General features: G+C 47.5%; 4 protein-coding genes across 8 annotated transcripts in view; 3 read left to right on the top strand and 1 right to left on the bottom strand.

Annotated features, from left to right (window-relative positions):
• The first annotated feature begins 33,803 nt into the window (after nt 1-33,803).
• Nucleotides 33,804-104,198, top strand: SLC9A8 (solute carrier family 9 member A8). Of its 5 annotated transcripts, XR_006386118.1 has the most exons (18): nt 33,804-33,899; nt 34,350-34,397; nt 35,744-35,922; nt 42,066-42,146; nt 56,530-56,588; nt 61,634-61,717; nt 67,501-67,602; nt 68,686-68,720; nt 73,839-73,982; nt 79,113-79,251; nt 80,688-80,793; nt 88,333-88,449; nt 90,645-90,727; nt 93,277-93,388; nt 96,292-96,512; nt 98,912-99,058; nt 99,907-100,182; nt 100,300-104,198. XR_006386118.1 is itself a non-coding variant. In XM_044262852.1 (17 exons), the coding sequence occupies exons 1-17, from the start codon at nt 33,874-33,876 to the stop codon at nt 100,012-100,014; spliced, it is 1,791 nt and encodes a 596-aa protein (XP_044118787.1). In that variant the 5' UTR covers nt 33,804-33,873; the 3' UTR covers nt 100,015-104,198. The 5 variants fall into 5 exon arrangements, 4 of the variants coding, with proteins under 4 accessions (XP_044118787.1, XP_044118788.1, XP_044118789.1 ...); XM_044262852.1 differs by having other exon boundaries at nt 99,907-104,198; XM_044262853.1 differs by lacking the exon at nt 34,350-34,397 and having other exon boundaries at nt 99,907-104,198.
• A 6,355-nt stretch (nt 104,199-110,553) lies between these two features.
• LOC122915541 (interferon lambda-1-like) lies at nt 110,554-111,126 on the top strand. Its single transcript, XM_044262295.1, has one exon. The coding sequence runs from the start codon at nt 110,554-110,556 to the stop codon at nt 111,124-111,126; it is 573 nt and encodes a 190-aa protein (XP_044118230.1).
• Nucleotides 111,127-116,045: 4,919 nt separating this feature from the next.
• On the bottom strand, nt 116,046-125,676 carry SPATA2 (spermatogenesis associated 2). The gene is made up of 3 exons (XM_044262851.1): nt 125,549-125,676; nt 118,586-119,032; nt 116,046-117,620 (listed from the first exon to the last, which is right to left on the bottom strand). The coding sequence occupies exons 2-3, from the start codon at nt 118,919-118,921 to the stop codon at nt 116,394-116,396; spliced, it is 1,563 nt and encodes a 520-aa protein (XP_044118786.1). The 5' UTR covers nt 118,922-119,032; nt 125,549-125,676; the 3' UTR covers nt 116,046-116,393.
• A 12,383-nt stretch (nt 125,677-138,059) lies between these two features.
• Nucleotides 138,060-142,036, top strand: part of RNF114 (ring finger protein 114) — a 17,311-nt gene continuing 13,334 nt past the window's right edge. The window contains exon 1 of the mRNA XM_044262849.1: nt 138,060-138,220. Within this exon, the coding sequence (XP_044118784.1) occupies nt 138,081-138,220 (140 nt within the window). The 5' untranslated portion in view covers nt 138,060-138,080. The remainder of the gene's footprint in view (nt 138,221-142,036) is intronic.

Genomic DNA, 142,036 nt, shown 5'->3' with positions numbered 1-142,036 from the left:
ACGGGCAGACTGTGTTAATAACGTCACTCACTGAGTACCTATGGAAAAAAATCCAAGGTGTCCTCAAACGGAGAAGGAAGCCAACAGTGTGTCTAGGAGCTGTTACTCTAACTTCTCCTGTACCTGGCGCCTTTTAGCTGGGGTATTTTCAAGGGCCACAGCAAACCTTGGCACGTAAGAACGATTCCCATTTTAAAGGAGAAACCGAGGCCAAAAAGTTTAAGTGAGATTAAGCCCAAAGCCGCACGGAAGTGCGAAGAATGTCATCATGTGCCTAAACCCAGTACCGGCAAGTAGATGTTATAGCGTTATTGTGATTCACTTAGGCTGTGTAAGATTTATGGGTGTGTGTACCCAGACACAGAAAATTAGGGCTGAAGACAGGCCCAGTCTTCCCCTTAAACACATGGCCATCCAGTGCTCTCCACCCTCAAACTGAGGTTCTATAAGCAAGAAAGAAGGAGTGGATGGTTATTAGGTAGGTACCCATCAGTGTCTGCCACGTACCTCCCTCATTTTATAGCTGGGAAAGGCCCCACAGCAAGTTAATTGGCAAGATTGAACCTTGAGCCCAGAGTCTGGGCCAGCAGACTCTCCACTGTTACAACTGGGGACGGAAAGTCTGCTGGAGACTGTTTCCTGGGGAACAGCAAGCAGCCACTGGCCACGCAGACACACAGGAGCCCCCCTTTCCTTGACAACCTAGAGCATCTACTCAGAATGTACCTGCTTAAGAAACAGAAGGTGACCCTATAGTCACTAGCAGACTCCTTGTTCACACAAAACCCAATGAGTCATTCTCCGAGGCTCTAGGGAAAAAGGACTCCCAGACAGGGGCCCATCCCAGAAAGAAATAAAACATTGGCCTCAGGCCCAGTCTTTCGGGGAAACCAGCTGGCCCACTGGGCTGGGGGGAAGAGGGGGGTCATCTTGAGCTGAAGTCTCTCTGGACAGAGCTGTTTCCTTATTCAATCATTTATTCACCAACTCTGTATAGTTATGCCTTTTATCCCTTTATCCAACACATATTATTGGGGGGGCAAGGTAACTCTTTTGAATTGTATGCACTCAGTATTACAAACAGCACATGCTCCTTTGTTCAGCTTTGTTTTTAATTAATTTTTAATAATGAGTGATACATGAGCACTGTCTCCTTGATGAAAGGTAACTCACACTGGGACTCCCGGGTGGTCTCTTTCTAGACTTCTTTGGTATGTACCCATGCAGGTCCATAGAAAAGTTTTGAATTGTTTCGTGTGTGTTTGAATGTATGCCATCATGAACTGTTTGCAATTTTTAAAATAAGAATTAAAATCAATTTTACCGAGATGCTCTTACCTGCCAGGCGTGACCAGGTGCTAGCCACACAGCGGTAAACGTGGGACACCTGCTCCTTGAGCATCCTAGGAGCTACAAGCAAAGAGATCGCTATAACACAATCGATTAAGTGCAATGAAAATGGAGAAACAAAAAAAAAAAAAAAAAGAAAAGAAAATGGAGAAACAGGCTGTTTTGAAAATCCGAAAGTGTACCCACTCCATCCCAGGGGTTATGGAGGGCCAGAAAGTACTAGTCAGGTGTATTTAGGTTTTAAGTGACAGAATACCCACTAAGTAGCGAAATAAATTGGGGGGGAGATTCATTGGTTTATGAGAAATCATGACATAAGACTGCCTTCACGTGTGACTGGATCCAGGGGCTCAAATGATGTCAAAATCTATATCTCTCGGGGCACCTGGGTGGCTCAGTGTGTTAGGCCTCTGCCTTCGGCTCGAGTCGTGATCTTGGGGTCCTGGGATTGAGCCCCGCATCGGGCTTTCTGCTCAGCGGGGAGCCTGCTTCCTCCTCTCTCTCTGCCTGCCTCTCTGCCTACTTGTGATCTCTCTGTCAAATAAATAAATAAATAAATAAAGTCTTTGGGAAAAAAAACATACATCTCTCCATCTCTTCTCTTTCCTCTCTCTCATTTTCTCTCTCCATCTCTGTGCTCTGCTTTTCTCTGTTTGGAATTTACTTTCAGACAGGCTTCCTGCACCTGTTGGCAAAGACGGCCAGCGGGCACCTCCTCCTTCCTTGCAGTAATGGCGACAAACCAATCACTGTGGGGCGTGGAGGCTATGCTCATGGGCCAGGCTCAGTCATAGAACCATAGAACCAGGGCCTCCTCCTTGAACCCCATGGATAAGCTTGGGGGAGGGACTGGTTCCCCAACAGGAAATTGAGAGGCTGTTTTCTGATCCAGCAAAAACCAACGCTGTACAAGCAATATAAAAGATCCCCCGCTATAGAAAGCTCCCTGGAGACATTGAGCTCTAAGCTGAAAACTCAGGAATGAGCTGGATTATGCCAGGTGACAGGGAGAAAAAGGGGCAGAAAGGGTACACCTGGCAGAGGGAATGGAATGTCCAAAGGTCTGGAGAACATTGCTTGTTCTGGAAAATGTGAGTGATTTAGTCTGACCCACGGGTACTGTGTGGGGAGGGAGTGGAAGTGATGAGGTCAGAGAGAAAGGCCAGAGGCCTTTAGGGAATTGCAATTTTAGCCAGGCCCCGCCCCAAGCCCCTCCCCCCACCTCCCACCGGCATCCCAGTCCCAAGATCATGACTCAGTCATGGGGTTTTCACACTCTCTGGCTTCAAGCCTGGCACAGTTTCCGTATCTCAGCAAATGTGTCATTCATCAGCAGACCATGTCACCCTACTGATCCACTCTGTGGGTTCCTGAATGTCAGCTGATGGTCCCAGACTGGACAAGAACTCTTCCAGAGTTTCACAAGGCAAAGGAATTCCAACTTGAGAGTCAAGGGAGCATTAATACTTATGAGACAAGCTGGGCATATAGTCCACAGATGTTCAGGCCAGTTTTGTTCAGTTGGAAAGAGGGGAATCCCATTATAACCAGGTCTACGACCACCTTTTATTGATTGTGTCCTGTCCCTAGCAGCTGAGTCTCCTTTCCTCCTGAGAAGAACCCAGGAGGGAAATGCTTTGGCTCCCCCCGTATCACACTGGGGTGAGGAACCGAGGCCCAGGATTGAGGAGACTTGCTCCAAACCTCACCTCTTTTTCATCCTCACTACAGAGCATCCCTGTTTCAAAAATGGGGAAACCAAAGCCCAGAGAATTGACACAACTTACCAGAGTCACAGAGCAAAAGTGAGTCACATGGCAAGAGTCTGTTGCTGTGTGGGAAGGGGACATGGTGCAGCCTCTTTGGGAAACAGTCTGGCATTTCCTCCAAAGGTTAAACATAGCATTACCGACCTTAGCACCTAGCAATTCCACTCTCGGGAATAAACCCAAGAATGGAAACTGCGTGTCCACACAAAAACATGCCCAAGTAGATTTATAGCGACATTATTTATTATAGCCCAAAGTAGAAACAACCCAAATGTTCAGCAACTGATGAATGGGTTAAAAAAAAAAAAAAGTGTTCTATTTGTACAATGGGATCTTATTCTGCCACGAAAGGGAATGAAACTGTGACACAAGATGGATCCCAAACACAGGCAAAGTGAAGGAAAGCCCCAAAGAAACACATATTCTATGATCCCATGGATATGAAATGTTCAGAATGGGCAAATTTATAGAGACAGAAAGTAAATTAGTGAGTGCCAGGGACTGGGATGGGGTCAGGGGTAGAAGGGAAACAGCGAGTGACTGATCATGGGTACGTGGTTTCTCTTTGGGATGATGAAAATATTCTTCTTAGGGTGATGGCTGCACGGCTGTGAATATGTGAAAAACCATTGAATCGTACACTTGAAATGGGTGAATTATATCGTATGTGAATTGTATCTCCATAAAGCTGTTAAAGTCACAAGTCAAACCTCTGTTTTATGCAGATCACAATAACAGTCCTATGTCCCCCGTGGGACTGTTCCATTGGTGAAGTATGTGGAGGGATGTCTAGCCCACCATGAGCAGTTGTTACATAATCTACTATGATCACACGTGTGCTGCTGAGCGATCTCGTTCCCCATATCACTTTGGAGACAGCAAGAAAACAGATAATAATAATATCAATCACCAGTCAAACCGTGAGGAAAGAGGAAAAGATGGGCACTGGGTCTCCCTGGGTGATGGGCTCAGGAACCATCCGTCCACGGTGCCTCTACTTCCCCCAGCAGAGCTTCACGGAGCTCCCTCTCTGATTCTTTTTTTTTTTTTAAAGATTTTATTTATTTAGGGACGCCTGGGTGGCGCAGTTGGTTGAACGACTGCCTCCGGCTCAGGGCGTGATCCTGGAGTCCCGGGATCGAGTCCCACATCAGGCTCCCAGCTCCATGGGGAGTCTGCTTTGCTCTCTGACCTTCTCCTCGCTCATTCTCTCTCTCACTGTCTCTCTCTCTCAAATAAATAAAATAAAATCTTAAAAAAAAAAAAGATTTTATTTATTTATTTGACAGACAGAGATCACAAGTAGACAGAGGCAGGCAGAGAGAGAGGAGGAAGCAGGCTCCCCGCTGAGCAGAGAGCCCGATGCGGTACTCGATCCCAGGACCCTGAGATCATGACCTGAGCTGAAGGCAGCGGCTTAACCCACTGAGCCACCCAGGCGCCCCTCCCTCTCTGATTCTTGATGGTTATGGGTTCTGAAGTTCATGCAATTTTAGAAAAAAAAATACAAAGCTGTAAATATTAAGTAGGTATGAAAGTGTTTATTGACAAAGAAAAAAATAGCTCATCTCACATTATTGGATGTTTGGTGAGTTGGGACCCTTTTTCCTGAGATCTCTTCAAGCAATTTATATAGAAATGCCTCCCGATAGTACCCTAGCTGCCCTTTGCTGACTCCAGAACACTCTAGAACTCCTAGTACCTACCAGGACTGGTAAATCATGGTAAACCTGCCTTTGGACCCAATAAAGATTTTCAATAAATGTCTGCTGAATGACTAATTGGGCAAGTAGCTACACCCCAAATTAATAATCTTCATAGTGGACAATGCACACCCGCAGAACCAAAGTCATGCTTTTTTATTTCTTAAACAATGAAGAAGGTTTTGAGAAATCTCCTCTCCTTAAGGGCAAAGATCTTGCCCAAATGATTTTAAGGTCTCTGAAATGAGACTGACCTGCGTTAATTTCTGTTTCTGGTCCAATCACCTCCCTTCTCTAAGCCTCAGTTTCTTCCTCCATGCAATGGGCATGATTAAAAGGAATAAAGGAGAATCCTCTCACGTGTGTAAGTGACTCCACACAATGCCTAGAATATGTGCCTAATACACGAACTTCCGTTATTTTCACATTGTACTTATTTATTGGGCTAGATCATACCTGTAAAAAGTACAAAAGGTAAAAAGTCAATCTCTCTTCTTTCTTGTTCTTTTCTTTTCCCCACCTACCCCTCCTCCAGACACACCACAACTGTGGGTCGCAAAATAGTTTCAAATTGGTAGAAATGTTCAAGAATAATTCTAAGAATTGCAGTATCCCTATGATCCAGATTCACCAATTTTCAAAATATTTTGCCATGTTTGTTTTTATCACCCTCTCTTTCATGTGAATATATGTATTCATTATTAATGTTTATTTTTCTGGGGGCACCTGGTGGCTCAGTCAGTTAAGCATCTGATTATTGATTTCAGCACAGGTCATGATCTCAGGGTGGTGGGGTTGAGCCCCATAACAGGCTCTGTGCTAGGCTCTGTGCTAGGCTCAGAGTCTGTTTATTCCTCTCCCTCTGCTCCTCCCCCCCACTCATTCTATCTCTCTCTCAAATAAATAAAATCTTTAAAAAACACAATTATTTTTCTGAACCATTTGAGAATAGATTATATACACCATGTACCACTTACCCTTTAAATTTCAGCATACACTTCCTAAGAAAAGGATATTATTTTATATAACTAAGCATGGTTACCATATTCAGGAAATTTACCTTGATACAACATATTCCAACTGTGTCAACTGTTGCAATAATGTCCTTTAATCATTGTTTCTCTCTAGGACAGGATCCAGCTCAAGGCCATGTTTTGACTTAGTTATTATGTCTCTAGTTTTCTTTAAGCTGGAATGAGTCCTCAGCTTTTCTTTGTCTTTTATGACATTAACTTAAAAAAAAAACTTTAGATTTTATTTATTTTATTAGAGAGAAAGAGAGAAAACAAGAGATTGAGAGCACTAGAGTGAACCAGGGGAGGGGCAGATGGAGAAGCAGACACCCCACTGAGCAAGGAGCCTGATGTTGGGCTCGATCCCAGGACCCCAAGATCATGACCTGAGCCAAAGGCAGAGGCTTTAACCCACTGAGCCATCCAGGTGCCCCAAAGCATTCACTGTTAATTTTTGCCTAAATCAGTCTGTGATGGTTTTAAAATATATATATATATATAAAACATATAAATAAATATATATATATATTTTTAAACCATCACAGACTGATTCAGGCAAAAATTAACAGTGAATGCTTTATATATATAAATATAAATATATATTATATATTATATATATAAACATAAATATATATCCATATATATATTTTTTTTTTTTTTGAGGGCACATGGGTGGCTCAGTTGTTAAGCATCTTACTTTGGCTCAGATTATGATCTCAGGGTCCTGGGATCAAGTTCCACGTTAGGCTCCATGCTCAGTGGGAAGTCTGCTTGTCCCTCTACCCTTCTCCCCACTCGTACATGCTCTCTCTCTCAAATAAATAAATGAATAAATAAACAAAATTTTTAGAAAACATATTTTCTGATCATAGAAATATACACATTTGTCTTATTTTCTTGTAAAGGTGTATCTTGGAGTGCATCCCATCTGGATACAATCTATTCCAAGGTCAGGTTTTATTTTCAGACCAATGGGCCAGTATAATTTTAGTGACAGTTGCTCCTATTCATGCTCCTTTGCTTGCTTCTCATCTCTCTGACCTTGATCATGCTGGATGTGCCCCACAGCTCTGACCTTGTTGGATGTGCCCCCCAGCTCAGTCCGCAGACAGCTTCTCCCAGCCAGACTCCTGACTTGAAATAGCATCTCAACACTGACATCCCAGATGTATGTCTTCACCCAACACCTCTGTCTTGAACTTCAGTAACAGGTTTCCATCTACCTCTTCCACATCTCCACTTAGATATCTAGCAGCTATCTCCAAAGGAACACACCCCAAATCCAGATTCTGACATTTGCCACACCCGACGAGCCCCATCTTAGTTCATGTCTCTTCCATCCTATTTGCCCAGGCCAAAAATCTGTGCACCATCCTGGACTCCTCCTCGACCGCCCCCCATATCCAGCCCAACCTGTTTTTTTTTTTTTTTTTAAGATTTTATTTATTTGACAGAGAGAGATCACAAGTAGGCAGAGAGGCAGGCAGAGTGAGAGAGAGGAGGAAGCAGGCTCCCTGCTGAGCAGAGAGCCCGATGTGGGACTCGATCCCAGGATCCTGAGATCATGACCTGAGCCAAAGGCAGCGGCCTAACCCACTGAGCCACCCAGGCACCCCCAACCTGTCTTTTTGGTACCACCTTTAAAATACATGCAGAATCAGAGCACCTGGGTGGCTCAGTTGGCTAAGTGTCCAACTCTTGGTTTCTGGTCAGGTCATGATCTCTTGGTTTCTGCTCAGGTCATGATCTCAAGGTTGTGAGATCAAGTCCCACATCAGGCTCCATGCTGGGTGTGGAGCCTGCTTGAGATTCTCTCTCTCAGGGGCACCTTGGTGGCTCAGTGGGTTAAAGTCCCTGCTTTTGGCTTGGGTCATGATCCTACAACTTCTCCGATCTCAGCTCTGCACTCTCCTCTCTGGCTGGAATGTTCTCTCCTACATGGCCCATGTCCTCCCCTTCTTTAAGTTGTTGCTTAAATGTCCCCTCCTCAAGGAGGCATTCCCTGAACAAAAATTGCAACCTCCCGGGACACCTGGGTGGCTCAGTTGGTTAAGCAGCTGCCTTCGGCTCAGGTCATGATCCCAGCGTCCGGGGATCGAGTCCTGCATCTGGCTCCTTGCTTGGCAGGGAGCCTGCTTCTCCCTCTGTCTCTGCCTGCCATTCTGTCTGCTTGTGCTCGCTCGCTCTCCCTCTCTCTCTCTGACAAATAAATAAAATCTTTAAAAAAAAAAAATTGCAACCTCCCCGAATGTGTCTCGCATTCCATACACCCCTCTCTGCTTAATTTTTCTCCATAGCACTGGTCACCATCTAAACCTACACTAACAGTCAGAGAGAGCAGGGACCACGTCTGTTTGCACACAGAGGCACCCCCAGCACCTGGCACTGTGCCTGGTAGGTGCTCAGTTAATATTTATTGCATGAATAAACAGATGAATGAATAAAGCATCTTTGTACCAAACACAAACTTGCTAGAGCTACAGACAGAGTGGGCACCCAAAAAGCATTTGAATTCATGAAGGGAGGAATGAAGAGCGAGAATCCCACTTGTGAGATCAGTGATCAGAGGCTGCTGTTCATAGTGACTTACTGAAATTTCCCTGTTGAAACAAGTCTGTCCTGCAGTCCAGGAGCTGATAACGGGGCATTCAGGCTGGCTGGCACAGGACTGGCCCCGGATGTGGTAACTGGAACACATCACAAGGTGAAGGGGAATTTTGTGGCCACAGACTCCAGGGGTGGAGCATTTAGGGAAGCTGATGCCGGTACCTCGGGTCAAAACAGAAACTTCAGTGGCTGGCAAGACTCAATGCTCCCACCTGTGCCCCTCAGCCCCTCGGCCAGTAACGGATTCCAATAGACCACAGATATTTTTTGGAGGAAACTTATTGAAATGTAACATATGTACAGAAAAATGCACACTTAAGTGACAGCTCAGTATTTTCACAAAGGCAACATTCCCAATCCCAATCCCTTAGAAGACCTTTTCCAGTCTCTACTACCACCTTCAACAGTGACCCTGACCCTGATTTCCAACACTGATGATTACTTTTGCCTGTTTTTGCACTTCATGTAATGGCATCATACGGCCCTCAGTCTTTTGTTTATTACTTCTTCACACAACATGTTTGCAGCAACGGCCTTTTGACCTCCCCTCTTCCTCCACAAGCTCCAAGTGGGAATGGGAACCGAGTAACTCCGAGAGGCTGGTTTCTAGGCACCAGCCATTTCTTGGAGCCTCAAAACCATTCCGCAGGCTGCAGTTGTTAACGCTTCCATGTCACAGATGAGAGGACTAAGGCACAGAGAGCTTAACTAATGTGTTCCACTGGGAAGCAGAGAGTCTGCATTGGAACACAGGTCTGTCTGATCTCCGAGTCATTCTCTTATCCACCATACACACTTCTTATTGATAAAATGACCCTTTACTGAACTCTCTCTTTGAGCTGAACATTGTGTTTGAGCTTTATTTGATTTTTCCCAAACTCTGAATGAGGAATATACCCTTATCCCTGCTTGACAGGGATGAAGGCAGAATTCAGCGAGGTTAAGTAACTTATCCAAGGTTGCACAGCCTAGGAAGGCATGAGAATAAAAATTTAAACTTTACTGTATTGATCCCAAAGTCCAGTGCAGGGTGGTATCAGCATCCAGCATTTATGGGCATCTTTCAAATATACCTACTGAGGCGGCACCTGGGTGACTCAATCGGTTAAGCGTCTGACTCTTGATTAAGGCTCAGGTCATGATCTCGGCGTCCTGGGATCGAGCCCCGCATCAGCTCCATGCTGAGCAGGGAGTCTGCTTGGGATTCTGTCTCTCCTTCTGCCCCTTCCCCCGGCTTGCACATGTTCTCTCTCTCAATAAAATAAAATAAAAATAAAACAACAGGGTGCCTGGGTGGCTCAGTGGGTTAAGCCTCTGCCTTTGGCTTGGGTCATGATCTCAGGGTCCTTGGATCAAGTCCCGCATCGGGCTCTCTGCTCAGCAGGGAGCCTGCTTCCCTTCCTCTCCCTCTGCCTGCCTCTCTGCCTACTTGTGATCTCTTGTCTGTCAAACAAAACAAAACAAAACAAAACCAACCAACCAACCAAACAAAACTTTAACAGTTGAGGGGCTTAATAGATGCCTTCGACCACACAGCTCAGAAGCGCCAGAGCCCATCTTTTGAAACTCGAGTTCAGTCCCATGTCCTTGGGCTACACCTGTAATTGGCAAATGGCAGCCTTCGGGCCCTTCTAGCTAAGGATAGTTGTCACATATTCAAAGAGAGGAGGAGGAGAGGAGTATGCAACAGAGGCTTTACGTGGAGTCGGCAAAGCCTGAAAATATTTACTAAGGATAGTTGTCACATATTCAAAGAGAGGAGGAGGAGAGGAGTATGCAACAGAGGCTTTACGTGGAGTCGGCAAAGCCTGAAAATATTTACTATTTGGCTCTTTACAGAAAAGTTCGCCACCCCCTGCATTACATCTTTTTCTTTTTTTTTTTTTTTAAATTAACCTTTCAGTATCTCTGCTTGGGGAATGAGGGCTTAGCTGTTTCTCAAAAGCAGGGACCTATGGGTTAGGGTCACAGAAGGCATGACTTGAGCGAGGACCTGGGAAAGGAGGGTACTTAAGGGCTTGTGTCAGTTAAACGGGGGCTGTTTACTGGCTTCTAGAGGAAAGATGGGTTGAGACAGAAACGGGGTTGGGGCGCCTGGGTGGTTCAGTCTGTTAAGCAGTTAAGCGTCTGCCTTTGGTTCAGGTCATGATCTCAGGGTCCTGGGATCAAGCCCTGGGTTGGGCTTTCTGCTCTACAGGGAGTCTGCTTCTCCCTCTGCTTCTGCCACTTCCCCTACTTGTGTGCGCGCGTGCTTTCTCTCTCTCTAATAAATAAATTAAAAAAAAAAAAAGAATCTGGGTTGCTGCTGTCAGAACGAGTGATGTTGGGTTGGACGACATCTGTCCTTGTGGTGTTATCTCCTCAGTATCAAGTCCCCGATCTCTGGTAACAGCACCCTGATTTTCCCGGGAGCCCCCTCCTCTGCTCCCTGTCCCTGTGAAGCACATGGGGCAAACTCCATGCTTGGCTCCATGGCAGGCCAGGTGCCCTAAGCCAGCCGGTCAACCCTGCTGCCCACAGGGATGGGTTCAGGGATGGGCACAAGCCCCACGTGGACCAATGAGTCAGCCCTTGGTTTTGGAATCCCTGGCAGTGCCCTGTTTTCTTTCTGCTGTTCTGGAAAAGTGTGGGGGGCCCTGAAGCTCCAAGTGGCCACTAGTGAGAGAGTGAGAGAACTCCGAGGAACCCCGAGGAAGCCCCTGATTTAGCCAGCCGTACCTGAAGCCCACGTAGCCTTAGACATGCTATTTTCCCTGAGCCCACATGGCTCTGTCTGGCGAGCGTCACCCTGTCAGACGGTGTTGGGACTTGGCCTCAGCCTCGTATCCCCTTGACACTCATCATTGTGATGCTCCACAGCCTAATGGCGCCTGTTGGAGGCCTTTGTTCCCACAGGTGCTTAGCACAAAAAGGGGGAGAATGGTGGGGGCTCCCCTTTCCCTGGAAACAGCCTTAACCAATGAATGACAGAAGTTGCTGGAAAAATACCTGGACTTCCTTGAGTCTTAGGTGGCTGATCCTGAGGACTATTCTCCTCCGAGTCCTGGAATCCCACAGTGGGGTTGCCCAGAGGGACCACCTGCTCAGTAACTTACTTCATATTTCTTCTTCCTGTGTCCCATCTCACTTCCTGCTCCCCCCGCCCCCGGGGATCCCGCCTGCCATCATCTCTTAAATAAATTCCTTGCACACACACCCTTGTCTCAGATCTGCTTCTGTGGAAACCCAACCGAAGCACTTCCTAAGATCAGCTTTCTGTCTCTCACAGCCAGAAGCGCTCTGGCTGACACGCAGTTCAAGCGTTCTTTGAACACATATGCCTCCTAACTATATTTTCCCAACCTGCTTTTCAGCTGATAGGCAGCACATGCACTGGCCTACTGGTGTACAAAGCAGAAAGGATGCTGGGAAGAGAAACGTCCCCAGGTGGCCCTGGGGGCTTAATGATCCCCCCCACCCCTGTTCCCTTCCCTCCTTCTCACTTTAGCCTTTCCCTGAGCTCAAGCATTCCCTGGCTCCGGCCAGCGCCCCTGCCTACCCCGGGTGAGGGCCCAGCTCCCTCTCCAGGCTCTCTTTCATCTCTAAGACCTCGCTGTTCTGTCTTATCACTGGCAGGATAAGACATTCTAGTCATCTTCCTGTCCCTGACCTTTCTAGGAACAGAACGCATCCAGGGCCTGGGACGTTACCTCTGGGGATAAAAGCAATGGGAACAGGAAGTTTCCTAAGAAGTCACCATCCATCCATCCATCCATCCACCCATCCACCCATCTACCCAACAAATATTTATTGAGTGCTTGGGCCAGGCATTTTGAATTGAAGACAATAGAAACAATTAGAGCCAGCTTACACAGAAAGGGACTAACTAAAGGGTTCAGGTAGTACCATAGATGTTAACCATAAACAGCATGGGTAGAAGCACCAGAGCCAGGAGAGGACTCACCATCACTGTCACTACTGCTGCCCCCACCTCAGCTTAGGACTTAGGGGGCTAGGGGTTGGCTGATGGGACCCCCCCCACACACACCCTACTCCCTAGAAGGCCCAGATATTCCGACCACTGTGCTTGCCCAAAGAGGTAGTCGCTTGGCGTCCCACAGCTTGTATATATCTCTAAGTCTTCACCAGGGGAGCCTGGATTGCATAAGTCACTCCTGTTTGTTGCAAGGATGTCTAGAAAAAGTGTTTTTTCACTTTCTCACCCTTATAATATAAGAAGCCATGTTAGAATGGGACCAGGATGGAGTAGGAGAGGCAGGTCTGTCACTCCGGTGCCAGGCTCACAACAATGATAAAGTCAGAAAAGCTCTCTGCTTTCCAAGAGTTCACAGTTGACAGGGAGAGACCAACATTCATGAAGTAATTCCAGGAGGGGAAAGCATTACTCAAGGGAAATCTGAGAAATTATGAGAAGGTAGACTAGGAAAACTCAACCTATTCCAGCAGGGCCTCCTGAAAGAAGTGTCATTGTACATGACTTGTGAAGAGGTTTAGAGACTAACCAGGTAAAAGAAGAGGAGGGGGGAACACCATTTCAGGCATGGGATGATATCATGTGCAAAGGCCCAGTGGCAGGGAGGGTGAGGGTTGTGGGAGGAATTGGAAGAATGCCAGGTCACTGGAGGACAGAGAACAAGGGGAAACAGGGAAAAGGAGGTCAAAGGGTGAGAAGGGAACAGTCCCTGGCCTTGCAGTCCATGTCTCCTAAGGGCAATGGTGATCCACTAAAGATACATGAGAAGGACAGTGACATCATAACAACTGATAACATTTATAGAATGCTTTTTCAGTGACAGACCTTTTCCTAAGCTCTTAACACGTATCACTTAGCATCTGTTTGCTACAGTCCCATAAATCAGGCTCTGTAGAACAAGAGCAAGTTTCTCCGACCCCTGTCTATGCCTCAATTTCCACATATGCACAACGGGGGCAATAACAAAACTTACCACAAAGGGTCATTTGTGGGGGATTATACTGAATGTCTGGCATGTGGGAAACCACGTATATGTTAGCTTTTTCAATGGTTATTCTCTTTGTCCACATGAAAAAGCTGAAGCCCAGAGAGATTAATCCACTTGCCTGATGTCACACAGCGGCGAAGCAACAGAATGACGGACAGGGATGGGAGGATGGGAGGGCGGTGAGGACCGAAGAAGCCACGTCTCTATCCGAGGAGCAACGGGAACCACGAGCTTCCCCTCGGGATCCACATGGTCAGCTCTAACTGGGTGGTGCCTGGATCGTGCCAGTTTTTACATCTTTCAAGAGTTTACCTCTGGAAGTTTCTTTTCTCATTCAACATTATAAAGACCTATTTTGATCTAGATTATTCATTTTTACTGCTCACTGGAATCTCTTTATGGCCGTATGTCACTGTTCGTTTCCCCACTGAGGCCTACCCAGTTGATTCCAGTTTGGGCCTATTATGGGTGAAGCGTCCACACTCATCTTCACTCGTGTTAGAACTTCTGTAGGGTGGACTCGTGGAAGTGGGGTGGCTGGCCACAGAGCACATGCATTTCAATTTGCCAAAGCACTGTGCAGGAGAGTTCCTACTTCTCCACTTCCTCACCAATAACAACACAACCCCATCACAAATGGTACCAATTACGTGCCAGAGACTTTCTCAACATTTAACATGAAATAACTCAGGGGACCCTCCCAAGAAACTTTGAGATAAAAACAACAATCATTCCCATTTGCTAGACAGAGAAATGGAGGCACAGAGAGGTAGAGTAACTAGCCCCAAATCACTCAGCTAGGAACGGCAGAGCATGATACGAAGCCAGAGAGACTGTTAACGACTCTTCCATCATTTGGTATTTTCTGATTTTCAAATTGTTGTCTCTGGCTGTGAAACATCAATACATATTTGAACTTTCGTTGTCTACTTTGGCAAGACTTGGAGGATCTTTCCATGCATTTGTTGGCTGGTCAGGTGTCCTCTTTGGAGAAAAATGTCTTTTTTTTTTTTTTTTTTTTTTTTAAGCTTTGGCTGCTTCTGATTCCTAATCTTCAAAGCAGATCCTCCTGGAGTCCAGAACTCCAGGCAGAGCCTGGCATAGGGTAGGTGCTTGGTAAAATGTACTGGACTAAACTGGCAGAGTTTAGTCCAGTTTAGAGATGTCTCCTCCTAGAAGCCTGGTGGTGATTAATAATACTTCTGCTTATATTATTGGCCCATCATCTGCCTGCTGAACACATGAGCAGCTCCCTGGCCCCAAACTCCTTTTCTCCTCCGTGATCCAACTCCAGTTTATCTCCCTGATCTCCTCTCCTTGTTTCTTGTAAACCCCACGGGCCATTTTCCTGTCCCTTCAGTCAGCGAACATCACTCCCACCTCAGGGCCTTTGCACATGCTATTCCCTCTGCCTGGAACACTCTTTCCAAGGCCATTCCATCCCATCCTTCAGGCCTCAGCTCAAATGCCACCTCCTCAGAGAGGCTTTCCTGACTATCTGGTTTAGAGAAAACAGAGGTAGGAAGAGATTGAACATAATTGCCAATAATTACACAGCTGGAGTATGGGTAAGATTTTTGAATTTTGTTATCTTATTATGTGCCTATATTTTCTTTTTTTTTTTTTTTTCTGAAATGGTGATGTATTCCCGGCATGTATTTTTTTATTCAAATTTAAATTTAAGAGCCAGTCCTGAGAGAGTACAAATGAGTTTCTGAGGCTCTATTTTTTCCAGTCCTCCTGGCTCAACACTTTAGCAGGACTGTAATAAGATCCTAGCATTTTGCAACCTCCAGGATTTCCTTACTCCCTGCTCCCGCCCTCCTCCCCTTCCACCTGACCATTGTCTGCCCTTGGCTCTGAATCATAAACATAAAAGCAAAGCTTCAGATCCAAAAGCCCATGTGCTAAACAGCCTCCCTGCTCCTACAGATGTTTCTGATCAGTAAAATGGCGATAATGAAAGCACTTATTTTGCAAGGTAATTATGAGGATTCAGTGTTACGGTGCTTAAAAAGCATCTAGCAAAAGGAAAGCTACTACTATTTGGGAAACTACTGTGTGATGAGTTTGGAACCAGACAAACCCTGGCTCAGAGCCTGCTCGTACTGTTGCCTCCGGGGCCCACTTGATCTCTCTGAGCCTCAGTTTCCCCATCTGTGAAATAAAGATTTTAAAAATCCCTACTGGGCCTATTAGAATGCCTTTGGCCAGAAAGAAGAAGCTAATAAAATTCAAAGTGTACCAGCCAAAACAGGTTACCCCGCTCCCCTCCCCCTCTTACAGAATCCCTAGTTTAGGTCAACTGCAAGATAGTGAAAGATACCACAGCCTAATGCTATCATCAAGGAGTTAGGTCCTCTCCATCTCTCTGTTCTGCTGACCCGTGTTGGTTTCATCCTAAGACTGGTCCTCCTCGTGATCATAGGATGACTTGCCAAGGGCTGTCAGGGTCGCAGGCACGTGCTTTCATGTTCAGCTGCAAAACACAATCCTTTCCAGCCCCTTTGCTGGAGGAATGAGGAAGAACTTTTCCAGGCAGACGTCTCCTCTCTTCTCATTGGCCAGATTTGGGTCACATGCCCATTTTTTAACCAGTCTCTGGTGAAAGGATGCAATTCTATGATTGGCTCAAACTAAATGGTCCCAGGCTGGAATGGATGTCAAGGAGTGACCTGTACAGTTCCCCCAAACCTCAAAGTGTGGCAGAGGGAATGAAATGAGATCATGCTTGCAAAGCTTGGCACACACTGGATATTCAATAAGCAGCACTTATTACTGTAATTATCAACATTATCATCATCTTTTGGGGACTTTGGCATCAGATAGATTTCAGTTCAAGAGTTTCTCCACTTCTTAGCAGTGTGGCCTTAAAAAAGTTGCTGACCTTCGATTCTACTACGTAAAATGGAAACAATAAGCGCTCCTATGCCGTGCCATTACTGTGTGCCAAATAGTGCTCAATCTGTGCTGGGCTTTTTGTAGCTATTGTTGTTTGGTTTGGGGGAGGGGGTTGTTTGTTTTTTGCCTTCCCAGTAGCAACTTGGACAACCTTTTCCTTGCAGTAGATGTGGTCCAAGTGAGGGACACTCTTCCTTCTGACTGCAGGAATGGACGCATTACTCTCACCTGAATTCCTGCACGCCCCCGCCCCCAACAAGGCCAATGTGATTGGTTTAGGGAACACATGTGATCCAAAACGTGTCAATGAGGGGCACTTGGGTGGCTCAGTCCCTTAAGTGCCTGCCTTCCCATCTGGTGATGATCCCAGGGTCCTTGGATGGAGCCCAGCCTTGGGCTCCCTGCTTAGTGGAGAACCTGCTTCTCCCTCTTCCTCTGTCACTCCGCGGGCTATGCTCTCTTGTGCACTCTCTCTTCCTCGATCTCGCTCGATCTGAAATAAATAAATAAAATCTTTATAAAATGAATGATAGGCAGCTCCAGAATATTGCTGGTCTTGCCAAGGAAACAAAGGGTGCTCTCTTTTGTCTCTAGGATTGCTGAGCTAGAGCAGAAGCTAGGAGCTGCTGGAGACTCTTGGTCACCTCTTGGAAAAAGCCTGCCTGAGAGTGAAACCAACAGAAGGGGAAGCAGAGGTGGGAGATGAGAGAGGCAGAGGCCCGTTTATACTCTAGAACTCCTGGATCCCACCATGCCTGAATTAGTTATACCACTTCTCCTTTAAACTAGTCTGAGGTTCTGTTACCTGCGATGATGAGTTCATAGCGCAGCCCAGCCCTGGTAAGTTGGAGAATCAAAGAAGGAGGTAGTTCTCTGAGGGTAGCAACATGCCTGCCCAAATCAGCTTGGTATCCTGAGAAGCTGTTCAAGCCAATGCATAGAATAGAACTCTAGAAGTAACTAGAGTTAAAAGTGCAAACAGTCTGGTGAGTATCCCTCCAGACTTTTCTTTTTTTTTTTTGTGGTATGCTTTAAGAAACAGACATATGCACACACATAGAGGAATATTTTTACAAAGATGGAATCACACTGTACATTTGCCACCTCCTCAGAGAGGACTTCCATGATCACCCCATCTAAGTAGCTCCACCTTTATCCTGCTTTCTTGCGTCACGGCATTTTTCATTACCCAAATGGATTTGTTTTGTTTACTTGTGCACCGTCTTTCTCTTCTTGCAGAATGTCAGCCCTGTGAGGGCAGGGACTTTGCTTACCATTGCCATGTCCCCAGTGCCTTGAACAGAGTGGCTAAGTATTCAATACCTATTTGTTGAATACATATTCTGCAGTTGGTTCATTTAACTGAGCAGTATAATCACAAACATCTTTTCAGCGTAACAGATATGGATCTGCCTCAATCTTTGATTCAAATACATGGAATTCTATTGATTGGTTGGGCCATGTTTGTTTTCCCAAGCCCTGTTGAATAACTGTGAATGAAATAAAAAGCCAAATGGGGGCACCTGGGTGGCTTAGTTGGGTTAAACATCTGACTTCAACCCAGGTCATGATCTCAGGGTCCTGGAGATAAGCTCCGGGTCAAGCCCAGGTTGGACTCTGGCTCCAAGGGGAGTCTGCTTGTCCCTTTCCCTGTGCCCTTCACCCCACTCATCCTCTCTCTGTCTCTCTTTCAAATAAATAAATAAATAAATAAATAAAATCTTTAAAAAGAAAGAAGGGAGGGAGGCAGGAAGGCAGGAAGGGAGGGTGGAAAGAAGGAAGGGAGGAAGGGGAAAGAAAGCAAGCCAAACAAACCAGGGTTGGATGGGTTAGTACCTCCTTTCCTGCGACACAGAGTAGGGCATGAGGAAAGAGAACCCTCCCAGCCTTTAACAGGACCATCCTGAGTCAGAGAGAGGATGTGAGCAGACATGGGTGACTTCATGTTCTAGCAAGAATTTCCCAGGCAGAAACAGTCCTCAAACACACAAAGCCAAGGACAAACAAATAATTCAGTGATCACCTCAACACTAGAGGTCAGAGCTGTTTATTAAACCTTCCACTCACAAATGGAATTAATTTTAAGGAGTTTTTCTAGGGGCACCTGTGTGGCTCAGTGGGTTAAGCCTCTGCCTTCAGCTCAGGTCATGATCTCAGGGTCCTGGGACCCTGCTTCTCCCTCTCCCACTCCCCCTGCTTGTGTTCCCTCTCTCACTGTGTCTCTCTCTGCCAAATAAATAAATAAAATCTTTAAAAAATAAAAATAAAAAAGTTTTTCTAATTACAAAAGTAGTATGGAATTGCTATTATTTTACAAATTTCAGACAACACAGAAAAGCATGGACAGTGACGAACAGGCATACTTTTAGAACATAGATTTTTTTTTTCAATTCATCAACATATATTTAAACATTAAAGTGAATTCGTACCATTTTTTATTCAACAGTAATCACTAAAGTTTATTGATAAGTCCTATGATTAACACCATTTTACAGATGAGGAAACCGAAACACAGATATATAACTAAGTTCAAACAACTGTAGGTGACCAAGCTGGGGGTCCAGTTTCAAGGCCTGTGAACCTAACTACTCCATTACATGGTCAAGGATGAGGGCAGGCTTCTTTCAACATCATCACTGGTGATATGAGTCACCCTTTTCCGTATCTGCATTTGTTCTTCTGTAGATAAATGGGATTTTTCTAACTTTCCCTTATCGAGAAATAGAGAAGAATTTCCCTTTTGGTTTTCAAATGAGATGAGAAAACTGTGGGTAGATGTCACTACAGTCAGTATTTCTTTCTTTTTCTTTTTTCAAAAGGTTTATTTATTTTTTTTCTTTTTTTAAAAAATCTTTTTATTTATTTGACAGAGAGAGAGAGATCACAAGTAGGCAGGCGGAGGGGTGAGGAAACAGGCTCCCTGCTGAGCAGAGAGCCCAATGCAGGGCTCAATCTCAGGACCCTGAGATCATGACCCAAGCCAAAGGCAGAGGCCCAAACAACTGAGCCACCCAGGTGCCCCTAAAAGGTTTATTTATTTTGAGACAGCAAAAGAGTGTGCGAGCAGGGGAATGGGCAGAGGGGGAGGGAGAGAGACTCTTCAAGCAGGCTCCCTGCTGAGCAAGGAGCCTAACTTGGGCTCCATCTCATGACCTGAGAACATGACCTGAGCTGAAATCAAGAGGCTTAACTGATGAGCTGCCCAGGCACCTCACAACCAGTATTTCTAATCAAAAAGAAGCAATAAAGGGGTTCAGTACCACTTGGAAGCAATCACCTATTATGAATACATACATTGGTTTGGGGAGGGCTACTTCTATTTGCAAACATCCATAAAGTGCTTATCATGTGCCAGGCACGGTCTAAGCATTTCATGATATGAGCTCATTTGATCCAAAAAGAATATCCTGAAATACTTACTGAGGCACTGGGGGATAACTTCCCCAAGATGATAAAAGGAGATCATAAGTCTCAGTGTTGGGATTTAAAGCCTGGAAATTCAGCTGCACTGTCTGGGTTCTCTTTTTTTTTAAATTTTATTTATTTATTTGACAGACAGAGATCACGAGTAGGCAGAGAGGCAGGCAGAGACTGAGAGGAAGGGAAGCAGGCTCTCTGCCGAGCAGAGAGCCCGATGCGGGGCTCGATCCCAGGACCCTGAGACCATGACCTGAGCTGAAGGTAGAGGCTTAACCCACTGAGCCACCCAGGCACCCCTGTACTGTCTGGATTCTTAACTCCTATGCTAATGGACCTCTCTGTCTATCCTTTGGCCCAACAGAACCAGCCAGCCCTGGGGTCCTCAAAGCAAGCCTGCCTTCAGCTGGGGACTGAAAGTTCAAGGCAAATTTTTTCCTCCAACAACATCCCGCTCAGAGTTCTTAGGTCCAAAGCCCGCGCAGGCTCTGCTGTGTTTTATGCCCTGGGTCTCACAGGCTGAGATGGCAGCCTATCTGCTTCCTCTTCAAGAAGCTCTGGGAAAAATCTGCTTCCAGATTCCCACAGGCTGTTGGAAGGGTTTGGTTCCCTGAGGCCCCAGTTTCTTCCCTTGCTGTTGGTGGAGGCTCTTCTCCCTGGGACTAGAGCCATCCTACGCTCCCTGTCCTGTGGTTCCTTCCACTTTTTACTTAAGGTGAGTTTCTTGGGGCACCTGGCTGGCTCAGCAGGTTAGAGCCTCTGCCTTTGGCTCAGGTCATGATCCCTGTTGTCCTGGGATCAAGCCCCGCATCAAGCCCCGCATCAGGCTCTCTGCTTGGCAGGGAGCCTGCCTCCCCACTCTCTCTGCCTGCCTCTCTGCCTACTTGTGATCTCTCCCTCTCTGTCAAATAAATAAATAAAATCTTTAAAAAAAAAGGGTGAATATCTTAACTGACCCACAGATTTGTCTTGAGTAATAACGAAAAAGACAGGGAAACCCCTTAGAAACAGGTACTCGGCGGGATTTTTCTTTTGTTTCCGTTTTGGTGGGGATTGCTGTGCTGATGCGAAGCAGAGCTTTCTAGAAGAGCTCGACCATGTCTCCTGAACCAAGAAAGGGTAGACGTCCCTAAACCACCCACTAACCCTTAACCCATCATCCACCCTGGGGATGTGCAAGGGGGGACTTGAAGATGACTGGGGTGAGAACGGAGGTTAGAGAAGGTTTTCCTAGAGAGGATTTTTTGTGCATCTGTGTGTACAGCACATAAAAGATGCTTAATCCATATTTAATGATTTATGCTGGGCACTATTCTAGGTACTGGAGCTCATGAGAGTTAAATGGGGATGAATAAGGAAGAAAGTTTTTAAAAAGAAACAGAATATTTGGGACGCCTGGGTGGCGCAGTTGGTTGGACAACTGCCTTCGGCTCAGGGCGTGATCCTGGAGTCCCGGGATCGAGTCCCACATCAGGCTCCCAGCTCCATGGGGAGTCTGCTTCGCTCTCTGACCTTCTCCTCGCTCATGCTCTCTCTCACTGTCTCTCTCTCTCTCAAATAAATAAATAAAATCTAAAAAAAAAAAAAAAAAAAGAAACAGAATATTTTTCTAAGAGAAAGAAGCTGGACACAAAATGCCATATACAGGATTCCATGTCTATGGAATGTTCAGACAGGCAAGTCTTTAGAGGCAGAAAGTAGATTAGCACTTGCCACGGGATGCGTGAGAGAGAATGACTGCCCACGGACTCGGGCTTTCTTGTCGGGGTGGTGGAAATGTTTGAGAATCAGATAACCTTGACAGCTGCACAACATAACAAATATACTAAATGCCATTGAATTGTAGCCTTGTAAATGCTCAAGTTTATGCTATGTGAATTACATCTCAATAATTTTTAAAACATTAAAAAATAGAGGGAGAAACAGCTTATATGATACAGACTGACATGTACAATGAGGTCAAGTGAGTAAAAGGGTGGAAGAGATAATAACTGGTTGGAGCAAGCGGTCAGGGTGGCCTCTCTGAGGGAGTGACAGTGGTGACACATCCTGAATTATGACTGGGAGACAGTTATAAAAATATCTGGAGGAAGGTAGGTGAAGGATCAGTATGTGCAAAAGTCCCGAGGTGGGGACAAGTTTGGCATGTTCGAGGAGCAGATAGGCAAGTGGAGCTGGAGCGCAGTGAGTTGGGTGCGGTGGAAAAGGTACAGGAGAGGGTCAGAGACTCCCACGAGGGGCAGGAAGCAGCCCAAACCAGGCCCTGCAGACCACTAAGAGGAGTTTGGCTTTTGTGCTCAGTGAAATGAGGAGCCGTGGAATGGTTTGAGCAGTAGAGCAACTTGATCTGATAAATGCTTCAAAAGGATGGCTTGGACTGCCACATAAAGTAGATAGCAGGCGAGTGAGAATAGAGGCAGAAAACGTAAGCAAAGCCCTTTGACACTGTGCCCGAGACTGGAAGCACTCAGGAACTGCCAGTCAGCTCTCATAAATTAGCCTCATGCCAGCTTGTCATATTTATTTAAAAACAAGAAGTCAAGGCCATGGTTATTTGATACTTCTGTCTTTGACACTGCCTCACCTCCCTCTTCTGTGAGGCACCAAGCTCTGTCAATTCTTCCTCCCCCTCCCGCCCCTCACCCCTTCGCTCCTTTATCCTTCCAACTGTCCCCACTTTGCGACCTGGTGACAGATGGAAACACTCGTTTCCAGGCTGCCCCCGGGCATGCCTTTTTTCCTTCTCCCTTTTAAAAATATCTCCTTTTCTCTCCTATTTTTTTCACACTGTATGTCATTTGCAGAACAAAACTGTTAAAAAATAACAAACAAGCAAAAGGAGAAAAACATACCTATGATCCACAATTCAGAGACAACTATTATCAAAACATTTTAATATATATTACTCCTGTTCTTTTTTTATTTTTTGGCTTCAGATTTTATTTGTATCAAGATTATATAGTCACATAAATTGAAGAGTCATATTTGCTAAAAACAGAAATCTTCACTTGGCAACCTATGGTCATTTCTCCCTCCCCAAAGACAACCACTTCAACCACTTTAGCCGACTTTTTGATGTTTAATTCCATATCTCTCAATAGCATGATTCTATTTCCGCTTCTATTTTTTTTTCCAGTTTTCAATATAATCTGCTTTCCCACTGTAGGATGTGAGGGTTCTTCTGTCTTCCCCTCCCCACACTTGGTCCCAGCAGATAGGCACACTCTTCCCATCCCCCCATCCTCTCAAGATGGGTGTATGGTAATTTTGGTGAGATCAATATTCACTATTTACATAATTGTGACTATGTAAATTCCATTCACAGCTAAGCTCCACAGTAAACTAGGATGTCCTTTACTTTCCTGCACAGCTTTTTATTTTTCCTTGAGTTAATAATTGTCTTATTCCCTACCTCCCCCCCAAGCCAACCTAATTTTCTCAGTATTTGTTATCAGTCCAACTCTGAACTTTTTGCCAGGGTCCAAATGTCCTCTCAACACCTTCCAAGACATCAGAAAGTCTATCCATTTATCTTCTGGAAGAGATCTTTCTGGAGCCTTCAGATCTGCTGGTACCTGGACTGACCCAGTGGTTCCCAGCTGTCAACTGGGATTTCCCTTTATCACTTTCTGGGGATGCCATTTGTTTCTCTCTTGTGCTGGGTTTCCATTTCCTGGGTCATGAGTCTTATTCTTCCTTGTCTGATCCCCCTCTTTTGGTAGCACAGCCTTCTGCAGCTCCCTGAGAAAGGGGGTTGAGAAACAGAAATTTTGTGACTTTCCATGTCTGAAAATGTGTTTATTCTATTTGCGCCCTTGATGATTGTTTGGCTGGGTATGGAATTCTGGTTGGAAATCCTTTTCCTTCAGAATTTTGAAAATATTACTCCAACATTTTCTTGCCTCCAAGTTTTGGTCAAGAAGTTCAGAATTGTTCTCCTCTCAATTCTTTTTTTTTTTTTTTTAAAGATTTTATTTATTTATTTGACAGAGAGAGATTACAAGTAGGCAGAGAGGCAGGCAGAGAGAGAGGAGGAAGCAGGCTCCCCGCTGAGCAGAGAGCCCGATGCGGGACTCGATCCCAGGACCCTGAGATCATGACCTGAGCCGAAGGCAGCGGCTTAACCCACTGAGCCACCCAGGCGCCCCTCCTCTCAATTCTTTACATGTGACTTATTCCCCCCTCCCCTTCTGAAATTTTGTTCTTGGTATTTTGAAACTTCATAATGATGTCCTTGCTATGCATTTATTTTTATCCAACATGCTGGGCCCTGGGTAAACTCTTTTGGTCCGAAAACTCATGTCCTTTAGTTCTGAAGAATTTTTGTGAATTACTTTATCCACAATTTCTCCCCTTCTGTTTCTCTTCTTTCTCGATAAAATGCCTGTTTTGTAGCTGTGAGATTTTTTTTTAGGCTGGTCCCCTATACATCTTATCCTTTCTCTCCTATTTTTTATCTTTATCTTTTTGTCCTACTTTCTGAGACAAACCTCAAATTTATCTTCCAACCCTTATATTAAATTTTTAAAATTTCTACTGTCATGCTTTTAATTCCTAAGAGCCCCTCCTTGTTCTCAAAATATTTCTTTTTTATAGCATCTTGTTCTTCCTTCAGGGTTGTGCTCTGAAAAATTGTTTGTTTGTTTGTTTTCTTCTTGCATTCTTTCTGTTTCCTCCAGTTACTTTTCTCTATTTGTTTTTGTTTAAAAATTTCACATAAGAGGATATCCTCAGGTGTCTGATATTTCATGTTTAAGTGCAGGGAACAAAGAAGCTGATTATCGGGTATGTTGCAAAGGGGGCTGTTGACTTTGAGCTATGACTCTGAGTTTTTTAAGGGATCCCTGATGTTTTTAGGTGATTCTTCTGAGTCTGGTCAGATTTGCTGGAGAAGACTGTCCAGTTTCCTGCCTGTAACTGAATGAGTGGCCTGGCTGGCCTGGTTCTAGAGCCATGTGGGTAGGGACACTATATCCAATTGGCCTAGCTCCTCTGGAGGTGAGTGATGGGGTCAGCCCTGCAGGTGTACGGAAAGCCTAGAATAGGGTATTCCCAGCATACAGGCCAGAAAATGGCCCACAAAAATATATCCATGTCAGATCCCTGGGACCTGGGAATGCTCTCTATCTTTGCAACTAAATTAAGGCTCTTGAGATGAGGAGATAATCCTGGATTTCCTCAAAGGAGAAAGGCAGAGGGAGATCAGAGATGTGGAGGAGAAGACAATGGGAAGATGGAGCAGGAGAGAGTACCACAAGCCAAGGAATGCCGGCAGCCACCAAAAACTGGAAGGGACTGGGAATGGATTCTCTTCTAGAGCCTCTGGAAGGCCAGCTTTGCGGACACTTTGATTTCAGACATCCAGGACTGTGACCATATACGTTTCTGTTTTGACACCCCCCCCCCGCAGCTTGTGGTAATTCCTTAGAGTGGCCCCAGGAAGCTGCCGTAGTTACTAGGGTCCAGGGCATACCCCACTTTCAATGGAGTACCGCTGCCCTAAAGCATGCTGGGGTCCATAAACCCAAACACACTCCCGTTCTATTGTCTCCACAGACAAGACCTCCAGACTCTCACCCGAGTAGGTGCCCAGTGGCTTAGAATTGGGTGGGGGCTGGGAGCTTATAACAATCTTCTTCTTTTTAGCCTATTTCCTTTATTTCACACCCTCCTCTCCTCCACTCACCTCCCACTCTCATTTTAAGGCCCCTGGTGTCGCTGATTCCTGAGCAACAGGAAAATTCCAGAGGAGGATTTTCCAGGGCCGAAGTATAAATCAGACTGTCCTGTGGCTTTCCCCTTCTCACCTGCCTGAGGATGGGATTTTCTCAGTTCTGTTGAGCCATTTAAACCCACCTGCTTTCTCTTCCCCAAAATGTTCTCACTGTTGTCTCCTTTTGTGTTCTCTAGTTCTTGAGGGCTTATAGGTTTAAATAACGAATCCTTTCATTGCCAACCTAATGGGGCCTAGAAGGATAATGGAGGAGAAGCACATCTAGTCAGCCCTCTTTTCCCAAGCCTCTGTGGGCTCGTCTTAAAATGGTGCTCTCTGCCTCTGCGGAAATCCCACTTCCTCCTTCCCTAGAGCTCCTGTTCTGACTCAGCTCTCCATGCCCCACACCAGGAATGGCACCTGCACACACACAGGAAGCATGGGAATTTTTTTTTTTAAGATTTTATTTATTTATTTGAGAGAGATTTATTGACAGAGATCACAAGCAGGCAGAGAGGCAGGCAGAGAGAGAGGAGGAAGCAGGCTCCCCGCTGAGCAGAGAGCCCAATGCGGGGCTCGATCCCAGGACTCCGAGTTCATGACCTGAGCCGAAGGCAGTGGCTTAACCCGCTGAGCCACCCAGGCGCCCCAGGAAGCATGGGAATGTTTTTTATGGGTGGTCTTCAGCAGTGGTTACCAAGTGTGTTTATCATAAGCAATTGTGGAGGGGAGTGTCCTAGTTTGCTTTGACCAGACATGGACGTGGAGAAGTCAGGCACCCAAGAAAGAAAAGTCAATATAGGTATGTTGCCTGTCAGTAGATCTTAATTAAAATGATATATTAATATAATACATGTATAATATATATATTTACATAACATATAGAAAATCTATAATATATATTATCATACATATAAAATCTGTGTGGAGGAGCGCCTGGGTGGCTCGGTGGGTTAAAGCCTCTGCCTTTGGCTCAGGTCATGATCCCAGAGTCCTGGGATAGAGCCCCGCATCGGGCTCTCTGCTTCCTCCTCGCTCTCTGCCTGCCTCTCTGCCTACTTGTGGTCTCTGTCAAATAAATAAATAAAAATATTTTAAAAAAATAAATTAAAAAAAAATTTTTTTAAATAAAAAAAGTGAAGAAGGGCACCTGGGTGGCTCAGTGGGTTAAGTCTCTGCCTTCAGCTCAAGTCATAATCTCAGGGTCCTGGGATCCATTCCCATGTCTGGGTCTCTGCTCAGCAGGAAGCCTGCTTCCCGCCACCCACCCCCCACCTGCCTCTGTGCCTACTTGTGATCTCTGCCTATCAAATAAATAAATAAAAATCTTTAAAAATAAGATAAAATAAAATCTGTGTGAAGAGCATAAAATTCTTTTAAAATATTATTTATATTTTATATTTAAATTCAATTTAATTAACAGATAGTGTATTATTAGTTTCAAGGGTAGAATTTAGTGATTCATCAGTGAGCATGAGAATTCTTGAATTCATAGATTTCGGAGTCCTGGCATCTGTATAGTATCGACTTGTTCAGAGTTTCATTTATAAACTATATTTTCAGAGTACTTGTTTTTGGTTAAAATATAATTAGGAAGAAACTTATTTTTGGCATTTTCTATTATGCAAAATGTTAATGCTTATGTTTGTCAAAGGTATTCCTTCATTTCCTATGCATTCTGTCTTCTACAGTCTAAAAAACAAAAATGAATAAAGAGTTTAAAGAATATAAGTTGTAAGTTGCTATACAGACATCAATATTTATACTCTAATAACAAAAAAATTTAACTTTTCCATTTCTCCCTGTATCTTAAAAAATATTCATAAATTAGATGATGGAATAAATCTATGTGAAGTCATGGGGCGCCTGGGTGGCTCAGTCAGTTAAGCCTCTGCCTTCAGCTCAGGTCATGATCTCAGGGTCCTGGGATCGAGCCCCACATCAGGCTCCCTGCTTGATGGGAAGTCTGCTTCTCTGTCTTCCCCCCACCCTTTATTCTCTCTCTCTCTCTCTCAAGTAAATAAATAAAATCTTTAAAAGAAAAATCTCTGTGAAGTCATAAAAGCAGAAAAATGGTAGTTTATATCACCCGGCCAAAATATAACAAAATTGGAAAGGGATACATAATTTACATAAACAAGAAGTAGGAAATTCTAAAACACTCGTTAAGTAAATCTTGTCTCAAAACAGAAACTATGGGGGTGCCTGGCTGGCTTGGTCAGTAGAGCATACAACCCTTAATCCTGGGGTCATGATTTCAAGCCCCACGAGATTACTTTTAAAAAAAAACACAGGAAAGAAAAAGAAAAGAAAGGAGAAAGAAACTATAATCACAACATCATGGGTCAAAACTCATGAGATATCCTCAAAGCAGATTTTCAAAACAAAGTCATACTCCTGGATGTTTGTGTCAGCCACGTATGTTGGTATGTTGTCAAGCAGGTCACCCCTGGTTAAGCTTGAGCTCAACCCCACTGGGGAGCTGTGTTTAGAACACATACTTCAGGGGCGCCTGGGTGGCTCAGTGGGTTAAAGCCTCTGCCTTCGGCTCAGGGCATGATCCCAGTATCCTGGGATCGAGCCCCGCATCGGGCTCTCTACTCAGCAGGGAGCCTACTTCCTCCTCTCTCTCTCTGCCTGCCTCTCTGCCTGCTTGTGATCTCTGTCTGTCAAATAAATAAATAAAATATTAAAAAAAAAAAAAAAAGAAACTCTGTTTCCCAAGCCCCACACCTGAGACCCAGGGGATCCGTGATAGGCCTGGAATCTGTATTTTTTTTCTCTCGGAAATTCTCTCAGAAGTATCTGTTGCATCTGATTCCACTGAATTCTACAAGCCCAACCTTTTCATTTCTGCCTAGTAATTCTAGTACCTGTTACCTGCTATGTGGCCAGGGCCACATTAAAATATTAAAGATCGGGGCGCCTGGGTGGCTCAGTGGGTTAAGCTGCTGCCTTCGGCTCAGGTCATGATCTCAGGGTCCTGGGATCGAGCCCCACATCGGGCTCTCTGCTCAGCAGGGAACCTGCTTCCTCCTCTCTCTCTGCCTGCCTCTCTGCCTGCTTGTCATCTCTCTCTGTCAAATAAATAAGTAAAATCTTTTAAAAAAAATATTAAAGTTCATAGGCATTGAAAAATTACCCCCAACTCATACATAAATCCACGTGAAACAATACTAAACAGTGAATATAAAGGAAAGATCAACGCAGGTTTTCTTTTTCCATGGTGTGTTAAGCAGAAAAATGGCCTCCCAGGGGCGCCTGGGTGGCTCAGTGGGTTAAACCTCTGCCTTCAGCTCAGATCATGGTCTAAGGGTCCTGGGATCGAGCCCCGCATCGGGTTCTCTGCTCAGCGGGGAGCCTGCTTCTTCCTCTCTCTCTCTCTCTGCTTGTTTCTCTGCCTACATCAAGACATCAAGTCTCTACATCTGTAAACCTGGGCCAATCAGAGTACCTGCTGGGGTTATTTTATTTTATTTTTTTAAAACATTTTATTTATTTATTTGACAGAGAGAGATCACAAGTAGGCAGAGAGGCAGGCAGAGAGAGAAGAGGAAGCAGGCTCTCCACGTAGCAGACAGCCCGATGTGGGTCTCGATCCCAGGACCCTGGGATCATGACCCGAGCCGAAGGCAGAGGTTTTAACCCACTGAGCCACCCAGACGCCCCCCTGCTGTGGTCATTATACAGATTAAATAAGTCACTGAGGATAATGGGCTTGGAGCAATGTCTGGTACAGAGTGAGGGTTCAAGAAATGTTAGGGGGCACCTAGATGTCACAGCCGGCTAAGCATCCAACTCTTGGTTTGGGTTCAGGTCATGACCTCAGGGTGACAAGATTGAGCCCAGCATCATGCTCCACACTCAGCACAGAGTCTGTTTGTCGCTCTCCCTCCCCCTCTCCTCCCATGCCCCTCATGCTCATACCCACACTTTCTCTCTAAAACAAATAAATAAAATCTTAAAAAAAAAAAAAAAGAAATGTTAGAAAAGGTAAGGAATGGAAGAAATGCAGAAGGGAGAGACAGTCGCCCTGCTTCCAGGGGGCTTAGATTTGATAGAGGAAACAGGATGATAAACTCAGGAAGAAAAAAAAAAAGAAGGAAGGAAAAAAGCTGACTGTGATAAGTGTCTCAGAAACACTTATACTGGGGCGCCTGGGTGGCTCAGTGGGTTAAAGCCTCAGTCTTCAGCTCAGGTCATGATCTCAGGGTCCTGGGATTGAGCCCCGCACCCAGCTCTCTGCTCAGCAGGGAATCTGCTTCCCTGTCTCTGCCTCTCTGCCTGCTTGTGATCTCCGTCTGTCAAATAAATAAATAAAATCTTAAAAGAAAGAAAGAAAGACAGACTTATGTTTAAGACTACATACCTGGGTCAGCGGCCCCCCAGTGGAACAGCCTGCCATCTGCTATTGAATGGCTTGTGAACTAGGAGTAGTTTCCATGTTTTCAAATGGTTGAAAACTAGTATTATGAAAATGACAAGAAACTCAAATCTCAATATCCATAAAGTTTTATTGGAACAAAGCCACTCTTATTTAAATCATCTATGGTTGCTTTCCCACTGCAACGGCAGAGTTGAGTTGTTGCAACAGAGATCGGAATGCCCACAAAACCCTAAATATCTACCATCTGGCTCTTTACAGAAAAAGTTTGCTAAGCCTTGCTTTAAGCTGAATGGTCAGGGAGGTCCACCCTGAGGAGGTAACATTTAAGTTGAGAACAACATGGCAAGAAAGAGGAAGGTTGGGGGTAGAAGGGCAGAAAGAACAGGGAACTAAGGTAAGAGCTTCACTCTAATCCTGTATCAGCCTTCCAAAGAGGGGCTCTGTCAGAAACTATGATGGGACGCTGAGGTTCTGAAGGTGCAGTAGTGCCCCAGGGTCACAGAGCCATGGATCTTGACTTGGGATAGAGAACTGGGACTGCGTGCCCTGTTCCAGCCTCTTTTTGGCCTGGGACAGCCCAGGAGCCTAGGAACTGCAAGGGGAGTGGCTTTATTTGCCTTCCTGGGGGTAATGACCGGGGATTTCAGATTTGTTCCCAGGAATAGGTGAGAAAGGCCTGGGATTTGCCTAAGGGCAGGTGTTCTACAGACTCCTGCTTGGCAGCAAGCCCATGACCACAGGATCTGTGGCAAGGGCACAAGGTGGAATGCCACGTAGAATGGGGCAGCCCTCAGAGAATTCAGGAAGCAGCTTTCATCCTGAGTAGCCCACAGTTGGCAGCTTGATAGAAAAGTCCTACCCCCAGCTCCCAGGGGTTTGACTCCGGCCAGGCTGGAAGGAGACTGACTCAGAGAGTACCCCACTCTCAATCTTCTATGAGCCGGTTCATTTCTGACAGGCTCTGTGATAAAGGAGAGAAGTAGGCTGTTGGCCCCATTTTAGAACCAGAGAAACTGAGGCCATGGAGAGCAACAGGGGGTACTTGGTAAAAACAAAACTCTGTGCCTGCATTCCAGACTCAGCATTTCCCAGTGTGTGATTACAGGCAAGTGGCTTAACTTCTCTGTGCTGGGGTTTATAGATAAGATAGTATCTGCCCCCCCCCCCCCCCCCCGCAAAAAAAATTAGAAGAAGAAGAAGAAGTAAAGACTTAAGGAAACAAAAGCTCAGCACCACACCTACAGGAAGAACTCAGTAAATGTTGGCTGATCCTAAGCACATTCTCTGTTGGCTTTGACAACAGCCCTAAGAGATTCTAGAGCGGCACAGGATTCTGGGTAGGAGCCAGACAAATCTCTTCTCCACGCAGTTCTTCAGGGCCAAAACCTTGAAATCATCCTTGACTCCTCTTCTTCCTTTACACACCACAGTCCCTCAGCAAATCCTGCCTTTATTCACTCCTGTCATCTCCATGATATCACTTTAACCCAAACTGCCATCAACTCTCACCCAGATTAGTGCAGAAGCCTCCTAGCTGGTCAGGGGGCTGCCAACCGCCCAACTCTCTGTAAGCAAGCAAAGGGGTCCTGATTAAAAAATCAGGTCAGAGCACTCTTCTAAAAACCCTTGCGTTTTCTAACACGTCTCGAGTTAACTCTCTCCTTTATTTATTCAATGATCATTTATTATTGAGTACCTACTACTATGTGCTAGGTGCTGCTCTAGAAACTGGAGATAAAACAGAACAAAACAGACAAAAACCTCCGCACTCAGGAAGTTTACATCCTCCTGGAGGGAGGACAGTAAGCAAATGTAGAAGTAAAACATATCAAATGGTAGGTGTTACGGAGAAAAATAACCCAGAGAAGGCTTTGGATTTTATTACTGTTATTTCTTTTTTTTAATTTAAAGATTTTTATTTAGGGTGCCTGGGTGGCTCAGCAGGTTAAGCTTCTGCCTTTGGCTCAGGTCTTGATCTCAGGGTGCTCGGATTGAGCCCCACCTTGGGCTCTCTCCTCAGCAGGGAGCTTCTCCCTCTCTCTTTCCCCCCTCTCTCTGCCTGCCTCTCTGCCTACTTGTGATATCTCTCTGTCAAATAAATAAAATATTTTTTAAAAATAAAGATTTTTATTTATTCATTTGAGAGAGAGAGGATGAACTAGGAGACGGGCAGAGGGAGAGGGAGAAGCAGACTCCCCACTGAGCAGGGAGCCTGAAGCGGGACTCATGGACTCATCCAAGGCAGACACTTAACCAATTGAGTCAGCCAGGTACCCCAGGTTTTAGATTTTAAACAGGGTGGTTGGCGAAGTCGTTATGAACAAGGTAAAGGTTAAATAAAAAGCCCCAGAGTGGGAAAAGTTGAGCTCCAAGGGGCAATTCAAAAGTGGAATGTTCTAGACAAAGGCCCGAGCAGTAAGTACAGTGGTGGAAGTGTTCCTGGTGTGTTTCAGGCACACAGGGGAAGCCACTGTGACCACAATGAAAAATGTGCAGAAGGGGGAAAGTGGACTGACCTCAGAGGACTAAAGGGGCAGGTTGTTGAGTCCTGTGGATTCTCCAAGTCTTCTTTTCTTTGACTGAGATTGGAAGTCAGTGGGGGTTTTATTTATTTATTTTTATTGTTATTATTAGTGTTAAAGGTTTCATTTATTTCAGAGATCATGAGAGGAGAAGATGGGAGGGGCAGAAGCTGACTCTCTGCTGAGTCAGGAGCCCCTCAACCAAGCAGGGCTCGATTCCAGGACCCTGGGATCATGAACTGAGCTGAAGGCAGACGTTTAACCTGCGTAACCACTGAGCCATCCAGGTGCCCCATCAGTGGAGGTTTTAAGTAGGGGAATGACTAGGGGTTTAAAGGATCACTGTGCTGGCTGTGTGGCCGGCTCAGTCAGAAGAGCATAAGACTCTTGATCTCAGGGTCTTGAGTTCAAGCCCCATGTTGGGTGTAGAGATTACTCAAGTGATTAAAAAAAAACTTAAAGAAAAAAAATTTTTTTCAAGGCTCACTGGGGTCCTCTGTGTGAAAGACCACAGGGAACAGCCACAGAGCCAGTGAGACCTACGACAGCTGCTACGAGGTATGATGGCTTGGACCAGGAAGGAGGTAGCAACAGCAGAGGTGGAGTCAAACCCAAAGCCTTACACAAGGGGAGAAGTCCTCCTGATGGGGTCTCTCTTACCCCATAAGCCTTGTTCCTTCCTGTAACCTCAACCCCAGAGACCACAGATAGGCACATAGAGGTGTCTAATCGGTATTTGTTGATTTACTTATGAAATTAACAAATGATCCAGGTCTAGGTTATCATCCCCTATTTTATTTTATTATCTTTTAAAGGTTTATTTTAGAGAGAGTGGGAAGGGCAGAGGGAGAGAGAGAGAAACAGGGAGAGAAGGAGATGCCCAGCTAAACTCAGAGGAGAGCGGGGGGCCTCGATCCCAGGATCCTGAGATTATGACCTGAGCAGAAATCAAGTCTGAGGCTTAACCCACGAGCCACCCAGGCACCGCTCATCCTCCTCTATTTTAATGATAGGCATATAATCAGAACTCAGTAAATGTTTACAAATAGAATACTGCACAGTTCTGCAAGGCCAGGTGGCTAGTCCTCTTTACAGGGAGGAAAACTGGGGCTCAGGCTGGGGAAGTGTCCCCTGGGGATCCCTCTGCACAGCCTTGGCCAGAAGCTACCGTCCCAACTATCGGTGTCAAGTCTTGGATACTGGGTGGAGAGCGCCTGCTCTCAAAGTGAGTCACAATGACCTCACACGAGTTGCTCTCAAAGCTTCCCCGCCCCAGAATGAAGAAAAACCGAAACTTCATGGGGCCAGGAGGTCATAAGGTCCAAACCGATCGTTTGTCCTGAAAGTGCCCTGGCCGGGTCCTCCCACCTTCAGGCCACAGAGACGAAGGGACAGAAGGGCCGCCCTCTCACGGCTGAGGCCCCGCCCCCCCGCTTGTCCGCCCGCCCGCGCCTCCAGCGGAAGCCGGAAGCAAAAGCAGTACCAGCTAGCCCCCGGCTCCGAACTTGGTGGTCTTGGAGGCTCCGCAGGATGGGGGAGAAGATGGCGGAAGAGGAGTGAGTGGGCTTTTCCCGGGCGGCGGAGGCGGCAGGGCTGGGCCCCGGCGGGTGACAGCGAGTGCCTCAGGCCGCCCTCTGGCCCTGAAAGGCGGAGCTCCTTGTGCCGGTTGGCCAGGACTGACCATGCCTGTGCCAGCGAGGAGGGCGGGAGGGACGGGCCTGGGCCGAACCCGGCCCTGCAGCCTCCTTGAGGTCGGATCGTCGTGTAGGGTATCGGCAGCCCAGGGCAGGCCTCAGAAGCCGTCTGGCCGAACCCGAAACCCAAATTCCACTTTCCCAGTTTTCGGTCTTCTGATAATCAGGGAGAGCCCCGCCTCCTCCTCCAGGAAGTCCCCCACCCACTACTTAGCCAGTGGCCTCTTCCACGGTAACGGTGGTTTTTCCGCATCTGTCTCCTCCACCGAATCTCATTCATTCGTTAACTGTTGGCCATTTACTCTATTCCAGGCCCTGGGCAGATAGTAGTGAAGGAGGCCGACCAGGAACCGCCCTCAGGTAGTTTCCATTCTAGTGGGGAAAGACCATAAGCAAGCAAGAGGATTTCAGAGTGCTAAAAGAAAAAGGAAGTGTCAGGATGATGAGAAGGAGGGATAGGAAAGGGAACACGCAAATGCAAAAGGCTAGAAGCAGGGAAGACCTTAGTCCCTTTGAGGGACAGAAAGAAAGGCAGGATGGCTGGAGTGGGAAGAGCTAAGGGGCTAACTACACGGGATGAGATAGAGATGGGGGGCGAGATGGGGGTCCTGTGTCCTGGTACTTATCGGGAAGGACGTCACTCTTTAGTCCCTCCCCATATCTGCTGGGCACAACCCATTGCATGTTATAGATGCCCCATCTGTGCGAACGGGTTTGTAAAAATTAAGAAGGAGCCCCCATGGTTGAAATCCGATTCCCTCCCCTGACATCTTTTCAGATATATCTCTTGGCTGGCTGGATGGTCATTTCATTTTGTCTTTATTCAGCAAATGCGCTATTGTGGACACCAAACCTGGGCCTCAGCCACACAAAGCAAAAGAGGTGGTATGGCCCAGTGATTTCAAGCTGGGGCTCAAACTTGGTTAGCTGAGACAATGGCCAGGTTATGCAACCTCTCTGAGCTTCAGTTATTCGTGGGTAAAAAAGGGAAAGGAACAGTCCCCACCTTAGGCCCGATATGCCTATTAAGTGAGAGGTTGTGTGTTATGTAGTCCCTGATGTGAAGCATTTACTCAATAAACATGAGCTATTATAATCACAGTTGCAGTGATTATTATGTGAATATTGCACTAGTTTACAATCCCATCCCAGGGTGAGGAGAGAGCGCTGTGAAGAACGGAAGTGGGGTGGGTGCAGTATTACAGAGAAGGTTACATTTGAGCCTTTAGAAATCTGAGAAGGTTTTTGTAAAGTGGGATGGGGTGTTCTAGCCAGATCAACAGTTGGGTAAATTGGGTGACTTCTTCAGCTTGCTGCTATAATTCAAGGAAAAGAATGTAAACAGGAGAAATAAAGGCGCCAAGTAAATAACGTCGGATCTTGGAATGTGATGAGACTTCAGTTTGTCTCCATTTAAATCCTCCCATTAAATGCCAGAGAGCAGGCGGCATTTGATTTCTACACTGGCCCTGATTTGCCCTTGTTCCTGTCCTCTAAGTGGCTGTGTTTGGAGCACCTGAAGCCACTGGTACTCTCTGCTATGGCAGACAGGAATTTTCTGAATCAGTTTCTGTCTGAGACCTGCCTGGTGGTTGTTAAGACGTGAATCCCAGCGTCCTCTGTGCCAGGTTCTCCTTTGTGTATGTGTGTTGATACTCAGGGCCCTTTTCCCTTTGTCTAATCCTGCTGCTTTTTATGTCCAACAGGTTCCCTAACACAACTCACGAAGGTTTCAATGTCACCCTCCACACTACCCTGGTTGTCACCACGAAACTGGTGCTCCCGACTCCTGCCAAGCCCATTCTCCCTGTGCAAACAGGGGAGCAGGCTCAGCAGGAGGAACAGTCGAGCGGCATGACCATCTTCTTCAGCCTCCTCGTCCTAGGTGAATGTGGACACCCCCTCATCTGCCATATTGAGTGTCTGTGTGTGCTGTCTCTAAGGTCAACCCTGTCTGAGACACCATTTACTTGATTTCAGGTCTTTCTTCCATTTGGTTTGACATCAAACACTGAGGGACAATGATCAATTCATAACACAACAGGGTACTCCTTTTTCTTCATAAAGTCATCGAGCCTAGTAATTTTGAAGAGCTCTTTATAGAATATCTTAGATGTCATTTGGAAGAAAGAAGGGATTTTTGACCTAGAAGGAACCTTGACCATCTTCTCATTTAGTGGATTTCAAACCCCGCTCACCAATGTATGTGTGTGGGTAGTGCTGGGAGCAGGAGGTGGGTTAAGTCAAATGGGAGGGCATCTGACTTTCTGACCAGAGCAGCCTTTTGTCTCCCATTAGGCTTCTGTGTAAATTTTACTTAATTAAAGGTTTTGTTGCCGCGTAAAAGATCAAACATCCTTTCTCTTACCCTCTGGCTCCCATTAACTGTGGTTAGGACTTCTGCCATATCTGCGTACCACCTATGTCATTGTTTACTTAATACCATTTTTTCTTTGAACAGATGTACTCTCAAAAGTCTTGTTTTGTTCAACCTTCTCCGGTAATGAGTGAGAAAATTTAGGCCCAGAGAGATTAAGCAATTGATATGCCTGGTTTTTGGGAGACTAGAGATTAATATTTGGATTGCCAGACCTTAGTTGAGAAGTTTAGGTAAAAGGCAATAATTTAGATGCCTCCCAGAGACTTCAGACAAGTGTTTTAGACCAAAAAAACAAACAAACAAACAAACAAACAAAAAACACCGAACAATTGAAACTGCACAACCACTTTGTACTAGCTGACAAAGGAAGAAATAAAGCTTCAAATTTGACCCAAATCCAAACTTCTTGGAAGAGTAGAGTTGGCATATTTACATTTTCTGTTCTTCTTTTCAGGATACTGAGCCATATTTCTGATTAGATTAGGTCTTTTCAGAGGAATGGGAAGTATAACCTGATTGAAAGGTACAGAGCATTTCACCGATGTCATTGAGGACTTCTTTGAAGAAAACTAGAACTTCTTTCACATTTACATTTGGATTCTATTAATAGTCAAATAATTTTAATAATCTAGTCATTTGATTTAAAATCCCAGGGCTTAGTCTAATCTCTCAAAAAAACTTTTAAATTGGGAGGCCTAGGTGGCTCATTTGCTTGAACATCTGACCCTTGGTCTCAGGTCTTGAGCCCATGGTTGTGAGTTTGAGCCCCATGCTGGGCTCCACGCCGGTCAAGGAGCCTACTTAAAAATAAAACAAAAAAACCCTGCACAACTTTTTAAAATGAATACTGAAAAATACAAACAAGTGTACAGTGTCCCCCATGGACCTGATATGCTGCAGTACTTGTGTACCTTGTGAATGTAGTTGAGTTCTGCTTCTAGGGGATTACTTCAACAACCAAGGACTCTTTTTGTTTTTCCTTTTTTCTCTGTGATATTAGTTGAATTTAAAGAAAAGCCGTAACTCTTCTTGATCAAGAATTCTTTAGTACCTGAATCCTTAATCCTGAAGGACCAGTATTATTAGCTTCTTTACTTTGTTGTCAGTTTGATAAGGTCGGCAGCATACAAGGCAGGCCTGGAAGAAAACTTGAGATTTGTAGTTACTTTGTTTCCTGGGAAGATAATAAGGGTAAGTCAGATTTTCAGAGTAATTTTCAGGGTGTGGAGCACTGAAGATTAGTTTGTGCCAGAAACCACAAAACAGGCTGTTAGAATGCTTTTTGGTCCTGGCAAAACCCTGTGCAGTGGTAACCTGTGGGGGCAGGAAGGGTCTGAACTGTTATTTATTAGGGCAAAAATTTTACTTGGATCGTCTTTTCAAGCAGATCATGAGCCTAGACTCTAGAGTCACTCTCGTGTCGGGGGTTTTGTTTTTACCTCATCAGGCTCTGGGCAGGCTATGAATCGGTATCAGGCTCTGGGCAGGCTATGAATCGGTATCTCCACTTTTTATGCGTAGGTCAGCATGCATGAGCAGAATGGAATGCTTTCTTTTTCAAGAAATTTGGAGGCATTTTTACTCTTTTCTTGTATATTATCAACAGAGTATTATATGTCTTATATATTAGATGTCTGAACAATATACATCTGATAAAGTAAAAAAAGAATTGCAGTTGATAGTGCAAACTCACTAAATACATGAACTACAGTGAATTGAGGGAAATACTAGTACCTAGTTTATTCTAGACTTCAGGAACTCCTAACCTGGAACACATGTAACCACTTTTGTTTACTATTTTACTTCTTTTTTAAGATTTTTTTTACTGGGGTGCCTGGATGGCTCAGTTGTTAAGTGTCTGCCTTCGGCTCAGGTCATGATCTCAGGGTCCTGGAGCCTCACGTTGGGCTCCCTGTTCAGCGGGGAGCCTGCTTCTCCCTCTCCCTCTGCCTGCCCCTCCCCCAGTTGTTTTCTGTGTCTCATTATTTGAGAGAGAGAGCACAGCGCAGGGAAGGGTAGAGGAAGAGGGACAAGCAGACTCTCCACTGACCAAGAAGCCCAATGCAGGGCTTGATCCCAGGACCCACGTGATCATGACCTGGGCCAAAGTCAGACATTTAACTAACTGAGCCCCTCAGATGCTGCCTTTTTTTTTTTTTTTTTAAGATTTTATTTATTTATTTGACAGAGACCGAGATCACAAGTAGGCAGAGAAGCAAACAGAGGGGGGAAAGCAGGCTCCTCGTAGAGCAGAGAGCCCGACGTGGGGCTCGATCCCAGGACCCTGAGATCATGACCTGAGCTGAAGGCAGAAGCTTAACCCACTGAGCCGCTCAGGTGCCCCAGATGCTGCTTTTGTTTACTATTTTAGTCAAGTCAAATGAAAGTATAACTGTTATGTCCTACAAGCTTGACAAAGGATTATAGTGTATCCTGTTTTTGAGGAGGGATGCCAAAACACCAGTTACTTTTGACTTTAAAAGCTTGAAATCAGTTGATTTAACCCTTGATGGTCTTGGACTCTGCAGAAACAATGGTGAGTCATTTTTTATTGACTTACATTAGAGTTAACAAGTAGCGTCATTTGACACATTTTATGGGCCTTTAAATTTAATGGAGTTATTAAAATTGATGTGCCTATGTTTTAATATAGTTTCCATAATTATTACTTCGGGCATGAACATTTAGAAGCATATTAACTTGTGGTATACCTGTCCTCCACACCACACGGAAGTTTTTGTCCTTTCTTATTTTTTTCCCGAATATTCCTGAAAGCATGGATGTGTATATACATGTATATGTTCATAAGCACATTCACAGATACAGGCACATCTGGTTTGTATTTTGTTTGTTTTAATGTAAATAGGTTCCTATAACTTGCTTTTTTATCTCAGAATGTCTTAGAGGTCTTTTTACGTTTCTACTCTTTTTTGTATCTACTTCATCTTTTTTTCTTTTAAAGAAGGTGTATGTGTTAAAAGAAACATAAAATATATCCCATTTTAACCATTTTGCAGTGTACAGTTCAGTGGCATTTAGTACACTCAAGAGTGTTGTGCAACCACCACCATTATCTAGTTCCAGAATGTTCTCATCACCCCAAAGGGAGACCCAGTACCCTTTAAAAGCTGTCACTCCCCATCCCCTACCCCCACTCTCTAGTAAACACTATTTTGCTTTCTATTCCTAGGAATGTGCCTATTCCATTTCAAGCAAATAGAATCATACAGTATGTGACCTTCTACGCCTGGCTTCTTTCACTTAGCATTGTATCTTCAAGGTTCCTCTGTGTTGTAGCGTGTGTTAGTAGTGTGTTCATTATTACGGGTGAATAATAATCTCATGGAGATATATTACATTATATTTATCTGTTCATCGATTGTTGGTCATTCGGCTTGTTTCTATGTTTTGGCTGTTGGGAATAGTGCTGCTGTTGACATTTGTGTACAGGTTTTTGTGTAGACATATATTTCAATTTCTATTGGATACATACCCAGGAGTGGAGCTGCTGGGTTAAATGCTTACTCTATGTATAACTTTCTCAGGAACTCCCGAACTTCCTACAGAGGCCGTACCATTTTACATCCCTTCCAGCAGTGCCCCTGTGTCCCAGTGGCTCCACTTCCTTGCCAACACTTGTTACTTTCCATCGTGTTGTGTTTTTTAATTACAGACATCTCAGTGTGAAGTTGTATCTCATGGTCCTGATTGGCATTTTTCTAATGACCAGTGATGTTGAGCATCTTTTCCTGTGCTTATAGGGCATTGGTATCTTTGGAGAGATATCTTTTCTGGTTCTTGGCCCATTTTTTAAATCATATTGTTTGTCTTTTTGTTGTTAAAGTGTAAGAGTTCTTTATGTATTCTGGTTACTAGACCCTTATCAGATAAATGATTTAGAAATACTCATCCATTCTGTGGGTCTTTTTTTCAGATCTCATTCTTTTAAGTGGCTGCCTGGCATTGATAAGCCTCCTATTTAGCTCTTTCTGTTGATAGACAGTTTTCCCCCTTTGCTCCTTTTTTTTTTTTTTAAAGAGTGATAGGGAGGGGAGGCACAGAAGGAGAGAGCTGGATCTCCTGATCCTGAGAGTCAGGGGTCTGACTGAGCCATTCAGGAGCCCTCCCCTTTGCTTTTAAAGGTACAAATTGATGTTTGATTTATTAGGATAAACTTTTTAAATCAATTTTTTCCTCTGGCTTGGTGCAGAAGAGGACCAGAAGCTGAGCGAACTCCCTAGATCTGTATTCAGTGTACTTACGTACCTGCCTTTATAGACAATAGGCCTGCCTTTATCGACAGATGTTGTGCTTATGCATTAGAACATTTTTTTTCTTGCTCTTAGCATTTAATATAGGATTTTTCTAACGAGGTTAAATATTTATAACAAAGTAACACCACAGATTGATAGTTTAAAGCACAGAACGAAAGGAGATGCAGTTTCTCTATGTACAACTATTTCCTTTTTCTGGTCACCTGGTACTTTTTGGTGGGCCTAAAGATACCTAGTTTGTATGTGCAGGCTCTAACAGTGGCCATTAACCTCCCTGCAGATTGTTTAAACGTTTCCTTTTACAAAAAAAATCAACAATTATTTTTAGTGCTGTTAAGAAATACTATGATTAATGAGATGGTATACCACCTAGGCGTGTAGTGAAAAAAAGAGACATGCACACTTGCATTGGGACCATGAAATTACATCTAGGAATTATTTATGTGAAAGTATGCTTTGTGGGGTGTCCAGAAATACTTTTTTCTTTCAAACAGTTTTACCTCCTCTTGTTTCCTTTCTTTTCTTTCATGATACCACCTCTGTGAGAAAAGTCAGACATTACTCCTATTTTGGTGACTGAGGAATGGAGGCAGTTGGGAGGGAGGTAGTGGGTGCCTGTGGTTAAGGGTCCGGGGTTGGAATTAGGCTCAACCCTGCAGCACCTACCAGTGACGTGAGATTATGATAATAATAACTAGTTAAGAGGAGTGTTGGGCGCCAAGTGAGCAAGTGTTTGGGAAGTGTTCAATATAGTGCCTGGCTCATGGGAAGCCCTTAACCATTGGGACCCCTGGTACCCAAGTGAGGATCAGGCACCCCATCTTTTGGTCACTGATGTTCTCAAAGTATTTACTTTGTGCTCTTTGTACAATACTCTGTATAATATTCTCACTTCCTTCTCTGTTAAAAGGGAACCAATCACACGGTGGCAAAATACTTTGTGTCAACATCTTCTGTGGCAGTTATATTTGCATAAAAGTGATTGATTTCATGGACTTCCTTCTCACCATTTCAAGTTTTCCAGTTATGTCAAAACAGTTGAAGACTTTTCTCAGAATCCAAGAGATTCAAATAAATGATGGTATTAGGCTTAACAAGTTAGAAAAACATTAGGTGTGCGTTATTCTCTCATAACTCCTAGCAAACACAGTAGTCCAGGCATATAAAGAAATATGGAGACAGTGTTATGAACACCGTGGGTCTGTTTCCAGGTTAAGAAATAAGAGCTTGAAAATACAACTGCAGTTTATTGTGTCATTGTTCCTTGTACATACATTTTCCTGGCAACACCCCCAGAAATAGCCGCGGCTTTGAACTTGGTGTTTATTACTTAAAATTGTGCCATTCTAACGATGTCTTCTTTTTTCCCCACAGCCATCTGCATCATATTGGTGCATCTACTGATCCAATACAGATTACATTTCTTGCCGGAGAGTGTTGCGGTTGTTTCTTTAGGTAAGTGCTTATCGGCAATCCTATAATAAAAGCGGTAACAATACCATTTTTCCAGTGCCTTCCTAGTGCCAGGAACCACACGAGATGTGGTTCATTCTTGGTTTCATTTAATACTCACTGCCAGCTGCCAAGAGGGTGTTATGATCCCATTTTACAGACGAGGACACTGTGGCTCAGAGAGGGGTGCTGACCACCTAAAGATCACATAGAGGCCCCCTCTATGTAGCTCGAAGGCCTTTCTGCTTCTGGAGCTACCCTTGGGGCACACTGACCTCTGTTCCTAGGCTCTGCAGACACCCAAGTCAACTAAGATGAGTAATTGACCCTTAACTCATAGGGTCACTGAATTTTACAGCCAGAAGGGACTCTCACTTGATGGTTTAGGAAGGAAAAATGGCTCACTTCCATGTCAGTCAAGAGTTAAAGTCTTCAGGAACATTCCATTCTACCTCACATTTCTCTCTTGTTTCCTGCGGCAGTTAATTATTAAGATAATTAGCCTCTGTATGTCAACTGTACTTCAGTAATAAATAATAAAAGAAAAAAAGCTAATTAGCCTCTACATAAAGGGAATGAATCAGTGTAATAACAGATGCGAGCTCGAGTGCAAGTTAATTGAAATGGTTAATGAAGGAAGGTGCGGGGACCTTACTTTTCAGTAAGTATTAAAATCAAGACTAAAATGTGGGCGGGGTGCTTAAGGCATAGTATATAAGCTTTCACTAAGATCAGCTAAGGCATTCATCAGTTTATGATACCGTAGTTACTTTTACTAGTTTCCACTTGCCTACTAATGGTATTTAATTTCTCCTTATCACCACTGATGCTCTGTAAGTTAATTTTCTTTGTCTTGGAGGTTTTGTTTAGCGTGTGTAATAATACTTTTACAGGACAGCAATGGTTTAGGTTAGCTTTGGAGGTGAACATTCAGACTTTGATTCACCTTCTCTTGTGCCTTCTGCATTCCTGTATCCTGGCTCAGCCCCTCCTGTGTTTTCCTGGGCTTCAGTTGCTACTAAGTGTCAGGTTCCTGCCTGTGGGCTTTTGCATTACCGTCTCATGCAAGCCTCATCCCCCCCAGTGATGCATATCTTAAGGAAGAGACACCACTGGAGAGTTCTGGTCTTTGTAAAGAATTAGGAAGCAATTTTCCTCAGAGTTCCCATTTGGTTCAGCAGTCTCTAGAGCTGCACATCCTGGCAGATTCAAACAACCTTAGCTAAAGAGATAGTCTTCGAGCTCAAAGCATGGAATGGTCATTTATTAACACCCCTTTCTTGCTCTCTGGCATGCTGAAAATAACCTGCACAACTAATACCTAACAGACTCCAAGGAATGTACAGTTTGGGGCTCAGTTTTCATAGTTTCTTAGAATAAGAACTGTAGTTGATGTATATTTAGGTATTATGCACATGGAAAGGATGGTTCTTTTAATTTGATTTGGAATGTCATGTTCACTCTTTGAATGTTTGGGTAACTGCAGGTTAGCAAACACCAGTGCTTGTTTTAGGAATTACAGTAGACATTGTTGGTTGCCTACCCAAGAGCCATTTTCCCCTCCTTCCTTGAAAACACCCTAATTTTGATCAGGAATCTTGTCACAGTGCCCTCCAGGTCAAGACGGTCTTTATGCCATCACGATAATTCCACTGTCCTTTGCCATTGTTGGTTGAATGGCGTGAAGACAGGAAGGCAGTATGAAACCCCGATCTGGCCCGTGAGACCACGGGGAAGGGCTGAGTGGAGCGCACTCTGTCCTCTCTGATTAAAAAAAAAAAACTCCCCTACCTTTGATGCCATCCTATGAGGATGTGATGCCTGGAGCACTGGTGCACGTCCTGCAGTCACACTGTGGCCCAGAGACAAAAGCCAGAATGCTAAGGATTGCCAAGAGGGACCGCTGGGAAGCCTGGATTCTTGACTGCATTGTTGTTTTGTTGAATTGACAGTTCTAGATCTGCCTGCTATATGAAGTAACAAACATCGGTGGTTGAAGCCATTTTTAGGCAGGTGTTCTACTTGCAGCTATAAGCATCTTAACTGATTCAGGACTCTTTCCACTTGAGGGACAAAATCAGTTCACATTGATTCAAAGCAAACATATTGGGGAGGGTGGAATTGCACATGCACTGGCCCAAGGAACCGAAAAACCTGCAGGGGGCACTAGCTTGCAGCTTAGCTGGATCGCATCTCCTGGATTTCGTTTTTTCTTCATTTCTCAACAGTGCTCCCCTTTGTTTTGGCTTCACTCTGAGGCAGGCTCTCTCCTGAACCTTTCCAGCTTCAGGCCTACTCTCCTTACAGTAGCTACTCTCCTTACAGTAGCAGTCATAGGGGGAAAAGTGGCCTCCTCTTCCCCCTGTTCCCACCAGAAGTTGTAGGATGAACTCTCACCTCATAGCCTCCCCCAGTCTGGACAGGAAGTGGAATGATGATGGGGACTGGCCAAGTCTCCCCATCCACAGGTTCATTTCTTCACTGATGCAGCAGAAATAACTGTAGCCTGTACAGCTAGGTCATGGGAGGGTTGATGGAAAGTCAGTCTTGCTTTGAAAACTTCCGTTAGCTAACTCAAGTGATGGGAACGCTAAGAGCAGTTCCAGGGAGAGGGCTGGGGTCCAGAAATATTTTTTATTATGTTAGAGGACATTTGGTTAGAATTTAGAAATGCTGACAAAGCTATCCAAATAGTTCTGTATTTCATAAAGCTATGTCAATTGAAGGAAAACTTTTTTCCTCTTACTGGAGCAAAGTGTAACAAAATATTGAGATATCCACCATTCCAAGAATTTCCAAGTTTTGTGCCAACAACGAATCTAGATGAAGCTGCCGGAGAAAATGAGGTTTTCCGTCTTTCGGGGATAAGCTCTCCCAGCCTACCTCTTCTGGCCCAGAGTTGCTTTTCAGTTTGCTCTCATTTAGAGACATGATTGGTCTTTGATGTTGATGGAAAGTCAGTTAAAGATTTGATGTTAAAGATTCAGAGTTCCTAAGAGACTATCTGTATAGAAGAGGACTATCTGCCCTTTAAAAGCACATTTTCCCCCTTCTATTTTATTGTATTTTCAGGTGAATCTCCAGACTTTTCTCATTCTTTATAAGAAAGTATCAACATGAAAAAATTTTTAAGAGATTTTATTTATTTATTTGACAGACATAGACAGAGGGAACCCAAGCACAGGGAGCAGGAGAGGGAGAAGCAGGCTTCCACTGAGGAGAGAGCCTGATGCCAGGCTTGATCCCAGGACCCTGGAATCATGACCTGAACTAAAGGCAGATGCTTAATGACTGAGCCATCCAGGCGCCCATCAGCATGATTTTCTAAAGATACTTCCTTGACACTTCTTCAGAGTTTTTCGTATACTTTTTATACTTTCGAAATTCTGTAGCTTAGGGCTTTAAAAAATTTTTTTCTTTCTTTTTTTTTTTTTTCTTCACAAATAGCTATACAGAAAGAAAAATCCTTTTCATTAATAACTTCAGCTGTTTTTATTATGCTTCATTCTCTTCCAGACCATACATAGGCCTATACAGATTAGATGACTTTACTTGATTTGAGTTTGTATCATTTTTTGTGTTCTTCCTTTGTACTACTCTTTCGATATATTAAGTTCACATATTTACATTTATTGGTGCTGATTATCTGTGTATTTTGGCCTGAAATTTATAAGGTATAAAAATGAAATAATTATACTGCCTCCTATCCACTGCTGTATGTAGCAAAATGGGATTTTCTCCCCCACAATCATCCTTCATTTTACAGAGAGGAAAAGTCAGAAGGGGTTAAGTAAGGACTGGAAATTTGCCGTATCCAGGGCCAATAATACTGATAATTAGAAAACCCAGATTTGATAGAATCATTGACTAGGATACGCAGAAGTGCTCCCTCGTTATAACCTTCTTAATTATGTGCCTCTTTTAAAAGTTTTTTGCTTTTTTTTGTTTTTTTTTTTTTTAAAGATTTTATTTATTTATTTGTCAGAGAGAGAGGGAGAGAGAGCGAGCACAGGCAGACAGAGAGGCAGGCAGAGGCAGAAGGAGATGCAGGCTCCCTGCCGAGCAAGGAGCCCGATGTGGGACTCGATCCCAGGACGCCGGGATCATGACCCGAGCCAAAGGCAGCTGCTTAACCAACCGAGCCACCCAGGCGTCCCTAAAAGTTTTTTTAAAAACTGTGTGCCTTTAGTTTTATTAACTCATTCTTGTTTTGACTAAAAGATTTTAGTTTTTTTAATTCAGTGCTCTTTAGGGCGCCTGGGCGGCTCAGTGGGTTAAGCCGCTGCCTTCGGCTCAGGTCATGATCTCAGGGTCCTGGGATCAAGTACCGCATCGGGCTCTCTGCTCAGCAGGGAGCCTGCTTCCTCCTCTCTCTCTCTTGCCTGCCTCTCTGCCTACTTGTGATCTCTCTCTGTCAAATAAATAAATAAAATCTTTAAAAAAAATTCAGTGCTCTTTATGTCAATGGTGGTTTTGAGTGGAATGTGATGGAAAAAAATCACTCAGTTCTTGAGTTATTGACTAAAGGAAATTCAGAGGAAAGCAGATGTAGTAGATACTCTGATTATACTTAAGTTCTTAAAGAATTTTTAATTTTGTTTTTTTTTTAGACAAAGGGAGAATCCTAGCTGAAACTGTAATAGCTTTGTTCCTTTTTCAACTATTAAAGTCTAACTAATGCTGACACAGCTTACAGTGTCTCGGGGGAACCCTCCTGAATCTGAGGTGCTTTGATTTTTTTTTTTTTTAAGAATTATTTTTCTTAAAGATTTTATTTATTTGACAGGTAGAGATCACAAATAGGCAGAGAGGCAGGCAGAGAGAGAAGGGGAAGCAGCCTCCCCGCTGAGCAGAGAGCCTGATGCGGGGCTCGATTCCAGGACCCTGGGACCATGACCTGAGCCAAAGGCAGAGGCCCACCCCATTGAGCCACCCAGGCGCCCCTGAGGTGCTTTGATTTTTTTTTTTTTTTTTTAATTAGAGAAGAAACAGGCACTCATTTGTTGATGGTAGAGGAGCTGTCTTAGAGGCAGAGGCCAAAATTGGTTGTCAGATTGACAAAATGATCATGTGAGACTCAGGATTTTTGAGGCCGTCATGTTCCAAGGAAGAATGCTAGCTAGCACTGTCTCTTAGTTCCCGGATGCAGGTCAGAGGTCACAAGGTCTTGGAGCACCTGTTCCTTTTTTACTGCCATGAACTAAATGTGTGCTTGGTGTGGAATAATTTCCTCCTTTTTCCTGGAGTCTCGGACTTTCCTAGTTTTATGGTCATCTTCTCTCAGTTGAGCATTTTGTCTTCCATAGATCGTATATTTTATTCTTAAATCCTCTAGTTACGTGGGAATAGGGAGATAGGCTAAATTTTAAAATAAGAAAGGTTGTTAAATAATGGTATTCTGAAAGCTGGTGTTTGGGCTGATTCCTTGAATTTCCTCTTTCACCACCTAAATGTTCTCTTCTGTGGTGGAAAAAGGAATAACATTCCTCTGAAAATGTGAGCTGCCTTAAAAACAAAACATATAAAACAGGCTGTCCACAGAAAACAGACAGCCCTGAGGTACGGATTCTCATCTTAACCTGCGGGACTCCTTTAAATTATCTTTGAGGTGTCTGCTGTAGACTAGGTAGCAGAATCAAGGATTGGATTTTCAAAATTACCTTATGATAATATAACTTGATTCTATAATTACAGCTGACAAAATATGCTAAAAATATTTTCAAAAAATCATTTGTGGCTCAAAGAGTATTAACATAAGTAATTATATTCCTTTTTGCCTCATTATATAGTAGCAGACCTATCCCCTCATGAGGATCAGGGTCCATTATTCCTGCTAGTACGGTAGCCTGTTTCTAGACCAGCTGGTCTGTTGGCTCAAGTTGCCCAAAGGGACTGGTCAGCAGCCATTGCAACCCTTACTATGTGAACCCTGGGGGAAATGTCACCTTCTGGGAGCCAGGACCTTTTGACCCCCTGAGCCTAAAGTTTCAGCCTAAGAACTAGAAATTCCCCAGGTAGGAATCACCACTCCCAAGTGAGTCCCTGAGAGTGATGTTGAGTGGGGCCGCTCCTACTTTTACCCACTCTGTGCTGTCTGTACCACTCTGTGCTGTGTTTACCCTTGGGGATGTACCACCCTATAATGGCCGTTGATATTTAATTGTGGTTTTTTTGTTGTTGTTTTTGAGATTTTTTTTTTTTTTTTGAGAGAGCACTTGTGTGCCTGAAGCCGGGGAGGAGGGTAGAGGCAGATAGAGAGGGAGGGAGAAGCAGACTCCGTGCTGAGCGGAGAGCTCAGTGCAGTGCGTGCTCAACCCCAAGACCCTGGGATCCCATCCTGAACCAAAGGCAGATGTTTAACTGACTGGGCCGCCCAGGCGCCCCTGGCCATTGGCTTAAGGAGTAAATTGCATCCTGAGGGGAGCATCATTCTTCACAGGATGTCATCTCCAAGCTCGTGCCTCAGTTTCTTTGAGAGACCCTCTTACCACCCTGGCTGGCCGGCGGCTTTTGGAAGGGGTGGTACATGGTATAACTCCAAGTGGATTTACCCACTGTCCCACTTCAGTGGATCAGACCTTGTGATTCCTGAGCAGTGGCCCAAAGACATACAGCCGGCACACGTGTCAGTCTCAGTCCAGAGGAAATACCACCCTTTCTGGGATGGAGGGGGTCTGAGGGCATCGAGTTGCTATCACGTAGCTAGCTGGTCTTCACAAGGGATGAGACCACGTCAGGTGACCGGTGTCAGTCTCGGTGGCTGTCCGGTCATCCGTTCAACAATGGTAGGAGCTAGAGGAGCCGTGGTGAGTGGGAGTCCGGGCTGCTGAGCCCCTGGGCAGCTCCCGTCTCTGCCATCGTAGCTTCTGTGTTCCTGAGCCCATGGCTCCAACACCGGAGTGGCCGAGCTGAGAGGCAGCGTGAATCCTCCATGAGCCACGCTTGGCTCTTTCCTCCTCCTGTCAGCTGGTCGTGAAGAACTCCCAGCGAGGTCGGTCCTGTGTAGGACCTGAGAGGGAAGTGTTGACCAAACAGCTCTAGCGAACAGAGGCCTGGGGCACCTGTTCACGCAGCGTGCCTGTGGCCTCTAGAGCCACGCAAGCCCGATCTGCAGCGCGACACTCCATCTTTCGGCGCATTGCTGCTGGGCCCACCTGGCGCCAGGGCTGGGCCGTGGATGGCAACCCCGCCTAGAAAGGACAGTTCTGAGCTCCTGAGCACCTGACGTCCTATGCTCTGTCTCTCCCAGGGCCCCAGAGCATGCCAGCAGCTCGTCGGGGTTTTTCCTCAGGTGTTTTTCAAATGGTGTGTAGTTCTCTGCTGCAAATGGCAAGACCTAGCTCCAGAAGCCCAGCGGTCTGTGCTGAGCTGCCCTCCGACTGCAGCTTGCCTGAGATGTCGCACGCCAGCCCTTTCCACCATAGATACTTCTAGTTCGGTGGGGTCTCCAGCAGGGACGGCTGCTCGAACTGCAGCCCCGCCTGCTGCGTGGCCCTTTCTTCTGGGCCCCGCTCAAAACTGTCAGCCTCCCACAAACCAGTAAATGAGTTGAAGGAGTTTTCTCCAAACCTGGGGGAGGCCTTCCAGGCCTTGCGCTTCTTTTTTGGTGGTAGGAGGTGGAAGGTGCAAGTCTTGTCCTTTGCTTGGAAGCAGTGTCCTGTCATGCACCAGAGCAGTTGACCCCGAACAGGTTCCCAGGTGAGCAGGCCCCTGAAACGTTCGGTCCTCTGAAGGTCTGTGCTTCACCAAGACATCCATTCACCACTTCTTGCTCGTCATAGCAGAGTAACATGATGCCCACAGTCTAGTGGACCAGTGTGTTGTCCCAGGGAATGTCCATGTGGTCTGGATCCTTTGGGACTAGGTTATGACGGAGAGCAGGAGTTAACATAAGACGTTTGACTTATTGGGGGCTTCTGTGTAATCCGGAAATAGCCTGGGGAGCTCTGTATTCCAGCGGGGGAGGTGGGGGCACTTCTGCCAGCCCAGAGGGAACCCCCAGGGATCTGGAGGTTCAAGGTGCTCGTGTGCATCTCCCCAAGATAACGCCCCCACGTCTCAGAGTCCCACTTCTTCCTTAGCAGGCCTGGCGGGAGAAGGCGTAGATGGACCCCCTTGAGTTCAGCTTTCTCGGAAGATCTGCCACGCTTGCGGTTAAGCCCCGCATCTGATTGTCAGTTCTAGAAGCCCACCAGCTTTGGGAGATGAGGGTCTACTTACATGTTGCCAGGGAGGCCCTCCGACTCTTACCCTTTGTTTTTAAGTTGGTGATTGCCTGAGCTTGTCATTTTCTCTTTCCAAACATCATTGGCCCCCAGCAACCACCACACAATCCACTGTTCTTACTTCCCCCACACCTCTCCAGCCTCGCAGATAATGCCTGAGCCACTGCCTCCCACCCAGTGTTCCCACTCGGTCCTCCGCAAGGGAGTCCTTGCAGTCTAAGGCAGTCCCAGGGGAGTGACCATCAGGACTTCACCACTGTGCTGGGGTCCTCGTTTGCCAGCTGGCTGCTGAGTAATCCAACAGCATCTTTCGAATTTGCTTCCTGGAACCACCCCACTCTTGAAACCAGTCGTCCTAAATTGGCTGCTGAAAAGCAGGGTCTGAGACAGGGTTGGGGACAGATAGTTTATGGAGGGGTGCGGTTTACGAATAAATCTGTAAGGAAGGGAGGAAGCCAGACTAGGGGAGGAGCAAGAGCCAAATGCCAGGCCCGATCTCCATTTCAGCCCAGCCTGAGCCTCACTAGGAAGACTCTGGGGCAGGAACCCACGCTGTAGTTGTCCCTCTCTAAAGCCAGGGCGTTGGACTCCTAAAGCTGGCTTAGTTAGTCATTGGCTGTGAACTGGTGCAGGATGGGCACAACTTCCTGATAAGGTGCCTCTGGGCAGCCGAGGGCACTTGTCTGGAGTAGGGGACGGCTGTGAGCACTTAGCAGCCAGCATTCTCCGCGGCTCACACGGATGGGCCCAGTGAAGGGGAGCTGAGCAGGCCTCGTGCGTGAGAATGAAAAATGCCTGTACCCTTGACCCAGCAGTCCCCCTTTCAGCGGTTTTTGCTCTGGATGCCCCGACCATGGGGAATCATGTATTCAGATGGGAATGGTAGTGATAGCAAAAGCCTGGGGAAAAAAAACCCAGAGACTCAAATTTTCAGAGTACTCTTCTACCTTTTAAATTTTGAACCATGTGCATCTGAAATAAAGTTAAAATAATTCACTCTTACACAATTCTGGATCTACTATTCACTAGGTAAGTGATGCCTTACCTAGTGGTAAGGCATCACTTAGCCTCAGTTTCCTTATCTACAAAATTTCATTATCTATAAAATTCAGGTGACAGGGTCTTTACTTCCTAGAATTGCAGATATCGAGCAGGGTAATACAGAATTCACTCAGTATAATGCCTACCTGCTAAGTTAATCATTAACTGTTAGCTGCTGCTATTAATATTATCATCTCTATTATGGTTTATGCCTTGCAGGGTAGTTGTGAGAATGAACTAAAATAATGTGTATTTTATACATCAGCACAGTGCCTGGACATAAGGGTGTGTGTGTGTGTGTTTTACATGCGGCAAATAAATAAATATATATGTACATATGTATGTGTTTTTTAAGGGAATTAAGATTGTGTTCTACATACTGTTTGACAACCTGATTATCATCCTTAAGACATCTTTTTTTTTTTTTGACAGACAGAGAGGCAGGCAGAGAGAGAGAGAGAGGGAAGCAGGCTCCCTGCTGAGCAGAGAGCCCGATGCGGGACTCGATCCCAGGACCCTGAGATCATGACCTGAGCCAAAGGCAGTGGCTTAACCCACTGAGCCACCCAGGCGCCCATCATCCTTAAGACATCTTAAGCATTTTTCCTGTAATATTAATTACCAGGAACATTGTACAGTGATGGTGATAGAGTAGCCATGCACCCTGGGACAGAGATGAGGGGTCTCCAGCTGTAATAGCTTTACAGATGGGGTGGGCCCGTGCAGTCTGCCTCTCTCTGTCTTAGCATCATGAAGTGGTCAGATGTCCAGTGTCACATGCTAGCCCTGAGCCGTCAGACAGGCCACTTCAGCTCTCTGAGCCTTCCTACCTGAAGCATTCTCTTGAGGATTAGAAATAATTTAAAGTGACAAATCCCAGGAGAAGGGGCTCAGCAAATAATTATTAATTGCTGGTGGTGTCCGTAATGAGGTGTGTGCACCAAGATCCACTGGGGGCAGAAGAAAATGTGAGAACTTGAGTTTCTATTTTTTTTTTTAAGAATTTTTTCTATTTATTTATTTTTAATCTTATTCTTTTACAATCTCTATTTTGTGTGTACATTTTCAAATATATTAATACAGTAGCACTGTTTTTTAATAAAAAATAAAAATTTATAACTCAAGAGTACATGCTTATATTCTTTTTATTGGTTAGAATGTACAAAATTGTATCTAGGTCATTATTTCCATCTGCTGGGTAGTTGTGTGGTGTGAATTCCTTCTGTAGAGTAGATCGATTTGACCTAAATTGGAATCTTAGTCTCAGAAAGCAAAGCAGTAGTTTCCAATCTCACACTGCACCATAGTTTAGTCCTAGGACATCTAGAAAGGGTTGTTCAACTTAAGGTAACAGTAGTGATAATAACATCACATCATAGTTTACAGAGCTTTCTAGTGCCTTATAAATAATAATATAGAAACAAGCTTAGGGAATAGAATAATTATGATTATGATCAATAGATATAATAATAGTTAATTATGAATGGTTTTCAAATGCAGCTGCTTCATATGTAATTATAAAAGCATTAACCATGGTATTATACATTTACAAGGGAAAGAGAAAGTTGAGGTTTTAGTAGAGCAGGAAAACGCTAGCTTTAAAAATGAAATCTGAAACCATGAAAGGAGGTTCAACTTCCCTAGTAATCAGGAACGATCACTGAATGCAGATGAACTGCAAATGCAAAGTGAAACAAAGTACAACTGGTTGCCCATCATATGGGGCAGAAATGTTAGTCTGATGATTATGCAGGGTTGGTGAGGATGTGGGAGTGCTCTGGGGCAGTGGTATAAATTGGTACAGCCACTTTGGAGGACAGTTTGGCAGCATTCTCAAGAGATAAAAATGTTCATGCCATTCACTCTCTCCGGATGTACCCTCGGGAAGCACTTACACAAAGAGGCATGAACCAGCATGTTCATTGCAGGACCGCTGTTAACGGCAAACAGAGACAGCTAGCTATCATTTGCAAATGGTTAAAAAAAACTTGTGGCTTTTTAAAAAATTAAAGTATAATTCACATACCGTGTACAATTCAGTGCTTTTCAGTATATTCACAGGACTGTGTGGCATCACCACTATCTAATTACAGAACATTTTCATCCCTGCAAAAAGAAACCCTCTACCTATTAGCAGTCACTCCCCATTTCCCTCCTTCCCCCCTCCCTTGGCAACCGCCAACCTACTTCCCATCTCTGTAGACCTGCCTATTCCATACATTTTGTATAAAAAAGTCTGAGGCATTTTTTTAAAAAAATAACAGATTTATTGAGATGTAATTCACATATGATACAAATTATCCATTTTATTTATTTATTTTTAAAAAGATTTTATTTATTTATTTGACAGAGAGAGATCACAAGTAGGCAGAGAGGCAGGCAGAGAGAGAGAGAGGAGGAAGCAGGCTCCCTGCAGAGCAGAGAGCCGGATGCAGGGCTCGATCCCAGGACCCTGAGATCACGTCCCAATCCGAAGGCAGAGGCTTTAACCCACTGAGCCACCCAGGCACCCCAGTTATCCATTTTAAATGTACTATTCAGTGGGTTTTAGTACACTCAGAGTTGTACAGCTATCATAACAATCAATTTTAGAAAATTTTCATCACCCCCAAAAGGACCCCCTTTCCCTTTAGGGGAATCACCCCCAAACCCCTCCTCCCCAGTCCAAGGCAACCATTTCTCTCTCTATAGACTTGCCCTTTCTGCATGTTTCGTACAAATGGACCACAAAATGTATGTCCTTTGTTCCTGGCTCCATTCACTTAGCACATTTTCAAGATTCATCTGCGCTGTAGCGTAGGTCAGTGTCCCGTTTTAATTGTCAGATAATATTCCGTCGTGTGAATATACATTGTTTCTCCATTCATCAGTCGATGAATATTTGCATTGCTCCCACTTTGGACCACTGTGAACAATGTTGCTAATGAACATCCATGTACGAATTTCTGTTACGAGCTTTTGTTCTCTGTGCCCTTGGGTGGAGTTGCTGGATCATGGGGTAACTCTGTTTTACTTTTTCAGGAACTGCCAAACTGTTTTCTTGCAGCGACCGCACAATTTTACCTTCCCACCAGCAAAGTATGAATGAGAGCTCCTGTTTCTCTGTACCCTTGCCAGCACTTGCTTTCCTGTCTTTTTATTTTAGCCATCCGAGGGAGTGTGAAGAGCTCTCTCATTGTGGTTTTGATTTGCATTCCCCTAATGATGTTAAGCATCTTTGCATGTGCTTGTTGTCCATTTGTATATCTTCTTTGGAGAAATATCTGTTCAATGTGTGGCATTTTTATGGTGTGCTGCGGGGCTGTTCAAAGGAATGAGGCAGATCTATATGTAGTAATCCCTGAGTGCGTCTTCCAACATTTTAACACTGAGCAAAATAGCAAGTAGTAGAATGATGGATTACAGTACTGTAAATTTTATATAAATACACACACTCAGGACTGTGTAGTTAAATATGAACATGTAAGAGGATATAGAATGATCTGGTAAAATATTTCCGAAACTTCAAGACAGTTGGTCATCTAGGGGCAGGAAGAGAAAGAACTAAGGTGGGAGTGGGATCTCATCAAAAGGGGTTTCTGCCTAATTTATGACATTTTGCAGAGTATTCAGGAACTATTTGGTTAATAAAAAATTGTATTGGGGCACCTGGGTGCCCCACTGGGTAGCTCAGTGGGTTAAACCTCTGCTTTCGGCTCAGGTCATGATCTCAGGGTGCTGGAATAGAACCCCGCACTGGGCTCTCCGCTCGGTGGGGAGCCTGCTTCCCCACCTCTCTCTCTGCCTGCCTTTCTGCCTACTTGTGACCTATGTCTGTCAGATAAATAAATAAATAAATCTTAAAAATTTTTTAAAAATAAAAATTAAAAATTGTATTAAAAAGTCCTTAAAATGTATACACCATTTGAAACTATAAGAAAATGGAAGCAACTGGGGAGCCCTGTCTGGAGAGTCTAGAATCAGTGCTTTCATGCCACCTGGCAGTAGACAACTTCTGTTCCGAAAATAGGTTCATTGACGCCCTTTATAGCCCAGATCTATTTTGTCTTGGTCTCTTTGTTTCAAAGTAATTTTATAATTGTTTTACTAATATGTAGCAATTCAAATGGCATAGAGCTTTATAAAGTTAAATTTACCGATCTCTTCACCTGAAACCTCCTCCCCCACAGCAGTGAGTGTTCAAGCACTTTTCCTGATAAACTTCTCTGTTCTACTTCTAGTATTGTGTCCTCGCACCAGCCAACAAAGTGTGTTTCATCGGCTTTCTGGCTCTCCTTTGTTGATAAGGAGAGAAGCTCCTTCCTCTGTAGGGGGGACGGAAGTCTTTGTCTTTAAGCACCTAGGACCCTGGTCTACAGGCTTGCTTTGTATCACCCCCTACCAGAGACTGTGATTCCGTAGGTCTGGAGGGCTGCTCCAGTGTCTTTATTTTATAAAAAGTTCCATGGTGATCCTGATGAGTCAACCAGGTTAAAAATCATTTCTCTTGGGAATAACAGAGGCATCATAAACTGTCTCCGTGATGCTTCTTTGAGAATTATTTTGGGTAGGTTCTTTACGAGAGAGTAATGAGCCTGTCAGCCTTAAGGAAACATGCCTGAACTTAGATGGTCTGTTTTGTTCCAGGAATTTCACAGGATTTTTACTTTAAGTTATTTTTAGCATTGAGGTTTTATCTCTAACTGAATACTCTGCATAGTGCTGCCATCTGAATCTAGGAAAGTGATCTTGGATTCTTCTTTTTTGAAAATGGTGGGATGATGCAGTATGGGGCAAACTTAGCACCTGAGCTTTCTGTCTTCTCGCACTGAAGATGGGTGGATGTAGCAAAACTGACAGGTGTTAAGTCTTCTGTGCCCAGCAGACTATCCTGGGGTCTTGTTTTGTCCAGCTTTTCTTTCCCAGCCGCCCCCCGCCCCCACTGTTGTTGAACTTCATTATAGCGTGTTGCCTGAGATGCGACTCAGAACTTCACACTGATTTCCATTCTTAGGTTTTCAGACATAAAACTTGCAGAAATCCATAGAAGCTATATAAAGACATAATAGTTTCTCTGGAATAATAAACAGTAATCTTCCTCATATCTTAGATTATGTTCAACTTTATATTTTCTCTTCTAGGTATTCTCATGGGAGCAGTTATAAAAATTATAGAGTTCAAAAAATTGGCAAATTGGAAGGTACGTTTGCCCAACTATTGATTTTTTAACTTAACTTACAATTTTTATTGATTGTTCTTCATTTTAGAACACTGGATCGTTAGTTACAGCGGCTTATCATTACTTGACTATGAGTGAAGTTTATATTGTCCCATTAATTTTTTAACATTCTGCTGGTTTAGGGTTGAGAGCTTTACATCTGACTTTTTTGTAAAAGCGTAAGTCTCACACTGCTTCAAGTTAACAGGAGAGCACAGGGCGTCATGTTTTGTTATTTATTTGCATGTGTATAATCTTAGAATAACCTGCTGCTGTCTGGGGGAAAAGTCTCTAATTAGCATTAAACATCAGTCAGTGGTTCTTGATGACAGCTGAAGATAAAACAGATTTGTCCGGCACCGTGGAGCTTACAGAATGCTTTCTACAGCGTAGCTAATGTCCTTGTGACAACCACGTGAGGTATCACGTGATGCAGACTGACCACATACTATCATCACTGTGTTTTTACAGATGAAGAAAGTGACCACAGAGAGCTTGAGACATGTCCCACATCACAGAGCTAGAAAGTGGCTGAGTTGAGCCTTAGGGCCGGATGCGCTGGCCCTGTGCTGTATTCTCTCCACGGCACCATGCTGACCTCAGTGTGTAGGCGTTCATACCCTCGTGTTCACACAGTAGTACACACATGAGCATCATCTTGTGGCATAAGAACTAATTGAAACTCGAATTTCAACTTAAATTTGTACATTCGTATCGAATACAGAGATTTTAAAAGTGTGTAACAAAATTGATTGTGGGGGGGCAGTAAGGTTTATTTCAAAATATTAAAGAATATTTTGTCACTAAAATTTAGCACATTCAAACCCCACTTGTTTAGATTCAGCTCCTAGGTGCTGGGATTAATTTACCTATGAAACTATAGAGTGTAAAACTTGCAAAACAAGCCACGTAGTCTGACCTACAACACAATTTGAACGTTATAATTAGTATTCAGGAAATATTGTATGTATTGAGCGGAATCACAAAATACATGTTGAGCTCCTCCTATGATAGAGTTCTCCTCGGCTGGGGAAGGGACTGGGCGGGCCCCACCGACACACCCTGTGAATGATCTCTGTGCCCTACTACAACTGGTTGAATTTCACCACCCTCACAGTGGCTAGTTGGAGGACAGGGGACACAGGCTGTAGCCCTTTCTCTGCTTCTGCCTACAGCCTGATGGGTAGAGCCAGCCTGCTAACACATCTGGTTTGACTTAAAATTAATTGCTCAAAATTGGAACTGATTTTAAACAACTAAAAATTGGTTTATTTTAAAATATTATCAATCTATATAAAATGCTGGAGATGTCACATAGAAACCTGAACTTCTAGCTTCCCTTAAAGAAGCAGAAACTCTCTGAACATCAGGCCCCGATGTCGCCCCACAGAGATCCAGCAGCTTCTCCTCTGGGGGAATGCTGTGTGGCCTGGGGAGCCTGAGTTGGTGACCCCTCTTTTGAGCGGTGGGGTCAGGGGGAGGAGAGGGGAGGTTGTCCTCCACGTTGAGTTTTGTATGCTTCAGTTTTGTTGAATTTATTTTTCAGTGGACGTTACTTTCCAAGTTAAATAATAGTAGTGTATTTGATGGTACAGGCAAGTGAAGCAGAGTTGGGCGGTGAATGTAATTAAGCGCCCGGAGAGCTCTCCAGGCCATCTGGGCTCCAGCTCAGAGAAGGGGGAGGTGTCTAGGCTGGGATAGTTGGGGCTTCCCAGAGGAACAGGTGGTCTGTGGAAAGCCGAACCAGGAAGCAGGACACCTGTTTGGCAACCCAGTGCTGGGGGAAGCAAGGAGAGATCAGAAAATCAAGGAGTCTGGTTCTGTCTGTGCAGTTCTGCTGCCACACTGTCCTGCTGGGCTTGCCTTCCGCCTGTATTATCAAATACTTACATGTTTATTTCTTGAAACAACTTTGTTTTTTAATGTTTGTTTGTTTATTTATTTGTTTTAAAGCTTTTATTTGTGTATTTGACAGAGATCGCAAGTAGGCAGAGAGGCAGGCAGAGAGAGAGGAGAAAGCAGGTTCCCTGCTGAGCAGAGAGCCCAATGCAGGGCTTGATCCCAGGACCCTGGGATCATGACCTGAGCCAAAGGCAGAGGCTTTTACCCACTGAGCCACCCACGCGCTCCTATGTATATTTATTTTTTGTTGCAGTTTTTTTTAAGGCTTTTGTTATAAAACGTACATAACATAAAGTGTATTATTTTAGCTATTTTTAGGTGTACATTTCAGTGGCTAAATACATGCACAATGTTGTACAGTCATCACATTATTTCCAGAACTGTTTTATCATCCCAGATAGAAACTACCTAGTAAACAACTTCCCAGTCCCCCTCCCCACAGTCTGTTCTACTTTCTGGTTTTTTGTTTTGTTTTGTTTTTCGGTATTTTCTATTTTTTTAGTCACCCCCATTCTACTTTCTGTCTTTATAAATTTACCTATTTTATGATTCCACTTTATGTAAATAGAATCATACAACATCTGTCCTTTTGTGTCTGCTTTATTTTACTCAGCATGATGTTTTTAAGGTTCATTCATATTGGAGCATGTATCAGAATTTCCTTCCTTTTTGTGGCTGAATAATACTCTTTTGTAGGTATATACCGCACTTTGTTTATCCCTTCATCTGTTAATGGACCATAGGTGTTTCTACCCTTTGGCTATTGTAGACATTGCTGCTGTTAACACTGGTTTACTATAGATGTTTATTTTAAAGGAGACATTATAATAATGGGTTATAATACTGTAGTAAACCAATACTGTTTTTATAAATAAATACGATAAAAACAGAGTAGTACAGAGGCCTCCTGAAGCCTCTGAGGTCAGGCTTGTTCTGTTGAAAAGCAAGATCAAGCACATTTGGAGAGCGGCTTTCCATGTCCTAACACCAACCCGCAGTGTCTTTGAATCAGAAGGGGCTGACTTTCTCAACCTGGGAGGTCAGTGGCATGTGACATACCCTGCTCAAGTAACGTCTAAAATCGCCTCATACCATTTTGGAGGTGATGTTGCCAAAAGGAACCTAGGATCTTTCTATAACTCTAGGTACTCCCTAGAAGGTGGGACATGCATTTCCTGTGGCTGCCTCAGCAAATCACCCAAACTGGGGGGCGTAAGACCACAGAGATTCATTATTCTTCCATAGTTCTAGAGGCCAGAAATCTGAAATCAAGATGTTGGCAGGGCCATGTTTCCTCTGGGGAGCAAGTCCAGGGGATTTGAGGAGAATCCGTCATTGGCCTTTTCTGCTTCTGGTGGTCCCAAGCATTGCTTGGCTGGGGCAGTGTAACCCCTTTCTCCTCTCTGTCCTCACATGTCCTCCTCCTTTGTGTGTGTCCTTTCCTGTCTCTTACAAGGACACTGTCATTGGGTTAGGGCCCACCCTAACTTAGTATGATCTCATCTGGATTCTTCCCTTAATTACATCTGCAAAGACCCTATTTTCTTTTTTTTAAAGATTTTATTTATTTATTTGACAGAGAGAGATCACAAGTAGATGGAGAGGCAGGCAGAGAGAGAGATAGAGGGAAGCAGGCTCCCTGCTGAGCAGAGAGCCCAATGTGGGACTCGATCCCAGGACCCTGAGATCATGACCTGAGCCAAAGGCAGCGGCTTAACCCACTGAGCCACCCAGGCGCCCCTGCAAAGACCCTATTTTCAAAGAAGGTCACACCTGGGGTTCCACATGGACGTGAATTAAGCCTGGAGGACACCGGGCAACCCACTGCAGGGAGGTTCTCTTCTTCCTCGGGTCGGGGCTGGTTTCTGAAATTCCAAAAGAATCTATACAGCACCCCTACTAGACAGGTCATGAGAATAGGTTGCCCCACAAAACAGAGATCGGCCCATTGCTTTTCACATGGTCCCGGTCTGAGTCATGAGCTTGTTGCACGGGCAGTTATTTTAAGACTTAATAAGGCATTTTCAGAAGTCATTTGCTTTCTATTTTGAGCCTTTGAATGTTATTTTAGTCTTTATGGTAACAGCTGTACATTAGTAAGAATACACTTAGCCATTCTTTTGATTAGTCAAGACAGATAAGACGTGACAGACAAGACATGAAAACTTTCATATGAGAAAGGGCTGAATTTTGCATTGTGAAGCAGGTTTTGTATTACATGTGTCATTTTGAACTTGAGGACCAATATGAATTTTCCCTCCAATATACCAGCAATTAGAGATATTAATATAGAAAATGAAATTATTATGTTACCCCTCCAAAGACGGCTATATTCTAGAAATACCTTTCCTAATGGTACTTAATACTTGAATCTGAAAGCATGGCAAAGGGCCTGCTTGGTAGCCATGTCCCAAGTCACAAGGGCATCAGATGGAGACTGTTTCATCATAGTCCCAGATTTAGGAAAATGGCACAGTTGTCTGTGACAGGCAGAGAAAAGGCAGGGCTGTTTTAAACATGGATAGCGTCTACTCTTCCTCCAAGTGGATTTTTTTAGGGCTTACTGTTACTGTTTTCCCGGAGAATTTCAATTTGTGGACTTATTTTTGGAAGTGTTCAGTTTTAATTGAAATGTCTTCTGTATTAAAATTAACTTTCTTTCCTTAGTAAAGAATGAAAATCAGGGGCCCCTGGGTGCTTAGTCGGTTAGTCGTCCAACTCTTGATTTCATCTCAGATCCTGGGATTAAGGCCCACGTTGGGCTCTCTGCTGGCTGTGGAGCCTGCTTAAGATTCTCTTTCTCCCTCTCCCTCTACCCCTCCCCCATCCCTTTCTATAAAAATACTTTAAAAAAAAAACAAGAATGAAGAGCATATACTGTGTGTTTGGAAGCAGTTCATATGCTGGTCACCTTTTCAAATCACTTGTCCTACATTTTTAAATGCAGGTTTTATTGTGTTTTTTTGGTTTCTTCTTCTGCTTGGTTTTATCATCAGGTAATCTTTTAAACATTGGGTGTTTCCACTGGGCTTAAGAGGACAATTACTTTGGCTCTTCACTGGTGGGTTTATTTCTTAACTACATAGATTCCATCCTTCTGAAAAATACCCATTTTATATTTACAGGAAGAAGAAATGTTTCGTCCAAATATGTTTTTCCTCCTCTTGCTTCCTCCTATTATATTTGAGTCAGGATATTCGTTACACAAGGTAAGACTCAGGCCTGCGTCAGTGCTTTTGGTCTAGCTGGCTGCCTGTGTTAGTAAGGCGGCCTCCGGAAAAGCTTAGGTGTTGACCTCGCAGTGCAGGATCTGCACCCATACCCCAGGGTGCATGGTCGAAGCTGGACTGCACCGCCTGACTTAGGGAGAGGAACAGACATATCTGGTCCGTGGGCTGCTGTCATGGTCGCAGGCGCTGCGGCTTCTTAACTAGTGTTTTCCGTAGAGGGTTACCTTGCCTAGCAAGTGATGGCCACAGTGATTTTAAGTGGTGTACAGACAGACGATCCATTGATTCCTCTGGTGGGACACAGACTGACATATGTCGGAGCACAGACTGTCCCGGGACAGCAGGGACATGTGCCTCAGGCCTTTCGAGTCTCTCAGCTCACTGTGTCAGGCCTCTCTCCCTCCTTAGGCTTCTGCCTCCTTCAGTGGGTCCCCTCTTGGTGTCTTGCCCTGGGCCTCAGCTCCCAGCTGACAGCCCCTCACCCCCGGTCTCCCTTTCTTCCTGCCCTTTCCCTGGCCCAGCTTCTGCTTACCAGAGTGGAGCCTCTCCTTGCTCCCCAGTCGTCCAGCTCCTTCTGGCCCATTACCTAGTCCCACAGTTACCCGGCCTATTCGTGGCTCCTCGGCCTGGAAAGCGGCCTCAGCAGCCCCTGCCCATTTCCCTGCTTTGCCCCAGCATTTCTGGTCTCTGTCCTCCAGTTTCCAGTGGAACCCTTTCTGCCTGGGCGGGAGCTTCTGACTTTCAAGCCAGTTTGTATATATATGTATGTGCGTTGGGGGTTAAGGGGGTTGGGGATGTCTTTTTCTTGTCTGTGGGTTTTCTTTAAGTGTATTTAAGTTTTCAAATAAAAAGGTGGAGCACCTGGATGGCTCAGATGGTTGAGTGTTAGCTAGGGTCATGATCTCTAGGTCCTGGGATTGAGCCCCATGTCAGGCTCCCAGCTCAGCAGGGAGTCTCCTTCTCCCTCTCCCTCTGTTTCTCCCCGTGCTTCTGCTGTGTGTCTGTCTCTTTCTCAAATAAATAACCTTTAAAAAATAAAATTAAAAGGTGATTCAACTTAAAATATTAGTAATAATCAGTTATTTTGTGAATGTGATTAGAAACTGTGAAGGTTGGAAGGTTTGGCCTAGCCTCTGAGAAAGGGAAGAGCCTGGACTTTCAGAGAGATGTAGGTTTAATCCTGTGCTGCCCCCTACAGGTGTCTTTCGGGTAAAGTCAAGATTTTAAAACAAAACAAAAAACCCTGAAAATTGGTTGGTTGGTTGAAGGTTTGCAGTAGATGAAAGGATGTTTGTAAAGCATCACCCGCCACAATAAATAATTGGTGGTGCTTCTTGTTACTAACATGATCTGTTATTAATGTGACCAGTGTTGTTGCTGTTGTTTTTAAGATTTTTTTTTATTTGACTGAGAGAGAGAGAGAGATCACAAGTAGGCAGAGAGGCAGGCAGAGGGAGAGGGGGAAGCAGGCTCCCTGCTGAGCAGAGAGCCCGATGCGGGGCTCGATCCTAGGACCCTGAGACCATGACCTGAGCCGAAGGCAGAGGCTTAACCCACTGAGCTACCCAGGCGTCCCATCTGGCTCTCTGCCCAACACCCATACCCAACACCCAGTATTGTTTTTAATAGCTTATTAAACTTGAGAGTTAAATTTGTCATGAGAGTTTTGGTTAAAACATACTAGTTAAATCTTTAATTTTCCACCTGGATACTAAAGCATAAATACTCTAAAATGTTCGGTCCAGTTTTTTTTTTTTAAAGATTTTATTCATTTATTTGACAGAGAGAAATCACAAGTAGATGGAGAGGCAGGCAGAGAGAGAGAGGGAAGCAGGCTCCCTGCTGAGCAGAGAGCCCGATGCGGGACTCGATCCCAGGACCCTGAGATCATGACCTGAGCCGAAGGCAGCGGCTTAACCCACTGAGCCACCCAGGCGCCCCAAGTCCAGATTTTTTTTAAGCTGTTTCTTTATTGTGGCCCTATTCAAAGAAAAAGTGAAAAGGAGGTTTAATGTAAAAAAAAAATCTTATAAATTATTACTGACCTCAGATAATTTTTTATTATTTTTATTAACATATGATATGTTATTTGTCCCAGGGTACAGGTCTGTGAATCGTCAGGCTTACACACTTCACAGCACTCACCATATGACATACCCTCGCCAATGTCCATAACCCAACCACCCACTCCAAACCCCTCTTCCCCCAGTTTGTTTTGTGAGATTACGAGTCTCTTATGGTTTCTGACCTCAGATAATTTAAAAAGAAACAAGCAAGAAGGAATTAAAAGTCAATGTCTAGCTCTTTCATTTTATAAACAAATAGTGAATTATAAGCAGATTGAGGAAATATTTTAGAACAATGCTGAGGAGATTGATTTGGTTTTTACTTAAAAATATGACACTTTGGAGGCACCTGGGTGGCTCAGTCATTAAGCATCTGCCTTCAACTCAGGTCATGATCCCAGGGTCCTGGGATCGAGCCCCGCATCAGGCTCATTGCTCAGCAGGAAGCCTGCTTCTCCCTCTCCCACTCCCCCTGCTTGTGTTCCCTCTCTCACTGTGTCTCTCTCTGTCAAATAAATCTTTGTTTAAAAATGACACTTTGGTTATTGCATTAGAGCATATAAAAATTTTATTTTCTAATTTTTTGGAGGGAAGAGAGAAGCTTGTTCCAAAATTTGAGGAAAATAATAGTTTCTTAGAAAAACGTATGTTTAAAGATGGCTTTCCAGCAGAAAATGGGACAATTTATGTGAAAGGGACTAATGTAAGTTAGAAATGCGAATGCAGAGACTTCTGTCCACTTCTTATCCTCCCTAGAGAAGATAGGAAGTCATCTTGAATGTCTTTAATATTGCTGTATTTGCTGATATAAATTTGGACTTGGAATAAAAATGTCAGTAAGATTACCATCAGTTAATATGCATTAGATAGGCAACTGTTGGTTCTTTGAAATTATTAATATAATATAAAGAGTAGTCCATTAGTTATATCAAAGAGAAACAGATAAATTTGCTTTATGTAACAAAGGGAAGTTCTTGAATGTGGTTACTTGAATTGGGGTGAATTTTCACCATTCAGATTAATTTTTTTAATATTTTATTTATTTATTTGACAGACAGAGTTCACAAGTAGGCAGAGAGGCAGGCAGAAAGAGAGCGGGGGAAGCAGGCTCCCTGCTTGAGCAGAGAGCCTGATGCGGGGCTCTATCCCAGGACCCTGGGATCATGACCTGAGCCAAAGGCAGAGGCTTTAACCCACTGAGCCCCCCAGGCGCCCCATTCAGATTAATATTAATCAACTCCATAAATTATATCAGCATTAGATTCCTATAAACAGATCAAGACTTAATTTAATCTGTTTTTAACAACAAATAAATCTGCTCCTTACAAAGAAAAGCTCAGAGATGAAAGCCTTTCGTTCAGAAAAAACCAAGTCATTGTGTTTGCCCTGTGTTATTTTAAAGTTCTTTGTGTGTGGAAGATTGATACACCAAACAAAGTAATTGAATGTCAGATTACGGGAGGCCAAATCAGATTGTATGAATGAAGCTAAGTAGCCTCCTAAAGGAGATGGGCTTGTTGGGGCCACCAGTGTTGAGCTGAGGACACACTTTTTTTAAAATAGCACTTCTGGGGCACCTGGGTGGCTCAGTCATTAAGCACCTGACTTCAGCTCAAGTCATGATCCCAGAGTCCTGGGATCGAGCCCTGTGTTGTTCTGCCCAAGAAGCAGGAAGCCTGCTTCTTCCTCTCCCACTCTCCCTGCTGGTGGTTGCCTCTCGCTGTCTCTCTCTCTCTCTCTCTGGCAAATAAATAATCTTAAAAAAAAATAAAAAATAGCACTTCCTGTGGTTCCTGACCAGCTCAGTGGAAAGAGCATCTGACTCTTGGTTTTGGCTTAGGTCATGATCTTGGGGTCATGAGTTTGAGCCCCGTGTCTGGCTTCCTGCTTAGTGCAGAGTCTGTTTAAGTCTCTCTCCCTCTCCCTCTGCCCCCCCCCCCCGCCTTGTGCATGCCTGCCCTCTCTCTCTCTCTCAAATAAATAAATAAATCTTTAATAAGATATCGGTTCCAGGGATATCTGGCTGTCAGTAGAGCATGCAACTCTTGTTCTCAGGTTCATGAGTTTGAGCCCTCTGTTGGGTATAGAGATTACTTTAAAAAATATGTATACTGCGCATCGGGCTCTCTGTTGAGCAGGGAGGGAACCTGCTTCCCCCTCTATCTCTGCCTGCCTCTCTGCTTACTTGTGATCTCTCTCTCTCTGTCAAATAAACAAATAAAATCTTAAAAATGAAAAATATGTGTAGAATAAAATAGCACTTCCTGTTGTCTGTGGCTTGTTAGTTAAGCAGAAGGATGGAATTCCTTGTCTATGCCCATAGTCAAGTGTCAGGGGTCCTTGGTATTATTCCTAAGTGGAGCCCACAGGAGTCTAATAAGTAGCTTTTTAAAAAATTTTATGGAAACTTGAAAGATAATTCCATAGTACTAGGACTCAAATATTTTCTCATAAAGTATAATTCTACCTATACTTTATGAGTCTACCTATACTCATAAAGTATAGGTAGAATTATATCTCATCTGTCATATTTGATGAAGATACTAATAGAGTAAAATAAAATTTTTTTTAAAGATTTTATTTATTTATTAGAGAGAAAAAATGAGCAGGGAGGGGGCAGTGGGAGAGGGAGAACTAGGCTCCCTGCTGTACAGGAAGCCCAACATGGGACTCAATCCTAGGACCCTGGGATCATGACCTGAGCCGAAGGCAGATGCTTAACTGGTTGAGCCACCCAGACGTCCCTAGAGTAAAATAAAATTATTTGGAAGTCCTGTACAGCAAACTGGATTTTCTGATCATATAACCTATTATCTTGACATTCTTTATAATAATGCACCTTTTCTGGGGTACCTGCTGGCTTGGTCAGTGCAGCATGTGACTCTTGATGTCGGGGTTGTGAGTTCGAGCCCCACATTGGGTATAGATTGCTTAAAGTCTTTAAAGGAAATTATGTTCTTTTTTTAATTAAATAAAAAATTATAATTATGTAAGCTTTGGACTTTGATCAGACATGAAACACAATTAATTCCTTTTATACCTATTCATTGGGCATCTCCCATCTGATGGGCATTATGCCAGCAACTGTTACATAAAAGCAGACGAGGTCATTGTGTGTATGTGTGTGTGTCCCTGTCATCATGAATCTGCCCTCAACCCCCTGCTGAGCATATAGCTTAGTGGGAAAGACAGACATCAAATAGTTCTATAAATGAATGTAAGATTTTGGCCCTGTCACTCGCTACCAGGAGAGGGTTATTGGGCACTCAGAGTATAGAATAGGATCTGACCTGGGTAAGGGATGAGAGCAGGTTTTCCTCAGGAAGAGCCAGACCACCCTAAGATCTTAGGATGATTCAAGTTTACCAAGCAAGGAAGAAGAAAGAATGGTCAAAGCCCAGGGAGCATGCTGTGTTCGGAGAACCAGAGAGAGACAGAGAGTCACCAGTGTGACTAGAACCCAGAGAACAAAGAGGAGGTTAGAGGTCTTCACAGGGGTCCAAGCATCCAGGCTTTGGTTGGGTTTTAGCTGCATTCCGAGCGGAAGTGGGGGGTCAAAGTGAAGACAGCACAAACCAGGTGGGTGGTCTTTTGCAGAGAATCAAGTGTATGCAGAGGGCCAGGTGGGGTGTGCATGCCTTCACCGACTGGACCAGCTACCCTAAGCACTTCTCCTATCTCTGCTCTTTCCAACAGGGTAACTTCTTTCAAAATATTGGCTCCATCACCCTGTTTGCTGTTTTCGGTACAGCAATTTCTGCTTTTGTAGTAGGGGGAGGAATTTATTTTCTGGGTCAGGTAAGAGAAACATCTTTGAAAAATTCTGAGAATCTCACATTCTTAGAGCTAGGGCAGGGAGGTGGGGTAGGGATACTTTGTGGGGCCTGGGTTTCACGTTCAAGGTAAATGCTGTCCTGGAAGGAAATCCAAACTCATACGAGGCACAGTAAAGGCATGCTGAAATTGTTTCTAAGTGTCCTCAAAGAGCGTTGGTGTCTGGAATTGAGTGAATTTTCTCCATAATGCCCAAAAGTTTTGGATCTTATTTGCAAGCCAATAATTTCTTAAGAGAATACTAAAAATAAAGCAGAATATATACCACCAAGGTCTTCAGATTATAACAGTATAGGTTATGTTATCAAGTAGACTGAATCAGGATTAGGCACTGTTTCTTAATGAAAATTTGGAATTTTTAGAAATCAAGATTCTGAATATGTTCACTCAATTCTAAGCTGCCCAGCCATAGAATTACATACTCTGGATTTTCCACCATTGCTAAACCAGTTCCCAGTGTTCTGTACTTTGAGTTCAAATTACTTTTAATCTACCCAGAAAGGTAGTATCTCTAGTTTTGCATTCTGCATGTCTATGCATGTCATAGTTCTTTTCCTTTATGGGCACTTGCAGAAAGTTTGTCTGCCCTAGTTCCGTAAACTAAGTTTGAGATTCAGGCCTCTGGGTGACTGGCAGGCTCCTCGTGTGTGTGTCAGATGTGTCTGCTTCTGTGGGCAGCTAGCGGCCAAAGCCGATGGCATCTGAGCGTCACCTGGACTGCCGCCTCAGTGGCGCCAGGATGAATATGTCTGTCCTGCATCCTTCTTCGTTGCACGCTTCTAGCATCAAATGGGAATGACCTTAAGAAAACCAGGCCTAAATTGGCCTGAAAGATGTAGCATTCTGTTCCATACTTTTGTTGTATAATGATCGAATGCACGCTTAAACTAAAACTTAGGAGTTTTCTTTATTTTTCAAGTGGTTTGGGGACTGAAGATTAATGTCCTTATTAGTTTCTAATACAGCACTAATGGACATTTTAATCTTCTTGGCTGTTCTCCAGGGGATTTTTTTTGTGTCTGTGTGTTTGTGTGTTTTATTTTACAGGCTGATGTAATCTCTAAACTCAACATGACAGACAGGTAAATCTTTCATACTGTCACACCCGTATGACTCCTTTTCAGACTGGGGACAGTTCTCTCCACATTGATTCCTGGGTGTGGTATTTCTGTGTTCTGTCTCTCTCATTGTTTTGCCGATGATTTCTGCTGAATTCACTTGTGGCTCAGAAATGAATCAAAACTATATTTTGGAATTTTGAAGATCTCTAGTCAGAGCATTGCTGATTGAAATAACTGATTTAATTTAAGCTTTGGAGAGAATAACTCTGGTCCGTTAACCAGACAGTGCATCTTTCATTACCCAGAATCATCTTTGCCTAATTTCTGAGTGTTCTCAGTGGCCGCGAAAAAAAGTTGTCCTCTGGATAGATTAGGGGTGGAGTGGGGGGCGAGGTGTACAGAGTCTGCCCTGTGGGAGTCCCACAAAGCCAGGCGTGGGGTAGGGTGGGGGAAGCAGGCAGGGCCAAGGGCTCTACTGTGGACATCTTGCTCAGTCTGACGCTGCCCCAGTGAGCGCTCAGAGCGGCTGTCTCAGAGCCCAGCCCGGGAATTTCCTAACTGACTTAGCAAGAAGCAACCCAGGCCGCTGTCTCCTGGAGAGTACCAGATAGTGCTCACAACGCACACAGGCAGAGTGAGGCCTGGTGTCGCCTCTCTGAGAAGTCCAGCGCGTGTGCGGCTTTGGTCCATGTTTCTGGACCATTGGTGGTTGCTTCTGTGGCCTGGCTGGGGACTGGAAAGCAAAGCCAGCTCTCGGCCCCATCTCTCCCATCAGGCCAGCCACAACTTTCAGCCCTCAGCAACTTGGGGGCTAGAATATTGAAGCCCCTTTCGTGGGAAATGTGCCTCTGCTACCAGCCAACCGAATCCCATCTTTCCGCCAGGAACACAAATCTTGGAGTTTTTAGTGGAAGATAGTCCTGATATATAAACAAGTAGCGAAAATCACATTCCTAATTCCATAAGGAGCTGGAAATAAAGCAGAACTGAGGCCCACATTTTGTAGGTGTTTTGCAAGTGAAAAGAAACACCCCATACCCCTTCCTGTAAAGGAAGAATGTCAGGACATTCACTCCTTCAACCTTTTCTGGGGCAACTGGTTAGAGATATAGACAATGCTTGATGAATTCTTGTGGCATTGAATCAAACCAGTGTTTATTGGGTTGTTGAGGGAGAGAGGAGTAAAAGAATTGTCCCTTCGACAAGCAGAGAGTAAGAACCAGGTAGGGTTTCTCTCTGTGTGTGCAGACACTTCTTTCTTGTTGGAAAACAACAGTCCCCTACATGGGGAGCGCTCTGGGGAAAATAAGCCAGCAGTTGCACGCGCACACACAGCCCCAGGGCCTGGCCAGGCACTTAACCGGGGGGCGTTGCCTGTGTGCGTCTTTGGATGACCACAGTGGAAGAGTGCTCCTTGTCTGAAGGCGACTTCTCAGCTCTACCCAGTAATCACCATGTGGGAATATGGGCCCAGAAGTACTAAATATTAAAAAAAAAAAAAAAAAATTGGGGGACACCTGAGTGACTCAGTTAAGATTAAGTGTCTGCCTTCAACTCAGGTGAGGCTCTCCAGGTCCTGGGATTGAGTCCTGCCTCAGGCTCCCTGCTCAGCGGGGCGCCTGTGTCACCTCTTTTGCCCCTGCCTGTGCTCTCTCTCTCTCTCTCTCAAATGAACAAATAAAATCTTAAAAAAACATTTTTCCCCCCACAAGAGGCCAGGTTTCTAGATTTTAATCATGAATTTTCTAGATTTTGAATGGTGACAAGTTAGTTTTTCAAAACGTCAGGTCGGTCAAACGTAAGACCCACAGACCTCTGCGCAACAGAAAACGTAAAAATAACTTGGTTGCACATAAGATTTTATCATAGCCATGGTTCTGCTGGAGAGCGAGGTCACTGGTGGACTCAGCAGTTACATCCCCACGCCGGTCTTTCACTTGGTGATGTTGCTGTCTTATGAGATGATAGAGTAAATCAGGAAAACACATTTTTAACTTGAACTTCTAGCCTCTGGCCTTATAAAGAACCAGCCACGAATGTGGAAGGGGGAGCAGCTGATCACATGATGACAGGACTCCCGAGACGGAGCGGTCCGTGAGTCGGGTTGTTCATACTTAAGACTTTCCGTGCTCACTGCCAGGAAGGCTCTGCCCCACTCTGGATCCCCAGCTCAAGCTAAATGTCTTCCGTGATTCATGCAAAGCATTTCCCGCCAGCTTCTTATGAAAAATTTAAACATACAGAAAAGACCCAAGCATGTACGTGGATCCCAAATGACCACCACATGTGTTCGATCACTATTCAAGTGTATTTGCTTTCTTTTTTAGTTGGAATTCATTAGCCAACACATAGTACATCATTATCATTGTATTTTTTGCTTTAACGTGGATCTTTCCGTTCGTCCCTCCCTCTGTCCATTCATCAGTCTGTCTGCTTCTAGTTCCTGCTCTGGTTTCAGTTCAGGTTGCTACAGGGATCGTGACAAAGAACATCAGTTAGGCCTTTTCTGGCACAAATGAAACCCAACACAAGTAGTTTTGGGGGCAGGGAGAAGGTTGTTGGCTCAGAAATGAAGTGTTCCAGAATGATGGCTTCCAGCATGACAGCCCCCAGGGCCCACGCTGTCCAGGAATCTCTCCTCTTGCCGCATCTCTGTGCTCGCTTCTCAACTGGCCTCGTCCTCGGGCACGCTTGCCCCACGTGGCAGCACTGATGGCCCAGGCTCAAGTCACCCTCACGTTAGCTATCCCAGCCAAAAGGGCCAACCTAACTCTTGATGACCTGGTAAAATGCCTGCTGATGGCCCTCTTTGACCAAACTTGGGGCCACTGCCCACTCCTAGAGCCCTATGCAACTGTGTGGGGGGAGAGGAGGGGAGGTGTGGCTCCCCAAAGGAAAATGGGGGTGCTATTCCCAAAACCAGGGGTGTGGATGCTGGGCAGAGAGAACCGTGACCATCTGCTCCGCTGCCCTGTCCTCGGGGTTGGAGCCGCACAAGGTCAGCACCCCACACACAAGCCACCAGGGGCTCCCAGGTTCCCCACCCCCACCTATTTCTTTTTGGACATTCTTTTTAGACATTCTTTTTCCTTGAGGCCCCTGATGATTTGCCCTGGGGTGAGAGAGTGGGAATTTAAGACAAGAAGACAAGCTCTAGGTCAGGGTGCAGCAGGAGGGCCTCAAGGCCTGCTGTCGGCAAGCAGCCCCCCCCCCACCCCCCAGGATGGCAGTCCTTCGGCGGTGTCACCTTTCCTTCTTTCCCTCGCCTTCCTCCTCTTCCGCCCTCCTGCCTGCCATCCCCAAATACCTCTGGGCCATGCTCAGTACAGATCCCGAGAAAGTATGCATGAAAGTAACATGTAGTGCCCACTCCCTGGGCACTCCCAGTGAGGTGAGAGGCAGGTGACCTGTGACAGCCTGTGAGGACAGGGCAGGTGTGGAACTAAGCTCTGAACTGAGACTGTCTTTTGGGGTCTCCTCCTCAGCTTGAGATCCAGACGCTGTCCTTGAGGTGAGCCGGTTAGCTTGCGTGGGTTCGCCTTAGTCAGACACAGGGAGCTTGCCTTGGAGACCAGAATGCCGGGTCATTGGCTCAGAGGGCGCACTGTAGCTGGCAAGGCAGCCAGGCAGCTCCTCCCAGTAGCCCCGCTCTCCCTGAGCCCCGACTCACGTGATTGTGCGGGGCTGCTGGGGATGGTGCAGTGGACAGAGCCCACCCCTGTCCCGGGCGAGTAGCTCCCGCTTCCCTCCCAGACCGCGCCCATGGCGAGGGCATGAAACAGGTGGCCGGGCTCTGGCTTCCATCTTTACCCAGATCTGTCCCGTTGGAGGTCCCTGTTTTGTCTCATGTTGTAGAAGGGGGCCGAGCTCGTCTGTCTGCTGAGCTAGAAGGAAAGCAGTGCCGGGCGTGTCATTTGACAGGATTGGAAGGCTCTCGAGAACTCTTAGGGGTAAAAAGACAAGTTGAGAGAGTAAGTCATCAGGCTCCTGAGGTGGCCCATGAGGCCCTCCCTTGCTTGCCAGCCTCCGACATGTCCTGCCGCTCACCCTCGCCGGCTGCTGCCACACTCACGTGTCTGTTTCTCAGGCCAGCAAGCTCGCTCCCACCTCAGAGGCATCTCGCCGCTGTCTGTCCCCAGATCCTGGCTTGGCCATCTACTCTTTATCATGTAGATGCTTGTTTCAGCAAGAGTCATCTCTTCAGGGGCCTTTTCTGACCATCCAGTCTAAGTGGCCCACCCTGCCGCCCCCGCCAGGTCACTCTGATCTTCCACGTCATGTTTGCCATTTTCCGAACCGCCCTTGGTGTCTGCGTGTTGCTCTGTCCAGCGTAGCGGTCAGGGGCACGGTCTCCGAGCCGGATGGCCTGTGTTTGGATCCTGGCTCTGCCACTTCTTAGCTGTCTGACCTTAAACAAGTTCCTTAACCTCCCTGTCCCCCTGTTTCCTCTTACGTAGCCGGGGCAGTAATAGTGGCACCACACATGGGGGCTGTGTGGAATAACGAGTTTCTGTGTGTAAAGTGCCCACACCGTGCCCGGGACGTGGTCATTATTGGCCTCAGTGCCTGAAACATTTCGGACAATTAATAGCTCTTTCTTGGAGAGAGTGACATCTTCCTGGGCACTGTTAGGGGGGAGCTGCTGGCCCGGTGGGGGGTGGCGCTGGCGTGGGTGGCTGCCATCCCCTTGAAGCACCCCAGAGATGCTGCTGACTTTTGGTACTCTCTGAGATGTTGCAAATCTAAGTGCAGCCTACGGCCAGTCACAGGTGGCACTCTGGTGGCCAGGGGAGAGGCAGAGGTCACATCCAGGAGCTCGTGGGCCCTGTGGGGGAGGCCCCGTGAGCCATCACGGTTCTGGCTGCTCTGACAAAGAAGGCTGGGGATGTCTAATGTATTTTCAGCAAAAGTCTGCCATCCGTCATCGGTCAGATAAAGCCCTGGGACTCAGGGTGGGAAACCAAGCTATTCTAACAACTGCCTGTGGGGCGGGAGAAGAGACAGCGGCTCCTCCAGTTACCGCGGCTCCGGTGTGTACGAACGTGTCAGACCGCATACAGGCTCTGGCTTTGCTGTTTTACTGTGTGGGCCCCATGGTCAGCGTCGCCGAGTGACCCCTTCCTTTTCTCCTCTGTGCAGCTTTGCGTTTGGCTCCCTGATTTCTGCCGTCGACCCGGTGGCCACTATTGCCATTTTCAATGCGCTTCACGTGGACCCGGTGCTCAACATGCTGGTTTTTGGAGAGAGTATCCTCAACGACGCAGTCTCCATTGTCCTGACCAAGTGAGTGTCCTTTCTTCAAGGCCGCCACTGAAGGTCCTGGTGTCAGAGAGACAGCTGTTCCCAGGCAGCTGCACGAACAGCTGCTTGTCCTCTGGGCGGCCGGGTCACGCGCTTCTCCGTCTTCCGTTTGGACAAGCCCTCACACACCCCAGCGGTGCTGTCAAGGCCCGGGCTGAGCAGAGGCAAGCCCGCCCTTTAGGACCTTTCCGCAGTGGTTTCAAGTGCAGCTTCTTGTCCAGGTCCCAGGGGTGCCTATTAACCAGAGCAGTCCCAGGCCCCACCCTCCCAGCATCTGATTCAGTTGTTCTGGGGTGAGACCTAAGAATTGAGGTGCTTTATTAGTTCCAGCATAGGAGGGAGCAGCCAGTTGAGGGATGGGTGTGTGGACAGCTTCGGTGCAGACAGATGCGGAAGGCAGAGGCTCTGCTCTCCCACTGAGGGGCTGTCGCCCAGCACCTTCCTTTCCCCTGGTGGAGAATGAGCCCGCGATGCTCACACGCGTCCCAGCTCAAGATGCTGTTATATGAAAGCTGCTTGGGACACTGTAAATCTCTTTTTCATCTGTTCATCAGTATCACTGCCCTTGTTGGTAGAATCTGAGAAAATGATAGATGAATCCTAAAATGTCAAGAAGCCACTAAGAAAAAGAAATGACTCTAAGGTCATCTCACATGCGTCTCTCTGACGCAGATCTGTTTCCTTGAACTCTGTCTTTTGTAGTGCTCATTAGCATGTGTGGGCAGGAGACCCAGACAGTTTTAGCAAAACCAGAGAAGGCACTGGCAGTCAAAGCAGTTGGAGGAAAGAGCTCTGGACAGTGTTTCACAATCAGCTAAGAGAACCTTAGGGGCCAGCCTGTGTTCTGCTAAAGAAAAACCTGTTTCCTTTGTTGGCAGATTCCTGGTCAAGCATAGCCACTCTGTGGATGTTGGCATTTTCTTAAAAGCTTTATTATAGACTACATTCAGGATCTTTACGTTGGAATAGAACGATGTTTTATAGTGGGAGGAACCCAGGTTTTAGAATCAGCTCATAGCTGTGTGGCCCTGGGTCAGTTCCTTTACCTCTCTGAGCCACATGCTTCTCAGCAGTAAAGTGAGGGTGATGATGCCCCAGCCTAGGACTGGGTTTGAGGATTGAAGAAGTACTATCCTGCGTGAGAAGCAGCAGACATCAGTTAATATTAGATCCTTTCCTCTTCCACGCCTGTCCCCCAATTACCATTTCCTGTGTTTGTCCTAGTTTTGTCCTACTCTTACAAGAAAAACTTTACCAGATGTTGCTTAATTGCAACCTTAATTAGCAGACCTTAAAATAAAAACAACTTTAAAACATTTTTATTATTCTAAAAGTAATACATATATTCTTCATACAAAATTTAGAAAAGTAGAGTAGAGTAGAGTAATTACTAACCAGAGATAATTACAGTTAACAATTTGGAAGTCTTCCTGTGTTTTATGTAGTGGGACGTATGCCCTGTATACTGTATTGTAACTCTTCCAATTGAGCAGAGTGGAAAAATAATCTTCCATAACCTTATTTTCCTGCTTACAGAGTAGTTCATTCTGTGAACTTCCTGGGATCTATTTAGCAAGTTCCCCACTATTGGCTTTTTCACGTTTCTCTTGGCAAAGATTTCTGTAGCTTTATTAGGCAATTATTGCAGTAATATTTAAGATCTACTCCAAAAGCCTTTTCACTTTCGGGTTTTGACTTTTGTCTCGTGTCCTGGTGGCTGCACATATTGAACATTCACGATAAAGAATTTTGTTCAAATTGGCGATGGCATCATGAGTTATTTTTATACATTAGGAGCTCAACTCAACTGCTTTTTCTCTAATATGTTTTGTTTTTAAAAATCTGTCAGAAGTAGGACCTTTTCTGAGCTTTTCCTAGACTCTTTGCCACAAGAAGGTTAAAGAGGAGGAGCTATTTTCTTTTGAAAGTGAGAAATGATGGAGTCACTGTAAGCAGCCGCAGTTTCTTCCTGGAAAAATGCTCTCGAAGGCCAAGGTCGCGTGTAATGACAGTTCCCAAAACTGGAGCTGTGGGCCGCATGCATATGTGTGCGTTCTGCAGGCTGGGGGCAGGAGGTGCGGGATGCTAAAGGCTGGCTGTCCACCGTCAGCATCTGGTGAGGGCCCTCCACGTGTCAAACGTCGCTCAGAGACAGCTGGACTTGACAAGGTCAGTCCAGGGTGGGAGAAGGATGCTCCCAGAGGAGTGAGTGCAGTGCCTGGAATACGAGAGGGAGACCGCCGCTCAGAGGAGTGGGAATGAGGCTTTGCAGCCAAGCTGTCTCATGAGCCGGTAGGCATTTTCAGGCTGGAAAGACAGTGGGCATGGTAGGCGTGCCTGTTTTGGGGGGCTGGGGAGCAGGACAGGAGGGGGCTGTTGTCACCTTTCCTTGGTTATTAGGTAGACTCACATCTTGTTTGAGAGTCTACTTCATAAATGATCGCTCTCAAAGCGACCAAAGTGACACACTTATCTTTGCAACTGAATGTGTGAGTAAATTACACCCCTTTTTTGATGTGTTCATTTTTCATAAGTGCCAGAAAGCACTTGTTTCTTCATTAACTTTAATTAAATTAGTTTTAGCTTTGATTTGTTAGTATGACGATTTATTCTTACAATAACTGCTACAGTGACGCCTGGGTGGCTCAGTTGGTTAAGCAGCTGATTTGGCTCAGATCATGATCCCAGCATCCTGGGATCGAGTCCCACATCGGGCTCCTTGCTCGGCAGGGAGCCTGCTTCTCCCTCTGCCTCTGCTGTCACTCTCTCTGCCTGTGCTCGCCTGCTCACTCTCTCTCTCTCCCTCTCTCTCTCTCTGGCAAATAAATAAATAAAATCTTTTAAAAAAATAATAAATAAATAAATAAATAAATAAATAATAAAAAATAATAATAACTGCTACAGAGGAAACCTTTTTGTGCTCTCCAGCTGCAAAGTAGGCTCATGAAGTGGATCCTGAAGCAGCTTTGTTTCGTGTTCTTTTAAGTGAGAGAAATAAAAAAGGTAGAGATTTGCCAGACCAGAAAGAGTCCAAATTCTACTTTCAATTATCCTGAGTTCAGAAACCGTTGGCCTCTGTCCTGGGTCTGCTGTCCACCTTTGATGTGACCTCACCAGCGAGTCACTTCCATGGGGACTCTGCATGAAAAGAAAATAGTGGCCCCAGCCAGTGGACCAGCTTTAAGGGGTGGCGGCTGGACACCATGTGCTGGCAGCCTTAGGTCCATTTGGGAACTGTGGGTGAGCTTAGCCTTCAAAAACATTTGCCCAGTTGAACCCATGTTGGCTCTCAGCAGTCCCCAAGGTAGGCTGTTAACCTGTGGTTGGCTGGGAAAGAAGGGGTTGGAGGAGATGGTGTGTTCAAGTGAGTTTGGAAAACTTTATGTGAAAAAAGTTAGATTTCTTTTTTTGCAGGACTTTTCAGAACCTTTATTATGTGATATGTTACACTGTGGTGTGAATCATCACAGAAAACTTCCTGAGGTTATTTGACCAAGCTACCCTTTAATCAGAGATTATCCTGCCTTAAAATGATACCAATTCATGAAATGCTGATTAATGAAACCAAATATTTATATTGATAATTCTTTGTTTTGTTTATTGAGTGCCTTTGTATACTAGGCTCTGCCTTAGGCCCTGGACATGTAGCAGTGAACAAGATGGACACAGGCACCTCATGAATGACTCATGAGTTGGCACTTTCTGTGAAGAAGTCAGGTTCCAGGAGAGAGAGCCCAGAATATGTGAAGGCGTCAGGGCAGGTGTCCCTGAGGAAGTGACACTGACCCTAGGTTCTGAGGAACAGATTGGGAAATGAGCTGGGGCCAGGGAGCAGTGAAAGACGACCATGGTCCCATGACAGTGGGACCCTTCCTGAGTGAGGAGGAGACGGGGTCACGAGGTCTGGCAGACACAGGGGTCCTGAAAAGCAGTAGGAAACGGTCGATAGGTTTGGACAGGCCAGTGACCTGATCAGATTGTGCATTTGAAAAGGATCATGCAGGCCAGTGAGTGGAAAGAAGACAAAGATGTTTAGAAAGAGCTATGAGGCCTAAGGCCTGGGACAGAGGATGGTAAGGAGAGAGAGGGAGAGAAGTGGTTGGATCTGAGAGGTAGTCTGAAGGTAGAATCCATTAGGAGGAGGATCTTTAATGAGGATAACTCCATTGCCATGGTATAATGGTTTTCCCTTTTGGGATAAAACCATTAATTGAATTTAATGGCTTCTAACATTTTACTTTGTTCTGTTATCCTAGAAGGAAAGTTCTTTCAGTTCTTCCTAATGCCTCCTAACCCACTCTCTCGGCCCTTTCCCTGTGACATTTCTTCTTTAGGTTGCTCCGTGCTCAGATTTCCTGTCGATGCTTCAATTCCAGGTTTTATCCCAGGATCCCTGCTGCCGTCCCCTCCCCCCGCAACTAGAAGCTCTCCCCATGGCTCCCTAGGGCCTTTGTGGTGAAATACCAACTCCGAGCTTGGTCCATTGCCTTTCCCAGGGCTACCATGGCAGCTGGTTGTACTTCTCTCTTGCCACCGTTCTCCCCACTAGTGCCCCCACCCCGTCCCGTTCCTGGGTTCTAGCCATGCTGATTTACGTAATTGGATGCTCCCAGAATGTGCTGTGTGTTCTCGGCCTCCCTGCCTCTGCACGTGCTGTTCCCTCTGCCTGGGGCACTTGCCCTCATTTCCTCCCCCATTAACTCTTCTTTTTCTAAAGCTGAACCCAGCCCACACGTCAAGAGGAGCCTTCCCTGACCACCGCCCGGGCTGAGGTAGACGCACACCCTGTGTTTCTGCAGCCCTTTGCCCTCCCCGCAATGTGGTCACTTGTTCTCTCCTTGTTTGTCTTCCTTACCAGACAGAAGGAGCCCCAGCAGGACAAGGACTCTGCTAGGCTCTCTGAACCGCGGCCCCCCGCCCCCGAAAGCTAACATAGTAGGTGTTAGTTCACAAAGTAGGTGAACAAGTAAGTGACCTAACCCGATGATGGAAGGAATGAAGGGCTGCATAAGCAAAAAAAAAAAAAAAGGGTCAGTGTTGAGTTTTAGTTGATTTCTAATAACTTTCTCTATAACATTTTAACTTCTTTCTTGTTTTTCTTTTACTTCGTAGCACAGCTGAAGGTTTAACAAGGAAAAATATGTCAGATGTCAGTGGGTGGCAAACATTTTTACAAGCCCTTGGCTACTTCCTCAAAATGTTCTTTGGCTCAGCAGCACTCGGCACTCTCACTGGCTTAATCTCTGCATTAATATCCTTTTAATATGATGAACACGCGTGGCTGAGAAGATTTTCATTATTATCTCCATCTCCAGCCATCTCCCCCTCTTCCTTAAGGGGCCCGTTTCAGTCTAAGGCAGTGTTGGAAGGAGGACCTTTGTGTACTTTTGTCTTAAGGAGCACTTGCATTGAAACCCAAGGGCTCCGAGATGGGACATGTGCGATTTAGGACGTCCCTTTTCAGAGCGTCGCGGTCGGGCACACTGTTCTCTCTCAGATCCCACCATTAGGGGAACTTCTCACTTGAGATTTTCAGGTTCCCCTGTCTCACTTGTCACAGTCAGAAAACTGGAAATTAACTTCCTCTGAAATTACCAAACTGAGAGAGTCTTTACCCCACTGAAAGTGTTTATCTGGAGAATAGATAAACACTCAGAAAAGAGCCTTTCAAAGTGAATCCGTCCAGGATGTTCACGCTGTCTGCACTGCTCAATGGCCCGTACGCTTTTCTAGCCACAGGAGGAGAGAGCCTCTTAGGACCAGTGACACCTTCATTGCTGTAGAAAATTCGTCACGTTTAAAATAGGAACAGGCACCAGACCGTTTCTGTGGGAGCCCAGGCCTGCGTCTCGGGGAGCCCGCCACCTGGCCCTCCTCCACGAGCAGTGTGTTCCACAGATGGCCGGAAGAGCCACCCTTGCCTGTGACAGGCACGCTGGTCTGCCATCCTGTTGAATTTTCCCTTTCCCCCTTTGTCCAGAAGTCTAAAGTCTCCATTGTTGGCTGACAGCTTCTCATATTGTACCAATAAACAGAATGGAAAACTTTTTCTAGATCAGTATTTTCCTCCACATTTATCTTTCTCCTGGACGTGGAGGGGATGGAGAAGCACCGGCTCTACGGAAGCCAAGGGGATGGGCGCTGCGAGCCCCAGCACGGGCGCGTGGGCTGTACTTGAAGAGAGAGAAGATTCTCCTTTCACAGGAGCATGAGTTTAGAAATCTCCAGGAATGTGAGAGAAGGTCCTCCAGTGGGGCACTCTCCCCAAGAGTTCTGGACACCCCTTCAGCTGTCTTATCTGATGTTGGAGGAAGGGGGGAAAGCGTGACACGCCCTGGAAGGGGCCTGGCATCACGGGCTGTCCTCCCGGCCGCGGCTCCAGCCTTGCCCCCGCAGCCCCGGCACATTGCCAGCCTTCCAAGTCAGCATTTTTAAATGAGTTGACTTACGTTGATTTTAATTTTTCCCCTGCCATTTGTCTCAGGAATTTCCATTCTTAGTGTTTTGTGAGATCCCCCTTCTTAAAACAACAGTCTCCCTGCAAAGGAAAAGAAAACAATGGATATTCACATGTTACCCTGGGATGTTCCGAAGCCTTTCGTATCCATTGCCTACCCTGTATATTTGGAAGGCAACATCTCCCATCAGCTGTCCCTTGGTTCTTTTTCCTTGACAACTGTTATTTACGTGCTAAAGCATATTGACTTGAGGAAAACGCCTTCCTTGGAGTTCGGCATGATGATCATTTTTGCTTATCTTCCTTATGGGCTCGCAGAAGGAATCTCCCTCTCGGGTAAGTGACAGAAACATTGAACTGCTGGGGTTGATGGCACGTTGTCCTGCCTGGTGGAAGAGATTAGGTCAGTGGGGTCACTTCTAGTCACGAGAGACAGTCACAACTCAGTTAAGCTTAAGTAACAAAGGGGATTTACTGGCCCTTTAGGGATACTTCTGAATTTAGACCTGGCTGGATTCAGGGGCTCAGTGTTGTCCTGGTCACATCGTCTCTTCACCCGCCACCCTGTAGCAAAGATCAAAATGTCACTTCCGTGTTGTCCCTTTCCCAGACCAAGTCCCCGGAAGGGCCTTCACTGAAAGGATGGGGTCAGACTGCCAAGGGCAGTCAGTCCCCTGGCCTGGCCCTGGGCCCTGTCCCCCACTGATCTGCATTCTATCATGATCGTTTTGCCTTTTCCAGAATGTCCTACAGATGAAATTACATAGTATACAGACTTTCGTGTCTCCTTTCTTTTAGTGATCATAATGTTGTTGAAAGACACTGTGTTTTTGCACGTGTCAGTAGTTGACACATTCTTACTGCACCATATTTTAGTCATTCATTTGAAGGACGTTGGGGTTTTTCCAGATTTTGGGTATGAATATGTGTGGCTGTTTTCATTTATCTTGGATAAATACCTAAGAAGTGAAGTTGCAGGGTCATATGGTAAGTACATATTTCTTAGAAACTGCCAAGTGTTTTCCAAAATGACTGGGCCATTTTGCATCCCCACTAGAATGCCTGAGAGAGTTCTAGCTGCTTCCTGTCCTCATCAGCACTTATTTTAATTTTTAAACGTTTAGCCATTCTGATAGGTGTGTGACAATTTGATTTTGACGTACTTTGGTATAATTCTCATTATATTCCACTTGGGATTTGTTGAGTTTCTTGGGTTTATAATTTATAGGGTTATAGCTTTTCACCAAATGTGGGAAATTTTTACCCATTTCTTAGACACTTTTTTCTGTTTTCCCATCTCTTCTCCTGTTGGGAGTCCAATTACTAAAATTACAATTGACAGTGTTCTATCATCCCGTAATATACTTTGCCTTTTAAATTTTTTTCAATCTTTTTTTCTTCTGCCTATGCTTTACTTTGGCTCATTCCTCTTGCTGTGTCTTTATGTTCATGGGTCTTTCCTTCTGCCATGCTCACTGTCCTGCTAGTCCACCCAGTGTATTTTCTACTTCAGATGTGTATGTATTATTCGTACACAGGAGTGCCCTTTAGGTCATTCTTATATCCTGCATTTCTCTCCTTACCGTGTTGGTGATTGTCTAGACATTCTTGAGCTGATGGAGCATGTTTGTGCAGCCGCTGTGACGGCCTTGTTTGCTAATTCCATCATCTCCATCAATTCTAGGTCTTTCTCGGTCAGTGTCTTCTGCTTGTAAGTCGTGTTTTCCTGCTCTTTGCTCACCTGTTAATTTTTGATTGGATGCCAGTCACTATAAACCTTATTATGTTGTTGAGTTAGTAGATTTTTCTTGTATTCTTCATAGAATTTTGGATCTTCTTCCGTGGTGTATCCAAGTTTCTTGGAATCAGTTTAATCATTTTGAGGTTTACTTTCAGACTTTGTCCTCAGGTCTGGAGTAACACTAGGAAGTAACGCAGTGCCCTTCTAAGGACTCTGTGTCCTGTCTTTTGTATTACAAGGTCACCCCACTCTGGTCTGTGGGAACACAAACTTCCCAGCCCTGTGTCTGCTTCAGCAATTGTTGGCCTGTTCCTTTTCAGTGGTAAGTCTCCCTCGGCTCGCAGGATCTCACGCCACACGTGTACAGACCAGTATAATCCAAGATTCAAGGGGACACTGCTGTAGCCCTCCAGAACTGTTTTTCTGTGCAGGCCTCCTTCTCTGCTGCTCGGGCTGCTTCAGGTCCCACAGCTCTCCTCTATCCCTTCTCAGCTAGACCGACTCTGCTGGACTGGGTTTTGGAGTTTCCCCCCTTTCTAAGCCTCAGCCGGGAAACTCTGTCTGGGCTGGGCCAGGGCCTGGAGCAGGAGTGGCCGCTTTGTTTCCCTTCAGTCAGGAATGTTTCCCTCCTGACCGCCCTACCCTGTAGTACCCAGCGTCAGAAGACACCTTTGTTTCCTATCTTTGATCAGGTTTTCTAGTTGTTTGTAGCAGGACTGCAGTTGGCATAGCAAAATGGAAGTCCCCAGTGGTTTTTATTTACTCCATTGAGCAGAACTCTCCTTCCCCGCAGATCGTTCTCTAGAATTACAGTCGATGGGCAGATCCTGCCAAGGAGGAAGCAGAGAGAACTTTGGCCATTTTCACTAGAGAACTCTTGGTAAACCTCACGGTTTTGTTTGTTCTTAATTTGATTTGTTCCCATCAGTTCTGTTGGATAATTTCATCCCGGTATCTGCCATCGAGTTCCTTCTCTTATCTTTCCTGAATTTTGGCACTTACATAAACAGTACCTGTGAGTCATTTGGCTCTAGCTTGGCTATTTTTACCTCTGTTTTTCTAAACCGTTCCCCACCCCTTTGAGATGAACACCGAGTACCTGCTGGCAAAGATGTATTTCATGCCTCCATTTGGAATTTGTGATCAAAACCAGGGAGTGTTTTTCTTGTCTTCAGAGTGGCAGTGTTTTCTGTTTGTAGGGCTTCACTTTTTTGAGAGCCTTTGCTAAACAAACCAGTGGGCAGTGGGGGCAGAAACAGCACATGCGAGCCAAGAGCAGGCTCAGCTGCCTCTGGGCCGTTGGCTGGGCTTGGCCCATATTTGACTTTGGGATATTTGTCACACGGTTTTCAGACAAGGGTAGGATAGCCCTGTGTGTGTGAGGACCGTCAAGTCCCTTTGTGAGAGTGCAGCCGGGGTCGGGGTGGCGGGGGGTGATGTTTGCTATCCCCCCCTTCCTTCTCCTCCTGCACTTCTTCTGTCACAGAGGACTGAGGAAGCAGTTACCAACAATACACAGCAGCGTGCTGTTCCCCAAATCACACACCCTAATCACGTGTTTCAGACACAGAGGTTAAGATTGCCAGACCTGCGTTGGATCCCTGCCCCACCCCCTCATTAGCTGTGCAACCTCACAGAGCTGCCTTAACCACTCTGAGCATCCACTTCCTCCTCATGAAATAGATGATATAGAAGGGTACCCCTACCCAAGGCCCTTGGGTCAGGGATTAAAGGGAACGATGCGAGGAAGAGTCCTGACAAGAGACATGCTGGGGTGACACTTCCTGCTGGCCCTGACCCCCTCAATATGCAAATTGGTGACACCCCCTTTCCCTGTCACAGACATCCTGGTTTCAATAGCAAATTAAACAGGCCCCCTAGTTATGAGTTAGTGTTAGCTGTTCTCAGAATCTTTGTTCGGACTCTGTCAGTCTTAACGAGTCTAGTCATTGAGGCCCGTTTCAAGGGCCACTTTGCCCTCTGGCTCTGAAGATCCAGGACTGAACAGACCCCACCTTTGCCAGTTTAGCCAACAGTGGGCTGAGGGAGGGGGATTGGGGCAGAGGGACACACTGTCCTGGTGAGTCACGGAGGATGGGACGTAACCTCCATTCTACCAGAGGTCGTGGTGCGGCGCTCCTGTGCCCGGGGTTTCCTCTGCAGCGTTGCCTGTAGGAGAAAACCCACAAGCCACTGGTCCTAGGAGAGATGAATACGCCTGGGTCGGTTCTCACTACGGAATCCTGTGCAGCCGCCGAATAAATGAATTTGACTTATTTGTGCTGCCGTGGAAAGAACTCCCAGATAGATTGCAAAATTTTAAGAAAAAAAGATTTATCATCCATTCAACAAATACTTATTGAATGCCTCCTCTGCTCCAAGAACTGTCCTTGGTACTGGGGCTGTCCTTAGTAAACAAGACCACATCAGGCTCCTACCTGCCGAAGAAAACGGTGGTAAGCAAGTAAGCAAACACATACGGGTAATTTCAGGTACTGAAGAAGGGGCAGGAATGAAAGAGATCAGAGCAATGGGATAGTGGGGTGGGGGCAGACACATCACGCAGTAGGGGGTCAGGAAGGTCTCCCCTAACAGGTGGTGCCTGAGCTAAGACCTGTGTGCTGGGAAGGAGCCAGCCCAGGCAGGACCTGGGGCGGCAGTGCTGAGTGGGGCACTGCCGTGAGGGAGCTTGGCGCACTCCAGGAAGACCTGGTGCCCAGACTGACCCGCCAGCCAGAGCCCTTCCGCACTGAGCCGGCCCTGTTGCCGCAGAGCACCGCGGCGGGACAGGCTGGAGGGCGGGCAGGAAGGCTCCCCGGGGCTCCGGCAATGGACGACCAAAGAGGCAGGGACCCCGGCTGGTAGGGTTCTGTAGGCCCCGGAGGGAATTGGGGTTCTGTTATATGTGCAAAGGCAGGTAAGTGTTGCAGGCCTCAAAAATGCCTCTGTGGGGAAAAAAATTCCTTCTGCTGGTAATCCATGCTGCATACATAATGGGATCCTTCTATTGAGTGCATTTTAAAGGCAGATAAGCTTTATTATGGTATAAGAAAAGAACTGGCGGCCTGTGTCGGGACCTTTAATAGCAGTTTCCCGGGGGCAAGCTGGTATGAATGGAGATTCTCTTACTCTGGACCTCTGAGTCTGGATGTTTTATAGCAAAACACAGCAAGGTGCGGTGCAGTGGAAATTGTACCACGATAGACATCCTTCACCTTCTGCCTTTGGACTTGAGTCTCTATTCATCATCATTGTTCGTGACATTTAAAATAGTGGATTTAGCTGAAGCTAAAGTGGATTTCCTTCCTTCCTTCCTTCCTTCCTTGAAGCTGGCCATTTTGTTGCACTAGTTATCTACTTCCGCAAATGATTTTGCCTTCTAAAAGAAATACACGTGTCAGGAATTCTTCCTTACAGGGCATTTTTAAAAATACCCATGCCTCGGGGGGCCAGGGTGGCTCAGTTGATTAAGTATCTGCCTTCGGCTCAGATCCTGATCTCAGGGTCCTGGGATCGAGCCCTGCATCAGGCTCCCTGCCCAGCAGGGTGTCTCCCTCTCCCTCTCCCTCTGCCTCTGCCCCCTACTCCTGCTCTTGCTCTGTCTCTCTCATAAATAATCTTTAAAATAAAATACCCATGCTTTTAGCTGTAGAAGTGAGCCTGTCTGCTCCATTTACCCGCTGGTGTTTTCACAGCCTGTGTGGTGGCGGCTCCAGTGGGTGAGGCGGTCTGGGCGGTGGAGAGGGCTCATAGAGCAGATACTCGAGTTGTCCCTCAGGATTTCACATCCGCTGCTGACTCTTTCCTTCAGCCCGCAGAACTCAAGAGATGTCCTGACCTCGGTCCAGCCCTGGGTCAAGGTGGTGGCTGGCTGTTCACTCTTGCAATGGCCTGAGGGCCCATTATCATAGGGTCTACACTCAGCCTCCAGAGGGGACTGTTTATCTGTCCAGAAAATGTGTTGACATTTCAGTTAGTTGCCGTCATTACAAGCTGGAAGATTTCCCATACGAAACAGATTTCTGGCATCTCTCAAAAGGCCAGAAGGAAGACTGGTCAACACTGAGCCCTCCCTTCCCAGGGAGAACTTCAGAGATGGGCTTGTGCCTTCTTCGCCCACATGTTAGTCATCCTTTTTTTTGTCTGTCTTGTCTGGCCCCTGAAGCTTCTGAGTTTGCAGCCCTGACCTGGTGCCCAGACTGACCCGCCAGCCAGAGCCCTTCCGCACTGAGCCGGCCCTCTGGCCGCAGAGCACCGCGGCGGGACAGGCTAGAGGGCGGGCAGGAAGGCTCCCCGGGGCTCCGGCAATGGACGCTGCTGCTCAGTCCCAGGGCACCTTCCGCTGTCACCTCTGACTTCCCAGATCCTTTGGTTTTCCGGAGAGGTCGTTTCGTGTTGGGACTGCTGTGGGCGGGACAGCAGTGTCAGAGGAAGGCCGCTCGAGTCACGACCTAAACATGGCTCAGGCACCTCTGGGTTTGACTTTTATTTCGAGGTAAGAACTCCGGGGTCTCAGCTTTGCCATGGAGTTGCTAACCCTTCAATGACCAAAGCAGACGAGTGAAGCAAAATGCTTTGGAAACGCAGAAGCTGGGAACTTTCTGCCCTGGGTGGCGATGCTAAGGATCAAGTCCGTAAAAACTGAAATGTATCGGTGCCACGATCGAGCCCCAGCTTGCTCGTCTGGACCCCGGGACTAACCGCACCGTGCATGGAGCTGTCCGGGTCGTGAGGCTACGCCACGTGCAGGGCCTGTCACGGCCCCCGGGGCTGAGCCGTTCCGAGCTGCCCCTCCGCCGTTGGGTGGAGTTCCAGCCTCAGCTTCTGGTCTCTGCCCCTTCTGTCTCGCTTTGCTTTGCCTTCCCTGGATTCTGTGGCAGTGTCAGGAAGGTTCAGCAGTCTGGGGTGCCCCCCTGGGCCCCACGGGAGCATAGCGGGAGACCCGCCGGAGGTCGCGGTGTGTGCGTTCTCACCTAGCAGAGCAGCGGTTCGCAACGCCGCTTGGGCTGCAGTCCTCGAGGGACACGGGGAGCCTGCCCTCTCCTTTCCCTGTCCCATCCTGTCAGGTGTGCCTCCTGGGATTGTGGGAAGCTTCGCTGGAATGTTCCTGGCAGCCTCCTTGGCAGGGAAGAATGAAAGAGCAGAGGAATTTGCCTTGTTCGCACCAGGGCGTGGGTCTGCCTGTGGGAGGGTATGGGGGGGGGGGCTTGAAACAGCTTGAAAGGGTGGTTTCCGCCCTTTTCCAACTTTTCCAAGTGGAAAGTCATGCCGGCATCCCTGTCTACAAAGTGGCAGGAATAAGCTACGGTTCTGCTTACAAATTTTCACTTGTAATCCGTACATTTTAGCAGTTTATTTAATGAGTTTATGAAAATCTCTGCTTCCTTATGTGCAAATTAGTCCCCTTTTCTGCTGCCAAGGCAGGGCAGCCCGGAGAGGTAACTAACCCCTCTGTGCAAAGTGCTTTGGGAGTGGTTAGGGGCCGTGGGCCACGCTGAGTCCCGAGTGAGCAGCAGGAGGTGTAGACGCACGGAGAGCTTTCAGGAAAGGACGGAGACCCTTTTTTAGTCGCTTCTCTCTCTCTCGTTCTAAGAGTAACTTGTGATGAAGGGAAAATTAAAATTAAAGAAAAATATTAAAAAGTAAATAAAAATCCACCCATTCTCCACATCCAGATTCTTATGCTCCCTTTCTGCTCCAAGAGTGGTGCACCTGCACCCGTTCCATCCGTGGGTGGCAGGGGACAGCTGTCACTGCACCTGCTCAGCCCGGGGCCTGTGGTGATCACTCTACATGGCTTAGCCCCATTGCCCTCCCGATGGGTCCAGGGAGGGCGCCGTTAGTCCCACTGCCCAGATGAGAAAGCTGAGGCATGGAGTGGGGAAGAAGCTTAGCCCAAGGTCACCCAGCCAATAAGGAAGCTGCCAGAGACAGGGCGCCCATGGCACTTCTCTGAAGCCTCTGGGAGGCCTCAGGTAGTACTTTCTTCCTCCTTTTTTTATCCTTTTTCTGAAAACCTGTAACACTCTAGGGCCTGGTAACTTGCAGAAAATGTGCGATATTTGTGTATCACGGAGCAGGTGCTTTTCTGCCCTGTTCATGCCTCTGTGCTTTGCCTCTTTGTTCCTCTCTAGGCATCATGGCCATCCTGTTCTCAGGCATTGTGATGTCCCACTACACGCACCATAACCTGTCCCCGGTCACCCAGATCCTTATGCAGCAGACCCTCCGGACCGTGGCCTTCCTGTGTGGTGAGTTCTGCCTCTGTGGTCCCGTGGGGGCAGGCCGGCAGCCCGTGGCTCAGCCACACCTTCTTTCCCCCACGGAAAATTCCGTAGAGCCACATACTTCGCTCCCTTATCTTTTGTTTATTACTCTGGCTTTCAAATTCTATAACGTACCTAATTCCTGATAACTTTCTGGAACATTCGATGCCTATAATTTTAAGACCAAAAATAATGAGAATAAATATGAACACTGGAGACTGATCAATGTTTATAACATCATAAAGTGACATTTCCAAAAACATGCCTCCTGGCACTGGCATCGGTTAGGGTTAGGTGAGACAAGACTCCACAGTCAAACAAGAGCCTGGAAAATCCTGGGGGGAATATGCGCTTTCAGTTCGGCGGCCGCAAGAGCATTGTGAGCTGACGCACATTGTGCGTGTCTGAGAAGGGGACATTGTTAGAGCTTGTCCACAGGCTCCTTTCCCGTGAGAGTAGCTCGAAGGGCGTACCTCGAGCGCTTCTGTGTGAGCCGTGTCACTGCTGCACGGGGCCCGCCGTGAGGACTCTCTGTGAGGCAGTTTCAGTGTGAGCTCTTGCTCCCCCACACTCTGTTGTACCCCCTCCCCCGCCTTCTCCCTGGTTTATACCTGGCAGCGAAGGACACGCTCTCACACGGTCCCTTTCTGCTGGCCTCCTGGGTGGCCGCGCCCCAGCTGTCATCGCCAGCACCTCCCTGGCACTGCGGTGGGGTCCGGCTCATTTTCCAGCACTGGTTCCACGCTGTCACGCACTAGGTGGCGGGGACGGGCCGTGCAGAGGCTTCCTTCCGCTGCCAAGGGGGCTCAGGAGCCAGAGGTCAGAGGACTTGCCCACAGTCTCGTGGCTGAAAAGGGAGTCTAGAATCCAGGTCTGTCTCTTCCTGGTCCCGGGGGTCTTTTTTCCACAGCATCCCACTCACAAAGTCCTAGCTAAGCTCTCTGAGCCCAACTGTCAAAATTAAAGGAATATAAAGCAAACCACCCAACAATTTTGTACCCGTCAGGCTGGCATGCTCCAGTTTTGCTAATACCCACTTCCGGCACGGGGACATGGGAAGCAGGCCCGTTGACAGGCATGGCCTAATGCCATCTTCGGGGAGAGTCATTGCAGCCTTGGGCTGCGTGTCAAAGCCGTGTGCTCTTTGACCCAGCAGAGCTATGCTCGGGTGGAGCCTGGATATTTGTCATAAATGGTGATATCACCAGTAGAAACCGCCTCCGTGTCTGTTGACACCGATTTGTTAAACTAGCCGTGACGTACCAATATATTGGAATTTATGCCGCCCGGGAAAAGCATAACATAGATCTGAGTATGTTCTAAATGGGCTGATTTGGAAAGATCACAAAAATGTTTATTAGATAAGAAAAAAATTCAAGGAGGGGAAGGGTGTGTATCTACTCCCACTTGCAGACTTGTTCTAAAAAGATGCATGTTTAGAGAAGAACATGGCTGAAATGTTTTAAAACAGCCTCTCTGTTTTATGATGTTCAACTATTTTAAAATACAGCCCTTGTCTCCCTGATGATTAGCTTCTTCTGGGGGACATGACCATGTCAGCAGGGAGCCTAGTGCTAGGAATTCACGGGGTGCTCTTTCTTGGATACACAAGTACCTGCTTGCACAGACAGCAGCATCGACTCAATCTGACCTGTGGAGTGAAGCCGAGAGTCGGAAATGCCCCTCTCCCTGCAGATCCTGCCGGGACAAGCTGTCTTCCCAACCTGTGGCCGCATTAAATGCAGGCCGTCACTCTAGCTTTGGCTGCCCTGGCAAGAAAGTTAACCGAGGGACCTTTTCACACTAGGAATGTGATATCTGTAGTCATTTCTCTGAATTTTTGCCACTTTGCTGCAATTCGGATCCTTGCCAATGACTGTTCGACAAAGGGACAGATTCATATATTTATCATCTTCCCCGGGTGGGAGATTATGTATTTGCATTTATTTGACAGCTGCCTCATTAAATGAGATTCTGAATAAGCAAGCACGTGCAGTTCGTGTGATAGAAGAAAACAAGCAGATCGAAGCGTGGTTTCCAGCAAGGCATCGGGTGCCGGATTTTTCAGACAATGAGCAGAGTGTTACAGTAGATCCTGACTTGCTGTGAAATGTTTGCTTGTGTGCTGTGTCAGAAGAAAATAGTTGGGGCTGAATAATCCATTCTTTGGTTTGTTTCAGAAACATGTGTGTTTGCATTTCTTGGCCTGTCCATTTTTAGTTTCCCTCACAAGTTTGAAATTTCCTTTGTCATCTGGTGCATAGTAAGTATTTTCCTTGTTTTTTATTTAATTACTTATTTGTAGATCAATAACCACATGTTCTGGATTCATTTATGTAACTGTTAACTGCTCAAGGTCAACAGCTACATAGACACTCTTCTGTTTAAAGTTTCTTTTGTTAAAAAATCATAAACATATGTTGAAGGGAGAAGGGGTGAAATTAAGGGAATGAATATCCTTGGAAAAGAATTTTTGCTTCTTTTTAAATATTAAATGACCTTGAAGGTTATGGTCTTCTCTAAAAACTGTAAGTTTCTATGTTAGGTGGTAAAAGCAACTTTCAGAATTGAATGTATAATTGATCATAACCATGTAAAACCATCATGCATAGAAAAAAAAACATGTAAAAAAATGCAGCACGATGTTTCCGGTGGTTGTAGAATTGGGGATGATTTCTTTTTCTCCTTTTGCTGGATAATCTGTAATGCACATACTTCTCACTGTGGTTTTCTTCAAATGTGTCCATTTTTGAGCGTGACCTTGGACACTTGTTTAAAGTAAAGATTACCACAGCCTTACCTCCCCAGAGGTTCACCCAGAGCAGTCATCCCTGGTGATTCTTACCATTCAGAAGGTTCGGGAAACTTACCATTGGACTCAGGGCAGCAAGGGGAAACAAATTAAAATATGAATTTAACTTAATTAAGTAATTTAAAATAGGAAAAGAAAACTCTAATCATTCACAGTAGAATCAAATCTTTTGGCAGAATGGAGTGGGGGGGAGGGTAAATGTTTAGCGTTCAAAACAAAGGGGCAGCTTCCTCAGGCATCAGATGGAAGTGACATGAATGGCTTCTAACATGTGGGCATTTAGCCTGGTGCTCCCAGGTCCCTCATCTGGGTCCGTCCTGTGTCTCTCACCCCTCAGTGTGAGCTCGTCTCCCATAAGCCCGCCTACTGATCCATACTGTAGTCCCTAATTTGATCTCTGTTGTCCTTTTAGATCCACTGTTAACTTAAGACAGGTGAGACACACGCCTTACTGTGCTCAGTTATCATGATTCATGTACAGTTAACTCTTATTACCAGTGCCACTTAACAGAACCCAGCTGTTGAGATGCAGACCTTTTTATAACACGATCACCTGCCATGTGCAAACCAGTGAGGCCTGCCTGTTTGGCATGTGGGGAAGCTGAGGCACAGAGAAGCTAAAGAGCCCTAAGGGAAACGATGTTCCTCCTGGTAGTGTGGGTGCGCCCACCTCTCAGTCGGCAAGAGCTCATTGCTTTTGTCTCTGTTATCTGTCCTCCAAACTCAGGTTTCAGGGCAAAGAGAACAGCAAAAGTCAATTACAGAAAGTATAATAGTCTTTAGTGTGGTCATACCTGAAACACAGGTGTGGGAATGAAAGGTTGGATTTCAGTGGGTGAAGCGAGGAGGTCCTCGCTCCACCATGAGCTGGGAGCAAGAGGAAAATGAGAAGGTCTCCGGAGTGGGAGCTTGGTCTCCCCCGAGTGCATAGGCAGGCCAGTCCTGCTTTTCCCGGAGATAGCCCTTGCTGTTCTGATGGGTTACCTGAGACTTGCTCAGTGGTCAAGGGCACAGGCTTTGGGGGCGGAACCGGGTTTGGGGCATGGCTCCTAGTAATAAAAGCATTGCAGGGATCTAAATTTAACAAGATATAATGCATATAAAATGCCTGGCACATTGTCTGACATACAAATGTTAGATGATTGGGAGCCATTGTTAACTTGACTGTCCAAGGCATACAGGCCAAAGCACACTCAATTCATGCTTCTTAAAAGAATAAGCTTAGAGCCTGCCGAATGTACATGTGTATATTGTCTACGTATTACTAAGTTAGTTATGGTAATAACCAAGATGAAAAAAGTTAATTAATAAGTAGTTCTGGGTATCCAGTTAGATAAGATCTAAATCTTATGTAAGGCTATATTTTGTTAAGGCCAACTTTGGGGATGGTTAGGAACCAAAAGCCTTGGCAAGCACTTGCCAGACAGGGCGCATGTGACCTTCTAGAACCTACCTACGCATTCCTTTTGCTTTGGGACTAGCATTTACGAGCAGCATTATGTGTAAGCCCTTCTCAGTCACCCCTCCTTTCCCTGAGGAGGTGGGGGGCGCCCACGGGAGAGGCAGGAACAACCTTGTCTGTCCCTCCAGAGCCAGCCCATTGGGAATGATTAGTGTAGGCCTGTCCCACGGTGAAGCACCTTTGGAAAAGTGAGATTGCCCTTAAATTAATCCCTGGATGCTTCAGCCTGGCCCCTTGGCATTCGGTTTTGTTCTACTGTCATAGCTTAAAGCTGGCTTTGATACCTTGTTAGTCCTCTCTTCCTGGCTACGGAAACATAACATACAAAGTGCGATCTCCTCCCAGACGCAGAGAAACTAGCATCTCTAGCAACACGCCCCAGCTGGGTCTCTGCCTAGCGCTGCCATTCATGTCTTTCATGGCCAAGGGGAAGGCTGCATTTATTATGGGCGTGTCACAAGGTCTGTGTTAGCTTCAACAAGCTTCACTTGGAGGCCCAGCGGCTTCTGTCTACAGCTTCGTTGGTTGATCTTCACAGGTGCTTGTACTGTTTGGCAGAGCGGTGAACATTTTCCCTCTTTCCTACCTCCTGAATTTCTTCCGTGATCATAAAATCACCCCGAAGATGATGTTCATCATGTGGTTTAGCGGTGAGTCCAATATTGAATGAGCAGTAGATGGAAGATCGCTTATAAAGGCCTGCACAGTGTGGAGAGCACTAGTGGCTCTCCGCTGGGGCCCTGAGTCCCACACAGACGGTGCCCCTCACAGGCTCTGTGCTGCAAGGCGAGTGGGTAGTGCTCGTCTGTTCGGCACATGTGGAGGCTCAGGTTCAAGGGCAACGGATTTGCTTGGGTTCCCGTGAAGACAGGAGGCAGAGCCAGCATTTACTGTCCTGCTCCTGCTCCTCTCGACGGGCAGCCCAAGCCAGCACGCACCGGGGACAGCCCTCACCTTCCTGCAAGCAGTGAGGGGCTCCAGAGAGAAAAGGTTCAAGTTCAAATAGTTTCACACTACAGGCTAGGTTTGGCTATTTCTTTTCATCCAGTCAGAGTTCTGAGAGTTGATTGGAACATTTTCAGTTTCTGTGCAAATTCCTCTACTTTTTAGAGGAAGGGAATGATTTCATCTTTGGCTCCTAACAGACTGGATCCTTAGGCATCTTTAAATTTATTTTTGAGCAATACATCCCGTTCTTTGTACTTTCTTATTTAAATATTATAATTAAAATATTCCGTGTGGGTCGGGGTAGAGCAACATGCTTTATAAGCTGTGTTCGATCCAACAGCATATCTATACATTTCTTGCAGATTTCTCTCCTCTTTCAAAAGGCCTTGTTTAAAATATATACATATGTATATGTGTGTGAGGTATGTATGTATGTTTAGTGAGAGAAACTTTTTCCTCAGTCTTTTTTGCCAACGAGAAAAAAATTTTTTTTCTAAAGTAGTTGATCCAAGGTCTTAAAAATCTCAAAATCTAAGAGATGTATTGGATCCTTTACATGGTTGTGTGAGCTGTTTGGGGGAGGCGGGCATGCTAAGAGACCGCTGTGGGGAATGGCGGCACTGTTTTAAACAGTGAGGGAGGTTGGTCCCAGCTGTTCCTCCCAGGCCATCCCGAGCCCTCTCTCCACAGATTTTCACCCTTTCTTTCCTGGATCCTCAACCTCTGTCTTTACTGAGACATCGTCGTTGAAACTCTTGGAGATTCTTCTCTTTCCCAGGAAGAAACCAGCGACTTCAACCAACATCCCTTCCGCACAGCCCCCCTAGCTGCTTTCCATCTCCCTTTGCAGCCAGACCTCCTTAAGTGGGCTGTCCTCCTCTGTTTTCTCCACTTCCTCACCTCCTGTTCATGGGCCTGAACTTGGCCTTCCCCAGGTCACCAAGCAACCTTCTGCTGCCAAGACCTGGTGGGCACAGGGCAGCCCTCATCCAGCCCACCTCCACAACTGTGAGCTCCTCCTTCCCACTGATCTGCTTTCTGCCTGGGGACCCTCTTCCCTGGGCTTCCAGGCCATGCTCCTGGTGGTCCTCCTTCTCAGGTTCCCCTTCCACCTTCACCAACCCCTAAAACACTGGCATCCTCAGGACATAGCCCCGGACCTGCTTCTGCTTTTGTGGTTTCACAAGCTCACCCATCCCGGTGGCCCCAGCGTCCATCAAGTTCCCACACCCCAGAGCTCTTTGCTCTTAGATCTTGACTCATGCTTAAGTCCTCCTTCAATGCCGTGGAGAGCTTATTGTCTTGGGACTGAATTTACCTTCCTGCCCAACCTCTTCTTTGCCAGCGTCCCCCTTCCATGGGAAACAGTGATGTGTGTAATGACAGAGGTCTGGCTCACTCCACGTTTGCTCTGTGTATACCTGTCCTGTGCCCAGCATTTTGTCCTCAGGCCACCAACCTGGCAGGCCCCGCTTCTAGTCCTGTGTGACAGGTGGAGAGGTGGAGTTGAGGCCTGGGGGAAAGGAGGGCGCAGTGGGGTGACCCCAGGAGCCAGACTCCAGAGCCTGCTCCCAGAGCGCCGTGTAGCACAGCCTCCTGGGACACCCCACCGTCGTCCGTGCCCCTCCCTTCCCGGGCCACCCCACCTCTGGTTCACCCGTGTGGCCTGTTGCTTCCATTCTCCATGTCTGTCTCAGTCCTGTCCCCTTTCTGTGCCTGTGTCTCGGGTCCGCACTGCCGCTGCGGCCAGACCGCCATCGTCCTGTGAGGTTCCAGCCTCCGCGTCTGTCAGACCCTTCACGGTGTCCCCCACCCTGTTCTCCCCTTCTTCGGGCGCTCACCGTGGCACAAGCCCTTGTCTGTGGTCTCCCCACTTGTTCCCCTCTGGGGGGCATCGGGCAAGCCAGCATGTTCCCCAGAAGGTGCTGTTCCCAGCCCAGGGCAGCCCCTCAGCCCAGCCAGCCGCCCCGCAGGGCAGCACCACAGGAGGTAAGGACGCAGCTCCGGGCAGCCTCTGGCCCGCAGCAGAGCAGCCCCGAGCCTGCCGGAGCAGCCAGGAGCTGCGGGAGAGCCACATCTTCAGAAGCAAAGGGGCCTTGGTTGCTGTTGCCTGCAAGGCTGTGAGGCCCCGGGAGGACGCGTCCTCCCCTCAGCCTCGCGTCCTCATCTGCCCGTGGTGGAGAGTCGCGGGGCCTGTTTCCCTGCGCTCCTGCGGAGTTCCGGCGAGACTGTGCACGCGGAGCCCTTCGCACAGGGCCTGGCGCGCACACAGGGACGGCTCAGTCTGCACTAGCTGTCAGATTTCTAGAACGTGAGCGTTGGCAGGACAGATCCTCACGCAGGCACGCACGCACACCTGGTGCTTCAGGGCCTGGACAGGTCACCTCATTTGACCCACTCGGCCACCTCATGAAGTGGAAATGGGATGAGGGCAGCCCCCACTTCTCTGTAGCCCGCTTCTCTCAAGCCCAGAGCCTCACAGGAGGCGGTCGTCCTCCGCAGTCGCGTGCGTTAGAACATTCGATGGGTGTGAAGCAGGGCTGTGCCCAGGTCCCCAGCACCCAGTCGGTGAGGCGGCTCCTCTCACCCGCTTTCCTGCCCCCAGGCCTGCGGGGCGCCATCCCCTACGCCCTGAGCCTGCACCTGGACCTGGAGCCCATGGAGAAGCGGCAGCTCATCGGCACCACCACCATCGTCCTGGTGCTCTTCACCATCCTGCTGCTGGGCGGCAGCACCATGCCTCTCATCCGCCTCATGGACATCGAGGACGCCAAGGCGCGCCGCCGGAGCAAGAAGGACGTCAACCTCAGCAAGACAGAGAAGATGGTGAGCGGGGAGGGGACGGGCTCGGTCGCCGCCGCAGCTGGGAGGTGGGGAAATGAGACACGATTTGAGGCTCTCGGCACCCGCACACACTCAAAAGGAGTTGAACTGGAGTTCTGAGGCCCTTTGTGGGTTGTCCGCCAGCGTCGGGCCCGGTGAAGCCACGGAGGCCGTGGAGTGGGGGCGTGGGGCCACATCAGGCTCTCCCAGCACCACCCCGTGGAAGGTTTTTTTTTAAAGATTTTTATTTATTCATTTGTCAGAGAGAGAGGGAGAGAGAGCAAGCTCAGGCAGACAGAGAGGCAGGCAGAGGCAGAGGGAGAAGCAGGCTCCCTGCCGAGCAAGGAGCCCGATGTGGGACTCGATCCCAGGACGCTGGGATCACGACCTGAGCCGAAGGGAGCTGCTTAACCAACTGAGCCACCCAGGCGTCCCCCATGGAAGGTTTTAAAGTCAGTCATCCTCCTCCCCCACAGCGTCTACCGAAAGTCTCCTGCTGGGGGCCTGGGGAGGGGAAAGTGCTTGCCAGGCCTCTGAGGGCCGTGAGAGAGGTGCCTTCCTGGAGGACAGACAAAGGAGGTGTCCGGGGCCCCACTGCGGTGAGCCGGAGGCTCCCAGATCCCTGGCCACCTCCTGCCCCTGTGGCTGCCCCTCCCCGCTGGCTGCCTGTCCCTGGCGTCAGCCCTCCTCGCCCTGTGTGGACCCTTAGGCCCCCTGTGCTGAGCCAGGCTCTCTGACAAGAGCAGAGGCTGTCCTTGGCCTGTGAGGCCACCTTCCTGCACTGCCCCCACCCACCTACCCCCAGTTCTAGAAATGCCTCTTTTTCTAGTTCCCTTATTTGAGGTCATCAGTAACTTTGTTCAGTCAAGGAAAGCAGAGAAATTCTCAACCAGCAGAGACGGACACAGCCCACTCTCCCACTGGGGCGCTCAGGACTGGCCAGATCCTGGCCTCGGGTCTCTTTGTGGCCTGGCCCATGTCTCCTCCAAGGCCTGGCTGGGAGGAAGCCCTTGGGGGGTCACAGGGTGATCACAGGCGGGGCTGGTTCGGCACGACCCTCTTACTCTCAGAAGCCACCCCCATCCCCTAACTTCCTGGTCCATTCCTAACAAAAGACCCAGTATAGGTTCTCAGACATTGCAGAGGCTGTCAGAATTGGTGGAGGGCTCCTGGGTCTAAGCTGTGGCTGGAGAGAATTTGTGTTTTGAGCAGGGTGCTGGGTGCCAGGTACTGCTGTCCCCCCGGCTCCACAGCCACGCTTGCTGGAGCCCGGCTCCTGCGGAACCAGGATGTATGCCCAGAGGAAGAGCAGCTGCTGCTTAGGGAATGTTCGGGAATGTTCTCTGTGGCACAGGCGCGGTGGCTGTGCACTCCTCACACCGTCTCAGGTCGCCCTGAGAACCCACAGGAAGCAGGTGCTCTCTGCTCCTCCCCAGTTTGCAGATAAGAGCGCCGGGGCACAGAGCGGTCAGGACTCCATAGTCTGTGCTCTTCACCCCCATGCTCTCCATCAGTGCTCTCGAGGTGGAGGTCCCTGGATCAGCAGCTTCCCCGGGAACTTGTTAGGCGAATTCTGGGGCCCCATCCCAGACTTGCTGAATCACAACTCTGCAGGTGGGCCTAGGGGGACCAGGATTTTGTGGATTTGTAAGCCCTCCGGGTGATTTCCCCCCAACATCCTGCACCTGCACCTGCTCCACTGCCCAGGCACCCAGTGGAGGCCACTTGACTGTGGCTTCAGATGCTACATTCACACCCTGCTGGCCTTTGGTCATCCCTGCAGCGGACGGGGCTGTCCTGGGCCTGGGGCCTGGGATCTGCTGGCGTTGATCTGTTGATCCGGTGAACAGAGACCTCCTCTCCCTTCAGTCCTGCCGTACTCCGGGGTAGTTGCTGTCACTCCTCTCCAGGTCCCCCCGGGATTGCCCCCCACCTCTGCACGCGCGCGCACACACACACACACATACTCACTGACTGGCCAACACCTGCCCAGAGCGGAACCGCCGCTCACACAGCTGTCGGCAAAAATGACAGAAGGAGCTTCCCTGTTCCGCTGGCTGCGAGTGAAATCACCTAGAATGGCAGTTCCCGTCCTGCCTGCCCATTAGGATCACCTGGAAAGCTTACAAACCAAACCCCAGTCCACAAATAAATTCTGATTTATTCATAATTCTCATTTACTCCTGGCTATCTGTTGCATTTTTATAAACCTTCCCACCTCCCTGCAGGCTCCCAGGAGACACTTTGCTGCCCACACACACCCCGCGCTGATCCGAAGGCACAGTTAGGGTCGGAGACACTGGTGGCCAGAAGCGAGGCGCTGCTGGGTAGGCGGGGTGGGGTGGGGGGCTCTCAGGAAGAGACCAGCTCACGACCCCCGGACGGCCTTCCTCCCCCCACAGGGCAACACCATTGAGTCAGAGCACTTGTCTGAGCTCACGGAGGAGGAGTATGAAGCCCATTACATCAGGCGGCAGGACCTCAAAGGCTTCGTGTGGCTGGACGCCAAGTACCTGAACCCCTTCTTCACGCGGCGGCTAACTCAGGAGGTGGGACACATGGCGAAGGGTCCCCGACAGAGGGCGGGCGGGGGCCAGCCAGGCCACCTCCCCCAGCTTGACCTTCCCCTTCCCAGGCGGGCAGCTGGATATGCTGTGGAACTCAGCATCTGCTGTTTTTCCTTGCCATTTTTAGTGCTAGTTTAATAATAGACTTGTTAACGCGGTTCCGTTTTCCTGGATGATAGACGCAGGACATTGATCGGCTACTGATTCTGAGCTGAAAATTGCAAACATTCCGGGGCCTCAGGCAGTGGCCCAAGGCTCAGGGCTCTTGTTCCAACCCTCTGGGGACTGCCGGCCTCTGGGTGACAGTGAATGACACAGTCTCAAGGGGCCCGGCTCAGGCCTGCCCCACTTTGTTTCTGAGCCCACGTTCCCGCCCCACCAGTCATGGTCGCTGTCCGCGTGGGAATGTTCCTGTTGCTTCGTTTCATCCTCCAAGCCACCTGTGTCAGAGCCGCAGCTGCTCTCTCAGCAGACAGCTGGGGAGACTGAGGCCCAGAGAGGTTCCGTAACCCCCAGAGGTCACGCAGCCAAGGTGCAGCAGAGGTGGGAGCACCCCCCAAGGGTGTCTGATTCCAGAAGCCGTGTTTTTTAACATCACACCAGCCTGCCTCCTACTCCTGTTTCTGAGTGACACCTCCGGTTACCTCCACCCCCACCAAGAAAAATCCCAGCTCGTGTTTGTTGGTTAACACTTGGAAATTGCCTGTGGCCACGTGCCCTTCCTTGCGTCTGTCCCACACCCCCACGGGGTACACAGCAGCTCCCTACACCCTCGGCCCTGACCTGACCCAGACCCACTGACAAGGGCTTGGTTGTGTCTCCCGCTCCAGGACCTCCACCATGGGCGCATCCAGATGAAAACCCTCACCAACAAGTGGTACGAGGAGGTGCGCCAGGGCCCCTCCGGCTCCGAGGACGACGAGCAGGAGCTGCTGTGACGGAGCAGAGCGCCCCGTCCAGCCTCCTCGTGGCTCCCACGACAGACGCTTAGCAAGGGCTCACGTGGGGCAGCCCCCTCAGGGGAGATGGAAGCAGGGGGAAGCAAAGGCCGTGGTCTTCGGAAACCGGACGTCCCTGGCCCTTGGAGCCAGCTGTCTGCTTCCGAAGTAGGTCGCGTCCCCGGGCCTCAGCGGGCAGGACCCCTGCTCTTCGTGTTGCTTCTCAGCCCGCAGATCAGAGGGACCAGCTGTCCGGGTAAATCTTCCTTCTGCTTCTGCGGCCAGGGTGCAGAGTCCTCTGCCGGACTGAGGGACCCGAGAAGAGGAGCCGTGCCCTGCTGTGGAGCCTGCCGTGACTGGGGTGCTGCGGGAGCTGGGGCTTCTGCCATTCCCAGCCATGGCCCTGCATCACAGGACCGCCTGCCTGTTCCAGCAGCACAAGGAGTCAGCCGCCATTTCCTTTGGTCATCAAGGTGCCCGTGGTCTCAGCAGCAGCCCTTCGGACCTAAGTGGTGGGCTCAGAAATCTGGAAAACCTCATGCTCCCCTTTGTGATGTTGCTTGCACTCCCTGAGAAGGAAAAACCTAGTGACCTTTTTCTTTACCTCTGCCTGGCACCTTGCAGGCCGTCTCCCTGGGCGGTGGGCAGCTGCTGCCCTCCTCTGGGAATAGTGTGAATGTTTACACTGGTTCGGGGAGGGGGCGCATGGCCCCAGTGGGGAGTCCCTTTGGAAGCTGCATCCTTGGGTTTCCAGGGGTGAGGGAGCCTAGTCTGTGGGGTCAGAGCGCCCCCTGGAGGGAGAAGCCAGAGTTACAGGGCTCGTGCCCGCAGCATCTGCTGTCTGAATTCAGTTCAAATTCATGCACTTTGACAAAGGAACGAGAGCCTAGCAATCACCTCCCTCGCTCGGTGGACCTCGTCCATCCAGAGGCCCCATTTCCTGGGCACCGTGGGGTCTGCCCACTGTTTGGCTACTGTCACCTTTACTGCTAATCAGCACTTCCTCTTTCCCTGCCCCAGTTCTTCACTGGCCTGGGTCCCAGCTCCCCAGGGCCCAAGGGCAGGGGCCCGAGCAGCAGTGCTCCATGCTCCTCCCCAGCCACCCCTGCCCAGAACTCACTCACAGAGCGTCTGTATGTGCTCTCTCCCTCTCACATGCACACGCCCTGCCCCATCCCTGGGGTCCCGGCCTCCAGCTGTCTAGGGTAAGGAGCTTAGACTCATGTTCGGGCAGAATCACTACTGACTTTTGCCTCCAGTCCTCCCCTGCCCTTAACAAGCCTCATCCCTGCGAGCCTTTGCCCATCTTTGGGCCAGTGGCAACTCCCCTGGGTGGTTCAGGGTCCCTGTCTTGGGACCCAGCACACCTCTGGGGTGGTGTAATTCATCATGTACATGTCCTTGGTTCTCTGGGGGGACACAGCAGGCCAGCATGGACCCTGGGCTGGCAGCACATACGATTCCATCTGTTCTGCCTCAGGCAGCATGGTCCTGGCTGTCAGGAAGGACTGACTTCAGAAACCACCAGGCCAGACCCCTTTCCGGAAGTGTGAGGCCGGTCAGACAGGAAGCACATGGTTTCCTTTTTATACATGCAGAGAAAATCTGCACTTGATAGGGTTAAAGTATAGTCACTTGTGTTTTTGTAACCTCTCACTTTAACCTCGTAATTTAAGCCAAATAGGCATAGTTTACTGCACCTGATACCGTCACTGGAGGAGTAATACCGTGCATAATTCTGGTCTCCATCATTTCCTACATACTTCTACTGGAAAAGTAAGAGAAGAAGTCACAAAGGGAGGGGCCACACCTGGCAGGAGGAGGGCAGGGATCCAAGACTAGAGTGTTCCCTAATCCATAAGTAATTTACCTTCACTTCTAAAGTTCAGGGTCTGATCTCAGAATGTGTTACTTGCATTGTAAACTCATTAGTTTACCAGAAAATGTGGGGGGGGGAGGGGGCTATGAATTCAGATAAAGTAGTGAAAACAGGATCTTCTCAATTCAGACTGCCCCCTTGTCACCAGGTCCTGCCTGGCCTCCCACTTTTAGCTGAGACCTGAAAATGATGCTGTGGTAGAGAACAGTCCCCAAGGTTGGAAGGTCCCCAAGGCCTGGCTTAGTGGGCGGGGCACATTCTCCCATGAGCCTCTTCTGCCCCCTGCTGAAGTGAGGCTTTGGCGGGCTGGAGCCGGTTCCTGAAGAGGGAGCCTGTGTTCCTCCAGTCTGTTTCTTCGCCTTTGCCACAGGCAGAGCCTGTGGAGATGTATTTTCCTGGTGCATTTTTTTCAAGTGTCTTTGCCTGAGAATCAGAAATTTGCTGCTATCTACCTTTAGCATACCTAATGATTCTGTTATTGGGGGCAATAAATGCCTACTAGATTAAATATATATATTCCCTAGACAGGAATAAATCCCGTCTAGGTCTAGGCCATGGGAGAGCTATAGTGCACAGACAAGGTCACACTTCAGAGAGAGGGCCTGTGGGGAAACTGGCCCTTTATCCGTGAACTCGGAAGACGTGCCGGTCTTGGGGAGCCATGTGGTGACAAGCCACACACCCAAGGCGCCCCCTGCAGCCCTGTCGTTGTAAGACCCCTGGGAACAACCCTTCCCTGAGGCTGGTGGTGTGGGACATTACAGGGTAAGGAGCTGGCTTGTCCTAGGTCCCCAGAGATCAGGTTTTAGGCTGGGCTGAGCCAGGGCCAGGCGGAAGGAGGCGGCTCAGCTCCATAGTCGGGTGCGCAGACGCTTGGTCCAACGGCAGAACCAAAACCCTCCCGCACCCAGGACGGCTACCTCTCTTCACAGTGGAAATGCGGCCCGGGCCCTGGCTGATGGAAGGGCCAAGGGGCAGGGCCTGGCCCCCGGAGTGGTGACCACCCCGGAGTACCCCAGGGCAGCCTAGGGAGCTCTGGTTTGCCTGTGGATTCCTTTATGCGCAGTGAAATGTGGAAGGATGGACGAGTGGGGATCCTGTCCCTGAAACCCACGCCAGAGGCGCCGTCAGCGAGACTCGCCCCCGGGAGGTCTCAGTTCCACCTTCCCACAAGGGCCGGTGCACTTGGCAGAGTCCTCAGCGGGGTGGCCGCGGCCGGGACCCCACTTCGCCCTGGTTCAGAGAGTGAGGGTGGCGCCGGGTGGTGGCTTCGCCGCCGCCAAGTCCTGGACGGCAGAGGTGCGCGCCTCCGACCTGGGAGGAATCAGCCACGAGGATCTGCCGTCAGGTCAGACGTTCAATGCAAGGAGAGAGGGAAGAGGCACCGTGGTCCTCCCCACTCTCTCCAGCACGCGGCTGTTTGTCCTGCTGGCTGAGCTGTGTAGGGAACCACCTCAGGCGTTCTCCACGCCGCAGCCCACAGCCCGAAGAAGCCGATCTCCCAGGAGCTCCGTCTGCAAGGCCCTGGGCAGTTTGGTGTAAACGGAAACACCCCGAGGGAGAGGCAGGAGTCAGGAGCCACCCTGCCTTGCATCTCGGTCCCTGCCGTCTGTCACGCAAGCCGAGCTGCACATCAGGAACCCCCGCGGCCGCTGGCCGCTGGCCACCTGGCAGAAGGAGGAAGACGCCAGTTTCCCCTGGGCCGCGCCATCCCACTGGCTCACCCCATTTCTTCACCCGCCCCCCAACACCGGGCCTTCCAGACGGGGAGCTGCCTGCCAGGCTGCCCAGCGCGCGCCGACCTGGCCGTCGGGGCGACAGCGTGGCCACACGGGACGCGCCGTGGGCGCTGCAGGGCAGGCTCTTCTGGAAGCCCCAGCCCTGCCGGCAGGAACCGCCGCAGGCCGGGGAAGGCTCCTTGCTGACTGCCAAGCTCCGAGGTTCATGGCTCCCCCCAGGCCGGAACGTTGTCTCCGATGCAGCCCCCGCCATGCTTGGTCTGTTCGTTGTGTTCTTCTGAGTGATTTGCTTGGGGAAAATGAAGGATTTTTTTAAATTACTGCTCTTTTGTTTTAAGGATCTTTGGGAAGGTCAGGCTGCTGCTTTGTCCTGGTTCCTGAGATGATTTGCTGCTCTTCTGAATGGGGCTTCTGATCGGGTGGCTCAGGGATGGGGACACCAGGAGCTGCCACGCCCGAGCCCCGGCTTCATCTCACTGCACTCTGTAAAGAACGCAGAAACGGCTGGAGAACAGCCATGTCACTGGCTATTTAGAAATAAACGTGAATGCTGCTGGGTGAATGCCTCTGGGCAGTTTCTGTGTTTGTGTTCCGGTGTTGCAGATGCGTGGGTCACACGCTCCTGAACTCAGCTGTGTCACCACCGACCAGACTCGGCGGGCCAGCAGCAGACGCGTTGTCGGTGGGCCTAATTCCTGCCCCTGCCCCTTAGTGAGGAGCACGTGGGGCCAAGCGGAGGGGCCTAGTACCGGCCCAGCTGCCAGCCGGCTCACAGCTGCTGCTGCCCACCGGTGGCTGGGAGTGCGTCCTCCCCGGGTCTGCTCTGCTGCTGCCCCCGGACTGCAGATCAGCCCCTGTGCGCCCCTGCCAGGCCGCGCGTGCAGGACCACGCCGGGCCTTCCTCCAGGTTCTCAATCCACGCAGCCGCAGGAGTGTGGTGGAAGGCCGTGGCGTTCTCCGCGGGAAGCCTGGAGCCTCCACTTACTTTTACCCCTCAGTCTTCCAAAAGGCATCCAAAGCTGCTTTTGATAACAGGCACTGACCAAAAAGAAAAGAAAGAAAAAAATAAAAAAACACATGAAATAGAAAGTGAAAGCAGGTAGCTGCCTGGCATGGGCCTTCTGGCAGGGAAGCCAGTGCTGGCCCTCTTAGTTCCTTCCAGCCCTGCAATTCATCCCCATTCCCGCTGCCCCTGACCCCCCAGCCAAAGAAGGAAGTGGGGAGAACACCCGGGACCCTACCTGTACCTGGGCAGCCCAACCAGGTGCCCGGACCGTGCCGGGGCCAGACGGGGAGCCGGCTGGGAAGTCAGGGCTGGGTGTGCGGGGCACACGTGGCCTCCCTTCATTGGCTCCCTTTGCCGCCTCCGAAGAGACCTGGGGTCAGAGAAAGATTTCTCTACATAATAAAACTTTGTGAGTGTGATGACAGGTGGCCCTGGAATGATGGGGACCCTGGCAGAGTCTTCGCAGGCCACTTCCAACTGCCAGGGAGGCTGGACGATGGAGTTGTGCCAAGCAGAGTGTCCTGATAGTAAAAGGAGAAGGGGTCCCGAGTGGCACCTGCCACAGACGGAACTGGTACTTTTCATTCACACTTGAACCCTCTTCTTTTTTTTTTTTTTAAAGATTATTTATTTGACAGAGAGAGATCACAAGTAGATGGAGAGAGAGGCAGTCAGAGAGAGAGAGAGAGAGAGGGAAGCAGGCTCCCTGCCAAGCAGAGAGCCCGATGCGGGACTCGATCCCAGGACCCTGAGATCATGACCCGAGCTGAAGGCAGCGGCCTAACCCACTGAGCCACCCAGGCACCCCTTGAACCCTCTTCTTGACTCCTAGAAGAAGCACTCAGGGTGGAGGGGAGCGAGCCAGGGAAGTTTCACCTTAGAGGACAGAAAGTTCTGGGGGAGGGCGACACACAAAGGTCACGGCTCCATAAACCCCAACACGTCATGTGCAGCAGAAATAACCGATACAAATTAACGACGTGAGACAAGCAGATTCCAAAAAACAATATCTAGCATTAGCCTCTAACAGTTAATGGTGTGTGTATAAATAGGAAAAAATCGGGAAGGACAGGTGCTAAGTTTTAACTTTGGTTCTCTCTGAATGGAAGGACGATGATAACTTAAAACCTGCTGTTGTTTGTATCTGTTTTCTCTCTTTCATGGAGCACGGCGATCCTGTGCTCAGGAGCACTCTGCGTGTCACCTTCACATTTCGTAATGTGATTACAAACAAAGCCACAGCGAGAGCTATGCGCTAAGTGGAGAGCTTTGATGGGACAGAGCAGTAGGGAGAGAGGAAGTCTGTCCTCTGGTCGGAGTCCAGATGGAAAGAATCACTTTGAAGAACATCTGGCAGTGCCTCATAGAGTTAGCGACACCTGTCACCCTTCAACCCAGGAAGTCCCTCCGAGATCCATGCCCTGGAGCAGACCACTGTGTGCGGACCAAACCCACATTTTTTGAAAAAAAAATTCAAAGGACTATTTCGTGACCTGAAAACGATATGAAATTTAAATTTCAATACCCATACATAAAGCTTTGAATTTTTTAATTAAAAATTTATGGAAGGGGCGCCTGGGTGGCTCCATTGGTTAAGCACCTGCCTTCAGCTCAGGTCATGATCCTGGGGTCCTGGGATTGAGTCCGCATGGGGCTCCCTGCTCAGCAAGGAGCCTTCTCCTCTCCTCGCCGCTCATGCTCTCTCTCTCCCTATCTCTGTCACTATCTCTCTCTCTCAAATAAATAAAATTTTTTTTAAATGTATGGAAATTTTTTTCTCTCATTATGTAAGTACCTGCATAACTTTTCTTTTTCCTCTTGGATCCTGAAGCCAAAAATACTCACTACCTAACCATTTACAGAAAAAGCCTGCCCACCCCTGCCCTAGAAAAATTCTTACACACTCTTGCACCAGGAGACACTCGCAAGAATATCTGCAGTAGCGCCTCACTGAAAACAAGCTGTTTCTCACCAGGAGTGCGGATAAGCCGTGGCACAGTCCTGGAAGGTGCTCTGTGGGGCAGGGAGAGGACGGACGGACGGACGGATGCAACTAGAACGAACGCATCAGTGCAGTTAAATCTCAGAGCACGGAGAGGAGAGGAGAGAAAGCCGCGGGCGAGTACAACGTGACGAGTGCCCATAAAACCGCGCAAAACCATGTAAAACGATGACGCTTTAGGATGCAGACAAGTGCAGTGGAAGCACGAAGGAAGGCCAGAAAGATCAACGCCGGAGCAGAGGCGCGTCTGGGGCAGGGAAGGGAAAGAAATGCACTGGAACTGCACGACCCCTGCCCTGGCTTCACCCGTATCTCTGATGTCCCATTGACTAGCGGAGTCATGGGCAACCGCGAGTTAATCCTACCTGGAAGCTTGCAAACGGGAGCCTCAGTTCTGCCCCCATCTGTAGGGGAGTAACTAAGACTCTCTCCAAGGGGCCAAGACACCCTCCTCTCAGTCAAGATAAGGTCTGGTCATAGGTGGCAAAATTAAAATCAGGAATGGCTTTCCTAGAGTCCTTGAGAACCAGGATTCTTAGCATGGGAAAAAGACAGATGAGTTCAAGTAAAAATCCTGTGGTCCTGAATTTTAATTTAAAGTGTAAGTATGGGGGCATCTGGGTGGCTCAGTGGGTTAAAGCCTCTGCCTTTGGCTGAGGTCATGATCCTAGAGTCTGGGAGCGGCCCCCACATTGGGCTCCCTGCTCGGGGGGAGCCTGCTTCTCCCTCTGCCTGCTGCTCCCCCTGCTTGTATGCTCGCTCTCTCTCTCTCGAGAGAGAGAGAGAGAGAGAGAGAAAAGAAAATAAATAAATAAAATATTTTTTAAAAAAAGAATAAGCTCTGTTCACTAAAAAGACATAATAATATAAAGAACTAAAATACTTAGAATATACTGAAGTTTTTAAAATATATGTATGTGCTGAAATCAATGAGTTAATGATACTTTTTAAAAAATTAGTCACTATTGGGAGATGCTAAGGCATCAACTCATTAAGTGAAAATAAAGGCAAAGGGGGCACCTGGCTGGCTCAGTCGGTAGAGCATGTGACTCTTGATCTTGGGGTTATGAGTTCAAGCCCCACACTGGGCCTAGAGCTTATTTTAAAAAATAGTAATAAAATAAAGGCAAATAATTAAGCATTTCTCTCACTTAAACTACTGACAGTCAACTAGTAGCTAAGGGAAGTTTCTTTTTCTTTTAAAAAAAATAATTATAAACTTATAGGAAGTTGAAAAAAAAATGCAAAAAGGTCCTATGTATACTGCACCCAGTAGTAAAGTCTTGCACAAATACACAACAGTATCTCAACCGGAAAACTGACATTGGTACAAGCCACAGACCTTGTTCAAACTGTATCTGTTTTACATGTACTGTGCAACAGGGTGTGTGTGTGTGTGTTTAGTTCTATACAATTTTATCACATGTGGAAGTCATACCACCACAAAGAAGTTTCTTTTTATAGAAGTATTCTGGTTGCAAAGGAATACTACAATTGGAATATCTACATTTTGCAACTTCCAATGAAATGACCGATCGAAGCCCCAAACAACAGTTCTAATGGCTGTCAACTACCCCAAAGACAGAGAATGCAACGTCACGTGCCTCCTGACAAAGGAACTAAACATCTATGACTTATTCTCATTCTCCAAAAATCAAACCCAAGTCTGAGCAAGCCTCAAAAGGCAACTACCATGTGATGTACCACAGGGACAGAATGAAGGACAAAAACCACAGGGTTTTTGCAGAAAAAAAGTTTAACAAAATTCAACACACTTTTAAATTTTAAAATTTTATTTTATTTTTTTATTTGACAGAGAGAGAGATCACAAGTAGGCAGAGAGGCAGGCGGGGGGCGGGCGGCTCCCCGCTGAGCCCGAGGTAGAGAGCAGAGAGCCCGATGTGGGACTCGATCCCAGGACCCTGAGATCATGACCTGAGCCGAAGGCAGAGGCTTAACCCACTGAGCCACCCAGGCGCCCCAGCACACTTTTATGATAAAGACACTCAACATACTGGGCACAGAAAGAAATTACCTCAACATAATAAAGGCCCATATGAAAATATATGGGCCACAGCAAACATCATACTCACCGGTGAGAGACTGGAAGCTCCTCCTCCAAGATCAGGAACAAAGCAAGGATGCCCACTCTTGCTACTTGAATTCAACCCAGTATTAGCAGTCTCAGCCAGAGCAATTAGGCAAGAAAAGGAAACAAAAGGCATCCAAACTGGAAAGAAAGAAGTAAAATTGTATGTGTTCTCAGATAACATGATCTTATATGTAGAAAACCCTAAAGATTTCACACACGCACACGTACACGCACATGCACACACACACACACACACATACAAAACTCTGTTAGAACTAATAAATGTGGGTGCCTGGGTGGGTCAGTGGGTTAAGGCTCTGCCTTTGGCTCGGATCATGATCTCAAGGTCCTGGGATTGAGTCCTGCCTCAGGCTCTCTGCTCAGTGGGGAGCCTGCTTCCTCCTCCTCTCTCTCTGCCTGCCTCTCTGCCTACTTGTGATCTCTGTCTGTCAAATAAATAAATAAAATCTTAAAAAAAAAGAACTAATAAATGAATTCAAGTTGCAGGATACAAAATTAACACATAAAAAATCAGCTACCATTTATCCATACACAAACAATGAGCAATTTGAAAAGGAAACAATTGTGAAAAAGGAATTGTGAAAACAATTCCACTCACAATAGCATCAACAAGAATAAAATACTTGGAAATAAACCAAGGAAGCGAAAGACTTGTACACTGAAAACATTACTGGAAGAAATTAAAGAAGACACAAATAAAGGCAAAGACATCCTGTGTTCATGGGTTGGAAGACTTAATATCGTAACAATGTCCATTCAACCCAAAGCAATCTGCCGATTCAATGCAATTCCTATCAAAATCCCAATGGCAATTTTATAGAAATAGAAAAAAAAAAGTCCTAACATTTATATTGGATCTCAAAGGCCCCTGAATAGTTGAAACAATCTTTAAAAAGACAGTGTTTTTTGACTCCTCACACTTCCTGATTTCAAAACATGTTACACACAAAGCTACAGTCATCAAAATACTATCTGACTGGCATAAAGGTAGATGTACAGAGCAGTGGAACAGAATAGAGTCAGATGTAAACCCTCACGTATGCGGCCAAATGAGCTTCAACAGAACACACAGTAGGATTCAGACAGCCTCAACAGACAGTGGTGGGGAAACGGGATATCCGAACACAAGAAAGTGAAGTTAGACCCTTCCCTTAAGCCGTATATAAAACTTAACTCAAAAATGGACTAAAGGCCTAAGTGTAAGACCTAAAACTATAAAAGTCCTAGCAGAAAACATAGGGGGAAATGCCTGACATAGGATTTGGCAAAGATTTATTAGACATGATGCCCAAAGCACGGGAAACAAAAGCAAAAGCAGACAAACAGGACCAGAGCAAACCAGCAGCACCTCAAAGCCCCCTAGGCAGCGAAGGTGGCCTCTCCCACGCCTCCCAGCCCCCACCCCACTTCGGGCCGCTTTCCCGTCCCTCCACCTGCCTCAGCCTCGGTAAGGGGTTCCCCAAGGCCCCCAAAGGTTGGCCCGAAGCCGAAGACTGTCCAGCCACAGGGACTTCCCGGAAACAAGGTGTTCTCCTGTGAGTGAATTTCAGTTTCTCTTTCCTTCTGGCCAGGTCCCGGGAAGGGACCTGCGGGCTCCCCTGCCTCTGCGCCTGGGTGGCCTCACCCAGACCCACGTGCTCACCTGGGAAAGGACTGGCCCCGCCCACGAGCGCCTTTCCCGGGCAAGCGGAGATTCCAATTTCCACTTGCCTTTTCCCTTTACCTACATCAGCCGGGGCTGCCCAGGGAGCCTGGCTAAAAGCAGAGCCATGCAGCGGGGAAAGCAGTGGGGATCTGGCCATGGCGACAGCGTGGGTCCTGGTGCTGGTGACCTTGTTGCTGGGCTTGACTGGAGCGGGCTCTGTCCCTACTTCCAAACCCACGTCAACCAGGAGGGGCTGCCTCATAAGCAGGTTCCAGTCTCTGTCGCCGAGGGAGCTGGAAGCCATCAGGAAGGCCAAGGATGCCCTAGAAGAGGCACTCTTGCTGAAGACCTGGAGCTGTGGCTCTCACCTCTTCCCTCAGGCCAGGGACCTGAGACTGCTGCAGGCCTGGGAGCGCCCCGTGGCCTTGGAGGCCGAGCTAGCCTTGACGCTGAAGGTCCTGGGGACCATGGCTGACTCGTCCCTGGGGGTCGTCCTGGACCAGCCCCTCCGCCTGCTGCGCCACGTGCACTCGGAGCTCCAGGCTTGTGTCCCGGCTCTGCCCACAGCAGGACCCAGAGCCCGGGGCCTCCTCCACCACTGGCTGCACCGGCTCCAGAAGGCCCCAAAGGAGTCCCAGGCCTGCCTCGAGGCCTCCGTCACGTTCAACCTCTTGCGCCTCCTCAAACGGGACCTGAAATGTGTTGCCAGCGGAGACATGTGCGTCTAAGAACCCAGGCCCCCACGCTCAGCCCGCCTGGGACCCGGACCTTTCCTAGGCACGAAGCCTCACCCCTGCCTTAAGTTATTTCCTCTCAACCCCTTATTTATGCAGCCCTGATCCATACTCATAAGAGATGTTTATTTTTCTACTTTTGTACAACGTGCAGCAAATAAACAGGAATGGGGGGGGAAATAAAGCGACACTACTCCGGAGACTGAGAGAACAGAGGAACGCGTCAAACAACAGCGCGGCTGCAATCAGCAGAATGCAGGCTCGGGCAAGCTCGGAAGGACTAGAAATCCAGCTTAACAAAAACATCTCAAGGAGAAAAAAATGAGGAAGATGGTGTCCCTACACTCTACAAGGACAGCCGTCAGGGTAAACGTGATTTAAAGATCTATCCACCATTGCGGTGTGGAGACCTTATTTGAGCCCTGATACGGTTTTTAAAACATGGATTTCTAGGACAACTGGATTTCAGAACTCTGATTGCATACCACTATTAAAGAATTCTAAACACTTAGGTGCGATAATGATACGGTGCACTGAAAGTCCTTGTCCTGGGGAGTCAGGCTCAGTCAGAAGAGCATGGTGATTCTTGATCGGGGTTGTGAGTTCAAGCGCTGCATTGGATGTCGAGATTACTTAAATAAATAAAACTTAAAAAAATATAAATCAAAGTCCTTGTCTTTTTTTTTTTTAATTTATTTTTTTAAAGATTTTATTTATTTGACAGACAGAGGTCACAAGTAGGCAGAGAGGCAGGCAGAGAGAGAGGGGCAGGGAAGCAGGCTCCCTACGGAGCAAAGAGCCCGACTCGGGGCTCAGTCCCAGGACCCTGAGATCATGACCTGAGCTGAAGGCAGAGGCTTTAACCCACTGAGCCACCCAGGCGCCCCTAGTCCTTGTCTTTTAGATACACACACTGAAATATTCACAAATGAAATAGCTATCTGGAATTTGCTTCAAAGAAATTTAGGAGGGAAGTGGATGGACAGATAGAAAGAAGGGCGCCTGGGTGGCTCAGTGGGTTAAAGCCTCTGCCTTCAGCTCGGGTCATGATCTCAGGGTCCTGGGATCAAGTCCCATATCGGGCTCTCTGCTCCACAGAGAGCCTGCTTCCTCCTCTCTCTGCCTGTCTCTCTGCCTATTTGTGATCTCTGTCAAAGAAATAAATAAAATCTTTTAAAAAAAAAGAAAAGAAAGGAGACCAGGTCGGCTGCAACTTGAGAACTGCTGTGTTGTTGAATCTGGGTTCAACGTACATGAAATTTGTAAATAAAAAGGTTTCTTCGGTGAGAAAATGGGTTGGGGAGGGAATGTGGTTTAAGCAGGGTTAATAGTTCATTCCTTTCTTACACAGAAACTCTGGAGGTAGGCAGGGCAGGCTGGGTAGGATGGCTGCTTCCTGAGCCTCAGGGACCCGGCCCCTTCCAACTGCTGCCCCGCCCTCTTCTCCGCTTGGCTTCGGCCTCAGCCTCACATGGCTGCTCCCCTCCAGCCAACACAGCCGTTCCAGCCAGGAAGGAGGAGCAGGGTGGGAAGGACAAGATCCTGTGAAAGACCCGTCTAGGAAGCCACACAAACCACCTCTCGGTCCCAGCGACCAGACATAGGCACTTAACCATGCCCGGCTACAGGAGAGGCTGTGGTAGGCAGTCTTTGTTCTGGATGGCCATGGGCCTAAAAAATCAGGGCTTCCATTACCAAGGGAGAAAGGGTGAGCGGAGAGCGGGGTTCAGTCTGGACCATCTGCCGCCGTCCTTATCCCTCTGAGACTGGTAGTGAGGCGTGGGTGGTGTCACAGATGGGTGCTGGGAGCTGGCGGCAGAGCTAACGGACAGCTGGTGGGCCTGATGATGTTAAATATGCTTGTCACTTACATCCCCGGATGAGGCGATCTGCTCTGAAGTCACCGCTCTGCTTTGGATGCGGGAGTGAGTGTCTGGCTTCCTCTGCTCTCCCGGGGCCGGGTGTGCGTCTCCAGGAAGCCGCCGTGCCCAGCAGTGCCATTTCCTATGCTGCAGCTAACACCAACCCCAACGCTTCCCCGGGCCTTCGTCTGGCCCGAGGCCTGGATGATTTATTTGCCAATGCGTGAAATGGAGAAACCTGCTTCTTCTCTCCCTGACAGCTGAGGGGCCCTGTCGGGGCCAACCCAGCGGTGGTCAGTCCTGCAGAGACTCTGCTGCTACCGAGAGCCTGGATGTCCCAAACCACGGCTGCTCTTACACCACCTTCACGGTTTTGGCCATACATCTCGCTTTCAAGTCAACCTTCCTTTTAAAAAAACCCCTAAACTGATTTTTGAAGTGATCTACCATGGCTGCAGATGGAAAGCAGTATGGCCTGCTCCAGACAGAAGGCAACCGAACATCCGGCTCAGATTCTGCCCATGCCCAATACCCGCTTCCTCCTCGGTCAAGACAAGCTAGCAGTGAACGGACTTCCTCCTCGGCATTCAAATGGACCAAAAGAATTAAAGATGTAATTAATTTTTGTCATTATGTCCTCCAGTGTTACCACCAACAAACGTTTCTCCTGGAGTCTGTGGTCCCAGACCTAACACACACAGCTGAGGGGCGCCTGGGTGACTCAGTGGGTTAAAGCCTCTGCCTTCAGCTTAGGTCATGATTCCAGGATCCTGGGATCAAGTCCCACATTGGTATCTCTGCTCAGCAGGGAGCCTGCTTCCTCCTCTCTCTCTGCCTGCCTCTCTGCCTAGTTGTGATCTCTGTCAAATAAATAAAATCTTTAAAAAAAAGAAAGAAACACGTTGAGCTCTGCACACCTCATTTTCTGCACACCTTACAGGCGGGGATCGTAATACGACCTAGCTGACAGCAAAGCTGAACACTGTTACATGGGATCATGCACGTAAGGTCCCAGCATAACCGGCTCACGGTGTGAGCTCACAAATGCCGAATGCCGGCTATTGTCACGTCTCAGTTCTGTGGAGGAGAAAATGTGAGTCCTGTCATTGAAGAATGCGGTTTGAGCAAAACAAACAAACAAAAAAATCCAGGCAACCCAAACTTCAACAGCAGCAGGGAGGGAGGGACATAAAACCCCAAACGCCTGGTTTAATAATGGAAGACACTTTATTATTTTTTAAATCATCTCTCAACATTTCAATTCTTAGTAGAAATCAAATGTAAAACATCTGCCTTTTTAAATTAGCATATATTTTATCCAGCTCAATCACAGCAACCTCATACAATAAGGTACACACCAAGGACAGGGGCAGAGCATTTTCTGTTCCAGTCTGTGAACACAACAGCATCTCCGTGATGACGTGTGCGCCAAACCTTCTCTCCCAGGATGAGGTGGGCACTCCTGCTTCTGCCCACTGGTGGCACAAGTGACCTGGCATCACGGTTCGTAGAGTTCCCGTAGGCTGGAGCGATCTGGGAACGGAAAACTAGCAAACTAGTGCTCTCAGGAGTAAAACAGGCATCGACACTTCTGAAATGTGGAAAGGAAGAACATCAAAGATGATGACCCCAGAGTGGGCTGGTCTTAGTAATAAAGGGGTTGAAATTCAGCTGTATATACACATTGAGTATCTACATGTGCTCTACCAGATATATAAAAAAGAGCCATAGAAGATTTGGAAAACCTTAAAATCACTCGACCGAGTTGGAAGAACATCAGCAAATTCACAGTGACCTCAGGATTCAGCCAGATTTAAATTTGTTCAAGAGCTGAATACCTCCTTCTACTACCAGAAAACCCACTGCATGTAAATTCCTATAATATTCTGTACATCACAAACACTTATGGCTAAAATATAGTAGTTCACAACGAAGTGGTTTTATTTTCAAATTCTTGCCCCACTCCTGCTCTGCACCCCAAAAAGGAAGATCCAGGGGTCAGTCACTCAGAGTTTAAGGGGCCTTCAGGTTTGGAAGTGCTGAGGCTCGGCTGAGTGTCTCAGGAAACGTCCGTGTGATGGGCACACGCTGACTCGGGCCCACTTTTAGTGCAAAAAAGATCACTGATGTCGCAGAGTCCCGGAAACAGGCGAAGAAGGCTGAGATGGAGGGGAGGGGGAATCCCACAGGATTTTCCTTCTGAAACAAGACTCCAGAGGTTTGGAGTGCGAGGTTCACATGCAGCAAGAGACAAAGACCAGGCTGTCGATCTGCAGGGCGAGGGTCCTGAAGGTCACTACATTACTGCGGTCCACAGGTGCACAGACCGCGCCCCCCGACCCAGCCCACGCTAGCCCCCTAAGTGTACACTGGAGGTAGGTATATAGAGATTTATTGTAGGGAAGACAGTGGCTCTCCACCGACTCCGGGACATCGTCTGTCTCTGTCCCCACACTCTCCGCTCTATCCTCGGGCTGTGGTTTGTGTAGGGTACAACACGGAAGGGCACGAGACCCTCCCTTGGAAGACTAAAGAACCCAGGCCGTTTGTATAAATAGCTACATAATTCATGTTTTAACCACTTTGAAACACACGGTAAGTTGAATATTTATTTAAAAATAAATCTCAAAAATATCTATTTACAGTACAGTGAGAGGGGCATGTGCAAACAACAGAAAGGGGGAACAGTCCATCCTGCCATGGAAGGCCACACCTGGATGTGCTGGAGCAAAGCGCTCAGACACACGGGCCGCACCGAGCTGCAGTGGCAACAGGATGCCATTCAGGGACAACTGGACTCCGCCCACCCTGGAGACTTGGACAGGAGGAAGTCAGCGGGGCGGGGGCGTCCAGGTGGGGATCCTTGTGTTTGGGAAGGGGGCGGCCAAAGGATGAGCCATGGGAAGAGGCCCGGTGTGGCAGGAGGGCTCATTTCACAAGCCAACAGGCCTCTAGCTCGGCGCTCCAGGTGGGCATTTGGAGGTGACCTGGAGGGCCCTTCCCAGTCCAAGTTGGCTTTGGAGTGGTGGAGGTGGTTGGCGGGGGGTGGGGTGGGGGGGTGGGGTCTGGGGGGGGGGGGTTGTTGACAAGGGTCTCGGAGTTAGAAATCCTCTCCGTAAACAAAACGAACAACGCAACAGGAGTGGAGAGATTAGCAAAAATGAATCTGAACGGAAGTGCCACCCTCTCCCTTGTCAGGCGACAAAGCAGCCACCAGATGAAATATCTGGGCCACCCAGTGAACTCCCATATGGCGCAGCCAAGCCCACGATCCCCGACACCTACATGGTCAGATGCAGGTCTCTGCTTCTGAGATCAACACACTAACACTTCTTCCCCGGAGCGGGGAACCGGAAAGTCAGTGGCGTAGCCCTTGGAGCAGGGGGTGCAAGGTCCAGTCTATCTGTACACGAGATGGGAGAGCTGGGTGGACTTGTAGTTCAGCTGGTTGTTGGGCATGAACTTGTGCAGTTCATTCTTTTTGCAGCAGGGGTCGTAATGGTAGGCGCTGAGACAGCCGTCGCAGGAGACTTTCGAACACTGGGTGCAGGTGTTGGTGGCACCCGGGCGGTTGCAGAAGCCACAGCGGGAGGTGGCTGTGGTGGGGGTCTTGGGCTTCGGGTGGAGGTGCGGCAGCCGCTCAAGGCCCTGCGTCTGGCCAGCGTACTTCTCCCGCAGAGACGACCCATGGGCCAGGCTGTCGTGGGCGGAGGGCTTGCCAGAGAAGGCGCCGGGCTTGGAGGCTGGGGGACCCGCGAGCAGGCTGTCGCAGCGCTGGCAGAGGGAGGAGTTGCAGGACAGCCCGCAGTTTTGGCACTTGGACAGGGAGGACTCTTTGGCGGGGGGTGAGCGCTTGTGGTAGACGGGGTGGGCATCGTTTCGGACCAGCCACACGTCCGGCCGCAGGGCGTCCTGCCTCCGGTATGCGGCCCTGGGCTCCGAGTCTGTGTACAGATCCACGTCGTCCTGAGCGGAGAAGTATGTGCCACGCAGCAGGCCGAGCCCGTTGCTGGGGGAGGCGGACGGCAGGTCATCCGGGCTTCCATGGGGGGAGCTGGACATGGTCAGCAGCGAGGCAGACGGGCGAATGATCTCATCCTTGAGGTCATCCCCCACGTCTGGCGCCGTGGGCTCCTTCCGCAGGCTCAGCGAGGCCTTCAGGGGTGGCTTCCGGCTCTCCCAGTAGCTGTCGTAGGCATCTACCGACCTCGAGGGCTTGGTCACCCTCGGCTTGTAGTAGTCCTTGGCCGCCCGCTCGCTGGCTGACTTCTGCAGCGCCACGCGGGCCATGGAGGCCGTCAGGTGCTCCCGGCCCTCGGCCCGCCGCCGCAGGGCCTCCGAGCAGCCCCGCACATCCTCCGTGCTGCTTTTGCGCTCGTTCACCACGTCCAGCTCGGAGTAACCCTTGTCCTTGACTTGTGAGTGGATTTCCAGCATCTGCTCACACTCCACCTTGGCCAGAAAGAGCTCAAAGGAGACCATCTTCACCTGGAGGGTCTCCACAAGCTCCTTGAGTCTGTACGCAGTCCCTAACTCAGGCACGTAGCCCATGTAATGCAGGATGGCTCGGATGTCCTCTTCCAGTAACGACGACTTGACATAATAAACGAAGGGGCCCGTGTAGGTCTAAGGAGAAGGGGACAGAAAAACAGAGGCACCGTTTGCTTTCTGAGACACACGCAGAGCCGGTTCCAGAGCCCGGCACACCCAGGGCAGAGCCTCTGGGAGCATAGGGGGAGTAGCGGGGAGGAAGGATCTCGGCAACCGATCACTGCAGCAGGCAGAGGCTGGCTCAGCGCATCGGGCGCAGGAGACCGCATGGTACTCCTGCCTCGAGCGGAGGGTACAAAGCTGCCGGCTTCCCATACGGGGCTCAGCGGCTCTGCTCCAGATGAGGAGGAAACAGGGCAAACGGGCCTAAAGAGAAGGTATGAGAGTAGAGGCAGAACGCCCAGTGAGTGAGTAGAATATTCCTTTTGGGCATGTCTGCAAGTTCTGAAGAATAGTCTGGCTTTGTGGAAACTCTCCTGAGCCATCACCTGGCTTCGGAATGATTCCGAGTTCTCTTTCTCTCTTAAATCCATCCTCCAGCCTCCTGTCTATTACCACCCAGTCCAAACCGGCTGTCAGGGTACCCCAACGTCCATGGCAGCCTCCTAACTGTTCTCGCCGCCCCCACTAGTCTATTTCCTATCCAACAGCCAGAAGGATGCTTTGCAAATGGAAACCTGACCCTGGCCTGCCCTGCTTCCCAGCCTGCTTAGGGTCAATTTAAGCCCTATGCCCTGGGCTTCAAGGCCCTGTATCACTAGGGTGCTGCCTACCTTTCCAACCTCACAGCTTCATGTGAGAGCTGCCAGGGGCAGGGACCCAGTAAAGAGATGACACTGGTCAGACAGCAAGTAGGGAAGCCTCCCCCAGCGGGGGGTGGGGTGGGTAAGGGGGAGTATTTCCAGTTGTTATGGCAAAGGCAGTGGGGAAGACAGGAGAGTCTGTGGGCAGAGGAGGCAGTAATTGGCACAAGCCCTCTCAAGTGGGTCTGGGAGGAGAAGAAGGCAGACCAGTGCGGATGGCCCTTCCCTAGACCTTACCTTGATGCTTCTGAATTCCTTCTTCCACGGGTAGAGGAAGAGGTTGACGCCCACCGTTTCCAGCACACTGAAGGCGCAGTGCAAAGCCCGCAGGCTGGAAGAGCTGAGCGAGCGCAGGGAGCTCTCCACCACCTCATAGAACTGGATCAGCCGGAATCGATAGAAGGGATCCACCTTGTGTAGGCTGAGCAGGGCCGAGGCTGCCACTCGAAGGTACTCATCACTGCCAGGCCGCTGCTTGCTGGGGGTGGTGTCCACTCTGCCCTCATGGAACTGCACGTACTTCCGAAATAAGTCATCCTTATATTTCGTATCCATTGAACTGGGCTTCCCCATCTGATCCAGAGACGGGGAGGGGCTACCTTATCTCCTCCATGGTTTCTGGGTTCGAGGCAGGGCCATGGCTAAAAGCACTGACATGGTGCCCACCCGCACTAGGGGCGCGCTCTGGAAGGGGAAGAACAAGAAGCACGTCATTCCTCAAAATGGTCCACGTGCCCAAGCGTGGCTGCTGAGACAAAATGAGAGGCAGAACTGGCCTGAGCTACCCCAGGCATCACCAGCCCTAGGCCCCTTTCTGCTCATTCATTCACCACATTTACCGAACACGGACTATGTGCCAAGTTGTCGTGGAAATGAACAGGTCCCTGACTTTGCTGAACTCATGAATGAAGAGTACAGTTCGAACCTGGGTTTGCAGGGAGAAGGAGGAGTTTTAGAAAGGCCCCCACCCCCAGCCCGGGCAGTGGTAGTCAGACCTGAAGAATGAGGGGTTCGCTGGGCAGAGAGGTGGGCGGAGACCGTAACAGCAGCAGCACCGCCAGGGAGGAAGGTCCCGAGCGAACACTGTCGGCGCCTACTGTGCGCCAGGCACTTATGCACACAAACGCATTTCATGGTCTTAAATGACCCTAGGAGGCAGGATCCCCATTTAACAGATGTGAAAATTAAGACAAAGAAATATTAAGAAAGTGCCCAAAGATCTGGAACCACGAAGAGGCAGAGCTGAGCCCTAGCGCCTGGCTCTGAAGTCTCGCCCTTGACCGCCATGCCCTGCTTTCCTGAGGCAGGAAGGAGCTTGGCCTTTGAGCAGAAGGCAGGCCAGTGCAGCTGAAGCAGCGAGGGCAAGGGAAGGGAGTGCCCAGAGATGAGGCTGCAGGCACCATCAGGACAGGAGCCCACGCCCCAACAGTACATTTTACTCAAAGATGCACGGGAAGCGCCTGAAGAGCTCGAAGGAAGGGGGGGGGCTGTCCTACCAGGGATCGCCTCACCCGCCTTTGACAGCCTGCATTCCCCCATACCTTCATTTATTTATTTATTTTAAAGATTGTATTTGTTTTTTTGATAGAGAGAGACACAGCGAAAGAGGCAACACAAGCAGGGGGAGTGGGAGAGGGAAAAGCAGGCTTCCCACAGACCAGGGAGCCCGATGTGGGGATTGATCCCAGGACCCTGGGATCATGACCTGAGCCAAAGGCAGACACAACGGCTGAGCCGTCCAGGCGGCCCCCCTACACCTTTAGAGAGGTTTATAGTCCCACTGGGAGAGGACAGAACATTCTGAGCCAGGCTACACCAGATTTATACACTCTCGCTGTCTGCTTGGCCGCTGGTGAGTAGAACATGCACAGAGCAAGCAACAGGGTTGGTGCCAGAAGGCCGGGAGCAAATCTGGGTTCACAGAAGGCGCTGCCAGGGCTGGGGGGGTGCAGTGGGCAGCGCAGCACAGGCGTCACCAACAGATCCCAAAGCCAGACTGCCTGGGTGTGACTCTTGGGTCTGCTTCTCTGGGAAAATTACTCAGCCTCTGTGGGCCTCAGTTTTCCCCTCTGAAAACAGGGGTTGGTAATAGTACCTACAGTCCATATTTGGTGGAAGGTTATGTGCCATGAGTATATAAAGCTCTTCATAGAGGACTGGCTCGGGACAAGCCCTTGACACACACGGGCGGCTACTGCTGCTCTCTGGCCCGGCCGGCCCCCCTGCCACAACAGCGCGCATTCTCAAGAAGCTAAGATCAGAGCAGGCGAACATGTCCGCCCAGGAGGCGATGTACATTTCCAGCCTTGTCCGTTCTGACCACTAGCTACAGGCACAGGGACCCTAACTAAATTCCTCGTTAAGGGAACCCAAGCACAGAGCCAGGGGTCTGTGCTTCATAAGCACCTGTCTAAGTGCAGGAGGCTCTTGCTGGCTGTGGAGACCGCGCGGGACTGAGAAGGAAGCTGAGGGGAGGGGACAGCCCTGTGCAGGCTGTCAGCAGATCTGGCGTCAGCTCAGGAAGTGCTAATGGACTACAAACCTGGCAGCAACCATGAGGCCCATAAACTCATCCACATCTCGAGCCGCTCGCCTGGCTTCTCCTTTGGGAAGACTCTTGGAAGATCTTAACTATGAGGTGAGGGTGAGCTGTGTGGGAGAACTGGGGACAGAGAGGCCACCTTCTCCCACCCACCGCCCTGCCAAGGGAGCCCAATGCTTCAGGGACAAATACACTTAAGGAGCACAGGAGGCAAACATAAGTCCATTAGGATAAAATTCTACTGCCTGACCAAGGTCAAAGGCTTCACATGGTCTACTCCTGCACCCTCTCACAGCTGCCTTCCCTTTCCCTCTAAGTTCTACTCACAGGGACCTTTCTGTCTGTTCCTCAAACCCACCAAGCTCATTCCTGTCTCAGGACCTTTGCCCATGTTGTTCCTTTTGCACGTTCTTCCTCTATCCTTCCCATAGCCGGCTTACTCTCGTTACTCAGGCATTAGTTCAAATGTCACCCCACAGGTGCCTCACTGGCAACCCCAGCGCAGTAACTCCCAGCTTCCCGGTCCCTTGGGATCGGGATCCCATTATCGTGGGATAATCACCATCTGAAATTACCAACTTTATTTATTCATTTACTAATTTCCCTTCTCTTTGTACCCACCCCTTACCCAGTAAGCTCCACAAAGGCAAGGACCACATCTGTTTTGTTCACCATGGTGCCTAACACACAGCCTGGCACACAGTAGGTGTCTGATCAAACAGGCGAAATGAATGATCGATTCAAGATGCCACTTCTTCGGTTTCTCACTGAGCTCTCCCAAGAATCCTGAGAGATCAGCTGAAGAGAGAAGGAACAGAGAGGCTCCATGACATGACATGCTGTAAGGAGCCAGGGTAAGGAAACCCAAGATTCCAAGCCTGCCCTCTGAGGCACTGTATTCCTTCCCATACCCTATGATTTCCGAGTTCAACAAGTATTTATGTAGCACCTATCCTGTGCCAGGCTCTAGGATGGGTGCAGTGGGAAGATATGGGGTGGGTAGGGGGCAGCAGTTGGGAAGCCACAGCCTCGCCCTCAATTCTAATTGAAAGAGCTTATTATCAAAGGTATTGCAACCCAAGAAAAGACATCACTGTCCTTGCTATTAAAAACGCATATGGGGGCGCCTGGGTGGCTCAGTGGGTTAAGCCGCTGCCTTGGGCTCGGGTCATGATCTCGGGGTCCTGGGATCGAGTCCCGCGTCGGGCTCTCTGCTCGGCAGGGAGCCTGCTTCCCTCTCTCTCTCTCTGCCTGCCTCTCCGTCTACTTGTGATTTCTCTCTGTCAAATAAATAAATAAAATCTTTAAAAAATAATAATAATAATAATAAATAAATAAATAATAAAAACGCATATGGGGGGGCGCCTGGGTGGCTCCGTGGGTTAAAGCCTCTGTCTTCAGCTCAGGTCATGATCCCAGGGTCCTGGGATCGAGTCCCGCATCAGGCTCTCTGCTCAGCAGGGAGCCTGCTTCTCTTCCTCTCTCTCTGCCTACTTGTGATCTCTGTCTGTCAAATAAATAAATAAAATCTTTAAAAAAAAAAAAAAAACGCATATGGGGGCACCTGGGTGGCTCAGTTGGTTAAGCCACTGCCTTCGGCTCAGGTCATGATCCTGGAGTCCTGGGGATCAGAGTCCTGGGATAGAGTCCCACATCAGGTTCCCAGCTCCACAGGGAGTCTGCTTTTCCCTCTGACCTTCTCCCCTCTCATGCTCTCTCTCTCTCTCTCAAATAAATAAGTAAACTCTTTGGGGCGCCTGGGTGGCTCAGTGGGTTAAGCCGCTGCCTTCGGCTCAGGTCATGATCTCAGAGTCCTGGGATCGAGTCCCACATCGGGCTCTCTGCTCAGCGGGGAGCCTGCTTCCTCCTCTCTCTCTCTCTGCCTGCCTCTCTGCCTACTTGTCTCTCTCTGTCAAATAAATAAATAAAATCTTTTAAAAAAAAATAAGTAAACTCTTTAAAAAAGCAAAAAAAAAAGAAAAGAAAAAAGAAAAAAAGAAAATGCATATGTATTTACCATTTTTTATTCACCTGAGAGAAACTTCCGCCCTGTCTCTGGCCCCAGGGACTATTTTTTGGTTCATCTGATAAGAATTTAAACAGAGGGACATCAAGCCTCCTAAATACTGCTGTGGTTTTTCTCCAAGGAAGTCAGCTTTGAGCCTATAGAGGCAGATTTTTTTTTTTTTTTTAAACAAAGTCAGCCACCCTCAAGCTCAGTGTCTGCTGCTCTGTAATCACACCACAGTCCACACCCTTGTTTGTTGCTAGCACACAATAAACAAGGAAAAGGGATCTGAATAGCCCAACTGGTGTTCCAAATCCTAAAGTCAAGGAAAGGAAACCAATCTATGATGAATCCTGAACCAACATAGGCAGGTGAGGAAACAAGTGAAAGGAAATGAATGCTGAGATAAGTAAGGAAAGAGAAGGAGCGAATAATCACACAAGGAAAGGAAACCAATCTATGATGAATCCTGAACCAACATAGGCAGGTGAGGAAACAAGTGAAAGGAAATGAATGCTGAGATAAGTAAGGAAAGAGAAGGAGCGAATAATCACTGAGGTCCTACTATGAGCTAAGCACAGGGCCTTCGGCTTTAACTGCATCATCCCACTTAACCCTCATGACGTTAGAAGGAAACCAAGGTTCGGCCATGAAACCACCTGCGCAGTGGAGCTTCCAAGGGTCAGAGCTGGAGTTTGAATCTGGTAGGCCCTGAGGCCCAAGGCAGAAGTGGATTTGAGGCCCAAACCTAAGTCCAATGCCAAATCCTTGACTCAAGCTCTGAGCTAGGCCGCTTCTAGGCAAAGCCGCCCTGCGGCACCTGCTGGACAGCTCTACTTGAAAGGGCTAGGCTAAGTTAGAACACCCTATGGCAGGACGAGCAGAGTTAAGTTCTAAAAATTCCTATAGTAGCAAAATTCACATCTTCCCACACAGAACGGGGCTGGAAGAGCCACAAATCTCTTTATGATGTAAGCTCAAGGGCCAAGGGAAGAGGCTGGCCAGAAACCGGCCAGTGGTGAGGCAGCTGACATCATCCCTTCTGAATACATTTTCTGAGAAAACAGGCTGCATTGTAGCTGGTCATAGCTGGTGTCTTTTCTGAGCACAGAGCCAGCAATTTATTCCCAGCACTCTGCGAGAACAACAAAAAAACACACTCTCTGCAAAAACAGCGTGGTTACAGGAGACTAGACAGCGCAATGACAGAAGCCGTTAATTTCTCCAAGCAACCCAAGAATTGGAACATCATGACGTGCCAGTCTGGTGGAGGGGGGGGGGGGAGAATGGCACTGTGAACATCCCTAACAGCGTCAGGCGGGTGCCCAAAGCCAACAGGCCTGGTCAGCACTTCCTGCACCCAAAATCTGGACTCCCTTTGAAAAACAAGTTGATGAAGAGAAATATTACATATACAGTCAGAGAGGTGGCGGCTTTTTAAGGATTTTTATCTTTCTAAAGATTATCTTTCAAGCATCTCAAAGGAAAGCTGTATCTGTTTAAAACCTCACTGAAAGGAACTGAAATGATCTGGGGGTAGCAAAGCATTAGCTTGGCTTTACCTCAACAGGCCCATTCAAGCAGAACGCTCCCCAAGCAGCATTTGAAGGCACCCCCTCCCTGCACAGCCAAAAGCTATTTTGGTCCCAGCATTGCCCCAGTCCACAGGTTTACAGATCTCTGGTCTAGCTTCAGCCAGCTCTGAGTTCCCTCAGCCTGCAAAGAGCACCGAGAGGAGAGCAAGCAGTTCAACCCCTCCACCTCCTAACCCGTCACTCCCGTGCACTCAATTCCAATTCTGAAGCTTCTGAGACACATACATCTAAAGCATGCTGCACTGGTTGTGAAACATCAGAGGATCTCCAGACCGCAATCAGATTCCAGAGAAATTCAGAGGCCTTGCAAACCTCTGAATATAACCTCAGTGGTGCTGAAAACGGGCTTCCTTACTGGCAGCTGCCCCACAGAGGGGCTCTAAAGGAAGTAGTTTCGCCTCCCCGCAGGGGCAGAAGCTAGCGGCTGCTATTCCCAACCTGGTCATTCCTACGGCCTCTGAGGGCCATACCGGTTGTGAAAAACACCCCAGTCCCACACTCTGGCCTCTTTCTGGGTGCATGAATGAATTAAGAGCAGCTATCATTTACAGGATGCCTGCTGTATGCCAGAGACCGTGCTTCACAAGCATCATCTCATTCGATCCCCACCACAGCCTTAGGCACGTTCACTTCCATTTAACCAATTAGGCAAATGAAGCTCGGAAGATGAAATGACTTGTCCAAGGTCACACAGTGAGTACAAACCCAGATCTGCTGCCAGAGACTAGGCTGGGGACCACTGCGCGGCAACTGCCTCCCGGTGGAGTCAGGGTGGCCTCCCGCTTGGTTAGTCCCCGAAGAGGGGGTGTTCCTGCTGAGCTGCCCTGAGCCACCCATGGCCGGTCCCAGGAATCTGCGAGGCAACCCTCGGCGGAGTGAGGATCCTGAGGACAAGCTGGGCTCTCGGGAGGCCGAAAAGGCGGGGCCGCCCGTCGCCCCCGCCGGCTGCGAGTGGACCCCACCCCCGGGTCGGCCAAGCCCCGCCGAGTCAGGCGCCCCCTCTGCGCTGGGAAGCGCCGGACGCCGTTTCCGCCCGCGGCCGCCCCGCCACTCACCCCGGCACTGTCGCCGAGGACGCCCGGGTCGAGGAAATCCAGAGGGAGCCGCGGGCGCCGCCGGAGCCGGGCCCGCCTGGGCTCTCGTCGCTCCGGCCGGCTGCAGTGTACCGAGGCCAGAACCCCGGGACAAGCGGTGACCCGGAAACACTCGTCCAGGAAGTGACGTCCTTCGGAGGCGGGTCCAAAGAGAGGCCGGGTCGCAGCTGCGCGTTGCGCCGGAGAGAGGCCGACGGTTGTGGGCGGCGGAGGAAGAAGCGGGCGGCAGGAGAATGAGCAGAGGAGTAGCGGAGTCCGGCTCTGGGGCTTGGAGGGCCGTCGCCGCGACTGGGGCTAGACCCGGAAACAAACGGGCCGGACGTGACGCAGGACAGCCTCAGGATGGTGGCTGGCCGGGTTGTCATGGGAACCGGTCTGGAGCCGGGCGGCGGAGGCTGGGACTGTGAGCGCAGACTGAGTGATCCCGGCCTCCGCCTCCCGGACGGGTCCCTTCTCCAGGTGATCCGCGAGCGGCGCTCCCAACAGCGCCTGAGCAGGAGCTAACAGTTGGAGCCCTCGCCCCATTTTACAGACGCAGATGCCGAGGCTTAAAGAGAGAAAGTGGGATCCCCAGCATCATGCGAAATGAAATCTAGCCTGGAGAGGACTGTTGATGTTACCGGCCTTCTTTAAGAACGGGGCTCCCAGCTTTGCCTTTGCCACTTACTAGCCGCGTGAATTTGGGCGAGTTACCTAACCTCTCTCAGCCTCAGCTTTTTCACTTGTAAAATGGAATACTAACAATACCGCCTGCGGGGATCCATGTGAGAGTTAAGTGATTTAACACATGGAAAATGCTTATTACCATAATTACCATATATTAATGCTCTAAATATGTTTTGTTTATAAAAACCTGGTTAAGTCAAAGAAAACGACCTCTCTCTGCCCTCAACTTCCCTAAATGGAAGCCTGCGTTGAGGAAGTCCAAGCCAAGGTGTTGCCTCCTTGCTTTGTAACTTTTCACCAGACATCTGGAGGTGCCTGCGTGGTCTACACTGGCATCAGTCATGGTGGCTTGTCACTTCACTTCATGGATTTGTCTCTACTCCCACCAAACCGTGAGCTCACCAAGGACTCAGCTTTTGTGGTTCACCACTCACTGAATCCTTTCTGCTTGCGAAGTGCCTAACACATACCCAAGACTTTGTCCAAAATATTTGCGATTGGATCATCATTCTCTCTCTCTCTCTGTCTCTAACTTACCCCAGACATTTATTGAAGACTCAGAGTGGGGCACTTGGGTGGTTCACTCAGTTAACCACAGGATTCTTGAATTCACCTCAGGTCCTGATCTGAGTCGTGAGCTGGAGCCCTGCATGGGACTCTGTGCTCAGCCAGGAGTCTGTTTGGGATTCTCTCTCTCCCTCTCCCTCTGCCAGCTCTTGCTCTCTCTCTCTCTTTCTCTCTAAATAAGATCTTTAATTTAAAAAAAAAAAAAAAAAAAAGACAGACTCAGAGCCCACTTCATGCCTTGTTCTCTTCCTCCATCTTGCTCTTCTACCTTCTGGCCTCTGTGCCTCTATATGCTGTTTTCTCAGTGTAAGCGTTCTTTCCCTTACCTCTTCCTTTCTATACATATACATATATGTATACATGTACGTATACGTATATCCATTCATTCGTTCATTTTAAGCCTGACATTCCCCGAAGACCTGGAACTCCTTACTCATCTGTCTCATCTGTGTTTCCCCTGAGTTCTGCACATGTCTGATCAGGATGTGCCCAACAGATGCTCCTTGATTGCACTATTCTCTCTCTTAACCTTAGCGTCCCCATCTACAGTCAGCGGATCTTGTCTCAGAGGAGTCAGTGATACAATACACAGGGAAGGATGTGGAGAACCAGCAACATGCTATTCAAAGAGCAGTGATGATTGTATCTGTTGCTTTCAGAGTATCATTCAAGGTCTTTGTGTATTTCATCCTTTATCAGCTCAGGTTTAAGCTCCTCGTTTAATCATTTGCAAATTGATGGTGTTTATAGGAATTTCAGCTGAGAAAAACCACAGAACTTGCTGGCTTTGCTACGACTCAAACTGTTACAAGACTGCATGAGACTATTAAGAAGCCCCTTACCGATCTGTGGTTCTGTGGCAGCCAAAAGGGAAATAGATTTTTAAGGAGGCTTTACTAGTAAGAAACCCTAGTCATTGATATGCAGTGATGTTTTGTATCAGAGTGAGTCCAAAGTCTCTGTAGAGAGCTGTGTTTCTCATCTTTTGGACAGGGTTGAAGGCCTGAGATTTCTCTGCTTGGGGATGTGGAATTACAGAAGCATCCTTTTCAGATTTCATTACATAATGATTAGCAGATTATATAACAGTCATGTGACAGTGATTAGGCACCTCTACTTCCTAAGAGCCAACAACACAAAAAATCTACCTACTTCTTTCTATTTTTTACTTTTTCATCACAAAAATAATGCATGAATTCCAATGATCAGATGTGTTCAGAACAAAAAATGAAGAAGAGAAGTAACCCTATGACCCAACAATATGATGTCTTGGAATCTACCAGATAAACAAGCGTAACTACACGGAGAGACCTGTTGCATCCTTGTTTGTAGTGCAAAAGTGAAAACCGAAAGCATTCTAAATGTCTAACAGTAGGGAAATGAAATATCCATACTCGTGACTACTACGTATCACTTAAAAAAGATGATGTAAACCTATTCAACTCTGCAAGACATACTGTGGGCTGAAAAAAAAAAGACACCCCTTGAAATGGAAAACAAAACATCAACCAATACCGTATATTTTCTAAAGGTATGTGTATATGTATAAAGTCAACAGGGGACAATAATGCAAATATACATCATTTAAACAATTTTTTAAAAGATTTTATTTATTTATTCGACAGATGGAGATCACAAGTAGGCAGAGAAGCAGGCAGAGAGAGAGGGGGAATCAGGCTCCCTACTGAGCAGAGAGCCCAATGTGGGTCTTGATCCCAGGACCCTGAGATCATGAGCTGAGCTGAAGGCAGAGGCTTTAACCCACTGAGCCACCCAGGCGCCCCCATCATTTGTTTTTTAAATCATCCTATAAATACATATGATATGATTTTAATATCTTCCCTAACAGTCAATAAGCTCTGTGAGGACATAACTGTACCGGTTCTGCTCACAATTATATCAGCACTATCTGCCATTTACACACTACCCCCACATGAAATAGGAGGTTCAAAAGTATTTGTTTCTGGTGGAAATTGTCATTGAATGCCAGGTTTGATGTTAATATTTAAGGAACATACTATGGGCAAGATGGACACAGCCCCTGCCCTCAAGGAGTATATAGTCTCCTTATCAGAAGGAGAATATTAGGGGCACCTGGGTGGCTCGTGGGTTAAGCCTCTGCCTTCAGCTCAGGTCATGATCTCACGGTCCTGGGATCGAGCCCCACATCGGGCTCCCTGCTCAGCAGGGAGCCTGCTCCCCACCCTCCACCTCTCTGCCTACTTGTGATCACTTTTTGTCTGTGTCAAATAAATAAAATCTTAAAAAAAGAAAGAATATTAATAAGAATAGATGGAGTAAGGAATCTATAATTCAGGTTAGAAGGTGGTAAATGTTAGAAGAAGGGTATAAAGCTTATAGAATGGAGATGTGACCACCAATAGGGCAAACTGGGGGCGGCTTCAAGGAGGAGGTGGCATTTGAGTTGGGCTTTGAGTGAGTTGGATGTATTAGGATGTCCAGCTTTCCTTGCAGCTAGAGGGAAGAAAGCAGTCAAAAGCAAGGACCAGAAATTAATACTCTACTGCCTACAACCGTATAAAATAAGCAAAACTGGGTACTAGAATACTACAGTCTCGTAATATATATTACCAGATATTAGTAGTAATGTTATCTAACATAGTGGCTGGCTCACAGAAGGCATTCAATACATGCTTTAGTGAGAACACTAATGTTATTGATCCTCTACCATGCTCCAACCAATTATTGCCAGTTTCCCTGCTGACTGTGACCAGATACTCAGATTTCTAAAGAGGAGGGAAGTCCAGATTTTTAAGTGAAATTCCTCAGTTATAAACTGCATGTGTAAATACACTTCATAGTTCTGTCTGCTAGAGAGCCTACAAAAAATGACACCCCTCTAACAATAAGCACCTAGTACCCAGATCTTGCTTTCTAAATACCATTCTCTACTTTTAAAAAAAAAAAAAAAAAAGGCTTCTTGGAGAAATGACTAAGTCTCAGTGTTGGGACAGGAAAATGCCAACATGAGCCTGGACCATCTTACTGAGCCAGAAAGTAAGGATATGCCAAAAGAATCATGTGACATATTGAAAGGACACAAAAGTCATATTGGAGAGGTTTCTTCTATTGCCCAAATCTGGAACAATTTGAACATCAAAATAAGTAATGATAGTAATGAATTATAATCCTTGGTAGGGGAAGAAAGCATGACCCCATACTGATACTAAACATAACAACATGAAGTACTGTGTTGGCCAGAGGAACATGTCCAAGGGCTATATGTAGCCCTGGGTACCAGGTCTGACTCCCATACTAAGGATGGATGAGAAGCAACAAGTAGTTCAGCTGATTAGAGAGATGAATGCACAAATGAGCTGAGAATGTGGTGATGGGAGATCAGCCCAGTCTCTGAGGGCCTTGAAAGTGAGGCCAAGAGTCTGGATTTGACCCCTGGAAGCACCTAGGAACCAGTGAAGGTCTGTGAGCGGGACAGATGGTGATTATAGCACTTGCTCTCCAGCCCAGGTGTCTGGTGCTTAGTGGATAGGGTATGGTGCATAAGAAATCAGCACGTAAGGCCCCAAGAAACACAGCACATTGGAACAGAAGTGATTCTACAGCTGGTACCCCTGGGTTCAAATTCCTGCTACTGCATATCATGGCCCCATGAGTTGGACAAGCCACTCAATCTCTTAGCCCCTCTACAAGCCTGGACTCTGGAACCAGAAAGCCTGGATTTGACTTTGTTCCTTCCTGTGTATGACTTTAGACAAAATAACCTAACTTCTCTGTGCTTTACTTTCTTCACCTTTGAAATGAGAAATATAAAAACAGTACTTACTTCCGTACAGGTTATGAGATAGTCCATATATGCACTTGGCATAGTAAGTGCTCATTAAACATTATCTATTATCAAGCCTTTTTTAGTAAGTGGGATAATGCATGGGAAGAACTTCACCCTGGGAAGTTCCAGTGCCTGGAAGGTAGCAAGCCTGCAACTAATGTTGTCCATGATTAAGGTCATTGCTGTGCAGCACGAATTTGCTAGGGGCTAAGAATTCCATCTGCTTCTCAAAGCTCAAAATTATTAAAAAAAAAAAAAAAGGCTCAGAATTCATTCTGGTATCCACTGGTAGAGGAAGGACTGGGAGAATTTTGTAACCCCAAAGAAAGCATGTCTATAAATGAAAGCTGGCATGTCTGGATTCTTCACAATCAGTAAGAAAGGCTTTCTTCCCTCTTTTCCTTGAACTATAAACCCAACTTGCCAATCGCATCTGTCTTGGGAGCCAGCCACAGATCCAAAAGTAACTCATCTGACTTAAGGCTGTTTATTGGGAGGTCCTTCTTGCCCAGCACAGCTCCATGGAGACACAGTTCATGGGGTTGGATGTGGAAGACGCAGCCAGCACTCCATGAGGGTGATTGTAAATTGCTCCTGAGAGCGGTAACTCAGACTTTATGAGCTCCTGGTACTTACTATTCTAGTTCCTTAAGGTGTTATGTCTTAAAGGACTGTTTGCTACAATCAACCGTCTTTGTCCTTCCCTTGAACAGGCCAGGGACCACAAATAAATTGTCTTTGTTCCATAGCTACAATACCCCAAGGCAGGAAGGCAAAGCATTCTGAAACCAAAAAGCCTGAGTTGAGATCCCAGCCCTGCCACTTTCTAGCTTTGTGACTTAGGACAAGCTGTATAACTTCTCTGGGCCTCGGTTTCCTTATCAGTGAAATGGGACACACAAACAAAGATTAAAAAGTGAGGCCTATGATATCTTCAAAATATTAAGGTCTTGAAAGATAAAGGGAGACTGGGCTGCCTGGCTGGCTCAGTCAGTAGAACATAGGACTCTTGATTTTGGGGTCATGAGTTCAACCTCCATGTAGGGTAAAAAGATGACTTAAAAAAAAAAAAGATAAAGTGAGAGATGAACTGTTCCAGATTAACAATTTAAAGAACCTTGACAATCTAATGTGCTATCCCAGATGGAACCTTGAGCTAGGGTGAGGGTACACTTAAAAACAACACCACCACTTGTTTTTATTTAAATAAAGATTATTGAAAAAAAAAAAAGATTATTGAGACAATTGGTAAAATATGAAGAAGGTCTACAGATTAGATAATAGTGTTGTATCATTGTTACCTTCCTTTTGATATTTGTACTATGGTTTTGAAAGATAATGTCTTTATTCTTAGGAAATACACTCTGATAGAAGGATAAAGACATCACATCTACAACTTATTCTCAAATGTCTCGAGAAAAAGAACATATGCATGTACAGTATCTAGCCAGCTGTATGTGTGTCTGTATATATAGAGAGAAATGGAACAATAAAGCAAATGTGATAAAAATGCTGAAGGGGGGTCTCTGGGAGTTCTTTATTTTTGCAGCTTTTCTGTAAGTCTAAAAATTAGTTCAAAATAAAAACTTACAAAAAGAATGATCTAAATATAAAATAATACTTTTGTGATTTATTTTTAAGATTTTTATTAATTTATTTATTTGACAGACAGAGATCACAAGTAGACAGAGAGGAAGGCAGAGAGAGAGGAGGAAGCAGGCTCCTTGCTGAGCAGAGAGCCCGATGTGGGGCTCAATCCCAGGACGCTGGGATCATGACCCGAGCTGAAGGCAGAGGCTTTAACCCACTGAGCCAACCAGGTTCCTTGTGATTTATTATTTTTTTAAAGGTTTAGTTTATTTATTTGAGATAGAATGAGAATAAGAGAGAGAGAGAGAGCACAAGCAGGGAGAGCAGAAGGCAGAGGAAGAAGCAGGCTCTCTGCTGAGCAGGGAGCCCGGGGCGGAACTCGATCCCAGGACTCTGGGATCAGGACATGACCTGAAGGCAGACGCTTAACCAACTAAGACACTCAGACGCCTTTTTCTGATTTCTTATTGACATTAAAAATTTTGTTGTGCTAACAAAAAAGGTATTAATGTCTTGATCTCAGAGTCATGAGTTCAAGCCCCGCGTTGGGATCCACGCTGGACATGGACCTTACTAAATAAACAAATAAAATAAAATATAGAATATTTCCAAAGCCCCAGAAAGTTCCCTCAATGTCCTTTCCATTTAAGTCCACACCCAGAGACAATCACTGTTCTTTCTTTCACCACGATTAGTTTTGTCTGGAATTTCATGTTAGTATGACCATGTGTAAAGTAATATGATCATATGTAAATACTTTCATTCAGCATATTGTTTTTGGGGTTCATCCATATTATAAGTATAATGTATTAATAGTTTGTTCCTTTTTATTGCTGAGTAGTAATCTTTCGTATGAAGATGCCACAATTTACCCATTCACATGTTGATTTACTTTGCGGTGTTTCCAGGTTAAGTCTATTTGAACATTCTTGTACAAGGTACAATGAACATTCTTATACAAATCTCTTTATGGACATGTGTTTACATATCTTGTGGGTAAAATTTGTGAATTTTACTTAAATTTTTTCTTTAGTGAAATTTGGGGTCACAGAGTGGACTTTTCAGTGAACGGGTGTTGGAACAACAGGATAGCCATCAGAAAAAGCTAATCTTGGATCCACTCCTCACACTGCACACAAAAATTAACTAAAGACAGATCATAGCTTTAAACATAAAATTTAATACTACAAAACTTCTAAATGAACATGTTGGAGAATACCTTTGCAACCTTGGGTAGATAAAGATTTTTTTTAGCATATAAAGCCCTAACAATAAAAGAGGGGGGATAGGTTAGACCTTACAGGAATGAGAATTTTCTGCTCATCGAAAGATGATAAAGTTTGCTTCAAAATAAGGCAGGTGGTGGGTGAAGGGAGGATTTGACGAGGGTATAGAACACATAAAACTCATCATGATATGTAACTAACAAAGCTGGGTAACAGGTATATATAAATACATCATTCTATTCACTTTACTTTCATATGTGTTTAAAATCTTCCATAATAAGTTTTATGATGTGGCATTAAGAAAAAGACACAGCTAAGGAAATGAATAGGCAAGCCACAAACTGGGAAGAAATATTTGCAGTACATAGATCTGATAAAGGATCTGTATATGGAATTTACAAGGTGTCCAAAAATTTGGTACAGTTCTAAGAGGTAGGCCTGAAATAGCTTTTAAGGATGTATGTATGTATGTATGTGTTTTTTTTAAGATTTTTTATTTGTCAGAGAAAGAGAGAGAGCAAGTGAGCACAGGCAGACAGAGAGGCCAGCAGAGTCAGAGGGAGAAGCAGGCTCCCTGACGAGCAAGGAGCACGATGTGGGACCCGATCCCAAGACGCTGAGATCATGACCTGAACCGAAGGCAGCTGCTTAACCAACTGAGCCACCCAGGTGTCCCTGTATGTATTTTTTTAAAATATTTTATTTTTTTATTTGACAGAGATCACAAGTAGGCAGAGAGGCAAGCAGAGAGAGGGGGGGGGAAGCAGGCTCCCCGCCTAGCAGAGGGCCAGATGCCGGGCTCTACCCCAGGACCCTGAGATCATGACCTGAGCTGAAGGCAGAGGCTTAACCCACTGAGCCACCCAGGTGCCCCCCTATATGTATGTATTTTTAAAAGATTTAATTATTTCAGAAAGAGAGAGTGGGGAGAGGGGCAGAAGGAGAGAGAGAATGCTAGAGCAGGCTCGCTGCTGAGCGTGGAGTCGGACATGGGGCTTGATCTCAGGACCCTGAGATCATGACCTGAGATGAAACCAAGAGCTGGCCACTTACCCAACTGAGCCACCCAGGCGCCCCAGCTTTTAAGTATTTAAAGCTCAAAATTGCTTGTGTGCTACACCTGTGAGCAGGTCTGTAGTAGCAGAACTTTCTGTGGTGGTGGTGATGTTCTGTGTCTGCTATGTCCAATGCATATGTATCTGCTAGCTACGCGTGGCTCTTGAGCTCTGGAAATAGGGCTAGTGAGACAGAGGAACTGACTCTTTAGTTTTGTCTTTAAATGTATTTACATTTAAATAGCCACAATATTGGATGGTGCAGGCCCTAGGGATAAAGCTCTGAAAATAGAAAAAATAAGAGTATATGCTCTTGTAATGTAGACAGTTATAGGCAAATTGCCCACTCAGGAGATTGTATTGTCTGTTGGTGCGGAATAAATGGCCACAAATTTAGTGGCCTAAACAACACACGTGGATTATCTCAGTTTCTGTAGGTGAGGAGTGTTGGCACCAGTGGAACTGTTGGGACAAGGGCAGGGAGATCTCCCTGCAATTTTCCTTAGGATCCTTTTTTTTAAAGACTTTATTTATTTATTTAAGGATTTTATTTATTTATTTGACAGAGAGAGAGAGATTACAAGTAGGCAGAGAGAGAGAAGGGTAGGCAGACTCCCCGCTGAGCAGGGATGTGGGGCTCCATCCCAGGACCCTGAGATCATGACCTGAGCTGAAGGCAGAGGCTTAACCCACTGAGTTACCCAGGCGCCCCTAAGATTTTATTTATTTGACAGAAAGAGACACAGCGGGACAGGGGAACACAAGCAGGAAGAGGGAGAAGCAGGCTTCCCACTGAGCATGGAGCCTGATGCTGGGCCTGACCGGGGATCCTGGGATCATGATCTGAGCCAAAGGCAGACGCTTAACAACTGAGCCACCCAGGTGCCTCCGTTGAATAACATTTTAAACCATCTGTCACTGCCTATTTGAGATCCCGTATTTCTCCTCTGAACCTTGCCGAGGATCTGGCACACAGGAAGCCCTCAGGGACTCCTTGTTGCCTGAATGTATGAGTCTACATTGGCAGAAAAATCAAGTTTGCAAAAACGTTGAGCCTGACCGATTCCCTACTCCAGGCTCATAGCAGATCTTAGATGATGTGGGCAGTCCGAAAGAGGCTGACCAAAGCTAAAGGACAGGGAGAGACAGTTGTGGGAAATAGTTTCCTTAAGGACATTGAGAAGGGAAAGTTTCATTCATCTAACACACATTATTAGGTTGATTGCGGCTGAGTATCGGGTGTGGTGATGAGGACTGGCGGTGTATTTGCAAGCTGAGAAGATCATGGGGACATTCTCATTGGGAATGCCTGGAAAAAACAGGAAAGGGTGGACTACATTCAGGCTGGTCGGGCACTGATGGTGGTAGGGGCGTCAGGGGGCGGAGGGTAGAGAAGGCTAGTGGTTCTCAAAGTACGGCTCCTGGTGCAGCAGCATCGGCCTCACCTAGAATACAGTTAGAGGGGCACCTGGGTGGCTCAGTGGGTTGAAGCCTCTGCCTTTGGCTCGGGTCGTGATCTTGGTGTCCTGGGATTGTTGGGCTCTCTGCTCGGTGGGGAGCCTGCCTCTCTGCCTACTTGTGATCTCTGTCTAATAAATAAATAAAATCTTAAAAAAAAAAACACCCCACAAACTTGTTAGAAATGCAAATCCTTGGCCCTACCCTCTACCTCCACTGACCTGTTGCATCAGAACCTAGGGGGGTTGGCTCCCACAATTGGTTTAGGTGAACTGAGACACAAGTACTCTTTTTTTTTTTTTTTTTAAGATTTTATTTATTTGACAGAGATCACAAGTAGGCAGAAAGGCAGGCAAAAAGAGAGTGGGGGGGGAAGCAGGCTCCCCACTGAGCAGGGAGCCCGAGGCGGGGCTCAATCCCAGGATCCTGGGATCTGACCTGAGCCAAAGGCAGAGGCTTTAACCCACTCAGCCACCCAGGCGCCCCAGAGACACAGGTACTCTTAAGTGCAAACGTGCCAAAGCCAGACTGCATGTGTCCAAATCCTATCATTTTCTATTACCATCAAAAAGTAGTTTAATCTTTTTGTGCTTCAGTGTGCATAGCTGTAAAATGGGGATAATAGAGCCAAAGTCATAGGTTGCAATGAGGATTTATTTATGTAAAATGCTTAGACCAATAAGCGTAAAAAAGTTCAATCCTATCCTTTTGACTCTAACTAAGTGTATAAGGTCGTGGTAAGTTCATTTCAAGAGACCAAACTGGGGGCAATCCAACTGAAGCCTGGATCTGGGACTCCCCTGCCCCTATCCCAGGGCCTGGCAGCAGCTACAAGGCTAACACAAAGTCTTATGAATACATACGGCACACCTCTGCCCCTGCCAGAGAAACCTCATCCTGGGAGGGGAGATGGGGCATATTTGGTTGGGAAGAGAGCAGACGCAGGAGTGCCTGCCACAGGGATGGGAAAAAGAAACAGTAGAATGTAAACCCCTTGGGCCGCTGCATATGCATGCCAAGTTATTTATTGGTGAAAAGATGCCCGCATGGATAGCTAAATACAATCCTCCTGCATTCAATTAACCTGGTTAACAAACAGGATTTATTTGTCCTGTGTTGACTCCATATTGTGAGGCCTCTGGGGCCTTTCAGGATGGAAGCTTAACTGATCATTGATTTTCCTGGTCAGGAAAACCTGGTTAGAGTTGTTAGCAGAGGCTGCCTTTGAACAAGATGTATCTTTCCTTAAATGGGCTGTCCACAAGAGCCTAGTTGGTGCACTACCAAGTGGAGACAGTTGGCATTCAAAACATCTGCACCCCAAGCTGGGCGCCTTCTTGTGAGATTGAAGTTTGGACTATCAGCTTCCCAGTCTCTACAGAGCTGTAGTTGGGCCCCATGGCCAGGAGGCGAGTGAACACAGCAGTAAAGCATGGTGACTCCCACTTCTGCTTTCCCTACTGGTTTACTGGGGGTTCCTTCCCATAGCCTGTCTTCAACACCTCTCCTAACGGCTGATCTCCCTTTTCAGTGTCAAGAGTAACCGGCATGAATTAATAATGCTGTCTTGTTTCCACTGTATTTTTACATTGCTCTTAGAAATAAATGATTATTTTCTATTCGTAGCTCAGGGAGTGATATATCTCCCTTTACAATTTGTTTGCCTAAAAAAACCCCAATTTTTTTAACGAAATGTATTTGCCTAAGTTTAAGCCAAAGGCAAGTCGATTTGGGATGAAATATTAAGTAAATGTAATGATTTAAATTGAGGAAACAGTGGCTGAAACACAGAGCCTGCTCCAGTTCTGCAGGTGTCTGGATCTGACTGCCGTATTTTCCAGATTTCCCGCGGCTTCGCCCTCCTCCCGTCAGTCGCGGGAGGCTAGGGAGGAGGAGAGGAGACTGGGACAGGAGGCGTGGCCCACTCACAAGTCCCCTCCCATCCACGCGCCCTTTCCACAAGCCACGCCCCGAGCGCCCCTCACCGCCCAGGGTCCCGCCTTTGCCCCGCCCCGGCTGGCCGCAAGCCCCGCCCCAAGCGCGCGCGCTAGCCCGGTACCTCGCCCCGCCCCCCTGGCCTCCTCCTTCTCGGCCGCCGTTGCGCCGCTCTGCGCGGCAGGAAGATGGCGGCGCAACAGCAGGACCGTGAGGGTGGTGCGCAGCTGGCTGGGCCCGCCGCGGAGGCCGACCCGCTGGGCCGTTTTACGTGTCCCGTGTGTTTAGAGGTGTACGAGAAGCCGGTGCAAGTGCCCTGCGGTCACGTGTAAGGGGCGAGCCGGGGTCCGGTCGCGGGGCAGCCTGATTAGGAGGGGTGCGGCGGGGAGTGTCTGGGGCGGAAGCGCTAGGACCGGGCTAGAGGGTTCTTTTCCCCAGGCCCTCGGGGGCTCCTGAAGGTCGGTGGAAGTCGGCGGGGCACTCTTCTCACTTCCAAGTATTCCGCGGTTTGTTGAGCGCCTGCTGTGTTCCAGGCGCCTGTCAGGCTCCTTACCCGTGATAGTGGAGTCGCACCCTGCTGGGGATTAGGTAGGGTCTGAGGTGGGTCCTTGGTGAGGCTCCCGGCCGGCTCATTCGGTAGAGCGTGTGACTTGTGATCTTGGGGTCGTCAGTTCGAGCCCCACGGTGGGCATAGAGTTTACTTAAAATAAAGTCGGACTTTGGACCGTGGACAGCCACGGTTTCTCTTGAATAATCTGGCATTGCTCCTAAGTATGGTACGCGTATGGCGTCGTGTATCCAGCTCTACCAAGTAATTCGAATGTGCACTGAAGTTGGAAAAACGCTGAACTAGACTAAAAGAACAAAAGGGAAGTCTTGATAATAGAGTTCACCGGTCTGCCATTAACTGTGAAAGGGGTTGGGAGTTGCAGATAGCTCTTTTTAGTATTCCTACCTGTGTACGGGCTTCGCTGCATTTTGTTTGAAATTGAGCCTCCAGGGCCTGCATGTTGCTGATGCATTGGTTGTGACGCTACAGGAGAGGGGTGTGAAAGTGACCAGTACAGACTTTGGGCTGGGCTACATGCCTTCAGGTTGCGGGATTTGAATCTTAGCCTTGCTCCATCAGACACAAAAACACCTAAGCTGAAAGAACTGTAGAAAATGTGGCTACTTCTTGCTGCTGGGTGTTGGCTTTTCCTCAATGGCCTCCCGCAGTGCTTATCTTGGGCATTATCTTGGCATTGGTTTTAGAACATCTTTGTTGGGACGCCTGGGTGGCTCAGTTGGTTGAGCGGCTGCCTTCGGCTCAGGTCATGATCCCGGCGTCCTGGGATCGAGTCCCACATCGGGCTCCTTGCTTGGCAGGGAGCCTGCTTCTCCCTCTGCCTCTGCCTGCCACTCTGTCTGCCTGTGCTTGCTCTCGCTTCTCTCTCTATGACAAATAAATAAAATAAAATCTTTAAAAAAAAAAAAAAGAACATCTTTGTTGGAGAGTAGACACAACAGGCTTCTGCTGGGCCACAGGTATTTTTACTTCTCCAGCAGTACTGCAGGGGAAGGGGGTTGACAGCCATTTTGCAGGTGAGGGGACTGAAGCTCACGTAGGGCAGACTCACCATTGTCTTAACTCTTCCCAGATGAACTGCAGGTGTTTCCTTGCCAGCCCAGAAAATAATTTGGCACCTGGTAAGGGCTCCCCAGCCACACTGACTGCTTTTTGTTTCTTCAGGTACTCTAAGTTCTTTCTAGCTTTAGGCTGTTCCCACTTGCGGTTCAGTTAGCCTGGAACACTTCCTGCCCCATCTGCACTTCCCCTGTCAGCTACCCCAAATCCTTTCGGGGACTTCACGACCCAGTTTAACTTCCCTTATCATCATTCCTATTTAAATTACTTCCTTGCTTCACTCCCGGCACTTCCTTCCTCCCCTTCTTCCTTGATCATGAGGGCAGTGACCGTATCTGTGTTGCCCCTTTTTGTATCCCCAGTGCCTGGCACAGTGTCTGAGCTTCCATCTTCCAGTTTTACATTCAACACACTAAAATATTTGTATGCCCACCATGTGCCAGGTTCTTGGGGCATAGTAAGAAACAAGGTGATTCTGCCCTCAAAGTTTACAATCCAGTGAATTGATGATAAATTAGGCTAACAAGTGTTAAAACTATTGTGAAAATTTAGTATGCAGTGGGAGGGTATTATAGGGATCAAACTGGTGTGTTTGGGAGTGATCAGGTAATGAATGGATGGATGACATAAGAAATTGGTGGTGGAGGCTAGATAGTGTTCTCATTGAGTCATCTTTTCCTTGGTTCAGCCCTCACTACTCTTACCTGATTTTGGATTAATTCATTGGATTTCATTCACAATTAATATTTATAAAGAGGCTTGACCCGGCACAGTTTACCAATGGAAGAGCAGCAGAAGTTGAGATTTCCTTGAGCCACATGAACCTTTCCTAGGTCAGAGGTCAAGGGGCAGTACTGGGTTTCTTGGCTCTTTTCGGTACTCACCGTCCTGGTTCCATGTGTTCATCAGTTCGTGCTGATGAAAGACAGATGGGTGCACCTCTGTGAGGGCAGTACAAGTCCCCCTTAGTTCCAGCCAAGTGCTTTTTTGTTCAGCCTAGTTAGTGGCAGATTTTTGCTAACTTTTTTTTTTTCCAATTTATTTATTTTCAGAAAAACAGTATTCATTATTTTTTCACCACACCCAGTGCTCCATGCAAGCCGTGCCCTCTATAATACCCACCACCTGGTACCCCAACCTCCCACCCCCCTTTTGCTAACTTTCATGCTTGGAAACCAGCATCATTGTAGCTTTTGCTGGGTGAGGCATTGAGTTTTTATTTCAGGCCCTGAATGACTATGTTCCTCCAATTAAGTGGAATATAGCTTTATTTCAGGCCCTGAATGACTATGTCCCTCCAGTTAAGTGGAATATAGCTGGAGAAGGGCAGGTGGCTGGAAGCCCAAGAGAAGGCTGAACTAGATCAAGACCTGTGAAAAAGGAAAGAGAAACCAAAAGCAAGCCCAAGACTCTGGGACTGTTTAAAAGCAGGCTTGCATGGTGGGCATGACTCAGGCACAAAGTGGCTGTGAACGTTTGGTCAGTGAGCTGTAGCCTGGTGTGTGCCTAAAGGCATGAAGCTGCTTTTTTCTACCAGCTGGCCTTGGTTTCTCTGGGACCTCTGCTGTCTTGGGTTCCTCTTGTGATCTGCCTTTGAGAAGAGTTACAATAAATGGTGCCTGCAAGGCCCTTTCTTTTTTTTTTTTTTTTTTTTTTTAGATTTTATTTATTTATTTGAGAGAGAGAGAGACAGTGAGAGAGAGCATGAGCGAGGAGAAGGTCAGAGAGCGAAGCAGACTCCCCATGGAGCTGGGAGCCCGATGTGGGACTCGATCCCGGGACTCCAGGATCACGCCCTGAGCCGAAGGCAGTCGTCCAACCAACTGAGCCACCCAGGCGTCCCTGCAAGGCCCTTTCTGCCTCTCCAACCTAACCACTTGCCCTCTCCTGGTGGTCTACCCATCATGGTCCCAGAGGGTTCCCTTTCTGCTTTTTAGAACTCCCTTTGTACTTTATATATAGTCTCTTTGTGGAACTCTTTGTGTCCAGGTCTGGGTGACTGACTGTCTCCTCCTAGTTTTAGGTTTTAGCTCAAATATCGCCTCCTTAAAGAAGCTCAGTATCATCCACCTCGGCTGATCTCTGCTCGTTTGATTTCCTTCCTGTATTTAATCGCTGTCAGAATGAACATTTGTGTCTTTCTCCACTTTGGAATATAGGCATCAAGAAGACACGGATTTTCTTTACTTCTCCACTGTGCTCTCAGTGGTGAATCACTAGACTCATCCTGTCCCAGACTGGTTTGTTTTGTGCGGCAGTGTTAACATATGGTTTTATGACAAAAAGGAAGAAAATCCTTAGAAACAGTAAAAATGTGTCAGTGCACAGGTTAGCTTTCCTGAGTTGTTCTGGTGGGTTTTGTTATCTTATCTTAAACCTGTTGGGTATGTAGCCAGGCTGTTTTCCTGCCGCGTTATCCTCTCTCACTGTGTACCACCACTCAGCATCACTCCCTGCATAGTTTTCAGGATAGAAACTTGGCCTTCTTTGACTTTCCTTCTCCAAATTCAGTGAGTT

Source organism: Neovison vison, chromosome 8 (assembly GCF_020171115.1).
Source record: "Neovison vison isolate M4711 chromosome 8, ASM_NN_V1, whole genome shotgun sequence".
Taxonomy (NCBI): Eukaryota; Metazoa; Chordata; class Mammalia; order Carnivora; family Mustelidae; genus Neogale; species Neogale vison.
Note: the sequence above shows the minus strand (reverse complement) of the source record. Positions and strands in the feature narration are given on the sequence as shown.

Excerpts from the sequence above, each read along its gene's own strand:
- SLC9A8 (XM_044262852.1), top strand. The coding sequence starts at position 33,874 with ATGGGGGAGAAGATGGCGGAAGAGGA. Across the intron at positions 42,147-56,529 it reads TGTTGCGGTTGTTTCTTTAG|GTATTCTCATGGGAGCAGTT; the intron begins GTAAGTGCTTAT and ends TTTCTCTTCTAG. Across the intron at positions 88,450-90,644 it reads GACCGTGGCCTTCCTGTGTG|AAACATGTGTGTTTGCATTT; the intron begins GTGAGTTCTGCC and ends GGTTTGTTTCAG.
- LOC122915541 (XM_044262295.1), top strand. The coding sequence starts at position 110,554 with ATGGCGACAGCGTGGGTCCTGGTGCTGGTGACCTTGTTGCTGGGCTTG.
- SPATA2 (XM_044262851.1), bottom strand. The coding sequence starts at position 118,921 with ATGGGGAAGCCCAGTTCAATGGATACGAAATATAAGGATGACTTATTT. Across the intron at positions 117,621-118,585 it reads AGGAATTCAGAAGCATCAAG|ACCTACACGGGCCCCTTCGT; the intron begins GTAAGGTCTAGG and ends CCTTCTCCTTAG.